Source organism: Gastrolobium bilobum, unplaced genomic scaffold (genome assembly GCF_033153095.1).
Source record: "Gastrolobium bilobum isolate Gb01-03AN ecotype WA unplaced genomic scaffold, APGP_CSIRO_Gbil_v1 utg4530, whole genome shotgun sequence".
NCBI classification, from domain to species: domain Eukaryota; kingdom Viridiplantae; phylum Streptophyta; class Magnoliopsida; order Fabales; family Fabaceae; genus Gastrolobium; species Gastrolobium bilobum.
Window position 1 is genome coordinate 86,128 of NW_026896582.1, and position 143,736 is coordinate 229,863.

General features: G+C 34.5%; 12 protein-coding genes and 1 long non-coding RNA gene across 19 annotated transcripts; 6 read left to right on the forward strand and 7 right to left on the reverse strand.

Moving 5' to 3' along the window:
* Positions 1-30,357: 30,357 nt before the first annotated feature.
* LOC133300744 (bZIP transcription factor 11-like) lies at positions 30,358-31,837 on the forward strand. Its single transcript, XM_061500327.1, has one exon. The coding sequence runs from the start codon at positions 31,001-31,003 to the stop codon at positions 31,472-31,474; it is 474 nt and encodes a 157-aa protein (XP_061356311.1). The 5' UTR covers positions 30,358-31,000; the 3' UTR covers positions 31,475-31,837.
* A 993-nt stretch (positions 31,838-32,830) lies between these two features.
* On the forward strand, positions 32,831-36,996 carry LOC133300740 (acetyl-coenzyme A carboxylase carboxyl transferase subunit beta, chloroplastic-like). The gene is made up of 3 exons (XM_061500321.1): positions 32,831-32,834; positions 33,054-33,629; positions 36,962-36,996. The coding sequence occupies exons 1-3, from the start codon at positions 32,831-32,833 to the stop codon at positions 36,994-36,996; spliced, it is 615 nt and encodes a 204-aa protein (XP_061356305.1).
* LOC133300742 (uncharacterized) lies at positions 36,019-39,477 on the forward strand. 2 transcript variants are annotated; one of them, XM_061500325.1, is made up of 5 exons: positions 36,019-36,341; positions 36,962-36,997; positions 37,153-37,488; positions 38,098-38,129; positions 38,239-39,477. In XM_061500325.1, exons 3-5 carry the CDS (start codon positions 37,158-37,160, stop codon positions 39,178-39,180), a joined length of 1,305 nt encoding a protein of 434 aa, XP_061356309.1. In that variant the 5' UTR covers positions 36,019-36,341; positions 36,962-36,997; positions 37,153-37,157; the 3' UTR covers positions 39,181-39,477. The 2 variants fall into 2 exon arrangements, with proteins under 2 accessions (XP_061356309.1, XP_061356308.1); XM_061500324.1 differs by lacking the exon at positions 36,962-36,997 and having other exon boundaries at positions 36,020-36,341.
* A 1,788-nt stretch (positions 39,478-41,265) lies between these two features.
* Positions 41,266-51,405, reverse strand: LOC133300745 (uncharacterized). 2 transcript variants are annotated; one of them, XM_061500329.1, is made up of 8 exons: positions 51,159-51,405; positions 50,981-51,073; positions 50,556-50,634; positions 50,366-50,444; positions 46,467-46,506; positions 46,236-46,370; positions 45,812-45,949; positions 41,266-41,810 (listed from the first exon to the last, which is right to left on the reverse strand). In XM_061500329.1, exons 1-8 carry the CDS (start codon positions 51,317-51,319, stop codon positions 41,534-41,536), a joined length of 1,002 nt encoding a protein of 333 aa, XP_061356313.1. In that variant the 5' UTR covers positions 51,320-51,405; the 3' UTR covers positions 41,266-41,533. The 2 variants fall into 2 exon arrangements, with proteins under 2 accessions (XP_061356313.1, XP_061356312.1); XM_061500328.1 differs by having other exon boundaries at positions 46,457-46,526.
* Positions 51,406-57,910: 6,505 nt separating this feature from the next.
* LOC133300750 (uncharacterized) lies at positions 57,911-68,726 on the forward strand. Its single transcript, XM_061500337.1, has 6 exons — positions 57,911-58,201; positions 58,353-58,606; positions 58,741-58,881; positions 59,726-59,845; positions 68,163-68,258; positions 68,363-68,726. Exons 2-6 carry the CDS (start codon positions 58,388-58,390, stop codon positions 68,519-68,521), a joined length of 735 nt encoding a protein of 244 aa, XP_061356321.1. The 5' UTR covers positions 57,911-58,201; positions 58,353-58,387; the 3' UTR covers positions 68,522-68,726.
* A 167-nt stretch (positions 68,727-68,893) lies between these two features.
* On the reverse strand, positions 68,894-76,840 carry LOC133300751 (uncharacterized). 2 transcript variants are annotated; one of them, XR_009750094.1, is made up of 6 exons: positions 76,726-76,840; positions 76,517-76,640; positions 75,990-76,067; positions 75,800-75,878; positions 69,394-69,492; positions 68,894-69,276 (listed from the first exon to the last, which is right to left on the reverse strand). It is a non-coding gene; the product is annotated as an uncharacterized LOC133300751 (long non-coding RNA). The 2 variants fall into 2 exon arrangements; XR_009750095.1 differs by lacking the exons at positions 75,800-75,878; positions 75,990-76,067; positions 76,517-76,640; positions 76,726-76,840 and adding an exon at positions 69,567-69,958.
* Positions 76,841-88,842: 12,002 nt separating this feature from the next.
* LOC133300749 (uncharacterized) lies at positions 88,843-93,963 on the forward strand. 3 transcript variants are annotated; one of them, XM_061500335.1, is made up of 6 exons: positions 88,843-88,967; positions 89,069-89,324; positions 89,427-89,567; positions 90,510-90,629; positions 93,558-93,653; positions 93,761-93,963. In XM_061500335.1, the coding sequence occupies exons 2-6, from the start codon at positions 89,106-89,108 to the stop codon at positions 93,917-93,919; spliced, it is 735 nt and encodes a 244-aa protein (XP_061356319.1). In that variant the 5' UTR covers positions 88,843-88,967; positions 89,069-89,105; the 3' UTR covers positions 93,920-93,963. The 3 variants fall into 3 exon arrangements, with proteins under 3 accessions (XP_061356319.1, XP_061356317.1, XP_061356318.1); XM_061500333.1 differs by having other exon boundaries at positions 89,069-89,567; XM_061500334.1 differs by having other exon boundaries at positions 88,944-89,567.
* A 358-nt stretch (positions 93,964-94,321) lies between these two features.
* Positions 94,322-97,682, reverse strand: LOC133300747 (26S proteasome regulatory subunit S10B homolog B). 2 transcript variants are annotated; one of them, XM_061500331.1, is made up of 10 exons: positions 97,483-97,678; positions 97,183-97,302; positions 96,753-96,889; positions 96,442-96,603; positions 96,197-96,283; positions 96,021-96,107; positions 95,800-95,937; positions 94,977-95,168; positions 94,804-94,902; positions 94,322-94,686 (listed from the first exon to the last, which is right to left on the reverse strand). In XM_061500331.1, the coding sequence occupies exons 1-10, from the start codon at positions 97,580-97,582 to the stop codon at positions 94,612-94,614; spliced, it is 1,197 nt and encodes a 398-aa protein (XP_061356315.1). In that variant the 5' UTR covers positions 97,583-97,678; the 3' UTR covers positions 94,322-94,611. The 2 variants fall into 2 exon arrangements, with proteins under 2 accessions (XP_061356315.1, XP_061356316.1); XM_061500332.1 differs by lacking the exon at positions 94,977-95,168 and having other exon boundaries at positions 97,483-97,682.
* A 2,689-nt stretch (positions 97,683-100,371) lies between these two features.
* Positions 100,372-104,121, reverse strand: LOC133300736 (uncharacterized). The gene is made up of 6 exons (XM_061500315.1): positions 103,612-104,121; positions 102,639-102,910; positions 102,333-102,487; positions 101,453-101,715; positions 101,026-101,088; positions 100,372-100,875 (listed from the first exon to the last, which is right to left on the reverse strand). The coding sequence occupies exons 1-6, from the start codon at positions 104,005-104,007 to the stop codon at positions 100,630-100,632; spliced, it is 1,395 nt and encodes a 464-aa protein (XP_061356299.1). The 5' UTR covers positions 104,008-104,121; the 3' UTR covers positions 100,372-100,629.
* A 1,584-nt stretch (positions 104,122-105,705) lies between these two features.
* Positions 105,706-107,494, reverse strand: LOC133300737 (peroxidase 9). The gene is made up of 4 exons (XM_061500316.1): positions 107,227-107,494; positions 106,799-106,990; positions 106,515-106,680; positions 105,706-106,118 (listed from the first exon to the last, which is right to left on the reverse strand). Exons 1-4 carry the CDS (start codon positions 107,485-107,487, stop codon positions 105,706-105,708), a joined length of 1,032 nt encoding a protein of 343 aa, XP_061356300.1. The 5' UTR covers positions 107,488-107,494.
* A 2,104-nt stretch (positions 107,495-109,598) lies between these two features.
* LOC133300743 (uncharacterized) lies at positions 109,599-117,719 on the reverse strand. The gene is made up of 13 exons (XM_061500326.1): positions 117,323-117,719; positions 117,079-117,221; positions 116,220-116,336; positions 113,923-114,037; positions 112,946-113,083; positions 112,602-112,697; positions 112,332-112,445; positions 111,911-111,979; positions 111,663-111,733; positions 111,455-111,548; positions 110,322-110,450; positions 110,094-110,183; positions 109,599-109,924 (listed from the first exon to the last, which is right to left on the reverse strand). Exons 1-13 carry the CDS (start codon positions 117,692-117,694, stop codon positions 109,826-109,828), a joined length of 1,647 nt encoding a protein of 548 aa, XP_061356310.1. The 5' UTR covers positions 117,695-117,719; the 3' UTR covers positions 109,599-109,825.
* A 14,732-nt stretch (positions 117,720-132,451) lies between these two features.
* LOC133300752 (beta-galactosidase 5-like) lies at positions 132,452-137,247 on the forward strand. The gene is made up of 18 exons (XM_061500338.1): positions 132,452-132,622; positions 132,698-132,793; positions 132,904-133,016; positions 133,163-133,229; positions 133,327-133,419; positions 133,630-133,773; positions 133,935-134,023; positions 134,141-134,246; positions 134,350-134,437; positions 134,802-134,920; positions 135,027-135,191; positions 135,314-135,492; positions 135,574-135,683; positions 135,778-135,887; positions 135,985-136,095; positions 136,181-136,294; positions 136,379-136,581; positions 136,970-137,247. The coding sequence occupies exons 1-18, from the start codon at positions 132,452-132,454 to the stop codon at positions 137,112-137,114; spliced, it is 2,223 nt and encodes a 740-aa protein (XP_061356322.1). The 3' UTR covers positions 137,115-137,247.
* A 311-nt stretch (positions 137,248-137,558) lies between these two features.
* On the reverse strand, positions 137,559-143,658 carry LOC133300741 (thioredoxin H-type-like). The gene is made up of 4 exons (XM_061500322.1): positions 143,580-143,658; positions 137,949-138,061; positions 137,814-137,843; positions 137,559-137,681 (listed from the first exon to the last, which is right to left on the reverse strand). Exons 1-4 carry the CDS (start codon positions 143,656-143,658, stop codon positions 137,559-137,561), a joined length of 345 nt encoding a protein of 114 aa, XP_061356306.1.
* Between the last annotated feature and the right edge of the window lie 78 nt (positions 143,659-143,736).

Sequence of the window (143,736 nt, forward strand, 5' to 3'; positions counted from 1 at the left end):
CGTAGAGTTAAAGACTTCTAAAAAGCAAGGCGGTGCACCAACTGAGCAGCTGGAAACGTGAAGAGCAGAGAATCAAGAGTTCTCATTGGCTGAAAATAGAAGCAAAGCATGGGAAGGTCTGCAACCAACGGCTAATCATCACCAAATCCTGTTCCATTCAGCAATTGATGCAAGCTTCACACTCTGCTGCCACAATCTCGTCCCCTCATTCAAGCAACTAGCTCCAAAGGTATTACAGTCTTGCCACTCCTCTTCCAGCTATAAATAGGACCACCCTCACACAAAAACACCATCGAATTCTGGAGGGTTTGCAGTCCGAAAGGAAGAGATCACTTAGTAGTAGTAAGTAACTTAGTTTAATTTTAAGTTGTAACTGTAGTTAAGTGACAACCCCTATTCTCTTATCTGTAAACAACCATCAAGACTCCTCACGAGCAAATACCCATCTTTCTCCATTTTCTGTTTCTTTTTGTAAACTGTCTTTTAAATTAATATAAGTGTTTTTCTCTTCGTTCCAATCGTTATCTCTTGACTGAATCTCGGGTCTATGTGATCTCAGTTGAGAATAAGAGGCCAACTCGTCCATTTTAAGGTTTTGAACTAAGTACCTGTTGGAGTCAATGGAGCCATAGGAATATGGAAACTTGTGAGCCATCTAGACCATGAGCTGAGGAATCAGAGTTGGCAGGCAAAGAAACTGGGACAAAGCCAAAAGGTGCTAAGTCTTAAGCAGAGAAAACAACCCCTTTAAGAGTGAAGCAGTGAATTCGTTCCTTCTGTTAAACTGTTTTAACCACCACCCTGTTGTCTCTTGATTATAGTTATTTCTGTTTTAGTAGTTTTTATTTTATTTTATCTAGTACTTATAAAAACTCCAATGATTATTATCTCACCTTCTTCTAAACAGGAAGGATCACATACATAACGCAGCGAGCAACTGTTTGCCATCAGATTGAACCTACTGTTCCAGAGGAACGTTGTCAAGACAGTAGGGAACGTTTGATCAGACAGTTTATTTACTAACTTTTCTTCTCATTTTCATTCTTTATAAACAGTGATAAAACAATAATTAGCACTCTATCCTCGTGGGAACGATAATTTGGGCATTAATACTCCCTTTATTACTTGATGCGTGCACTTGCGCACTTGGGTTGGAACTAAAGGACGAATCTGTGTTCTGCAAGAACAAAGGAACGTCCCCTATCAGAACTTATATTTTTCCACCATCAGCAAACCACCCAACAACCAGCTCGGCAACGGTTTCCCCCTCTCTTCCCGAGATGCATTCACCTCGTTTAGAGTGCAGAAAAACTTGGTCTTCAGAGAGAGTAAAGGCCTAATCATGGTGGACATCTTTATGCAGGAAAGCTCCATATCCTCCAATTCCTGTATTTGAGTTGCAATGAAAGGAGATGAGTTGAAGAAAATCTCAGGGGGACAAACAGCTTCCCGAAGAGCACCAGTTACTCCGAATTGCCACAATGCATGCTTGGCAATCCCAGAAGATGGTGGAAGCATAGCGGACTTCGCCCAGCTTCAAAGGAGGTGGGGACACCTTTGTCAGCAGGAGCTCATTTTTCTTTGTTAGCCAGGATCCCCTTGGTCTTCTCGGCATTGGCAGTAGGAGGATTCTTGGACTTGTTCTCCGGGGCTTTCCTTTTCTTGCCTGTCAAGTCAACAATTGCTTCCTTTTTACCCCGGCCCAAAACCGACAGCCAGCTTGGTTGGTCATCCTGATGGTTCTGCTATTGGTCTTGTTGTTGGTTTTCCATACCGGAAACTGCAAAATCAAAAGCAGTATCGATTATTATAATATGCAGTATAACAAATATGAACATAAGTATAAAAACAAGCCATACTTATTTCAGCATCAAGCTCTTATTGGGACTTGTAAAGAAGAGATGCAACGCTAACATGAGTCTGTGAACCGTTATATGCACGCATGGCAATGACATTATTGACATCAGTAGGGTTCAAGTCGGACTCTTTAAAACGGTAGCTTGAAGAAGAAAATTAGAAATGGTCAGATGACCAGTAAAGGGGAAACTTTCCCTCCACATCCTCGGAGTCACAACCATTGAGGAACCACACTTCCTTCCCGGGATGTGCAGAAACTTTGAAAAACTTCTCCTTGAAGTTCTTGAAGGACTCAGTGTAAACATGAAAAAGTTTACGCCCAGGGATACCTCGGATGGTGACCCAACCTTTTCTTTCTGGCGGTTCACGGCCAATTCGAGGAGTAAGAGACATAAAGAAATAAAAGAAAACACAAACAGAAGGTGGAAGGGCGAGGTATGCGCAAAAATGCTCAAACCCCTTAACAAAACCCCAAGCATTGGGGTTAAGTTGACTGGGAGCTACGTGGAGATGATTTAAGACTTCCATCTGAAACACGGTAAAAGGGAACTTGATACCGAGTTAAGTTACCACATCCCGGTAAAAAAAAAAAGAAACACAGGTCGTCAGAACTTCCCCCAGAGCAAACCGGCTCGTCTGCTTGTGGGGGGATTATATCGAAATTCTCTAAGTTCCCAATAGGAAGCCCAGCTACATCATCAATACTCATCTCGGATGTGGTATTTAAGACCTCGTAAGCTACCCAGGGAAATTGAGATACTAAAGAGACAGGAGGAGACTCGAAACATGACTCGGTAGAACCTGACTCCTCTACGACCTCAGGGGGGGAGATGCCATAAATACCTAAAACAATGAAAGAGTTTAATCAGAAGAACATAACAGGCATACCTGAATCAACAAAGCTACTAGATAAAGAGTCACTAGAAGATGAGGATGAAGGGTTGCCCGAGATGGCAATAGGATCATCTGCCTCACCAGATGCCGAGGTAGATCCCAGAATATCTCCATGCTGGCAGCTAGCCAACGTAGACTCGGCCAAAGAGTCACATCCTTGTTCAATGAGTCTGGAACTCAGAAAGACACAAGAATAACACGGGACAGTTTTCTGGATACGGGAAAACTGTGGGACATCCCGGTCGACTAATGGAAGACCATGGTTTACTACATGTGAACTACTGAAGGGCTTAGAACCAGTTTGGGAAAAGTGTTGGGGAGTACGTCTGCTCACAGAAAGACGACTCATACCCCTGGTGGACGAACCTCTACCCCGATTTTTCCTTAATTCTCTGTTATACAACCCGGATCTCCTCTGGGATCTACTACCACGATAGCCGCAGAGCATGGCTTCCCGTTCCGTTTCCTCAGTTCTGAGAATCCCCCATAGCCAAAAACGATCACCAGGGGGAATCATTTTCAAAAATTCAGAATTTTCCTCCTTCTTCTCCTTACAATGCAGAACTGAAGAATGAGGTTTTTCCCCCTTATTTTGGTTAAAAATTCCAAACGACACAAAGTTTTAAAGGAACAAAAGAAAAATCGACAAACAGAGGGTGACACACACTAAAATGCAAAGAAGTGAAGCAATATGCAACACTTTAGAAGTACAGAAAGTTAATGCAAAAAGAAGAAAATCAATCAACAAACAAATCGACAGAATGACATGTGAAGAAAAAAAAGTTCAAAAATTAAAAACATGCTCAAAATCAGATGGCCAAGTGCGAAGGAGTCAAGGAAGAAGCAAGGAAAATGTCAAAGCAAGTGAAGTACCTGAATAAAGGGAAGAACTTGTAAGAGTCTATGAGCAGTGCGCTCGAAGATGATGGTGCGCAAGAAAGAGAGGAATTTCTGCAAAATGCTCAAATGTGAATGAGGGAAAGAACTTCTCCAGAATAAGCCAAGTAAAGAACGAAAAGGGGAGAAGGTATGTGCTTATATAGGCGCAAGCGTAACTGTTGTGGTTACGAATGGCAAAGGTCAAGAGCACCAAAGTCATTTCACTTGTGAGTGGTAACCGCAGCAGTCGTGGATGGCAAGGGTTAGGGGCACTAACGTCATTGCATTTAAAAAGAAATGATTAGACGCCTGAAACGACAAGCCTAATAAATGCGCACGAAGCGCGAAAATGGCATAAACGGCTGCAGCACGCTAACAGACGCGGTTAGCAGAACGTATCTGAATTAAATGATTGATATTGATAAGTCGGCGTGTGAGACTAAAGACACATGTATCTGACAACTCTTAGCCGGGTTATACGGATGATGCTTGGGGGCAACTCGCTAGTTGGATCCCAACTACTCAAGCATATTTGTTACCTGATTACACGTGTAGAGTATCTTGTCGGGTTAATGCATAGGGGTGGCAATTTGGGTTGACCCGCCCCGCCCCGCCACCAACCCGCCAAAAACGGGGCGGGGTGGGTTGACCCGCCAAAAAATATGGGTTGTAAAAATGAACCCACCCCGTTTTATGGTGGGTTGGCGGGTCAACCCACCAACCCGCCAATTAAAAAAAAATTAATTAAAATTCAAAAATAAATTATATTTTATGAATTTTTTAATATTATTTTATTTTATTTCACATTTCTCTATATTTTTTTTAGTCTCAATCTTAAATGTATACTAATATTTGTCAAACATTCTTTAGAAATTTATAAATAGATAACATTTGTCATAAATAAAATTGTTATTCTTTATTTTTTTCTAGAAAGTACTAAGATAAAAAAAAATTGAATATCACAAAAATTTAAGTACTAATGAAATACTACCTAATTGTAAAAAAATAAAAAAAATAATAAAAAAATTTAAAACCCGGCAGGTCAACCCGCCCCGCAGCGGGTTGAACCCGTTTTGACCCACTTCTAGGCGGGGCGGGTTGAGGTGGGTTGGTGGGTTGAAAATCTCAACCCAACCCGCCCCGTTTTGGCGGGTTGACTCGCCGGGCTCAACCCATATTGTCACCCCTATTAATGCATAACCCATATCAGTAGGTGACCAGGGAAAATCATTCCTGGTTCAAGAAGAAAGCTACAAACTCAGGACGTGTGTGTAAAGAATGATTCTTGGGGGCAACTCGGCAGTTGGATCCCAACTACTCAAGCTCATCCCTAACTCGATATGGGAATACGTGAAATATTTTCCCTGGTTTATGCTCAACCTCGCTGAGATATGGGGCAACAATGAGGACCCCGGTTGAAAATCCTGAATGCAAAACGTTCACAAAAACTCAAACGCTCTTAGCTCAGCAGAAAGCCTGAAACAAAGCGCGAGGACATTCACCCCGACAACCCGGACACCCAAGTAGCCTGGCTGAAGCGCAACTGTTATGGACTCGTATAAGGGGCCCATTGAATGATAGGCCCAATAATGGGCAATCAAAGATTGAAATCAAGTATAATTGCGGATAGTATTCATCACGGATACTAATCCTAATGCGACAGCATATCAGATAGGTCAGGGCCCTCATCAGAGGCACTAAAAGCCCACATTATACTACCCACAGGTAACCTCTATAAATAAAAGGTAAACCTTAAAGGTACGTTACGCTCTCTCTTACTGTTATGACGTCACAGTGCGCACACACACACACCTCATTGGCAAACGTCATTATTAGTTTATTGTGTACAGTGATCTGCTTGACTCAAAGATATCTCCTTCATAGATACCTTGGAGAGGGCACTAGATCCAAGATTAACATACCAGTCCATTAGGCTGAACATCTCTGTCTCTAAGGCAGAACATAAATTAATATTAATTTTTTATAAATTTAACTCTGAGTTCCTAGTTCTCTCAATGTTATGTAATGAGTATAGTGCTATTTCACAATTTTTTATTTAAGAAAAATAACAAAAATTAAAATGTGTGTATTTGTATAGGTTACAAAAATATTATTCATTTTATCTATTAATAATATAGAAAATAACACAAACTTTTATTTTACATAATACTTTATATAGGCTACAAAATAAAATTCAGCCATGAATTTTGTGAAGATTATGAGTTTGTGCAATTATATTTACCGTTATGTAAATAGGCATGCATGTTGTTAGCAACTCAGGCAGTACTATCAAGGAATTTCAGCGAATTTTCGAAATGCTTATAATTCAATCCACGCGTTGATTTCATTACGCTTTTATTGAAATTTGGTCGCTAAGGCATAAAAATAAAAAATAAAAAAAATGTCACATCTTGAATGAGTTGAATAGTTGATTACAATTTTTAATACAGCGTGCGATTTGGGTCATTCATGTATGGAATATTCAAGTTTGATTACCACACGCAGGTAATCAGAGCTTGTCCGATTATCAGTTGATGTTACGTTTTAGAAAGATATAATATAAAATTATTAAAAATTTATTATTTACTAACTTAAACTTTTGTTATCAATTGATGCTTTATGCAGCATCATAAATTTAATTTTTATTATCTTTTATTTTTTAATGAAATTAAATTAATATAAAGTAATGAATATGTGCAATATTTATACTTCAAATTCAATGGATTTTTACATAAAAAAAAATATATTAAAGAGATATAATATAAAATTATTAAAAATTCATTACTTACTAACTAAAATTTTAGGTTAAATCGATGCTTTACATCTTTATTCCATTAGGGGGTGTTTGGTTCAAGTTTTTGGAGAGGATTACCGGTAATCCTTCTTTGGTAAATTTAATTACCACGTTTGGTAGAAGGAATAAGTTACGATTCCCGGATATCCAAGGATTACCGGTAATTTGATTTATAAAGAAAAGTCACTATTCAGATTACCAAAAATAATATGGTAATTCGGAATACCAATCAGAATACCAAGTAAAGGGAAAGCACAACAATAAATTTTGAGACAAAAATACCCCAATACACATAAAAATCTAGACCCAATCTATCAATTATAAAAGTAAAAATAGTTTGGGGTTATTTTTGTAAAATAACCTCATATTCCAAGTCATATTTCGTTCTAAACCAAATATGGAATCAGTAATTTTTACCCAGTATTCCCGGTAATATTTTGGCGAACCAAACACATCTTTCGTAAGATTCCAAGTAAACTCAATTTCTACTGAATTCCCATTAATCATGATTCCCGGTCACCAAAAAATTTCTCCTGTACCAAACACACTCTTAAGGAAGTCAAGTTACGTGAGGAGGTAATCAGAGCTTGTTTGTTTTATACAAGAGAAAAAAAAAATAACTAGAGAGCAAAATCGACGTGTTTGCTTGCTTAAGAGCCTGTTTGGATGAGCTTTTTTTTATTCAAAAGCTATTTTTTTTAAGAAAAAAAAATCCTTTTCGAAAAAAGTCTGTTTGGATGCGTGCTTTTAAAAAAAATAGAAGTCATAAAAAAGCTAAAAACTTACTTTTTTTCAAAAGTTAAAAATTTTAACTTTTTAAAAAAGCAGAAGTCAAAAGTCAAATATTTTTTTTTAAAAATCTAATATTTTTTAAAAATCTAAATAGCTGTAACTTTTATAGAAAGTACTTTTAAAATAAGGAAGTGATAAAAATGACTTTATTAAAAAGTCTATACAAACGCAGCCTAAATATGATCCACCCAGTTGAAAGCAAGTTAATATCACCTCATATCAAAATTCAGGGGCGTTTGGTACGGGAGAAATATTTTTTTAATTGGGAAACTAATTTTGCAGAAATGTGGGCTGAAATAGTTTTTTGCGGATAAATTATAAAAGTGTGTTTGGTTGACCAAAATTTGTCCTGGAATATTTGAGTTAGTTTACTGAGTTGATGTTTGGTTGATTGTTAAAAATAGTAGGAATGTGGGGTTATTTTACAAAAATAACCCCAGTTTCATTTTTTTTTTGTACAGCTTTTTGAGCCACGTTCAAATCATAAACGATTAGGTTCAGAGCTTTGTTTCTTCTTCTCGCCTCCATTGCCACCCATTTCTCGGCCACCACGTCACCACCTAAAAGTGTTTGGTTGAGCTCTTTCTGATTTTTTCTTCTCTTACAGGTCAATTCAACTCATTCATTTTTCATTTTTTTTATTGTTGTTACTATAGGTGCTTCGATCAAAAAGATGGTTGAAGGCTGAGCTTGAGATCTGATTATCTCTTCCTCAGTGCTTTGAACCCAAAAAATTAAAGTTTCTTCACAGACTTCACAAACGTAGGGTTAATTTGGTCCAAATTTTTTTATCAATTTATCACTTCCTCTGGAAACCAAAAAAGCCAATAAATCTGTGGTATTGTTGAGCTGGTATCTGTACTCCCATTTACACTGCAGAATGAAATCCAGGAACAAAATATATCTGGAATAATTTTCAATTTTTGGCTACCATACATAGGATTTCAATTTACCTAAGCTCAGTTTCCGAGACTTTTACAAAAAATCCGAGTACCAAACACGACCTTAGTGACTAAGTTAGTGTAAATTTTAGCTTTTCTCGTTCCCTCTCACAAATTTTCCAAGTCCATCCACCACCTGCTTTGTACTTGTTAAATAATGATAAAAATAACTCTGCCCTTATTAAATCGATGCCACACGTACGACGTCGTGTCAGGTCTGCCATTACAGTAATAGCAACATATTGTCCAGGCAAATGGACGGGACGGGCCCGCTCTAGCTCTATTCTTTTGTTGGAATAATTATATTGGGCTAGCCCACAAACAATGAGCCTAGTTTGCCTAATTGACAACGCTCTGAAAACATGTTAATATAGTTTTTTTTAAGTAAAACATTGTTATATTGCTCACATTTGCATTCAGTTTCATTTTGGGTTCTTCAAAATATTTTTTTTAATATAAAAAAAGAAAAAAGAAATAGTATCTAACTATTTGATTCATAGACAAAATTGCCCTAGCCCTTAAAGTAAAAAACAGTTTTGATTCTTTACATTAAAATTCAAATTCAAATTCATTTCAACAAGAGATATTTATTTTCAGATAGTGAATTGGGTACAAAACAATAGAAGGACTGAGGGATAACTTTGCTATTGAGTTGAATAATTATGTTTTGGTTTGAATTTAAATAATATTATGAAACAAAAATACAAAGGAACAAAAGTACATGCCTTTGAATTAGCTATGTTAAATTTATAGCAATTTAAAAATGTCGGTAACCACATTTTCTAAGTCCTTAATGATTGAAGAAAAGCTAACTAAAATTATTATTTGTAATTTTTAAAAAAGTCTTCTAAGACCTAAGTAATACCTTCTTCTTCTTCTTTTTTAAAAGAGCTAATTGTACGGTATTCATGGTGCTTTGACTGGCATTCACATTAAACAAAGGTTCCGTCTATTTTTTTATGGAAAAAATATGTTGTTTTTTTTTTCTAATTGAAATTTTTTTAAGGACTACGAGTTTTAACTTCCTAAGAGAATTATTAATTGGGAGAAACTGTCCAACTTAATTTGACGGGACGATGTTGATTATGTACGACTAATTACTTGTATATATGTTTGCATATTTGATTCTGATTAAAACACGTTTGATTTGTCAAAATCTTGATCCACAACCACCCACTCACTTCTAACCCTATGGGCAGCACAACCAAAACAAATTTTTTAAGCAAAAATTATCGATATGATACTTGTTAAGCGCCATCATTAAGAACAAGAGTACTTTCAATGCGTTGGGTTATAGGTTAATTTGTATTAGACATATTCTGTCTCTTTCCAAGGACAGCTGGCGTGCATGGCTTTTTCCAAGATTCCTCGAAGCTTTTCAGATGCTGATGGATGCATTCCTCCTACTTGTTATACGTAATTGGAATGCCATTAGCAACCATTTTCACTGATCATCTAGTCATCTATATACAGAGCACCATATGCATGCATGCATGCATGCATACTATGTCCTCCCTCCTATTCCTACATACATAAATGGATTATTCCATAGGAATCTGAGGGAGTGATAACTGTGATATATACTTACATGAATGATCATGTAAATCGAACCCTGAAAATGTGATGGAAAAGCTATGTGCTAATTAGTCAACAAACGACAAAAGTGGAGAGTCGGCTTGACTGGCAATGTTTCTTTTGTCAGTTTCCGAATGCTATTCTTTTTTCTTTTTAGTGCATATATATATATAATATATTCATGACTTTTTTCTTTGTATCTTCCCCCTCCCTTCGAATAACATAAAATCCGGATATGCCATTCAGCAGCCAGATTTGGCCTACCTTTTTTTGATTTAGCTTTTTTCCTGTGAATGGTTATATTCACTACCTATTTAATCTTTCTACCTATTTTTTTTTTTTTTTTTTTGTCATTGTTAGATTGAATTTATGGGAAAAATATTTATTATTTTAAATGACATAATTTTATATCATTTTAGATTAAATAACATCGTTTTAATACATATTTGATAATTTTTTACATTTTTTCTTTTTCATAAAATTAGAAAGATAAAAAAAGAGGAGGAGAAAGAATATAAAAAATCACTAATTATGCACTTAAACATTGGAAAAAAAAAAAGATACAAGAGGTGTAATTTGTTGAAAAAAATAAGGGAAAGAAAAGCAAAATCTAGAGATGTATAAGTGATGATTTAGATTAATCTAAGGGTAATAAAAATATAGTAAGGGTGGAAAAATTAAATAGATAGGTATTATAATTATCCCCAGCTTCCTGTTGTTATCTTTGTTTGAATATATCCAGCTCTGTCTTGTATATTAAATTTGTAATGGAGTTTTTTTAAATGATAGTCATTTCGGCGTTTGAAAAAAATATTTTTTTGTAAAATTCATAATATGATAGGAAAATAAAAATTTTAAAATATCTTTTTTTTCCTTAAATAAAAAATAATATTATTTAAAAGTTGTTAGAGATAATTTTATCTCGTATTGCAGAAAAAATATTTTTCTCTCTATATATATTAAACAACATAGGAAAATTTTAACGGGGTACGAGTGCCTTTGCTCTAGATGGTTAATAAATGGATCGATGGATCTATGAGGGATCAACATGAGTAGTTTTTAACTACCCAAATTCCCAATGGATTATTGATAAATACATAAAAACTATAAATTCCACTCTCAGCAGACATTAAACCCCACAGAGATATATGTATCCTTAGAAAAATGACAGTAGTATATTAATATTTGACACAATTTTTATATCATTATTATAAATTTATCACGTGCGCTAATTTGCCTTCGGGATTAAGGAAACCTAAACTGAAACACAGTTCAGATAGCAAGTGGGTGAATAAAATTAAACGAAATGAAAGATGAAATGACAGCACTAGCCACGGGCCATGTTCCTTGCACGTGCAGTGAATTTTACACTTCTTTTTCTCTCTCTCTCCCCCCCTTTTTTTTCCCAAATATAAGTAAGCAGCGATTTTTATTCGGTCTAACTAGTTGCAGTTCAAAGAAGGGGACAAAATAAAAGGAAACTACAATGCAATGCAACGGTACACACACGGTTCTTTTGCAATGCGAGTAGGAATGAAAGGCATAGAGGTAGCAGTCCTGAGCTAATAAAGGTGATAAAGGAGCTCCAATTGAGTGGCACTTTTGCTATGCAGATCACAGCATCACATGGATATATATGATGTACAAAATGAATTTAGGTTGTTACGTATAACAAACTACTTATTTGTCAAAAGCAAGCGCATCATCATACAAAAGAGATGTGCAAAACAATAAAAAAATTGTAGTGAAATGAATTGAATTGCATTTAAAAGAATCTTATTTTCAGAAGAACAAAAAAATTGCACTGAACGTTGAAATGAATTGAACTGTATTTTTTAAAAAAAAAATTATTTACTGTTTTTTTTTAAATCAGTACATAAACTGAATTGGTTTATAAACCAACTGATTTTCAAAATCAGTTTAAGAATCTAATTGATTTAACAAATCATGAACCGAATTATTGAATTGTTCCTTCTTTTATCTTTATCTTTATTAATTTACTTCTTAAGTTTTTATTTTTTTATTTTTAATTTTTTTTCTTATGTATTTTTATCTCATATTTTTACTTAACTTTATTTTTATTTTTAATTGCTTATTTTTTTTAAATTTATGGTATTATTTATAGGGGTTTATATTTCTTATGCAACATAATAAGAAGAGTCTCCTTATGCTACACTCACACTATTTTGTGTGCCAATTTTTTTAATTACATTTTTCCAATAGGGCCCACCTGAGTATGTGTATCCAGTGTTTTAAAACCCCGCCCCACCTCCTGGGTTGACCCGGGTCAATCCTGACCCCTCCCCTCTGAGGGTTGGGGTCACAAGTTGAACCCTATATGCATATCGACCCCTCCGAACTCCAAAATCCAGCCGGGTTTCAGTGACTCCCGGGTCAGAGGGGTCAAAGGGGGTCACTGCATGTTTTTTTTTTAAAGAAAAATTCCATTAAACAACGTTGTTTTATTAAAAAAAATAAAATAAAAATGCTTGCAAACCTAAATCTAATCGTTCTCTTCTCTTCTAATGACCTAGACGTTTTCAATCTTCACCTCGCTGCCGTGAATCTTCTAGAAAATATAAGAATTTTACTCATTCAAACGAAATCCTTACGGTCGTCGATGGAAAACAAAAACTCATTCTTACTTCCTTTAAATTTTCCTTTGTCAGAGACCTTCTAAAACTCAAAAGAGGCAGAACCGGGTCAGCGTAGTGACCCCATTAGAATATGAGTTTTGTACTTTGACATCTTGATACTTTAATTAGATTGTGTAATATTGACTTGTGGTTGTAATTGATGAATTATGTTAAGTATATTTTGAATCTTTGAAGATTGGTGGCTTGTTTTTTAATATTTTCATATAGGATATATATATATATTTATATTTATATTTTTTTTAATATATAAAACAGTGTCAGCGTAGTGACCCTATGACCTCCCGGTTGAACCCGTGACCCCGTGACTCCTGACCTCAACCGGGTCGATGGTCGGGCCGAGTTTTTAAACACTATGTGTATGTTGCAAAAATTTTCTTCTTATATTGCATAAGAAGTATAAACCCCTTATTTATATTTATAAAAAAATTTATTTGTTTCCTCGATATTTTCATACTTTTATTATGGTTTCATAACTGGTTCAAAAATCAGTTTTAGAGGTATGCGAAAGAACAAAAATCTCTACACTTAAAAAAATCAATTTTTGAATTGAACTATTTTTAAAAATTAGTTCTTGAACTGAAAATCAATTCATTAACAATTGAACCAGTTTTTTTTTTTCTCTTCTTTTCATTTCTTTTTCTTTTTTCCTCTCTATTTCTCTTCTCTTATTTATTGTCTTCTTTTTTCTTTATTTTTATTTCTTTATTTATTTAGTTTTTTATTTTATTTTATTATTTTTTCTCTTATGTGTTTTTATTTTTTATTTTTAAATACTTATTTTTTTATAATTTTCATTATCATATATATATATATATATATATATATATATATATATTAATTTTTAATTTTTTTTCCTTCAGTCTTTTTATAATTTTTATTTGGATTCAAGATTGATTTTAAAAACCAATTCTGAACAGAATCAAACTAGTTATGAACCAGTTTAAAATTGAACTGAACTAATAAATCAATTCAATTGTAAAAATTAAATTATTTTCATGTGAATACAGGAGATAAAGTTAATTCTATACCTAAAGGTTTTTATAATTAAATTTCTAATAGAAATCATTTTTATATGACCAAAAATTTAAAAATAATATTTATAACTAAAAGCTTGTATAATCTTTGATTATCCACTTTAGCATCTCCCTCACTCCTCCTAGGGGTGTCAATACAGGTTATGACACGCGGGTTAACTCGTGACATGACAAGAAAATTTGTGTTAGGGTTGATCCGCAAAGAAAAAATAGTGTCATATTCGTGTTGGAAAAAATGACACGTAAAAAATTCATGTCGTGTACGTGTTGACCCATATTTTTTAATTATTTTTTAAAATTTTGTTGTCAATTACTCTTTTGACTCTTATTTTGCTTGTTATTTGTATCGTGTCGTGTCAACCGACAAAAAATTCGTGTCAGGTATGTGTTGAAGATTTTGACACGAATAAAAATTTGTTTCGTGTTCGTGTTGATGTATTCGAGTGTTGTGTCAAATTCGTATCGTGTCAAATTCATGCCCGTCAACCCATTTTGACACCCCTAACTCCACCATTGGTATGATGTCTACAATGAAACTTCCATATTTGAAATCCGAAAGTAAAAATTAGGGTTGTTCTCGTCACAAAAGGCTTAATTTTGAAATCCTATATAGCCTTTATTTGGTGCTATTTTATTTGAGGATGGTTATATTGATAAACAAATTTTTTTATAAATTTATTGTCTTACCGATAAGACATAATGTAGTTTGTAAGAATTTATACATAAAAAAATTAGTAAATATAACACTTTCTATTTTATTTTTAAATACAATTAATAAAATAAAGGGGTATGTTTTTCTCATGTTACATGAGATAACATACCCTTCCTATTCATAGATCAAAAGTTGTGCTAGCATTTATTTATTTTTTTACTTTTTTTTTTAAAAGAGTGGGTCCCACTTACTTTGTGTCTATAACATGAGATAATAAATCTCCTACAACATGATACTTGTATTTCCCTAAAATAAAATGAAAGCAAAAGTGAATCTCTTGAATGACGTAACAAGACTCAAAATTAGATTGACACCCCTTCGTAGAAAGTGGAAATGCACTTCGTCACTCCAACAAACCGACTACCAATCTCTTTTGAACAACGTGTCTCCTTTTTTTCAAATGTTTTTGAAGAGCACGCGGGTTTAGAACGAAACATATAGAGAAATCGTAGCAAGTATTGGACTGTAAGCGAGGGATCTGTTTTTTGATTGAAAAACTGCATAAAATTGATTTTGAATGAGTTCTTTTTTTTTTTTCCTCGCCAATTCCGACCTTTTTTTTCTTTTGTGAAATCTAAATTTTATTTATAAATAATAAAAAAATTATTACACGCAAAAAATTGAAAGTAACATAAAATCAAATTAAGGTGTTAAGTTTAAAATTAAAGGTCTTCGCTCATCTTCAAAAATATATTTAATAGAAATCAAACACAAATTCTCTCCCCATTTATTCAGCTTGTGTTATCAACTGAGTTTCACTAATTGGATTGTAATTATCATATTTAAATATAGTAATACGTGGACCTAATTAATAGGTAGCAATTAAATGACAAATTACTGACAACTCATAAAAGAAGACAATAAATTAGGCCAACAAAAGTAAGAAAATGAAGTATATAATGGGGCTGACGAGATCTTCCAATTTCCAATTATTTAATTAAGTTCATTGTGAATTTAAATGAGTACCACAAGGTATATTCTTTCAGCACCACAATAAGATCCTAACTAAGCTATTCACTTTTTTCCATGGCCGTAGTCAAACTTTGCGTTGTTGTCTGGGGCTAAATTTCACTAGGAAAGCTCTTTCATCTTGATGGGTACGTGGTACGTATCATCGCCATAATAATTCCGTTTAAAATTTCATGGTATTCTTAAAGAAACGTAGCCAAATGGAAATCTTTAAAAGGAAATCTTTAAAAAAATAAAAATAAAAAACAATACTAGTCTGTGCATGCAAACGTACGTCACTACAATCCATCTTTTAGGGAACCAATATTGTTATTTTAAAGTTAGGTCAAGGGAACAATTCATATTTAGACTATTACCCAAATAAAGCTAGCTCATAATAATTTAGACAAGGCTACAACGAGCAGAACCATTTCGATCCACACTTATTTCACTGATAAACTAATTTATATTCTTAGTAATTCTGAGCCTTCTTCATTCATTTGTATAAGAAAAGAGAAAGTGAATTGTACGTGACAGGGCTTATTCTTTAAGGTTGATTTTCTGTTTTGCACTTTGAAGAGAGAAATAGATTTGCCTTCAAAGATAATATAAATGTAGTACCTAACTAGTTAAGAGAAGAATTGTTTGTACTAATTTGCACGGTCTACAAATTAAAGAAGAGATGAAGATGTTTATACACAAATTTTATCTCATCATTTAATGTTTACATTTTTTATGTACTAAAATAAAAAATATATAATATCCAAAAAAAATAAAAAAATATATAATTCTAAATATAATTTTTTTCTTTTTTGTATACAATTATGTAAAAAATGAAAAGATAAAGGTACGTACAATAGACCCCTTCTGTTCACTCTAACCATGATTTGGGTTTGATTATTAGGAATTTTTTTCTCTTTCATAGGTAATAACTAAGGGATATATTGGTATGAAAAAAATTATCTCATATAAATGGGACCCACAGGCAAGAGGAGAGAGAAAAAAGAGTGATGAGACCCAACCTCTTTTTGTGTGTAGAAGAGTTGTTTATCTCATGTAAAATGAGATAAACATAACTCAATAACTAATATGTAATTATCCCGTAAAACATCAATAATGCGTGTGTTTCACTAATCTAAAATTCTTATTAAAAAAGTAAAAAGAAAAAAAGGAAAACCTAGTCTATTGGGCTAGTATTCATGAGCATTTCTTTCCAACGTGATCACAGTGTCAAACGTACACTATCCGATTTTATATACTCTATAAGGCTCGCCCTTTGTACATGTGCTCTCGCTCCCTCTCTCTCTCTTTTACTAATGCTTTTCAGCAACTTGCTTACAACGTACAAATGGAACTCGACTTTGAGGATTGAAATCTTGCACTTCTTGTACCAAAAAAGAAAAGAAAAGAAATCTTACACTTCGTCGGTGAGGTTTCTATCTTTCGAGGGACCACATTGCTCTCTCTCTCACATTTCGTCAACAACCAAAATACCAGAACACTCTTACCGAACTTTTCACTTTATCAACAATAATTGAGGTGAACCTTCATATGTATGGCAACCCCACTCTGTGAAATTAATACAAATGGCTTTTTAGCCTTTATTCTTATTTTGTAGTTTCATTTCCTTGAATGTTATAATGGTTTGTGTTAAGAACCTTGGGATACACCACCCCAAAAGCTAGCTCAAGGGGTGGGAGTGCCCAAGGCCTTATAAAGGCCATATTAGTTTCTCATCCAATCAATGTGGGACTATATATCTCAACACGCCCCCTCACACAAGAGTCCTTTAGGCTAGAAGCGTGGAAATTGCACAGGCCCATTTTTGGTTTATCTTTTTGTACTTTTTTTTATTTTAATTCCACTTTTTAAAGCGGGGAACGGTGAGACTCTGATACAACCTTGGGATACACCACCCCAAAAGCTAGCTCAAGGGGTAGGAGTGCCCAAGGCCTTATAAAGGCCATATTAGTTTCTCATCCAATCAATGTGGGACTATATATCTCAACAGTTTGTAATATTAGAATAATGTTTATCAGATAAATATACACATAAAAATATAAGGGATCACTGCACCACTAGGGTTAGCCTAGTGGTGTGGGGTGTGTGTATTAGGAGTGTGTGTAGTGTAGAGTGTTGTGTTCAATTCCTTGTAACATCCATAAATATATATATATATATATATATATATATATATATATATATATGGGATCACATGTGAGACCATATAAAGAGAAGAGAAGAGAGAGAGAAAAAAATGAACTCTATATACTTTATATGTATGTAAAAAAAAAAAAAATCTTGAGTGCTACAACTGAATTTTCGGTACATCTTCTACTCACAAGGTGACACGTGTCTTAATTTTTGTCAAATAACTCTGTCACCTAATATTAAAATAATTTATTTATTAATAATTTGACAAAAATAAAACACATATCACACATTATGAGTGAAAGATACACTGAAAATTCAGTATATCCGATGCACTAAAAATTTGTTCTGTGTAAGAGATAAAAGTATCTCATATCAAGAAATATTAATCCCATTTGTAACATACCCTGAGATGCTAAGGGCATGTTTGGTGTATAGTATAGGATAAGCCCTGATAGTATAAGACCTGATAGTATAAGGCCTGATTGTATAAGACCTGATTGAATTTTAATACTATACAACGTTTGGCACGATATTGTATAAAATAATATATTGTAAAAGATAATATCATCTAATATTTGGTAATGCACTGTATAATACTATATATGATAAAAATAAATATTTTTAATAAAAATATCCTTTAATAAAGAATTTATATAATTCTTCAAAAAATGTCATATGATATTAATTTTTATAAAAATTTATTGATTAATTTTTATAAAAATAAAAATATTCAATATTTTAAAAAATAATATATTGAAAAATTAATTTTTATTTTAATAGATTAATATTAAAACAATATATTAATTTTTGAGAATTACATTGGTCATCGATGTTAATACATCAATATCTTATCAGGCCTTATCCCTCATTCTTAGGCCGGATTAAGTAATACATCGTTTTGATGTATTAAGGGATTATGTTGTATAAGCTTATACTATACGATGGTCACACCAAACAACTGAAAATGTCATAACGTATAGTATAAGCTTATACTATCATGTCTTATACGTCACACCAAACAGGCCCTAAAGAAGACAATGAGCTATGCATCAAGTAAAACTAAAAGATTCTGGCCGTAAAAGACTTGTTGATGAAATCAGAATATTCCCAAATCATCAGCTAAAGTTATATAGTAGAACAATAAGCTATATATCATATAGCTCAAATCAAAGTAATAGAAAATTTAAATGGCTAGTAATTAGATATACAAAGACCATGAATTATATATTGAGAATTTGTATGGAAAATATTTCATGACATGAACCTTCTGTTAAGGTCACTAAGATCCTTGCTTGAAAACCTTGAAAATTTTATGCCCCATAATTTAATAATTTTTAAAGTTATAATATGTAAAATAATATATTTATTATTAATGAATAAAGGTTCTTATTTTTTTAATATAATGCCTGGTAAATCTCATTCCCTTATTCATGTTATTCAATCAACTATAATTTAATTATTTATCACAATCTTTATTTCTTTAATTTTTTATTTATAGTTAAATGCCACTTGAGAAATTAATTAATTTTTTCTTTCTTTATTTCCCATTTTTTTAACACAATCTTGCTCACTTTTATTTTTTCGAATGTTGCCAATTTATTAATAAATTAGTGGTTTAATTTATTAATTTGAAAATTTAAAAATCAATTCAACCAAAAATTTAATCTGTTCAAGATCTTTAATTATAGTATTAAAACATGGACAATTCGATATTTGAAATATGAAAATTAAAATTTTTATTAAAAGAATTGGGACACTTTTAAACCCTGAGATCGTAAAGCTCTATATCATGTAAAAAATAATTTAATTAAAAAATTAAATTATTAAATGAAGGTACTTTTATTATATCATATTATTCTTTAAAAAATTTCAGTAAAAAACATAAAAAATTAAAGATAATATTTCAATTAATATATCGAATTACATTAAAAACACTTTAGTCTTTTAATTTGTCAATGGATATATGACCTATAAAATATTATTAATCGTTTCTACAATTATTGCTTCAACTGAAAGAAGTTTTTAAAATTAAAATTAACAAAATATATATTTTCTAAAATCAATAAATGTCTTAAGAAAGATTAAATATGTTATCTCTGTCAAAAATTAAAAAAATAGAAGAAAATAATTAAATCTAATTAGTAACTTTACATTTTAAAAAGCTAGTTAAATAAATTTATTTTCAATTTTATGAGCACCAGTTCTCTCTTTTTCTTTTTTCTTTTTGGTACATAAGCACCAGTTCTCTTAAACAGCCCTGTTTGTTGCACGTTATTTTCATTATACTATTGATCTTATGATATTTCATTTTAAAGTAATAAAACCAAAGAAATACACTTTTCATCAACTTTTTTTTTTAAAACATGTAACCAAAAGTGTAACAAAGGTAATTATAATAACCATTTCCCTTTCAATACATATCAGTTAGGTTGGGACGCTCCTCGTGCAAAAGTTTTTTAAGTATTTTTAATATATACTGTATGTACAAGATTGTCAGCTGTATATGAATCTTATAGACTTAAAAGATAAATACTAATGTACGTATGCTTGCTATCATAAATTAAGAATTAATAAATTGAAATCTAATCTTTATGATACTATATATACATATAAAAAAATACAAGAAAAATGAAAGTGATTCGAAAAATAAAAAATAAACACAAAAATAGTTCGATTATTTTAAAATAATATTTTATTACTTCATTATTTGAATGTTTCTTTACAATCTTATCATTTTTATTTTTTTATTTAATAAATATCTGAATTTGATTAGGAAATTTTTTAATAGAAATTTTCTATTAACATTAATTAAGGACAAGTAATTAGTTTGACAAAATAATTAACTCACCAATCGAAATTAGCCTCTCTTTTTTTGGAAAAAACCAAAATAGCCTTTAATAAGTCTTTAGCAAGTGAACGGTTTTTTTTTTTTTTAAATATTCCAATCGGTTCATTGCTTCGCAACTAATCCTATTCAGATTAAGACTTTAAACCCTCCAAAAGTGATACTGGGGAGATTAGTGAACGGGTTTTTGATGCAAAATCAAAAAAAAAAAAGTTACTCCTTTAATTTTTTTTTTTTGCAAATTAATAATTTATCAATTTAATGAAAAAAAATGTGCATGAGTATGCGCATTCAAGTTATATATTTACTCTATGCATGACTTATGCAAATCCCAACTTGCGTCTGTTATGCGTCGTGCTTGCAAAATGCGGATTAATTCTCTTGTATATATCTTTTAGTATTAGATTAATAAATTATTTGACTTTAAAATTAATGAGAGAAAATATTTTCCTTTTAAAGTACTGCAAATGGAGATATTATAAGGGATTATCATATCTGGCAATGTTATTAAACTCGGCTTGGGCATCGACTCGGTCAGGGTATTGGGGTACTGGGTCACTGGTCGGACCGGTGGGTCACTGGTCGGACCAATTGACCCGGATATATATATATATATATATATATATATATATAGATATATAAAAATATGAACGTATAAATTCAATTATATCCTTCGTATCTAAAATGAATTAAATAAGGTTATTAAATAAGCTCAAAAACATGAAGCATAAGTAAATAAAAATGCATACTATTACTATGTCAATTTAAATTGCAACTCATAATCCGCATAAACATACCTCTTAATGACATTGAACTCATATTTTTTAAATTCAACTACATTAAAAATGATATATGTCACAATCTCTTAATTTATTATTCCGCCAATTGCTTCAATATTGAAAGCTGAAATTTGATGTCATTGTAGAAGAGTATAGTAGAATATAAAATTACAAAAAAAAATTAAAATGAGTTCTACATTTTTTTTTTACAAGATGAAACGATTTTGATTTTTTGATTTATTTTTTTTTAAATACATGACCCGACCGAGTCACTGGATCACTAATTTTGATCGAATCGATGCATGATCGGTCCAATGCTTGACCCGAATCGGTATGGTCATTGAATTTCGGGTCGACCCGGCGGGGTGGGGGCGGGTTTTACATCAATATTATCCGCCACTAAGACAAAAAATTTGATTATTAAGTTTTTTAAAAAAATAAGAAAATAACATGAAAATTAATATGAGAGAAACTACAAATATCACTTCTGCTGCGGATGCATAAATGATATTCCCGTATTATAAACATAAATTTGATGCTTTGAAGTCTCTGTCCAAAAGTTATCGTCGGGAACTAGGATAACAAAACACCACATGGCCAAAACGCTAGCTGTAAAGTGTCCAAAAGCTACGTAGAAACTAGCTTGACATAAACAAATATAATTTTATGATGCATTATGACATGCGAAATCATAAGCGATTAGTAATTTTTTATGTTAATTGGATTCCATTTAATTAATGGTGACGGTGGTGATGACGTTTAAGTAATTCTCCCTCTCTTCTGAGTTGAAAGTGTTGGAAAAAGGAGAAATATCCAAAGCCACTTTTAATGGTAAGTTTAGAAAGTTAGGTCCTCGCCATATATCAAAAAGCCATTAGCTTGCTTATGCATTATATTATGATGAGGAGAAAATGTTAGTATTTTCATAATAGGGTAATACTTTTCTCATGCTATTGGAGAGGAGAAAATTACCTACACACTCAAATTTATGGTGGGGCTCACACATAAAAAATAAAGAAAACAAAAAAAATTATTGCACGCAAAACAAACTCTCACTAACATGAGAAGAGAACTCTCCTACAACATGAGAATTCTTTTTCCCTTCATAATAACAGGAGAAGTTCTTTTACTTTATACCTATAGACTATATTCTACAGATGTGAGATTTACGAAATATATTTATCTTCTATATATATAAAAATAGGATTCGCTTTTTCTGCAGTTACTGCAGATAAGTTACCTGCAATAAGTCCAATACGATGTTATTTTGGGACGGAAATCATGGTGTTTTTATAATTTTAATTTATTTCAGGATTATTATAGTCTTTATAATTATAATTTTCTAATCTTTCAATACTAAAACGACATTGTTTTGGAAGTAAATGCACATAACTTATCTGCATTAACTGCAGAAATATATTTCTAATAAAAATATATATAGTTTATATTATTTTTTCTTTCTTTTTCTCATATGAATTTTATATATTTTTATATGTATTTTGGAGATAAATTTATCTCATATAATATGAAAAATATTAAATCCATAAATATGTTTTACTTTCATTTTTTTCTTTTGGTCTAGTATTTATAGGCAATATGTTGTAACACTAATCCTATATACAGAAAGTTATGATTAGGTAAAATCATTCTTAGAATGGTGTTTTCATAATTCGAATTCTTGATATTATAGATTAATTTCCCGTGAAATTACAATCTACTATCACTGCAATTAATTTCAATTTCAATTAAGTTTTTGAGTTGAATTAGTTCTTTATATGTGTTATGAACCTAACAAATGCCCACATTATATAAGGCCCCAAAAGGGCTAACGACTAAGAGGGAATTAAGAAAATATTCTTTAATTATATTAATCCTACTGCGGCAACAATGGATCAACAACTGGATCCTCAATATTCCTAAGAGGCCCAAAAGTTCACTCATGTAAGGTATCCGTCTATAAATAAGGGGTTAAGTCAATAAGGTACACACATTTTAAATCTTCTCTCTCTTAGTTATCACTGTGCACACACCCCACTTACCATATCGAAACATTAGCGTCGTCTGCGAGAAAAATCAATAAACTTTGATCCTTACCCAATCACGATAAACATTTAAAGCGTGACTGTGAACATTGAAAACCACGTGATGAGTGGACTTCGCAATTAAAGCTATGGATTGTCAATGTCTTTATGTTTCTAAGGATTGTATAAAGGCTCTTTAGAAGAGATTCCCAAAGAAAAAAAAAGGGTCAGCAGCCTGGAGGCTACTTTAAGCAAAAGTGTCCTGGAAATTAGCAAGAAATGTGTACATGAACTTTTTGGAGGATAATTCTCTTAATCAAACCATTCATAAAAGGAAGGCAGCTCAATAAAGGGCTCAAAGTTTAACAGTTCGGCCTCGACCTTGAGCTTCAACCCAGCCCATCCAAGGGCTCCAAATTTAACAACTCGGTCTCAGCCTTGAACTTTAACTCAGCCCAGTAAAGGGCTCCAAGGTTAATAGCTTGGCCTCGATCTTGAGTTTCAACTCTGCTCCAAATTTAATAGCCTTGAGCTTCAACTCAGCCCAGCATAGGGCTCCAAATTTAATAACTTGGCCTCGACCTTAAGCTTAAACTCAGCCTTGCAAAGGGCTGCAAATTTAACAGCTTGGCCTCGGCATTGAGCTTCAACTTAGCCAAGCAAAGGGCTTCGAATTTAACAGCTCGGCCTCGACCTTGAGCTTCAACTCAGCGTAGCTCAAGCAAAAAGACAAAAATCGCCTGCATAAACTCAAGACGTAGGTAGTAAGCCAAATCCAAAAGAGGGCAGCTATGGCGAAAGAAGCCAAGCTCCTATTCAAAGAGGCGAAGTTTGTTGGACAAGTGGCCTTCAACTCAAGAGGGGGGTGAATTGAGTTTTAAAAATACTTTTGCAAAATGCCTTACTTTCTTTCTTGAAAACAAATTTCTTGAGTTTCTACGATTTGACACAAGTAAAGTCTAATGAATAGAAATTAACGCAAGCAAATAATATGCAAAATATGAATTTAAATATGCTCAAGTATACTAATAATGCTTATATAAAGTGATAAAGAGTTAGAGAGATTGAAAACAAGATATATTCTGGTTCGGTCACCACCATCGTGACCTACGTCCAGATTGAAATCGCTCAATCAACTTTTCACTATTGGTTAAGCTTCAAGGGTGCTCGACAAACTACTGCAACCTTCAAAAAATTTGATTCTTGAAACCTTTACACTTCCACTCACTTTCTTAGGCTATGAGCAACCTTTCCACTAGGGTCTCACTACACTCAATTCAAATAAACAGAAGGAGAGTATTTAGAAATGAATTTGTACTCCTAAAGTACAGATTATACAAATTGAAGCTTATGGATATTGATCAATGTCACAAGAATGAAGCTCAAAGAATTTTTATGATCAATATGAGTAAGGATAAGTAATGAATGTGTTTGATTCAATAAGAATAGTCAATAATGATTGTAAAATCAATGGAACAACGATTCTTGTTTTTCTGAAACACAATAAATGAGTTTATATAGGTGTTGGTACGAAACTAGTCGTTTATAGCCGTTAGAATGAATGTTGTCCAGTAAGTATTCGAATACTTTTCGTGAAGTATTCGAATACTTTTCCTAATGTATTCGAATACTTTGTTCTCAGCACAAGTATTCGAATATTACTCAAGAAAGTATTTGAATACTTTCTTAACAGAACTTAAGTGTTGCAGTTTTTAAGTTCCAAAGCATTCCAACTTGCCACCAATCACTTTTAGTGCAATTCCTTGACTTGATAAAAATGTTTTGAGGTTATGAAATGTGTCAAGGGTATTTTTCTTGAGTTATTCAAAATCTTTCAAGTGATTAGTGTCATGGATAATGCATGCACAAAATTAAGTATCCTTTGATCTAATTCATGCACCATTAATCAATTACCTTTACATTTAGGTCTAAGCCTCAAGGATGTACTACTAGCTTGATTTTTTATCTTTCTTTGGACTTGATCATGTGTGTTGATGGTTTTGCTTCTGCTGTCTTGTTGGATTGCTTCCTTGGACTTTTTGATAGGTGTGAGTTATATTATTACTCTTGAAGTCGCTTCCAAGCTTGTTTATTATCATCAAAACTCTTGTATTATTGAACTCTTCATTTTGAGTGCATTGGATCCACAAAGTCTGCCACTATAAATATGAGACTTCGGCGAAAGAAGCCAAGTCACAATGGAAAGCCACGGTATGCGAAGCCGGGCTCAAACAAAATATGTGAAAGCCAATTCCATAAATATAAAGCGATTATGGTCAAGTCATAAATATAAAAGTCACGGTATGATAAGTCGGGCTCAAGAAGGCGAATACAGCCTTCTCAAACAAGACTGGCAAAAAGTCTAGTCTAACAATTAAGCTACGGTACGTTAAGCCGGGCTAAAATCATAAAGGCGAAGGTATCGCCTTCAAAAGCATAGACAAGGCAAACGCCAAAAGTCAATTTAAAGAAAGCTACGGTATGCGAAGCCGAGCTCAGACTTAAGAATGCGTCAACAAAGTCAAGTTGATATAAGAAAGAATCGACATATGATGTCGGTCTCCTATCAAGATTTTGGCAACGAAGTCAAATGACAAAGCTCGCGACCCAATAGGCCAAGCTCAGATAAAAAATCAACCGTGAATGAAGCGAGGCACAAAGTAAAAATTCACGGTGAACTAAGCCAGGCTCAGATGAAAAAGTCATCGCCAAAGAAATGGGACTTAGATAAAAAAAAATCCATGACAAACATCACCAGGCTCAAAGCCAAGAAGGCGAACATCACCTTCCCAAGCTTAAGTTACGACAAAATAAGTCAAATATAAAAGCAATTGCAAACAATACTTCTTCTATAAAGAAGTCAAGTCAAGATAAATAGTCACGACAATAGAAGTTGGGCTCAAAATTAAAGAAGCAAACATTGCCTTGCCAAACTCGGGTCTTCAAGAGAAGAAAGACATTCCAAAATCAAAGTCATGGCAATAAAGCAGGGCTAATTTTAGCGCAAAAGAATCCAACTCCGTAAATAGGAGAAAGAAAGGGGAATTCAAACTATCAGATCAAAAAAAAGACCGGGAACAAACTCAACAACACAAAAATGGGCTCAAGCCCCCACAAAAGGAAGGCGTGTAGAGTGACTCAAGAATGCCAAGAAGATGCCAATTAAGGATGGACCTAGAAGCATCCGAGATGCAAGAAAACTATTGCAGTCCGCCAGCTTGAACACTCAGACTACCGAACCGGGAGGCAACTGTTATGGACCTGACAAAGACTCACATTCTAGAAGGCCCAAGAAGGGCTAATGGCTAAGAGGGAAGGAAATATTTCTTAATTATACTAATCCTATTACGGCAGCAATAAATCAACAAATGGACCCCCAATATTCTTGAGAGGCCCAAAAGTCCACTCATACCAGATACTCATCTATAAATAAAGGGTTAAGCTAATAAGGTATATACATTGTAAACTCTTTCTCTTAGCTGTCACTGTGCACTCATCCCCCTTTGGCTATGCTGTTTATTATAATGCACAATAATCCGTTGATCTATAAGTTATCTCTCTCATAGATACCTGAGAGAGTGCACACAAATCCAACATAAACATATCAACCATTAGGTTGGACATCCCGACTTATAAGATCGGAATATGGTATCAGAGCCTCATGTCAGTAGGTGAACCTATGTATTGCTCACTTTTTTTTAGGATATATTGTTCATTCTTCAAGTCTAATAAATTCTCCTGCGAAGTGGGTGTTAGAGTTATATAAAACTATTAATATAACCTCACCCAGTGGCGGACCCAGGATATTTTTTTTATGTCTGCACATTTAGGGCGGAAATTCGGGGGTGCTGGCCCTGATTTTTTTAAAAAAAATCATGATCATGATCCAATTTTTGCTTCCACTTCAAAAGTAAAGCTTTGGTGAATCAACCAAAGTTTTAAGGAAATAATAGATAATGATAATTAAAAAAATAAACACCACAAAAAGACATTTGTAAAATATAGTATAATTGTAGGAGTTAATCGATTAAAAACTCACCTTTGTCAATGTCGATTTGATCCAAAGTTGGCCACTTTTGTTTCACAAAAAACGTGAAAAATCCCGTGCGATTCTCCTCCACTTGATGAAGATTGAATTTCAGGAATGTTGATGTTTATTAGGATTTGGAGCTAATAAGGTTTATAAAAAAAAAGGAGACAAAGCAATGAGTTAGGGTTTAAGTTTTTAATTATAGGGGTTGATTTGGTTGGACATATTTTTACCTTTTTCCTTTAATCTTCCTTTTTCTTTTTTTTTCTTTTTAAAGTAAATATCATTTTGGGTCCCTAACAAAAAACACGGTCTTCACTTTAGTCCTTTACAAAAAAAAATTACTCGTCTAGTCCCTAAGAAATTCAAAATGAACCCATTTAGTTGAAATTGTGGTCCCTCACAAATTAAAAAAAGACCCAAATCAGTCCCTTAAAAGGACTAAAATGGGTCCATTTTGAATTTCTTAAGAACTAGACGAGTAATTTTTTTTGTAAAGGACTAAAATAGAGGCCATATTTTTTGTTAGAGACCTAAAACGATATTTACTCTTCTTTTTACTTGACTTGAATCACTCACCCTATGTGATTTTTTCTCTCTCCCAATTTTGTGTCTGCAGGTGCTGACAAATGCACCCACCTGCGTCCGTCATTGACTTCACCCAACAACTTAAATTTTTAGGTGAATTGATTTTTTATAAAGTTATTATCATATATTTTTATTATTTTAATATTATAATGAAAATTGTACATATTCCATAATATAATGCAAGAGATTCACTTTACATCCTTCATTTTTGGAAAATAATAAAGAAATATTTTTAGTTTTATTTCTGATTTTAATTGAATTTTATTATTTTTATTTATATTTAAAAATATTTAATAATTTTCTGGATTCTTTTAGAATCACTTTTTGTTTTAAAAGGAAGAGATGTACGGACTACCGCGGAAGCACCTACCAAATTGTTATTCAGGTCGATTGTTTGGACCTTGTAGTTTGAACACCCACCAAAGATACGTGATGATCTTTTTTTTGTCGTTATGTCTACTTTCTTTACGATGAAGCCGTTCTTGTTGTTTTGCCACTACTTACCTTTCCCTGTTGTTTGGTTTCAGGCTGTTGGGTTTGAAATGTTGACAGGTTTTACTAATGAACTGTATATTGACCCCCCAATTTACTAAAAATATTAAGAAAAAAAAATTCACATACCATATTTATTTTGCTCACTCATTTGTAATTAATGTCATATGAATTCACAGTGATTAAATTTACGAAAATTAACTATTACAATTTGTTGTCAATATATATATATATATATATATATATATATATATATATATATATACGAGACATGTTCTTTTTACATCAGTGTAAGGCTAACAAGTCTTACAGTTAGTATTACACCACATTTCAACCGTTGATAGACGAAAATTATCGATTGGTATTTGTAGTGTAATTAATTAATGATTAATTAATATTAATAATTTGTATGACTTCCTAAATTATAACAGTTGGATACACGGAAATCAACAATTGAGATGTGATGTAAGATTAATAAATCTTACACCGGTATATATATATATATATATATATATATATATATATATATATATATATATATATATATATATAAATGATATAATCAACTTATACCGATATAAGAATAATAAGTATTTATATACATGAAATCAACGGTTAAAATTGAAGTAATTAAGACTTAATATTCTTACACCAGTATAAGTTGATTTTATCATATATACATATATAATTATTTTTCTAGCCACTTGACGTTCAACAATAACATGTGTATGATATGATTCCACATATTTAATACTTTCACTTTTTGTATAAGTATGATTTCCTACATTTAATATTGTCACCTATATATATAGTAGATAATTAACTATTGGACGTCAAGCTGCTAGAGAAATGTAAACTATATATATAAGAAGGGTTCGTTTACAATTTTTACAACCTCAGCTAGTATATAGTTGAGGTTGTAAGAATTATAAAAAAAAAGTTATAAATATAACCTGGCCTTTTATATATGAGTTTGTTTTTTCAGCAGTTAATGCAGATAAGTTATCTGCAGTAAGCCCAATACACGTTGTTTTAGGGCAAAAATTATGGTATTTTGTAATTTTAATTTATTTCGGGGTTATAATAGTCTTTATATTTTAATTTTTTAAGATTTCAATACTAAATTGACGTCGTTTTGAGAATAAATGCAGATAACTTATCTGCAGTAACTGCAGAAATATTTTTCCCTTTATATATATATATGATTTATTGTTTCTAAGTCACTGGATATAACCTTATTTATGACCACCCCAAAATTTTTTCGTTTTGGATGTTAGGACAATTAATGAAGGGTATTTTGGTAAAATTCATATAATTAATAAAGAGTTCACTTTTTTCTGCAGTTAATGCAGATAAGTTATCTGCAGTAAGCCCAATACGACGTCGTTTTAGGCAAAAATCATAATATTTTTATAATTTTAATTTATTTCAGGGTTATGATAATCTTTATATTTATAATTTTTTAAGATTTCAATAACAAAACGACGTCGTTTTGAGAATAAATGCAGATAACTTATCTGCATTAACTGCAGAAACATTTTTCCCATAAATAACTAAACAAAATATCGAAACATCCTTCATTAATTCTCTTAATACTCGAAAACACTCTTAATTAATTTTCTATCATTCAAAATGACTTAATTTTGGGGTGACTAGATATAAAGTTATCTCAAGTAACTCGAGAAATATATATATATATATATATATATATATATATATATATATAAAGAAGGTAAGTTTATAAACCACGAGAGTTGAATAGTAAGAATTTTTTTTGTAAGATATTTTAATCGGTTTATCACTTTGCGATTAGTCTGATTCGGGACGGGACCCAAAATTAATATTTTAAACCCCTTTCAAAGACAGTACTGAAGAAAATCAAACACATGCTCTCATCTTTATCTACTTAATTTCCTAACGCCAACTAAGATATCATTGTTTGGTTCGGTAAGAATTATTTTAACTCAATTAGTGATTTAAAGTTCGAATTTTGGGTATATAATTATATTAAGTCAAGAAATTTATTGTTCGGTTTAATTAAATAATCGATGAAATGATTCCTAATTTTTTTTAACAAAAAAAACAAAACAAAAGAGGCATGTAAAACTCAATAATTATACAGTGCCTCTAGAATACTTGACCAAAATATTTTAGTACTTGTCAAGGAGTGAGTGGTGGTTTAGCATTTGCCTTCCCTTTATTGTATGCAATAAATTAAGGACACACCGCCACCAGCTGGAATTGTTGTGAAAGTTTTCTCCACCCCCACATCGCTCTCTTCTCTCTCTCTCTCTATGTCCCACCTAACCCTTCAATTGGAGGAGATTCCGATGCCTTTTCCATTCTTATTTTCTTTTCTTCCCCCTGTTTTTCTTTTTTTCTTCTTTTCTTTCCCCATCTCTCTCTCTGTCCTCCTTCACCTTTTTGTTCTATAAATTAGCCCTTCAATTACCTACATTACTTCCTCTTCTCCTCTGTTCCTCTCCAACCCCATACACTCTCTTCTCCTCCTCCTCCTTAAATCTTAGCCTTTGTAGTGTTGTCTTGGCTTTTGGTACTAATAACCCATTTGGTTATTATCCTTTACTTTTTTTAGAAGGAATTCGAGGTTCTATTGTCTTCAAAGCTTCTTCCTTTGAATCTTGATGCTGAACATCTCTAGTTTCATTCATGTTTAACATTCATGTCTCCAGTTCTCAGTGAAATCCTTCGTTCCGGGTTTATGATAAATTCCTCCCACAGGCGCACGACCCACTTAGTTCAATCTTTCTCTGTTGTCTTCCTCTACTGGTTCTATGTTTTTTCAGAAATCTCCTCCCATCATTGCACTTTTATATTTTAAGATTATATAACCTAGTAGTAATAATAATAACAATAATTATCTCTATATATTAGCTCGGGTCTTGCGTCTTAATTAGGATTTTCAAAGTTCCAACCTATTTTGATCTCTGATTTGGAAGTTTTAAATAATATTTCTTTGGTGTAAATATAATCATCGATCTCATCTCATGGCCTCACCACCTAGTGGAAACTCCTTCACATCCACTACTATGTCTGGCTCTGAGGAAAATTTGCAGCTTCTGATGGATCAAAGGAAAAGGAAGAGAAAGGAATCGAATCGTGAATCAGCAAAAAGATCTCGGATGCGAAAGCAGAAGCACTTTGATGATCTCAATACCCAAGTGGACCTGCTCAGAAAGGAAAACAGTGAAATCCTCACAAGTGTTAACATCACCACCCAGCACTGTATTGGGGTTGAGGCAGAGAATTGCATTCTGAGGACCCAAATGGCTGAACTTAGCCAAAGGTTACAATCACTTAATGATATCATCAACCTCATCAAAACCACAACAACAACAACCACTGCTGGGTTCTCCGGAATGGATTGTTATCCAACAAGTGCTGATAATTTCATGAACCCCATGAACATGCTCTACCTTAACCAACCAATTATGGCATCTGCTGACATGTTTCAGTGGTGAATTATTGTGGGGAAGTAAAAAAATATTTAAGTCCATGCTTGTTTGTACTAGTGTCATGGTGGTGGAATGAATAATTGAGAGCGAGGGTAAATATTAGCACCTAGCTAGCTAGGGTGAGGCATTAATATATTTATTAAGATATTATAGATTAGCTGAACTTGCAATATGCTTTTATGGGAAATGACAAAGTGGTATGGTTCTGTACTTCTGTTTGTTAGGTGACTGAATAGTGTGGTACTACTCTCACCTTTGTCCACTTATTTGAAAAATGGATGTCGGTGTGAGTGCTTTCTTTGCTTTTTGATATATTAATATATATATATATATATATATATATATATATATGTTATGGGTGTGCTTTTATGAATGTGAAAATGGTGCTTCTTTTTATATATCGTCGTAAAGATGTAAACTCTTCATTTGTCATTCTTAATTGCCTTTGATTGAAATATAATGGAAAATTAATGGAAAATCTAGCATATATGAAAATGGCAGTGATGAGAAACAAAAAGAAATATATAATGAAAAATTCTTTCAGACCAAAAAAATAAAAAGCTTTTTTCATCCTTGTAATTTTATTAAAAAAAAAAAACGTTCTCTTTATTTTTTTTGTCTTGAATGTCGAATAGAAACAAAATGTTTACTCGCATACTATGTTTGGGCTATTACTCCAACTAAAATACCAAAATATAGTTTGGTAATGCAGTGGGAAAATTGGATTTTGAAAAAAGTATAATAAGAGTTTAGTGTTTCTCTTGTTATAAGAAATAAAATTAGGGGATATGATATTATATTTATTTTTTATTGTGTGCCTGCTTAATTTATTTTTCTCCAATATCATTTGATCACGTTAATCTCAACCAACAGTGGAAGGAGAAAAAAAAAGATAAAAGTTAATTAAAATTGTAATAAAACGACGTTCAAGAAAAATATATAAAATATCTTAAAAAAATATAAGCATAATATCATATATCTCATAAAATATCTCTTACAACTATAAAATAGCATGGTATTGAGATTTGCAAAAATAAATGTAAAGCGTTTTGGGGAATTAATATTTCAAAATATCTTATATTTTTTTCCAAATTAAAAAGCGATATTATTTTGGAATTAACACAATAGTTTATTAGTTTTCCTATATATGACAAGGGTAGAGTATTTCTTCAGTTAATGAAGATAAGTTATCTCTAGTGACCATCAAATTACGTCGTTTTGAATAAATAAAGGGTATTTTCGTAATTTTATTTATTTTTGTATCAAATAATTTTTCCAAAACACTCTTCATTGATACCCTTAAAATTACGAAAACACCTTTCATTAATTTAAAACCATGTAATTTTAGGTAAATGTAGCAATATGGGTTGAACCCGGCAAGTCAACCCGCCAAAACGGGGCGGGTTGGATTGAAGTTTTCAACCCACCAACCCACTTCAACTCGCCTTGCCTAAGAGTGGATCAAAACGGGTTCAACCTGCCGCGGGGTAGGTTGACACGCTGGGTTATAATTTTTTTTTTTACAATTAAGTAATATTTCATTTGCCAATAAATTTTTGTAATATCCAAAAAAATTTTATCTTAGAAATTGACAATCATCATTCTTTTCTAAGTGAACCAGAAAGTTTGTTTTCTAGTTATAGTTATAAGAATTCTAGCTATCTGAATAATATCTCTAAGAATGATGATGATCATTACATGTATGGGACTCAATCTAGTTGGAATAATAACATTAATAGTTGCATTGATAGTTATCTTCGTTCTCAAATCTTTATTGATAGTCACATTTTAGATGATAGTGTCAAATATAATGACAGTTACTTTTTTAGTAACATTTGTGGTAAGGGCAAAAATGGTAGTGAAAGCGAGAGTTCTAGTATAAAAAATCGCACAAACGACACAAATGATAGTGATTTCACTAGAAGAGAAAGTTCTAATGATCTCGATGAAAATCAAAAGTACAAGCATTTGTGGATAGAATGTGAAAATTGTTATGGATTAAATTATAAGAAATTGTTTCAATCCAAAATGAATATTTGTGAGCACTGTGGATATCATTTGCAAATGAACAGTTTAGATAGAATTGAACTTTCGATTGATCAGGGTACTTGGAATCCTATGTATGAAGACATGGTCTCTCTGGATCCCATTGACACGCCGGGTTATAATTTTTTTTTTTTACAATTAAGTAATATCTCATTTGCCAATAAATTTTTGTAATATCCAATTTTTTTTTATCTTAGTACTTCCTAGAAAAAATAAAGAATAACAATTTTATTTATGATAAATGTTAGCTATATATGAAGATAAATGAATTTCTAACGAATATTTAACTGAATATTAGTATACATTTAAAATTGAGACTGAAAGAATTAAGAGAAGTGTAGAATAAAACAAAATAATACTATAAAATTCATAAAAGATAATTTATTTTTGAAATTTAATTAATTTTTTTAATTGACGGGTTGTTGGGTTGACCCGTCAACCCACCATAAAACGTGGTAGATTTATTTTTTTAACCCATATTTAATGGTGGGTCAACGCATCTCGCCACTTTTTTGGCGGTGGTGGGACGAACCCAAATTGTCACCCCTAGTTTTAGGTGTCACAAGAGAAATACTTTACCCATATAATAATTATATTATTATTTTGCCTAATAATTGTTTAACTTAATCGTTTTAAATCACCCGTACTTTAATAAGTTTACGAGAATTAATTTTCGTACGGCATTTCATCGATATCATCGAAAATTGATTATCAGACTACCCGGCTCGAATCATTCAACTTGGAGGAAATGGAAAATAAACCCAAAAAACTGAGGCCCAAATTGCAACCGGTCTTTTAGTGTTAGGCTAAAATAAACTTGGGTTGTTTTGGGCTTGGTGAAAAAGTTTAGGCCTACCAGGCTTATCCCATTTTTGTATTTTGTATTTTTTATTTTATTTAAAAAAAAAAGCAATTAGCAAGAGTCCTATAACTGCATAAAACCAAAGAGTATTCGAAACTATCTGGAATTTGATCGGAACATGTTTTTACAACCGATCATGTAATTTTTCTCTACACAAATGGCCTGAAACCTTCTTGGGTCAGAACATCTTGCAGTTTGGAACAGCTTTAATCCATGGGTCTTCAATGAAACAAGATGGGGTGTACCTACAAGACACTCCGACGCTCAAGTCAGTTATGGTTCAAGCAGGTTTCAATTATGTAGAAGAAGATGATGTACCTTGTGGTTAATACATGTATTTATAGTGGAGTGATGTGCTACTTGGAAGATGCCTTTTACAACTGGACCGATCATGTGATCTTTCTCTACATAAATGGCCTGGAACCTCCTTGGGTCAGAGCTTCTTGCAGTTTGGAGCAGCTTTAACTCAGAACAAGATGGGGGGTGTACCTGCAAGTCACTAAGACGCTCAAGTCAGTTATGGTTCAAGCAGGTTTCAATTATGTAGAAGAAGATGATGTACCTTGTGGTTAATACATGTATTTATAGTGGAGTAATGTGCTGCTTGGAAGATGCCTTTCTTCATGGTGAGGGAAAAGGTTCCTTGGTGCCAAAGTAATATGGCTGTCATGATTAAATGTTGAGGAGCTTGCTGTCATGTAGTCTTTAATATTATGCAGCTTGGAGAGATGAGTTTTGCAGCCTTCTTTGACTTTGAGCTTTGCTTAATGATGAAAACCTTTGATTTGAGCCTTGTATTTGTATAATATTTATCCAGATTAGAATTGTAAAGAAAAGAATGTATGCAACTTATATTTTTATTATGTATATTTATTTATGTTTGATAAAATAATATTTTTATTTTGAGAAAAATAAAATCAAAGACAAAAAGGAAGTATAGATAACTTTAAAAATTTTTCTGTAAGAAATTATATAGTAATTTATACGTATACTATTTATATTCATCGAAGCCAGCATCTATTAATGAAAGCAGCATACCTTTTGCGCAATGCAAGTGTTAATAGATATTTTAAAACTTTTTTTAATAAATTTAAGAAAAAGGAGGTTTGTTGCATTTTAAAACAAAGACTTAACATAATAAGGTCAAGCCACGTAGTAAAACACATCATTTGTGAGCGCGGTCAATATTAAAAGTATTGTTTCTACAAAATAGAAATATTATTTTACATATCGCATTGTCTTAAGTAACATAAAAAAAAGTAAAAATAGATGAGACTTACAAAAGAGAAAAGAAATAAATTATCATGACAAATAATATTTCGGTGCAAAATATCAAGTTGAAGTTGTTTGTAAGTATTAATGGCCATAGTCGCAGTCGTAATAAGACCAAAGCACAAATTGACCACCATGGAAGCATCTAATAGTCAATGGTTTCCCCAGGGTCAGAATTTATGAATTTCATACCAAAATTAATAGAAGATAGAATGAAGGGACAATTGCATTCATGTGAGCTTATAGTGCTATCCACGTGGTGGAAAATAAAGCATGAAATTCTCATCCACTTCTTACTGTTAAAAACGTGCATTCTTTATTTTTTTTTCTTTCACTTTAAAAAAAGAAAAAAGAAAAAAGAAAAAACGTTTATTAAAGAGTAAGTAACGCACAGAAGAGAAGAGAAGAGAAAAGGTAAAGGCAGAAGAAGAAGTGAAGCGAAAGAGAAAAAGAGAAGACGCAATCACTGTTACACAGAAATAGAAATGGCTGATTAGGATTTAGGTTAGGGTCGCCATTTCTATAACTCCGTCATAACGGTTTCTGTTGCCGCGACCATTCAACAGTTTTACATACACGACGTTATACAAAGCGCCGTCCCTTTCTGTTTCTGTGTTAATCAGCGATATTGTTCGAAGACGATGACCGCTCCCAAATCGCTTTCCTTCTTTTCTCTCAACTTCTAGTTTCCAAGTAAGATTCGCACGTGCTTCATCCTTAATCTTCCTTTTCTCTGTTAGGTTAATGAAATCAATCATAGACAGAAACTACAAGTAAGAAACCCTAGAAATTATTTTAATTTTAATTTTTTGTAGAGTTTCATGGATTTTTGAAGTAATTACTTTTTTATTTAAAAAATGAAATAAATTCGAAATTCTCGGTATTGGTTCTTGATTAATGCTTTGAAGTTAATGAGTGTGAACATTCGTGGTGTTTGGTGGGTGGCACTTAATCGTTTTTAGCAATATGTACTGGCTCATAATTACTGCTTCACGTTCCATATATGGAAATTCTTACAAGATGATTGAATATTTTGTCGGACTTTAGGTCTGAAGCAAATTAGAGTTCTTCTTCGTTCTCCTTTTTACTTTTAGTAGCCTTTGTGTTCAAGGTTGAGTCATAATAGAGGCCGTTTGGGGGTTCTTGATATTTAAATTTCTAATTGGTATATGCAATTGAGAGAAATGCTTTTTGATCATTAAATATTGTGGTGGCATACTCAAAGAATTAGATTTGTTATAGCATGAGAAATCTGGGTTGCTTTGAAGTATCTTTGTTTACTTTTCTTTCCTTTTTTTTTTTTTATTCTTCAGGAGGAAGTAGGTTGCAGTTTCAAGTTGGAAATTGAGGTGGCTTTTGAGTTTTCTATTTTTTTTTTTTTTGGCTACATTATTGGATTTTATTTTTTAAAATTTTCTATCAGCAAGTCTTGAATTTGTCTATATAGTACCTTGTAATTAGTTTTTGAGAGACAATTTAGATTGACCATTATGTATGTCTGCAGATATCATGGGATCAGCTTGTTGTGTTGCTGCGAAGGATCATGACCTTCCTAACAGAAGTGGAGGTGAAAGTTTGCATAGAGATGTTGTATGTTCACCATCATGGAGCTTTCAGTGGGATAGTCGGGGTCGTGTTGCTAGTGAAATTGAGAATCCCTCCTATCACACATCTCATGTGCTCAGCAGAAACATCAGCATGGAGTTAAAAGGTTCATTGAGTTCTGAAAGAGGTAATTTATCTGATGGGGGAAGCATCCTGGAAAATTCTGCATCTCCTATTTCTCAAAAGTCCCCAGTTGATGAGGCATTCGTTGCAAATTTGATGACTCCATCTTCTGGTAAATGCTAAACCCTAAACTATATTATTCTTTTGTCCTTTACCATAAGCACAATGTTTGAGAGGATCTTACTTAAAACATTGAGGACCATAAGCACAATGTGGAGCAATGATCCCATGAGAATTTACTCCTCTGTACTTAGTCAACCTTGTCATTGAAGCCCTTTGAGTATGCCTAATTGCCTATCCAACAATCAAAGTTTTTAGCAACATTTACATGAAGGCAACGGGAATGAATACAAATAGCTCCAACAATGCCACGCATAAACATTAAGTAAACAACAAAACAGTAGGTTTCTAGCACAATGGGTGGGGTTTTTAGATATCTTTTGAATTTTTTTTTTTTTTGGTTCCATTCTTAAGTACAAGTGATTTTATCTTACATACATGTCTTCTTTCTATCTTGTATTTCCTTGTTCACTGTCTTTACTTTTGCCCTTTCCTGTCCAGTATAAGGTTCTAAAATTTGGTTTATGGTGTTAAATGGTCCCAGATATTGTTTCTTGACATTCATTTCCTGATGCTCCCTTTTATGCACTTTGGTTCCCTATTGCTGTTTCGTTGTTTGGCATTGATTTTTCCTTCTTCTTCCTCTATGTGCTTGTTGCAGATCTGTCCATGTCAAGCAATTTTTCTACAGTGGTTAGTTTTGAACAACTGAATTGGAACAATGAGCTTTATGATGCATAATCTGATTTTTAGGCTTTCTACTGCAGTACTAGGCTCACTCTTAATCTGTATTTCTCTTTAGGTGAAGCCGGGAGAATCTTCAATACCAAATCTTTCATTTTCAATACCTTCAGTTTTCTCAACGCCTACAGCTGATCCTTTGCCTAATCATAATTATCATCATCTTCCCAACTCTACCCCGACAAGATGGGCACATCGATCTCCAGGACACCCACTATTGAGACAGATTTCTGATAGTCGGATCTTGGGTCTGAAATCACCGGACAACTCAATTTCTGAAGGAAGGCCATCATTTGTACTCTCCACTTGCAGTAATGAAATGGCAGCTGGATCCCAATGCGGATCATCTGATGGCTGGTCCATGCGCACCTTTTCTGAGCTGGTGGCCTCATCTCAAAGAGAAAGGTGGTCTTTTGATAGTGAGTGTTTTGGATCAGGTCGTTGCAAGATAAGTGGATCCAGTAGCAGGTTCTCTTATTCTCCCTCCATGGATCTACAATCTTGTGGGGCTTGCTCAAAGCTTTTGACTGAGAGATCAACGTGGAACAATCAGAAGTTTACTGCCAGCAGTGACCTCTCAGTTGTTGCTGTACTGGTCTGTGGTCATGCATATCATGCAGAATGCTTAGAGACCATCGCACCAGAGGCAGATAGGTATGATCCAGCTTGTCCAATTTGTATGGTTGGAGATAAGCACTTGTCAAAGTTGTCCAGAAAGGGTCTTCGGGCTGAATCAGAGATAAAGGGCAAGAACCACAAGATATCCAGAAACCGTGTAGTTGATAGCTATCTTGATGGTGGTTTTGATGTTTTTGATCGCCAAAAAGATATGGAATGGAGAGGAAAAGATTCAAAGATGCAGCCTAGCTCCAGTGCAAGGAGCTCATTTGGAAAACCTTTCTTGAGGCGGCACTTTTCACTTGGGTCCAAGTGGAGCCGATCTCTGTCTGAGAATGATTCTGCCAGGAAGAAAGGCTTTTGGGCAAGATATCATAAAGATTGAGTTCCATTTGCTGTGAGACCTCTAATTATGGTAGTAATAACACCATGTTATAGAATTTAATATTTTCTATGTTGTATAATTTTATTGATAATTTTAAATTGTTTTAGATTAATTAATTTTGGCTGTTGACCCGAAATTCCATCTGGTTGGTGTGATTCATATGATTTATATGACTATAACGTCCCTTGGTAAATGCTGAGCCAAAGCACTGACCAGCACAAGGAGGCAGAGGAAACAAATGTGCTTAAGAAGATGCTTCATGCTACCTGCTACCCTAGGAAAAATATTAAGGTTGAAAAATCATACACTAGAAACTTATGTAGCTATCTCTTATCTTTTCAATAAATATTAAATAACATAATTTTTCAAGTTTAGTCAAGTGGAAGGAGTAAGGCCCTCGAGATTAGAAGGCGTATGTGAAATTGGTTATTTTCATTTGTCAGAGGTTCAGTAAGTATTGTTATTGATAAATGTGGGTTCAAGTTTGATGCTTTTAGGGATAATGACCAAACTATCACATTTTTTACAAAAAATTACTTGAATGCCACGCTTTGCAAAGTTTTTTTCAAAATGCCATGTTATCTTATTCATTACAACACCTGGCTAGTTAGGTGTTGACACGTGACAGAAGGTATATGGCCATATAAGTCATGGCAGAAGGTACATGACCACGTAAGTTGTTACGCGTGTGTCATAAAATAATTTAAATTAAAATAATTAACAAACATAAATTACATTTAATTTATTAACACTCTTAAATTAAATTACATTACTTAACGGTAGAGTCGGCAAAACGGGTTTGGCTCGGCGGGCCAACCCGCCCCACCTGCTAAACGAGACGGGACATACTCATTTTTTGTGGTGAACATAGGCGGGTTGAGGCGAGTCGGTGTAAAATAAGCTCGGGCTGGAGGGCTAACCCGCCCAACCTGCCAAACCGAGAGAGGGGGCAAGTTTTTTAGCCCATTTTCAAAAGTGGGGCTGGCTCTTTTTTTGGCGAGGTGGGGTGGGCCACCCACTTTACCACCTCTACTTAACGGTTCAAAACAAATTAACTTAACTTAAATTAAATCAAATGAAATTAATTAACACTCCTAAAAATAATTATTTAATAGTTATAAAATAATTTAAATTAATATAGACTGAATTAAAATAAAATAATTAACAAACATAAATTACATTTAATTCATTAACACTCCTTAATTAAATTAAATTACTTAACGGTTCAAAAAAAATTAATATAACTTAAACTAAATTAAATAAAATTGATTAACATTCTTAAAAATAATTAATTAATAGTTATAAAATAATTTAAATTAATATAGGCTGAATTAAACTAAAATAATTAATTTAAATTATTTTATAACTATTAACTAATTATAATTAATTAAAATTATTTTATAACTATTAATTAATTATTTTTAGGAGCGTTAATTAATTTCATAACACACACATAACATGCTATGTTGTATAGCACATTTGCCACGTGTCAGAATTGTCACGTGTCAGAAGCTGACTAAACATGTTATACTGCATAACATGTTTGATGTCACGTAATCTCGCTGCACTGCGCAGTGGCTTACGTGGCCATGCACCTTTTGCCACGTGTCAACACCTAACTCGCTAGGTGTTGTAGCGAGTTAGGTAACGTGGTATTTTGACATTTTTTTTACAAAGTGTGGCATTCAGGTAAATTTTATCAAAAAGTGTGGCACTTTGATTATTGTCGCGATACTTTGAAGTCAAGTCTAAGTGTGGCACTTTGATCATTGTCCCGATACTTTGAAGTCAAGTCCATATTGCCGGTGGATATATATTTAAAAAAAGAAAAAGAAAAAAAGTTTAAGTCTATGTGCTGGTGACTTATTTTTTTTTTTTGGGTTTCTGAGAACTGAATGGTTGTAACTTGTACCTCAACTACTCATATTTTCTTTTTCACTTTTTATATCGTGATATGGCGAGAAAGGGAAGAGAAAGAAGTTTTTTTAGGGAGTTCGTACTCCAATTAGAAAGATAAACATACTAATGTTAACAAACCATTGATATACTAAAATCATCGTGTTGTTTTCTACTTTAAAGTGGGACTCATCTATCAATTAACGCAGCAAGGTTCATATTGTTCATTATGACAACGTCAGGATTCAATATACAGGAGAAAATAGGGAAGAAAAAGGAAGAACTCCACCATGATTGCTTTATTATGAGATGGAAGAACAATTTATCCTCCGGTTTTTGAAGTGTTAACTTCCAAGTTCAACATTATGAAGTATTGCAATAGCATTTGCCCGCGATGTAATGCCAAACATACGCGATATGAATCATAATACTGAGCAGGGGCGTTGATCAAAATATGTCAATAACACTGGAAAGGACTCTCAATTTGGTCAATGATACTCTGCAATCCTGATATGTAATCAGGGTAAAGTAGCTGCACTCCCAGTTCCTTCTTCATTCGGGCATTAGACACTCGCTTCTCACCCCTTGGATTTCTTGTTTTTACAACTGAGCACTCTTTCTGCTCCAAAGGTTGTAAGTTCAAGCCTGGCCACTTTTTCTCCACCAATTTTCTTGCATATTCAAATACTTCTTCTCGTGGAGCAGGATCATCATCAACAATATTGTAAACTTCCCTGAAAATATGATACCCGAGACTGCAATCAATGAACCAAAGCCATTTGTTTATCTGATGCATGCGACTCAGAAGTAAGTGCACATTCACAGTCAACTAAGAAGGATGGAAAAGAAGATAGGAAATATTAACCAGCATACACCATACAACATTTGGAAAGACAATACTGTCTATATAAATTCCAGTAAGGCCTGTGTATTTGCAAAACTATCAGCACTTTTAACAGCAGTTAATATGGTTTGCATGCTTGTTGAGATATATGAAAAACCATTAATGTAGCCTCACCCAACAGCTTAAGCTTTTGGGTTGAATTGGTTCTTTACATGGTATCAGAGCCTCAGTGTACCGGATTTGATTCTCACCGCCCCCCACTTTCTTTCTAGTGGAATTTCTTTCTTCGCACAAGTAGGTGCGCCTGTGCATTGTCCACTCTTCAAGCCCACTGGGTGAGGATCGAACCCGGTACACCAAGGCTCTGATACCATGTACAGAACTAATTCAACCCAAAAGCTTAAGTTGTTGGGAGAGGCTACATTAATGATTTTTTATATATCTCAACACGCCCCCTCACACGAGAGCCCACTGGACTTGAAGGGTGGATAATGCATCAGGCCCAGCCTACCTGTGCTAAGAAATTCCACAAAGAAAATGGGGGGCGGTGAGGATCGAACTTGGTACACTGAGACTCTGATACCATGTAAAGAACCAATTCAACCCAAAAGCTTAAACTGTTGGGTGAGGCTACATTAATGATTTTTTAAATATCTCAACAATGCTCGTGATGAAATTCTAATAAATCTACAGTTTAAGATCTGTGTGTTGGATAACAGCCTCAGTCAATGCCTTCATCATGTGTGTTTACAATTGTTGCTTTATTTGACAGAATATTCTACATGTATTGGAGCATGCAAACCCTTCGTCTGTTTTATATTGTACAGTTTTATTTTTATAACTGCAACTAGACATATAAAGGCATTGAAATAAATATACAATTCAAGATCTGTGTTTCCTTCCCCAGCCATGTAGGCAGTTCATCGTAAGAGCAGGACTAGGTTGGTAAAATATCTTGTTTGATAATCCTGCCAGTTTGCCTTACTCTTTGTTAGAAAGCCTTCTATAACTCAGGTTTATCATAGGAGGCGCCAAAGGGGAATCATACCCTACAGCGGTCCAGAAGCATGAGTGAGAAATAAATGGGCATGAGTGTGAAGTTAGTGGACATGAGTGAGAAATTAATGGGCAGTGGAAAATTAATGGGTATAAGTGAGAAATTAGTAGGGCAGATAGACAATTTGAGAGGGAGTGGAATTAAAAGTGGGGAATAGAGAGGGGGAAAGCATCAGAAAAATTCTAAAGAGAGGAAATAGGAGAGACTAGAGCCTCTCGAATGCTCTAGGCTATCTTTCTTTCAATTTTGCCAAATTTTAGTCACTGTAATCTGTTTCAGACAGTCTGATATCAGTTTTGTAGTAATAATATTTCAGTTTTCATTCAATTGAGTGTTTCTTCTACGTTAGATTCCTAACAAATTGGTATTAAAGCTCCTAATCTGGGAGATGTGAAATGGTCATACACACAGCATAAATGTGAGATTATCGAGGAGACACAGGAAGAGATTTTACATAAGTTGCAAGGAGCTCTTAGTGAAAGATAAGATTTTTACCCCAGAACAAGGGAAGAACGTGAGACGTTTGGAGATTCCAATCTTCTCGGGAGACAGTGCTTATGGATGAATCGAGCAAGTTGAGTGATTTTAGGGTGAACGCCGTAGCTGAGGGCGAAAGGATGCCAACGATAATGCTAGCATTGGAAGGGTGAGCAATGAATTAGTTCCAACGGTGGGAGGGACACACTGTAAACGTGTCTTGGGCGCTCTTTTGCACGGCGGTAATTCGATGATTCCAACCGTCCCTCACTCAGAACTCATACGAATTGTTGTTGAGCCTTCATAAAACCAGATTATTATCTGAATATCACGAAGAATGCAAACATGTAGCCAGACCAATGATATATGAAGATGAAGAAATGTTGAGATGGGTTTGGCTGAATGGGTTGCAAGTTGGAATCACCAGCTGAAATGATGGATTTAGTGCAAGTATTAGAGGAGAAAAATAGTTCGTGTGCCAAAAGGGGATGATTACACCAAACCGAACAGGTCAGCAATCCCAAATTTAGCCAAGGCCAAACCCCATAGCGGAATAGTAGGGTTTCAACCCACCATCACTCCAAATGGGGCCTAATGTGGGCTCCATGAACCGTAATAGTGGGAGCACCACATCGCACAACAGAGAGTTCCGGTAATAATAATTGCAGCAGATCTTAGAGGCTGTCTCAGGAAGAATTGCAAGATAAAATGCAAAGAGGCCTTTGTTTCAAGTGTGATGAAAAGTTTCATCCTGGGCATGTGTGCAAATTCAAGCAATTTCATTTGCTTATGGTGGGAGAGGAGAACGAGAATGAAGAAACACCCAGGAAGGAGATGAGATGAAGGGGAGACTGAGGAGAAGTTTTTTCAAATGTCATCCCAAAGCATTATAGGAATGACGTCTAACCAGGCATTAAAACTAAGGGGAGAGATCAACGGCAGGAAATTATCATCCTTATCGACTGTGGAACTTCAAATAATTTTATTGGAAGGAAGGCTTGCACAGGAACTGGAGTTAGCAGTGACTAACACTTCACCAGATCAGGTGGAAGTCGGGGATGACCACAAGATCCAATGTCAGGGGGTCTGCAAGGGTGTTTTCATCTCCTAACAAGGAATCACACTTCAGCAGGATCTGTTTTCATTTGAACTGGGAGGGGCTGATATTGTGTTGGATTTGGAATGGTTAAAAAGCTTAGGCGACGTCAAAGCAAATTTCAGAGAATTAACTCTGAAGATGAAGAGAGAAAAAATAGAGCTTATAATTCAAGGAGACCCTTCTCTGTCCAGGTCTCTAGCATCGCTTAAAGCCATGCTTAAAGTATCTCAGAATGAAGGGTAAGAATTCTAGGTTGAACAGAAAATGCCAGAGAATCCAGCACCAGGGAGCTGCAGGACTGGAAGGAGCTAGAGGAAATTTTGCAAGAATCTGAAGACATATTCCAAACCCATCAATGGGTTGCCTTTGGTAAGAGAACAAGATCATGATCATGCTATCTCTTTGAAAGAAAGGGCAATTGTACAAAATATCCGACCTTATAAATATCCTCAACTCCTCATTATCAAAAGAATGAAATAGAAAATATCATCAATGAGATGCTACACACTGGAATGATTAGATCAAGTGTTAGTCCTTATTCAAATCCGATGATTTTGGTAAAGAAAAAAGATAGGGGATGAAAAGTATGAGTTGATTACAGGCCTTAAACAAGGTAACTGTAAAGAATCTTGGGATACACCACCCCAAAAGCTAGCTCTCCACTTTCTCTTGTGGCGTTTCTTAGCACAGGTAGGCTAGGCCTGTTGCATTGTCCACTCTTCAAGCCCAATGGGCTCTCGTGTGAGGGGGCGTGTTGAGATATATAGTCTCCCACATTGGTTGTATGTGCAACTAATGTGGAGTTTATAAGGTCTTGGGCACTCCCACCCTTTGAGCTAGCTTTTGGGATGGTAACCTCAAGGTTCTTTACAGTAACTATAGCTAGAAAGTTTTTCTTTTCCCTGCAATTGATGAGTTGTTAGATGAAATGGACTCTAGAATCTTTCCAAAATTGGATCTTAAGGCAAGCTATCATCAAATTCGGATGAGAGAGGACAATATCCCAAAAACAGTATTCAGAACTCATGAAGGGCATGGGTGGGAAACTAATGGCATGATTGGGAAGTTAGTAGGCACTGGTGGCAAATTAAAGGGTATGAATGAGAAACTAGTAGAGCAGAATCGGGAGATGGACAATCTGAGAGGGAGTAGAAATAAAGAGAGGAATCGGGAGACACTAGAGCCTCTCAAACACTCTAGGCTATGTTTCTTTCATTTTTACCATATTTCAGTCACTGTAATCATAGTGGAGACTCACCTTGGGGGAGGTGCATATATAGTAGCCATAAGTGCCTGACAGATGTCATCAACATGAACTCTGGATGTATATTTTCGGTACTTTCTCCTCTTCTGACCTTCTGACAAGGACTTCTGCTTGATTATTGTATCAACAGCACTAAAAAAAGAAAGAAAAGAATTACTCAAGCAAAGAGAATATAAAATACTAAATAGACAGGTAAGTGACAGAGCGACCTGCCATGAAAACATAAATCCAAATTTATAATTTAAATTCCTGATAAGAGTCTATATCTCATATGCTACTTATTGAATGATATTTCCTTGGAATGACTGGCTTGAATCAATTGTAATGGCATCCAACTCAGACAAATTTGCTGATCCGACAAAGAAACTGATAAGAGAAACGTTACTTGAAAGATAAATTACAATAAAAAGGTAAGTACCTTCTACCAGGACCATAGATACCTCCCAGTCTAAATAATAGCGGTGATATCCCAAGATTGTGAGCCAAATTTGACCAGCCTTCTTCAGATGTTAATCTTAATTTAGCCAACTCACTTTCTGGGTTTGTTGGACAACTGCCAAAGCATGACGCACAAACTAAGAGCCAATTAACAGAGTAGTTGCAGATACTGTGAACACAAAAAGTGGTTTGTTTAGTTACACTCTCTTACTCCTCATCCACCAATTCACCGTCACAGTCTCCATAGATGCCTGCCAGACAGAAAGTGTCTCTGTCATCATATTTGATATTGAAAAGCATTAGAAAAGTATTTCTAAGCAGCTCCAGCAACGCATACTTCTGGTGGGGCAAACCTAGCCATATAAAGTCTGAAGCATATACTTGAAAAGAAAGAACTGGAAAGTAGGATTGTATTATGTGAAAATTGTATTTTACAAATGTACAAAAGCTCTCAATTTATAGAGACTGAATGAGCTAAGTCCAAAAAAGATTCTAAAATGAAAAATAAATAATTACAATTATTAATAAAAAGAAATAATTACAATACAATTATCTACAGCATTCCCTTTCAAGCTGAGGAATAGATATTTATTATTCTGAGCTTGCTAGTAAGCTTTTGAAATCTATCTGAGGGAAGTCCCTTCGTCAGAATATCAGCTAATTGATGCCCAGAATGAATGTATGGAGTGACGATCAATTCGTTATCTAGTTTCTCTTTGATGAAATGACGGTCGACCTCAATATGCTTAGTCTGATCAAGTTGAACTGGATTATGAACTATACAAATGGCTGACTTATTATCACAAAGTAGCTTCATAGGTCCTTCATATCTTATTTTAAGATCATCAAGTATAATCTTCAACCACAATAATTCACAAATGCCTTGAGCCATAGCTCGAAATTCAACCTCTGCACTTGACTTGGCAACCACATCCTGTTTCTTATTCCTCCAAGTCACTAAGTTACCACAAAGGAACATACAATAACCAGTGGTAGATCGACGGTCAATCACGGATCTAGCATAATCAGAATTAGTATAAACTTCTAAAGAGAGATTGCCATCGCGCCGGAATATCAGTCCTTTACCAGGAGGGACTTTAAGGTACTGAAGAATTCTCTCCACTACCTACATGTGTTTTTCTTTTGGATTATGCATGAACTGACTCACAATATTAACAACATAAGCTAGGTCTGGTCTAGTATGAGTCAAATATATCAGTCTCCCAGCTAGCTGCTGATATTGGCTTTAAGTTACTTGAAGGTTCTAACACATCAGGAGTAAGCACAGGAGGGAGAGGTGTAGGAGTAGACAAGGACGACCCAGACTCAACGAAGGAAGGGGATGAGTCTTTTGAAGAACTGCTCTCCCCCCGAAGATGAGGATTCTGAAAAAAGGACTTAGATTCATGAAAGGTGACATCTATACAAACAAAAAAAATTCGACTTGGAAGATGATAACACTTGTAGCCTTTTTTATCAAGGGCATAAACAAGGAAGACACACTTAAGAGCCCTAGGATCCAATTTACTGCAATGTAGTTTATGAACATGGACAAAGACAACACACCGAAACACTCGTGGCGGAAGACTTTGCAAAATGGGAACAGAAGGAAAGAAGGAAGTCATGGAATGAATAGGACGGGTATTGTTAAGGACCCGTGAAGGTAAGCGGTTGATCAAAAAAGCTGCAGCTAACACGGCTTCTTCCCAATAAGAACTAGGAACAAATGTCTGGAAGAGTAACGCTCTAGCGACTTGAAGAAGGTGACGATTTTTTCTTTCAGCAACCCCGTTTTGTTGAAGGGTATCAACACATGTGAGCTCATGAATCATACCTTTATCTGAAATGAATTGCGACAGACGTTAGTTGACGTACTCAGTACCATTATCAGATCTTAATATTTTAATATTCTTACCAAACTGAGTCTCGACCATGTGATAAAATCGGATAAATATCTCTGGTACTTCAGACTTGTCTTTTATCAAGAATATCCATGTTACCCGAGTACAATCGTCAATAAAAGAAACAAACTACTTTGCACCTGAAACACTATGCATTTTAGAAGGGCCCCAAACATCAGAATGAATAAGAGAAAAATGTTCAATGCTTTTGATAGCACGAGAAGGAAAGGACACTCGATGGTGTTTTGCAAATTCACAAACATCGCAATGAAAGGTCTTAACTAACTGATTTAGACATAGAGAAGGAAACATTGACTTCGATAGACTGAACGGTGGGTTCCCCAAACGCTTTTGATGGAGCCAAATCATAGACTCTGCCGTAGAAGGATGACATGTCATCAATAGCTAATTTTTGGTATCATTTGTAGCATGTTCTGGAAGGAGATAATACAACCTACCCTGCTCCTCAGCAACTCCAATTGTCTTCGTCGTGGTAAGATCCTTAATAACACAAGGAGAAGGGGAAAATGTGATAGAACAATTCAAATCAGTTGTAAGCTTTTGAGTGGAGATAAGATTAGTAGAAAGCTGAAGAACATAAAGAACATTTTGAAGAAACAAGGAAGGTTGAATTTGAATGTTAGCAGAACAAATAACTGACTTATGAGATCCATCGACTATGGCTATAGTATGACTACCAATAGTAGGATGATAAGAAAGAAAGATTCAGCAAGACAAGTCATATGATCAGTTGCACCAGAATAAAAAATCTACGAGGTTTTAAAAATAGTGCAAGAAGCAAGAAGAGATGTAGAACGTATAATCTTACCACACAAGATCAAAGAACTGTCAGATGGCTTACACAGATTATCAATAGTGGCCTTAAGCTGCTCGAACTCTCCTTGCTGAATATTCACATAGGGAGAGACATGTGGAGGCTGTGTAACAGTCGAATCACCATCGAAATCGGCCATAACGCAAAAAAAGAGAGAGACAAAAACAGCAACAAAATCAACAACAAAATCAACCAAACGCACACCCAAACAACTTCAGACTCCGGCGATGAACAGTGTTCCCGGCGATTAACAATCCGCGATGAACAGTAACGTCCGTAGAAAAAAAAAAGTGTTATACAAAGGTCCTCTCGGTCCAAAAGGTCCCCGAAAAATTTTCCGGTAGCATCTTGGTGGTGGCGAGAGGCAAACAAATAGAGTTCCGCTCTAAAGGCAGCAGTCGCAGAAGCAAAGACCTCAGAATTGAGAGCTTTGATACCAACTTGAAAAGTAGAAATGTATTATGTGAAAATTGTACTTTACAAATGTACAAGAGCTCTCTATTTATAAAGACTGAATGACCTAATGGGCTAAACCCAAAGAAGATTCTAGAATGAAAATAAATAATTACAATTATTAATAAAATAATAATAATTACAATACAATTATTTACAACACATATCAAATATCAACCAGAGTGGCAACTCAATGTCTGAATTGAATCCTATCTTTGTATTTTATACATGTACTAAATCATGCTAGCTTATTTTATGTTTAAAATTTTTTTACATTTTTTTTATTAATATGAAATCTTTATTGCTAGCTTTAAAAGTAATCTGACAGACCTTAGGTCAATCAACTCAATCCTGGAACTTAATCGATCAACTATTTTTTGTTTTTGGAAGAAATAGTTAAGCTTATGAATGTTTTTGACAGATTAAATGCTTAACCAACTGAGCAAACTGCAAATTTCTTGTAAGATCAATTTAACATAAAAAATGTAAATAATAATAATATGATGTTCCTTATCAGTTTATCAGCAAACTTATTTTCTAAGTATCCCCCTTCTGGTTTAAAACATGTAGCTTATACTGCCTTTGAAGTTTGAATTTAGAATTGTATAAGAATGTCGAATTTTCAATCATCAACCAGCACTAGGTAGCGCTGCAATTTAATGCCATCAGGAAGAGTCATTGCATGAATAAACCTAGAAAAGAAGATATATTCCGACTATCAAATGTCTCATGCTCTGAACAACCAAAACATTGTATGAAGATTTATACAATAGATAACGCAACTCCAGGCCACAAAAGATTTTCTTTTTGAAAGGAAAAGAAAAAGATGAAAGAGTGAAACAGTAATTTTTTCATTATGTGCATGAAAAAAAAAAAAAAACAGTAATAATAAATTCATTACTAATTTCAACGAAGACTTACTAGTTGAAGACAAGTAACAGAGCCACTGAAGATCTCCATTGACTAACGAGCTTCTTATAAGTTCTTCATGCTGAAGCATCTACAAATCATTAAAATATAAGTAAAAAAGGGAAGCTGAGAGAGATTACCCCAAGAAAACAAAATTCAATCAGCATGGAGACATATGACAATTGTTAGAGTAAAATCATACCGGATCACCAATGCCCACAGTAGGTGGGACAGAAACAAGAAAGTGGGTGTAATTTTTTAGTAGTCGTAGGATACTCAGTCTGCAAAACAACTTTATGTTTTAAGTCTAACCAGGAAAAAGAAACCATAAAAAGAAAGCAAAATGTGTAACCAAGACCACAACTTATGTAACTAGTCATGAACAGATTTCCATTCCTTCAGATACCATAAAATTAACCTTGTTATATTATTCAAGTGTTTTCATATCATGTATGACGCAATGCATACATACATTACTACTCGATATAATCCATAGATGGACAAAACAAGGTCCATTATAATCCTGAACTTGGTCATCTAATCCATTAACAACCCACATCATTATTTGCTTATAAAAAATAAATAAATAAACTCATATGCTAAATTACCACCAATAGACTCACTCACTCGGGGTGGTTTGCATCAAAAAGGTGAACACGAAATCCCATGTCCTGAAGCTGCTTCTTCTTCACAAGGGTTCTGCAAGTCCCAGACACCACCCTTCCAATAAAAAATAGAACTGTAAGAACTTTGAACTAAGAAAAGAAAATTAATAGTATATGGATGAGAAATAATGTTATCTAACCATCCTTGGTTGTGGAGCTTGCGTGCAAACGATTGCCCCACGAATCCCATTCCTAGAATAAACATGCGTTTTCGGGAGCACGACAACGTTGGGGTTCTCGACAGCGAGACATGGCCACGGTGGATAGGAATCGCTGAACCTCGTATTTGACCAATTTCCATGCCAAATTGCTGTTACACAACAAATTCCCACCTTCTAACTTTCTACTCACCCATGCCTCTCCAGTGACGAATTGGGATCGGATAGTTTTTTTTTTTTTTAATTTAAATCTTTAAAGAAGTTCATTTTTAATCGTTTATTTTATTTCTTAAATAATTTTCGGAATCAATGTTTCCAATATTGTAGAGAATAATTCTATCTCTTCCTTAATAAATTGACGGAAAAACTGATAAGTACGCACGAAATATTTTCAATACTATGTAGTCATCAATAATCGTTTGTTAAGGATAGATAAAAAAATAAAAATAAAAAAATCCTTCGAACCCCATCTATATTATCCACTCACATATGGTTGGTTAGTTAATGATTATCGAGTCTCATATTTTTTTTACATTTAATAAAAAAATATTGAACAAGTGACCTCCAAAGGTTTAATAAACACAAAAGTGATACTTAACAATTAAATCATGCAAAAATATCATTAGAAGTTAAATATGCTCAGAGTGTTACAAAATTCTTATGTAAAAGAAATAAATGATAGAAGAGAATGCCCCCCACCAAAAAAAATAAAAAAAATAGAGAAAATGCAAATTCAGTTTATCCTTATTCGATCATAACAACTGTACACCTACGCTAAATTACAATCACTACAACAATTATCCAATATTGATCAAACTTTAAGGGTGTTAGAACAAACCATTACACACCAAGATTATGATTCTTGGGCACTTTACTTTTCCAATACTTCAACTCAAGTACACAAAAAGGAAATGTTTAAGATTAGCTAAATACTCTCAAAGTACATGTTATGAGCATGACATAAATGTCTATATTCTAGAAGGCACAAGAAGGGCAAACAACTAAGAGAAAAATTAACAAAAGATTTTTTAATTATATTAATCCTTGTGTGACAGCAATGGATTATGAATTGGACCCCCAATATTTATAAGAGACCCAAAAATTCACTCATGACAGGTAACACATCTATAAATAAAGGATTAAGCCAATTAGGGTATGGACATTCTAAACCCTATCATGTCACTGTGTACATACCTTACGCCTTGACTATGTCGTCTACTGTAGTGCACAGTAACCGCTGATCTCTAAGGTATCATATCTCCCCTATAGATGTCTGAGAGAAGGCATTCAGATCCAACAAAAATATACCAATCATCAGATTGGACATTTTTGGCACAAGGACGGAACAAATATAGATCATACAAGTTGAAGGCATGGAGGTATTGATTATATTACAAGAATAGAGCTCAAAAGGTTTTAACGATCAATTGGTATGAGATTATTCCAACATAACCAGTAATATCGAGTTTGAGTGCCTAGGAACATGGTTGTATTAAAAACTTGATAAGGAGATCTTTGTCACCCATGTGGTCCTACCCGACTTGAATCGAACTACTAGCTATGAAGGGAACAATGGCTTTAATAGATAAACGATATATAATATCCAAAAAATAATAATTTAATGATCAAAGTGAGTAGGAATAATAATAAATGGCTTTAATTAATACAATGAGAGCAATCAATAACAGCTTTAATATCAAGGGAACAATGATTAAGAGTGGTTGGAGGTATGACAAATGAGTATATATATAACTTTTTAATAAAATATAAATATTACTAGCTATTATAATACTTGCTAGCTAGCAAGTATTTGAATATTTTTTTTTGGAAAGAGAGAATTTGCATACTCAAAAAAATAGTAATTGAATTTGTTTTGCTCCTGTAAAGTATTTAGATATTTTCTTCATAGAAGCCAATTATGTAGCATATTCAAGCCTAAGTTAGTTCTAACCAACTTCGAACCAGTTTATATAAATGTTCACGACTTGAGCAAAATATTTTGAAGTTCCAGAGCATGCAAGAACCTTTTTTTATGGGTTTTTCAAATTACTTTCAAGCATTTTATGCCATGGTTTATGCATATTGAGAAAGAGATTTATTATTCTTATGTTACATAAAAAAAACTTATCTCCTACACACACAAATTCAAGATGAGTCCCACTTTACTTTTTTTCTCTCTTCCCTTGAAAATGAACCCCACTTATACAAATAAGTCAGTAGAAGATAATTATTATCTCCTACTACGTGAAAAAACTATTACCCATTGAAAAATAAGTTTCTTTTGAACTCATTCTTGAAGTCATATAAATGTACTACTTGTAGACTCTTGGACTTAAATTCTTCTATTGTACCTTGAATCTTGATCCTCTTTGAGCTTTTTATATATTTTGATGGATTATACACTTGTTGAGTTGTCTTACTCATATATTTTTTTATTGTTGCAAGTTATAACACTTTTAAAATCTTCTTTTCATCCTTGTTTGCTATTATCAAAATTCTTGTATCTTTAAATTTTTCATCTTAAGTGCATTAGTTCCACAAAATAGCTGTTACAGAAATATTGAAAATATGCTCTAATAACCGAGAATAATTACAAATAAAAGTTTAAGTTTTAGTAAAATTATGATTTAATATAACTTATTTGTATAGTTTAACTAATATAGAAATAATAAAAAAATTGTAGTATCAAATATATTGAAAGTGACCAAGTACACTATGCATGCCTAAAAAAATATACAAAATTTTACAAATTTAAAATTATAAGTAATATATATTAAGTATACCAAAAATTATTTGTCAAAGTCTGCAACTTATTTGTGTTTAAATTATTTTTATCCAATAATACATAATAATGAGTTAATATTTTTATCTTCTATAATTACAGATACATTTTTATGTAAATAAAATTAAGTATATATTCTTGAGGTTTAGGTATTAAAAGAAGTGAAATCTAAAAAGATAAAAGTTCTAGAAGAACAATGTTATATTTGATATGTTATCTACTTATCTTCCTTTGAAATTAGTGTTTTTTTAGTGATTAAAATATTATTAATTTATAAACGATATGGAGTTATACGAACTTTTTAAGTATTAATTAATTTTTTTATTTTTAAAACTAAAATAAATTTATAGATGTATTAGTATTATATGAAATTTCTCTTTTAAAAATATAAAATGTAAAAGCATTTATAAGTAAAAAAAAAAAAACTCATATCTCTTGCACCACAAATGTTAATAATACATTGCTGACTCAATTAATGTGGACTCAGGCGATTAGGGGAGTTTGCATACGATTTCACCCAATAAAAAAAATTAAAATTATATTCCTTTTTTTACAGATGTACCTTAATTAATTTTCTTTTTTTAATTTAATAATTGTTGATATATAAAATTTCTTCTTACTTCTTATAGAAGATTCTTTCACTGATCTCGCCGTACACCTTCCATAACTCACTCACTAAATTGAACAGGGACACATGCAGGGGAGAAATAAATAAGAAAGAGACACCTAACCTAACTACTTCCTTCTCAAATAATTTATGGGTTAATATTTTTCATGTAGATTTATATCTGCAGACACATAAAATAGGTAGGGATTTAATGAGAAAAAAGTGAGAAAAAGAAAAAAGATTCACTCACTTACTGATTCTATAGGAGATAACTTTATATTAAGACTGAAGAAACAGTATATTGTAAGTTTCAACAGTAAGTATGCATTATATATGGATAATAGTTTTCTCGTAAGAGATAAGTATTATTTTTTATAGATTTATTTGTGTAGATGCTGGGATTTATTTTTAAGGAAAAAGAGAGAGAAAATAAAATGAGATTCATCTTGAATTTATGTATATAGAAGATAGATTTTATCTTATGTAACACAAGATTAATAAAATTTTTATGTATATACCATCAATTAAGTTTATTATTTCTTACTATTTATTTTTTTTTAACGTTTAGATATGATTAGAATCTCATGGAAAGACCGAAAGAGGAAACGAGAGAAGCCGTGAGCTATGTTGCCAAAACATTGATATTTACATAAGACATAACATGACACGATATTTTGATATATTAATATTAAAAAATATTAGATTTTGATACATTAAGATATATTTTGGTATTAAATAATATTTTTAATTTATTTAATATATATCTGTGAAGTATCGACATTTCAGAAATCCTGACGTATCGTGTCTGACACTCCAACATGCATTGTAGAGACTCAAAAAAAGGTTCAAAGGTTGCGTTGCATTTTTAGTTCCAATTTTTAGATTCATTGGATTATGATTACCATTTTATTGAGTTTAATATAAATATTTGAATATCTTATGTTTCTTTACAAAATTGATGGGTATTATAAGTTTAACTTTATTTTTTTGTAAAATTATTGAGTAGTAAATATAATATACATTACATAAATTAAAAATAATATTTAATATCAAAATGTGTCCTAACTTGTCAAAATCTAACATTTTTTTAGAATTAACGTGTCGGAGTGTCGTGTCGTATTGTGTCTCGTATCTCGTGTCGGTATCGGTGCTACATGGTATATATTACATTTAATATTTAATAATTTAACAAAAAAATAAAGTTAAACTTATAATATCCCTCAATTTTGCAAAAAAAAATAATAAGACAACCAAAATATTTATATTTTATTCAATAAAATAGTAATCATAATCTAATGAATCTAATAGTTGAAACTAAAAATGCAATGCAACGTAATTTTTGAACTCTTTTTTGAGTTTCTACAAAGCGTGTTGGAGTATTGAAAAATACCGGATATAACACATCAAGTTTTCTTTTGAAATATCGAAGTAATATAGGATGTGAGATAAAGAAAATTTATATTAAATAATAACTATTGATTTGATTTTTGATAGTTTTAAAAGAGATAATTTATGTGGTAAACTTACTTGCTAATAAATATAATCTCTCATTTACCGAAAAAAAAATATAATCTCTCTAAATATATATAATTATTTTGTTGCCTATTTGCAGGTATATCTCCCTTCATTTGAATGAGACTAAAACGAGAAACCTTTCGTCCTTTCTCATTGAATACAGCTCAGTTACTGGCCACTGCCACCCATTAGGGTTAATAACCAGAGACCTTTCGTCCTTTCTCCTTTGAATACATCTCAGTTACCGCTGTGCCACCCATTAGGGTTAATTTGTTGTATTTTTATATCCTCTCTCTAATGTATATATCCTGTTATACTCATTTAGAAAATTCAAATAATATTAGCAGTTATGAAAATGGAAAACTTTCCAAAAAAAAAAAAAAATGATTATCGATTTCTACAAATTCATCAGAACTGGAGGTTATAAAGTAAAAAGTCTTAATGGATAAACCACCTATGTTTTGAGCTTGTATGGAACATCTCCTTTAACATTTCATTATACCTTTCAATTTCAGTATCGATTTAAAGTTACTTCATCTATTAATTAATCATGCCTAGCAACTTATTTTAGTTTGGCTTAAATGTAAATCCTCTGTTGTGTGCTTAATTCAAGAAATATAATAAATAGGTTGAACCTGCAGAAGTACATTGACCACATAATTAGCAACTTGAACCAAAAATCACATTATTCAATTCCTTCCAGAGATTACTGCAACTCTGCATCTTAAAAGTCACTTTCATGCTTCCAATTCAAAGTGGGAAACTTGCAAGAAACCAACGGTATCTCCATTATTGTTTGGTCTTGGTCCTCCCTAATGGTGTTATAGCATATTAGCATACATTTTGTTTTATTTTTTTGCATATAGCATAATTAATATAAGTACCGACTCTATTTCAAATGTTTGTTTTAATTATCTATGTATCTTTGCATACCTACATATAATAAATGTGGTAGTTGCAGCATAATTTGGTGACCTGCAGCTTATGCTTATCTGTACGCGGTGATGCTTCATTGCTACACCCTTTTTCTGGTGGCAGTTGTTAATGCAATGCAAGTCACCGGACCCAAGAAAATTTCTCTATGTCCGCACATTTAGTGGCGGGGTTCGGGGGCAATGCTCTCGAATTTTTTTTGTAAAAAAATTTTAAATTAACGCTTGAACCCGCTCATAATCTAGTTGTTTCCATAACAAAGGATGAAGAAATCATGAGAATAGGAAATCATGAGAATGGGTATGTGACAGGGGAGGAAGAATAAGTTTTCTCTCTAATCAATTTGCGTTGCTACGTTGTTTTAATCATCTCTGTACGTTGCTACGTTGCTAACTAATATAAGAATAAATATCATTTTTGGTGCCTAACAAAAAATTCGGTCCCCACTTTAGTTCATTATAAAAAAGGAGTCACCTGGTCCCTATGAAATTTAAAGTGGACCTATTTTAGTGTTTTTGAGATTAATATAGGTCTTTTTTGAATTTGTGAGGGATCACGATTTTAATTAAATTGATCTACTTTAAATTTTTTAGGGACCTCCTCGAGATTAATTTTTGGTAAAGGACTAAAATGGGGATGACCACATTTTTTGTTAGGGACTTAAAATGATATTTACTCCTACTATAAATATTAAACCAAGACAAATAATAACCTGACTAAAAAAAATAAATTAAAATTCAAAATGTCATGTCCGCACTTGCCGACATGTGACCCAACCTGGGTCCGCCAGTGATGCAAGTTACTGTTTCTTTTGGTCCTCTGTCCGTGTGATATATTCATATTGAGTTAACAGTTTCGAAAGTTTAGTTGCTCGACAAAATTGCCACTCATGTGAAATGGAGACACTTTGAGATGTAAGCAAGCATATTCTTTTAAAATTCCTCGTCAGAAACATTATTTCCTCTTGTTCTGAACCATGTTATAATGTAATATCTCCGTCTCGAGCCAGTTCAATTAAGTTATAGAAACAGGAAAAAATATAACTTACGAAAATACGAACTAACTTTGAGACGGGAATGTTACACATCTCTTGTATGTATAGCACATATTTGAGGGCAAGCCTTATAGAAGAGGTAAAGTTGCTCCTTGTGACCCACGAAAGCTCACGGGTTTGAGTTTTAAAACAAGGTAAGATTGCATATACAATCGATTCTCACTTCTACCCTCGCAATTTGGGAAGCCAGATTTGCCCTTATATAACACATTTTTTTTCCGTCAATTTAATATAGTGGGTGCTTATATAGTAATGCAATTGCTGAAACTTCATTTGAAAACACAGATTTTGCAGTAGGCATCCTGGTATAGTATAGAGAAATGGAAGACAACATTACAAAGACAATTGTTGTTGGAGTTGTTTCTTGGACAACAACTTTTCTCTTAGCAAGGAGAATCTTTCCCAAGCGCTCTTTTGATTTTTGTAACCGTGTTGTCTCTACAATCCACGCAACTTTAGCAGTAACATTGGCTATGCTTTCTGTTGAAGATTGGAGGTGTCCACTTTGTCCTTTGGCTTCAAAGTCTTCCCATAGACAGGTACTAGATTTACTGCATGCACTTTCTATGGTGTGTTTTGTTTTGAGGGAAACCTCAACATTGGTATAAATTTTGGTGTTTTAATTAATTGTTTAGATTTGTTATTAAAAGTGGAATATTTGAACTCTGAGCAGATGCAAGTTCTTGCAGTGAGCCTTTCTTATCTCGTTTATGATTTAGTATGTTGTCTCTTTGCTGAAAGAGTTAATCTGGACAACATCATCCACCATTTTGTAAGCATTGTTGGACTTGGAGCAGGTCTTTGCTATCAAAAGGTAATTATTAATCACTCAAATTGAATTTTTTCTTACTCTCAGACTGTTTATATATTTAGATTCTAGCAGTCTTTTTCTTCTTCAGCAACAGGATTGGGTACATATAATTATTGAAAGAAAGGAAACTAAGGATCTTTTAATGTGACATGAATTCAAGAAAAATGAGTCCAACTCAAAAGTCTGCACTTTACAACTTTTGACCTATTTCATGTGAAAATGAAAACTCTTTATTGTATCAGAAAATCATTTTTGCATGTGTGGCTGAAAACATACACAAACATTTCAGAAAGAGAAACACCAATATAAAGTCCACTCTTATTTTGTATCTGTGATGCAGAAATGATTTGCCCTCATTGTATTTATTCAAAATCGAAATATTTTATCAAAATAATATAATGAGGTGTGTTAGAAACAAATATATGTTTGTTACGTGTTGTAAATCGCGCATCATCTTATGCGTGCGTGACTTGAATATACATATTCCCATGTGCAAATCGCAATGCTCACCATGTGACACACACATTTTCACCCATGCATAAATTGTAGCATGCATTATTTGACAGACGCACCTTCACTAATACGTAAATGCATATCTCTCCATGTATGACCTGCGAGAAATTTTTTCTCTTTTTACATCATTATTGCTCTCTAAAGGCTGTATCGATAGGTTAAAATATTTGGTTGTCAAGATTGCCAGAAAATCCTTGGAGTAGCTCTTTCTTAATTTCCCTATTTGCTTTTTTTTTTTGGGAATTTCTTCTTGGAACTATATAATACTCTATTTTGGGTATTCTTCTATTGGGGATGTCATGATAACTTGGAACTATATATGTAATGTGTGCAGGGTGGGTCAGAGATTATAGGGGCATTATGGGTATCAGAGACGTCAAGCCCATTCTTGCATATGAGAGAGCTTCTAAAGGAGCTTGGTTACAGGGATACCCTCCTTAATTTGACTGCCGATGTAAGTCTTAAGCCCTACCAAATCTTTCATTTCTACCTTAACTTCCAAGAATCCTGTACACAACTCTCAAGAGAAAAAAAACTTAAAATCATAAAACATATGAATATGTCTTAATATGAATTGATATGTTTTAACTATTATTATTATTATTATTATTATTATTATGGACTTTACTTCTCTCATGTTATAGAAGAGAAGTTATTTTATGTTGTGAGATAAATTAAGTGGGGTTCATCAATTTTAAAAAAAGGAAAAAGAAAAAAAAGTGAGGCATATCTTTTTATGTGAGTGTAACATGAGAGATGAATCTTATGTAACATAAGAGTATAATTTTCTTATTATTATCTATATAATAAGCATACACTGTTTATTCTACTATTCTGTTGACATTTAATTACTTGCATAATATAGTACATTGTTATATGAATTAATTATTTACTAGTTATATAGTAAACATTATAAAAGAGTATTTTTACAAAATTAAACATAAATGTCTAATGCTGCTAACTCTAGCTAAATAAGTGCGTACACTTACCTATACATCTAAGATCCATACTAAATATGATAAGAACTTAGTTTTAATGCATTTTAAGTGTAAAAATATTGTATATTTATATCCAATGACGTGTTATTATATTATTAATAGAGTTTAGCATCTTATATAAATTGCTAATATAATCAAACTCATTAAATAACATATCAACCAGTATTGCTCCTTATCTCCAACCTCAGACCAGCAGGTAGGAGTCTGACACCTTCTACCATACAATGCCTCGTAGGGTGCCATGCCCAGGCTAGCATGGAAACTGTTGTTGTACGAAAACTCAACCAATGGCAGGTACCTATCCCATGCTGAACCATGCTCCAATGTGTAAGCCCTTAACATGTCCTCCAATGTCTGGATGGTCCGCTCAGTCTGTCCATCAGTCTGAGGGTGATAGGTTGTACTCAGTCTCAGTTGCGTACCAAAAGCCTCCTGCAGCGCCTCCCAGAATCGAGATGTGAACTTCGGGTCTCTATCACTGATGATACTCTCGGGCACCCCGTGAAGTCTCACAATCTCGCGAACATATAGTCTGGCCAACTGCTCAGTAGTGAAGCTCACCTTCACTGGAAGAAAGTGGGCAGACTTCGTCAATCTGTCCACAATGACCCAGATAGAGTTACAACCAGCCTGAGTCTTCGGCAAACCACAACGAAGTCCATGGAAATGCTCTCCCATTTCCATTCCGGAATCTCAAGAGGTTGAAGCTTACCAGACGGCTTCTGGTGTTCGATCTTCACCTTCTGGCAAACCAAGCACTTGGACATATATACCACAATGTCCTTCTTCATGCCCGACCACCAATAATTCATCTTCAAGTCCTGGTACATCTTTGTAGCACCAGGGTGGACAGTAAACTGGCCCTTATGAGCTTCTGTCATCACCTCAACCGTCAAAGGACCTCGAGGAACCACAATCCTCTTCTGGAAGGTCAACAATCCATCCTCATTCAAAGACACATCGTCCTGGTTCTTCACATAATCTAGGCACCCTCTCTACACTTGCGCCTCTTTGATCTTTTCCATGAGCTCGTTCTCTACTTGCATGGTTTCCATTTCGAGAAGTGCACCCCCAAACAAGGAAGTCACCGTCAGATCTCGAAACTGCTCAATGATGTCATAGTCACCCATGGTCAAACTGGATAGACTCACGGATTTCTGACTTAAAGCATCAGGTACAACATTGGCCTTGCCAGGATGGTACTTCAACTCAAAGTCGTAGTCCTTCAGATACTCTATTCATCTCCTCTGTCTCATGTTCAACTCTTTCTGATCAAACAAATACTTCAAGCTCTTGTGATCACTGAACACAACAAACTTCATGCCATAAAGATGATGCCTCCAAATCTTGAAAGCAAACACAATAGCAGCCAACTCCAAATCATGAGTCAGGTAGTTCTCCTCATGAGGCTTCAACTGCCTCGAAGCATAGGCAATCACTTTGCCCAACTGCATCAACACACATTCGAGCCCCTTTCCGGAGGCGTCAGTGTAAAGCTCAACTTCCTCAGCAGGATCAGGAAGGACCAACACAGGTGCAGTAGTCAGTCTCTCCTTCAACTCCTGAAAACATTCCTCACACTCGTGAGTCCACACAAATGGAGTCTCCTTCCGGGTAAGGCGAGTCATTGGCAGAACCAACATGGAGAATCCCTGGATTAACCTCCAGTAGTAACCTGCCAAACCCAGAAAACTCCTCACTTCGGTAACCGTCTTGAACCTCTCCCAATCAAGCACGACCTCAATCTTGTTCGGATCCACTGCAACTCCCTCAGCAGAAACCACATGCCCAAGAAACTTCACAGACTTGAGCCAAAATTCACACTTGGAAGGCTTAACATAAGGCTTTTTCTCCTTCAGCACTTGTAACACAATCCTCAAGTGCTCAGCATGCTCCTCCTCCGTCTTGGAGTATATCAAGATATCGTCAATGAAGACGATCACAAACTGATCCAGGTACGGCTGAAAAATCTTATTCATGTAATCCATGAACACTGCGGGTGCATTGGTGAGTCCAAATGGGATCACCAAATACTCATAATGACCGTATCTCGAACGAAATGCGGTCTTAGGGACATCCTCCGGCTTCACCCGAATCTGATGGTATCCGGACCGGAGATCAAACTTCGAGTACACATAAGCGCCCTTCAGCTGATCCAATAGATCATCAATACGCGGAAGGGGATACTTGTTCTTGATTGTCACCTTGTTCAGCTGCCTGTAATCGGTGCACAATCGCATGGTCCCATATTTCTTTTTCACAAAGATGACCGGTGCTCCCCATGGAGACACACTCGGTCGAATGAAGTCTTTCGCCGAAAGATCTTTAATGTGCTTCTTCAGCTCGGCCAACTCTGGTGGCGACATCCGATATGGAGCTAATGAAATAGGCGCCACACCAGGCAAAAAATCAATGGAGAACTCTATCTCTCGCTGTGGTGGAAACTCAGGAATCTCCTCAAGAAACACGTCGAGGAATTCCCTCACCACAGGAATGCCAGCGATATCCTCCTGTGACCCACTCGCCAAACCTCCCAACATGACATAACAAATGCCCCTGCTCTCAAGGCTCTCCTAACCTGCAGCAATAAAATAAAAGGCGAGGAACTGGCTGTGGCATCACACAGAGACATCACAACTCGCTTGGCGCAACAGTCAATCATCACACAATTTCAGGACAACCAATCCATGCCCAGAATAATCTCCAGATTGGCCATCGGCAATCCTATCAGATCTACCGAGAACTCAAGGCTATCCCACTGAAACGCTACATCGCGATGAACAGTGGAGGTATCACACTTTTCTCCGGTGGCGGTGGTCACCCGCAACGGTGGAGAAAGCACAGACATGGGCAACTCAAGCCCCACAGCAATTCGGGTAGCAATGAAGGAATGCGTAGCCCCGGAGTCAAACAATACATCAACTGAAGATCCACCAATGGAAACAGTACTTCTGACCAGGTTCGGAGCTCAGTCTGACTGCTGTCGATCCAAAGTGTAAACTCGCCCCGTGGCAGGTGGCACAACAGGTGCCGCTATAGGTGGAAGGGGAACCATCTGTAATGAAACTGCCCGAACTGCTGCAGCTCTCGCCGTCGACGACGGACACTCTCTAGCATAGTGGCCCTCCTTGCCACATTGGAAACATATAGTATGACCGGTAGCACACGACCCCAGATGAACCTTCCCACATCCCGTACATCTGGGAGTAGGAGGTCTCGTTGTACTCCCCTGAGTGGAAGTCCTCTTGAACTGATTTGGCGCTAGCCTAGCCGCCAACTGCTTCCCTTTGTCCTTGCCAGCGAACTTCCTGTCCCTCCAGGAAGTGGAACCACCAGTTCCCTTGGTCTCAGCAATCTTGGCCTTACTCGTAATGCAGACATCCTCGATGTCCCGACACTGTTGCATCAGTGTCCCAAAATCTCTCGAAGCCGCTCCAGCAAGAGGAACAACTATCTCCTCGCTAAGTCCCCTACGGAACTTAGAAGCCAAAAAAGTCAGAGTAGGCATAGCCATCCGAAAGTGTACAAATTTCACCAGCTCATTAACCTTTGCCAGGTACTCGTCAACAGACAACGAGCCCTGCACCAACCTGTCGAACTCCCCCTGCTTCCTCTCCTCGCACCATAAGGGAAGTACCGACTGAGAAAACAATCCTCGAAGAATGGCCATGTCATAGCATGACCCTGCATCTCAAAAGCATGAGAGGTGTTCATCCACCACTCGTGTGCATCGCCCTTCAGCATATATGTGGCGAATATCAGCTTCTGTAGATCAGTACACTGCATCACACGAAAAATCTTGTCCAGCGCCTGAAGCCATCTCGCCGCAGCAATAGGATCATACGATCCATTGAAGGTAGGTGGCTTATGCTTGCGGAAAGCATTAAGCCGACGGTCAATCACGTAACAATCCTCAGCAGACTCCCCATAGGGTTCCATCATCCCAGTAAGGTGACCAGTGCCCTCAACATTTCTCTGGCTCTCGTCCTGCAGACTAGGTGGAGGTGGAGGTGTTGGTGGCAAAGGGAACTGACCAACAACAGGACCAGTCCTCATCTCCTCCAACATGACCCTCATCATAGTCATGTTCGCCAGGCGGTTCGCCTCCAATATATCCTCAGTGGCTTTCCTGTTCGCCTCTCTGACGGTGTCCAACATAGCCTGGTTTGCCATTCTCATGGCCTCCTGGTCGGCTTGTCGAGCCGCCTGCATCTCAGCCAATGCAGTCAGGACAGGATCCGGTTGATCCCCGCTAGTGTCTCAGTTCCTCTGAGGTAGTACCATGACTCTGCATAAGTTACACAAAGAATGAGTTAATCAGGCCCATGCAATGTGGTCACATATGCATCGTCATAGCAAAACCCAATAGAGAGAACACACATACACGACTCACAACAAAGCATCCTAAGTTATTGCAATACATACAGGCTTTTCCCTAGAAAGTGCTCTGATACCATAAAATGTAACATCCCGTGTATACCCGGTTTGTTAACATGCCATCGTATTAAGCCACGCTTAATTAAAAATGCGGAATATCTTTTTCTTTTCAATTATGACGTCATTATCATTACCAAGTTGAATTACTTAATTCATTTCTAAAACATTGCCTGTATGTAAATTGCAAATAGACATCTAACTGGAATACCTCAATATATAAGTTAACAGTGAGTATCTAAAAATCACGGGACTACAACACGTAGCCCGAACAATATCCTGATACATTATTACAACTCGCATCTAACTAAGACAAAGTCAAACAATGTGGCATGGACAATCCCCATGCTCACCAAATAAGGCAACAAAGCACAACATAGTCTCAACAGCAGCAACAATAATCATAACAAGCTAATAACATAAGGCAACAGGCATAATCCAGCATTCAGACATATCATCATATAAACAACAATATCAGCTAAGCTCCGGCCTCCTGCCGCTAGAGGTCTCAACCCCCGCATACATGAACCTAAAATAAGTGCCCCAAACGTGGGGTGAGATCTCTAAACAGAAATCTCAGTAAGACAAGGGGTCCTCAAGGATCTTCCACCCCAAGCTCACTTACATGTGCAATATAAGTTCTAAAAGCAGTAATTCAATATCAGTTCCAAAATCAGTGCAATGCAGCAGATAATCATGTCATGCGTGTTATAACTATTCTACTAATCAGAGAAGTGCAGGAATACGTCTATTACCCACACAATACACGCCTGTGCTGTAAGCGCCCCCAGGACCATCTCATGGCTTCCTGGCTAAGCGAAACACCACATACATATCATAAGCATTTTGCACTTAACAACTCCATAACATTTCAATAAAACAGTACATGAAAACACATCATACATATAAACCATCCCCCATGGGACATGGTGGAACAAATAATGGCTAAACCGAGGACACGAAAGCTTACCTTGCAAGCTAGTTATCCAAGCCAAGAGTCCACACAAGCTCAAAGTGTTTAAGTTAAAGTTCAAGGGAGAAATGGCCACTTAACTCACAAGAATGGAGGAAGAAGGCAATGGAACAGTGCACACACTGACCAGCCACCAAAGAGTCACGTATTCAGAATGTATGGCCTAGGGTTTTGGGCCAAAATGCATATATATAGAGGTTTAAGTCTTAAACATATAGTATTAGTACTATTAGCTACGCTTAGCATTTTAATCCCAAACTTAGGATTCTGAACATACTCATTTTTCTAAGATTTATCATATTTTTATTTTATTTTTCGTAGCACCTTTTCGGTACGCGCTTTTCCATAGCCAGTATCAGTTTTGGCACCAGTTCTCAATATTTTAACTTGAAACTTGTTTTACAAGTCCTATATATTATTCTAGTGACATATACACATTTTTTATAATTTTTCGGGATACTTCATCGGTACGCATTTATACCGAGTAGCAGAACCAGTATCTGCACTTTTCGTCAGAAAAGAGACTTTCAGCATTATTAATCACTTACCAATATTATTTAAGCCTTATCATAATTATTAGAGTCAATTATGGAATTATTTCCTAATTCTCATATTTATTTAATTAATTTCCTTAATTAACGGTGCGGGTCCTTACATCATGCAACAATCCGGTGAAAATCAGTGACCCGATTGATTTTTATTAACTTAGGTTGTGTATATTTTTTTAAATTAAAACAAAATAATGTCATTTTTTTAAGCAGGGACCAAGTGCAAAATCTTCAAGTTGCAGTGCATTATTTTCAATTCACAAATACACATACCGGTCACACAAAAACAAAACACAATTAAACAATTCAAGTTAAAAAATATGAAATATGAAATGAAAAGTGAAAAATCCTATGTAAGTTGGATTGAAATTTGAAAGCATAGAAGACAAGAGGGAGAGCTAAATTGAAATTTGAAAAATAATATTAATTTTGTTTTTTTATAATGACCCAATGGACAATTATTTTTTCTCTAATTACGGAGGGCCTAAACCCGAAAAAATAAATTACAAAGATGCAAGAGCTCTATAGTTATGAAAACCAAGTAAATTCCCATCCAGTAAACTGATCATTTGAAGAGGAGGCTAGTTGAAGATGATAATATCGTCATCCATGCCAAGTCTTGATGCGCAAACCAGTCCTTGCATTTGTTGCCATATATAATTTTGGACAATTTTGGATAGACATAGTTATGGATTTTGCTAGACAATATAGAAGTTACTATGAAAGAATTTTGAGTATAAAATATAAATTTATATATATCTATTTGGGTCATGCAGTTCAATTAGTGTGACTTATTGGTTGAACTAGTGACTCATTGATCAGATACTCTGATCGAGTTGATAACTAATTTGGGTTTAATAACATTGGTATCAACACAAGATTGAGAAATTGTATAAAAAATTTGTACTAACTATGCTTTAAAATCAAACTCATGAAAATCCCAAATGCTAAAATACTTTATGTTCAGACATCTCATGCACATGCATTCAAATATTAAGGGGATAAGGTGTATCAATTATGGGATCCTTGTTTCTGCTGTTGCTGTAGATGAAAAAAGTTGTAGCAAACCTATTAACACTAGGATACGGAGTCGTATCCTGAAATTAAAAAAAAAAATCCAGAATACGGAACCGTATCCTAATGAAATTAAGTGTTGCTATAAATTTTTTGATCTGCAACAACAAAAGAGCTATTAAAGCCGTCAATTATAATAAATTATATTTTTAGTGCATGTGACTTGTTATGTATAAACTATAGCCAGGATATATTACATTTTGAGTGGGAAAATATACTTGAATAACTAAATCACTCTCTATCATTTTCAAATATGGATCTTACGGTTTTATGTTTATTATCAAGTATCAGAGTATTGTGTGTGGGTATTTTAAAATCTATGTAAAAAATATATATACATACATATATATATATATATATATATATATATATATATATTTAAATTATAAAGAAGATATACATAATTAATTTTGAAAGAAAAATTAAAAATAACATGTGTCGCTCTAAAGAAACCTTGTCCACTGGATAACTGAAGGGAATAATGGGCTGTTTAATAATTATAACATTTTTGTTTAACTACCCCTCCCCCCCCCCCCCCCCCCACAAGACACACACACACACACAAAGTCATGTACAATCAATGTTATTTGTATTTGAAACATAAGAATTAGGTTTTGTGTTTTAAATGATTGGGGACTAATAATTAAAATCAAATAAATCAAAATGAAATGTGTTAAGATTCTATAATTAAACTTGTATTATATCAAAATGAGCCAACAGTAGTTGTTTGACACAATGGCGCAGATTCTATTTGCTGCCATATTTATATTTGCTAGGATGTTGGTCGGACCGTGCATCACTTACCTAACTTTCTCTGCTAACAATCCACTTCTCATAAAGGTACAATTTTTTACCCTTTATTTTTTTTAAAGAAGCATTTTTCTATAATATAATCTTCCCTTGTTTTTTGGGTCACGTTTGCTTAATTCATTCCATTGTTACAGGCTATGGGATTGGGTTTGCAGCTGGTAAGTACATTTTGGTTCTTCAAAATTATAAAAATGATGAAACACAAACTAACCAAGAGACCAACATCTGAAAATGGGACCAAGCATACCAACATCATGAGGAAAACGACTAATTCACAATTTCAAGATAGCTAGCGATAAATGTCTTGAGAGTTGAACATCATGCTCCTTACCCATGAACAACGAGACACTAGACAAATGGACACTTCTTAAGTTGCAAAATCGATCATTTCAATTTGCCTGTGTAAAGTGTGAACAATGTACTGTAATTTTGCAGCTGTTTGACAGTTGAATTTGATTGCCTTGTGCATCTGGGAGACATCAATTTCGTACATTATTTTTACACTGTTTCAAGTTGACAAATTTGGTTTATAAGGAGGTTAGACTTTGTTGCTAGTTGTGAGTAATTAGTGTCACGCAGTAGCATAGTTAAATATCAAATCAAACTAGTAGATGAAGAATATTATGCAAACTGACTCAACACTGTCTTCAACCATAAATGGGGGAGAAGTACAAAGTCTAGACCCAATTCAAAGATAAGTAATATGAATTATGTAAAACGTAATCCAAAAGGAAACAAAAAAACCATTACAAATGAGTTTAGACAAACAACTCGACTAAACATCTTTTGCTTCACCGTAGTTTGGTTGATAAGTTCTCCATCCAACTGCATAATTCAGATATTAAACAAGGCATAGCCCAAAGGGACCATTACATTCTTAGGTCTGAGTTGATCAAATAGTATAAATTATTTCTGAATCTAAAAGATGCACTGCCTCGATATCCATGGCTCTGGAAAAATTTCACAATAGCTTTTAGTCTTTCCCAAAATCAGCACTGTAGTGAGCACTGGATTCAAGTTTCTTTGCCTCGTTCAGTTTTCGAACAGCCTGGAACGGATAAAGAAATCAAATTGTTGTTCCCGTGAGTGACAAGGAGGGGTAATCCCTTTGTGCATGATTAATACACACAGAAAAATGGCTTCCTCAAAGAAAAAAAGAACTCACCTTCATAAAATCTTCATGGATCACGTAGTCACGTTCTGCACGAATTGCTGCCATTCCAGCTTCCGTGCAGACATTTCGAAGATCAGCCCCATTAAAACCCTGAGCAATTTGCAACAGAAAACACATCAAACATGCACCAACCGGCTAATAAAACTAATCCAAAATGGACTTACCTCAGCAAGCTTCACAATAGCTTCTTAATCTATTTCACCATGTTTAGCAATCTGATGCAATAAGACCCAAGACATACAAGAGGGACAAGTCCAGGCGAGTATGGATCCAAAACCAACAAGGCCCAAGTGCAACAGAGGAACAACCATCAGATACTGACACGACAATCAATAGTTCCCAATAATACCCCGTAACAGAATGATGCGTGGAAGGGCATGAAGTTAGTTATATGGAGCAGCAAGGGGAAAGGGGGGAGGCAGGCAAGATTAATGGATGAGAGCTCTTAGGAGAGTGTGGGACCTCTAGAATTGTCTCACTGTTATCTTTTCCTTTTACTGATTTACATTTGAGTTGTAGGAGGGGATTACTGTAATTGTTCTTCAATATGAACCATTCTCTGTATCAGAGTGTTATCTTTTATTTGAATAATACAAATGAACATCCAGATCTCTATTTTCCTTATTAGCTGAGATAAGTGTTGGGCTGTTCTGAGATAAACGTAACAAATTGGTATCAGAGCTCCGATCTAGGAGCTCTGTGGAATGGTAATAACGCGACAAATGGAGCATCGAATGGATTTGATTGAGGAGGGACTGCGCAGAGGGTGTGCGAGGCAAGAAGAGGTTCTATTAAGGCTTGATGCAAATGAAGCCAGACATGAAGAATTGCTTCGCAGATTGGGAGCGAACGAGTTGGGGATGACAGATATTCTCCGACGATTAGACGAGATGGCGGCAGAAGGACGTTGTCGATCTAGAGATGGAGAGAATGAAGAAGGCGAAGACTCAGGACATTACGGAAGACGACAGGGGAGGAGAGTTAACCTGAATTTTCCAATGAACAGACGCTTGGAGGTTCCAATTTTTTCTGGTGAAGATGCCTTCGGATGGTTGAGCAAAGTAGAACGCTATTTCGTGGTGAATGGAGTGGCAGAGGCAGAGAAGCTGTCCACCGTGTTGGTCGTCTTGGAAGGAGAGGCTCTCCACTGGTTCCATTGGTGGGAGGCTAGCCATCCTAACGCTACTTGGGGAGTCTTCAGACGTGAGATACTAAGCCGTTTCCAATCGGAGGCCCTGGACAACCCATACAGGGCATTATACACGGTCAAACAAAATGGGACGGTGACTGAATTTCGAGCTCAATTCGAGAAGATGGTTGGGGCTTTCCGTTTCGAAGACGAAGATCTACTCAAGGGGGCATGGCTCAACGGAATACGTAGCAGCATCAGGGAGGAGCTACTCATGTCGCCGGAGCTCAGTCTGACGGAGATGATGAAGCTGTCTATCAAGGTTGAGAGGAGAAACGCAGCGTGGAAGGAAGAAGGCTTAGGGCCCCTTGGGAAAAACTGGACGTCCGGGTTGAACCGGTTGTCATTGGGCCAACAAAGGAACTCAGGCCCATACGAAAATAAAACATGGGCTGCTAACCATGTAAACCCAGGAGCGGGTAATAGAAGTAACACCCTTCAGTCACCTACGGGGTCGAGTCAATCGAGTGTGGGTCAATCGAATACGCGTCCTGGTCAGACGGGGAACCCTAATGACGGTGTGGCGGCGACTGCAGGAACTCTGATGACCGGAAATCGCTCTGGAGTAAGCGATACTGGTCAGATGCGAAGACTTTCAACAGCTGAATGGCGCGATAGACAAAATAAAGGACTGTGTTTCAAGTGCGGGGATCGATGGCATTCGAACCACAGATGCCAGGTTCGGCAGTTGAATCTACTGTTGATGGATGAAGAAGACGGAGATGAGGGCAAAAGAGACGGAGAAGAAGCAGGGGTAACTCCATTGGTAGACGTGGAACAGAGGGAGCAACCGTTGCAACTATCGTTGCAAAGCCTATTAGGGCTCTCTTCAAGCCAAACACTCAAGGTATGGGGAGAAATCAGAGGGCAAAAAGTGGTGGTTATGGTTGATTGTGGGGCATCAAGCAACTTTATCAAGAAGGAAGTGGTGGACGAACTGGGGTTAACAGTAGCCCATACCCCTTCTTATCAAGTAGAAATCGGGAATGGGTGTAAGGTTAGTTGTACAGGGGTTTGTCAAGGAGTTGACATCAGCATCCAGGGAACCCAAATCCAACAGGATCTGTATCTATTCGAATTGGGAAGTGCAGATGTGGTCCTGGGTTTAGAATGGCTCACTCAACTAGGGAAAATCAAAGCAAATTTCAAGGAGATGACCCTCAAGTATGGGGAAAGAGGGAAGGAAACTATCATAAAGGGGGATCCATCGTTATCTAGAGCAGAGGCTTCAATCAAGTCCATCACTAAGGCTCTGCAAAACCAGGCACAGGGGTTCTATGTTGAATCAACAGAAGGTGGTGTTCAAAAGGAAGAGGAACAGTGGGCCGAGATGGAGGAACTACTGTTAGAATTTACAGAAATCTTCAAGGAACCGCAGGAGTTACCACTAGCTAGAACTATTGATCACGCCATCCATCTCAAATCAGGGAGCCAGGTGCCCAATATTCGTCCATTCAGGTACCCACATTACCAGAAAACTGAGATTGAAATTTTGGTGTCTGAATTATTTAAAAATGGCATGGTACGACATAGCACGAGTCCTTACTCGAGTCCAGTTATTCTGGTTAAGAAAAAGGATGGGAGTTGGCGTGTTTGTGTCGATTATAGAGCTCTGAACAAAATCACCATTCCTGACAAGTTTCCCATGCTTATGGTGGACGAACTCCTTGATGAGTTGGGGGGGGTCACGATTTTATTCAAAGCTGGATTTGAAAGCTGGGTATCACCAAATCAGAATGAGGGTGGAAGATATCCCCAAGACAGCTTTCCGAACGCATGAAGGTCACTACGAGTATGTGGTCATGCCTTTTGGGTTGACCAATGCTCCATCAACCTTTCAGGCATTGATGAATGACATACTTAGGCCTTTTCTAAGGAAGTTTGCACTGGTCTTCTTCGATGATATTTTAATTTACAGTCGTAGCAAGGAGGACCATCTGTGTCATTTGAGAACCATTTTTGGAGTGTTAAGGCAGCATCACCTAGTGGCTAATAAAAAGAAATGCAGTTTTGGCAGAGATCATGTTGAGTACCTAGGACACTGCGTATCTGCTGCAGGTGTTGAGGCAGACCCAGAAAAAATAAGAGCTATGGTGTCTTGGCCCAAACCCATGAATGTCAAGGGACAAGTCCAGGCGAGTATGGATCCAAAACCAACAAGGCCCAAGTGCAACAGAGGAACAACCATCAGATACTGACACGTCATCAATAGTTCCCAATAATACCCCGTAACAGAATGATGCGTGGAAGGGCATGAAGTTAGTTATATGGAGCAGCAAGGGGAAAGGGGGGAGGCAGGCAAGATTAATGGATGAGAGCTCTTAGGAGAGTGTGGGACCTCTAGAATTGTCTCACTGTTATCTTTTCCTTTTACTGATTTACATTTGAGTTGTAGGAGGGGATTACTGTAATTGTTCTTCAATATGAACCATTCTCTGTATCAGAGTGTTATCTTTTATTTGAATAATACAAATGAACATCCAGATCTCTATTTTCCTTATTAGCTGAGATAAGTGTTGGGCTGTTCTGAGATAAACGTAACACAATCCCAGCAGCATGAATCTTAAGAATTTCCATCCTTGATTGTTCATTTGGCAATGGAATTTCTATTTTTCTATCCAATCTTCCAGGACGCAGGAGAGTAGGGTCCAGTACGTCAGGTCGGTTTGTTGCCATTATCATTTTAACCTACAATATCCATGCAGACCAGAATAGTTGGGTTTCAACCCACCATCAATCCAAATGGGCCTAATGTGCGCTCCATAAATCGTAATAGTGGGAGCACCGCATCGCACGACGGAGGGTTCTGGTAGTAATAATTGCAGCAGATCTTACAAGCTGCCTCAGGAAGAACTGCAAGATAAAATGCAAACAGGCCTTTGTTTCAAGTGTGATGAAAAGTTTCATCCTGGGCATGTGTGCAAGTTCAAGCAATTTCATTTGCTTATGGTGGGAGAGGAGAACGAGAATGAAGAAACAACAGGGTAGGAGTCCCGAGATAAAGGGGAGTCAGAGAAGTTTTTTCAACTGTCATCCCAAAGCATTATGGGAATGACAGGCGTCAAAACTATGGGGAGAGATAAAAGGGAAGAAATTTATCATCCTTATTGATTGTGGAACTTCAAATAATTTAATTGGAAGGAAGCTTGCGCAGGAACTGGAGTTTGCACTTGCAGTGACTAACACTTCACCATATCAGGTGGAAGTGGGGGATGACCACAAGATCCAATGTCAAGAGGACTGCAAGGGTATTTTCATGTCCGTGCAAGGAAATACACTTCAGCAGGATCTGTTTTCGTTTGAACTGGCTGATATTGTGCTGGGTTTCAAATGGTTAAAAAGCTTAGGGGAAGTCAAAAGCAAATTTCAGAGAATCAACTCTGAAAATAGAAATAGAAAAAAGAGAGGTTATAATCGGAGAAGACCCTTAACTGTCCAGGTCTCTAGCATCCCTTAAAACCATTCTTAAAGTATCTCAGAATGAACGGTAAGGATTCTAGGTTGAACAGAAAATGCTGGAGAATCCAGCACAAGGGAGCAGCAGGACTGGAAGGAGCTAGAGAAAATGGTACAAGAATCTGAAGACATATTCCAAACCCCTCAAGGGTTGCCTTTGGTAAGAGAACATGATCATGCTATCACTTTGAAAGAAAGGGAAGTTGTACCAAATATCCGACCTTATAAATATCCTCAATTCCTCATTATCAAAAGAATGAAATTGAAAATATCATCAATTAGATGTTTCACACCGGAATGATTAGATCGAGTGTGAGTCCTTATTTAAGCCCGGTGATTTTGGTAAAGAAGAAAGATAGGGGATGAAGAGTATGAGTTGACTACAGGACCTTAAACAAAGTGACTATATCTAGAAAGTTTTCTTTTCCCCGCAATTGATGAGTTGTAAGATGAATTGGGGGCTCTAGAATCTTTTCAAAATTAGATCTTAAGGCAAGCTATCATCAAATTCAGATGAGAGAGGAGGATATCCCAAAAATAGTATTTAGAACTCATGAAGGGCATGAGTGGGAAACTAATGGGCATGATTGGGAAGTTAGTAGGCACGAGTGGGAAATTAAAGGGTATGAGTGAGAAATTAGTAGAGGAGAATGGAGAGATGGACAATTTGAGAGGGAGTGGAAAAAAAGAGAGGAGTCGGGAGAGACTAGAGCCTCTCGAACACTCTAGGCTATCTTTCTCTCATTTTTGCCATATTTCAGTCACTGTAATCTATTTCAGTATGTCTGATATCAGCTTTATACGATAATATTCTGGTTTTCATTCTATTGAGTGTTTCTTCTACATTAGATTCCTAACACTCTTGGAAATTCTCCCCTAGCAAGTTTGGAAAAAAGGGTGATATATGTATTAGAAAGTTAATCATAGTGGAGACTCTAGTGGTGTGCTGCTGCTTGGGTGAGTTTCCACTCTAGTCGGGCAACCTAGCTTTATTAAGTCTGAAGCATATCAGTTAACAACTAGAGTGGAAACTCAATGTCTGAATTGAATCCTATCTTAGTATCTTTATACATATGCTAAATCATGCTAGCTTCTTTTACGTTTACAATGTTTCTACCTTTTTGTATTAACATGAAATCATTCTTGCTAGCTTTAAAAGGAGTCTAATAAACCTTAGGTCAATCAACCCAATCCTATAACTTGAACGATCAAACTATTTTTTGTTTGTGGAACAAATAGTTAAGCTTATGACTTTTGTTAACAGATTAAACCGGCTTAACCAATTTAACAAACTGTGAATTTCTTGTAAGATCAATTTAACAGAAAAAAAAAATGTACATAATAATAATATGTTGTTCCTCATCAGTTTATCAGCAAACTCATTTTCTAAGTATCCCCCTTCTGGTTTAGAACATGTAGCTTACAATGCCTTTGAATTTAGAGTCGTTATAAGAAAGTCGAATTTTCAATCATCAACCAGCACTAGGTAGCACTGCAATTTAATGCCAGCAGGAAGAGTCATTGCATGAATCAAACAAGAAAAGATGTCTTGTGATTATCAAAGGTTGGTTGCTCTGAACAACCGAAGTATTGTATGAAGATTTATATAATAGATAATGCTACTCCAGGCCACAAACAATTTCTTTTTGAAAGGAAAATAAAAAGATGAAGGACTGAAACAGTAATTTTTTCATTATGTGCATGAAACAAACAGCAATAATAAATTCATTAATAATTTCAACGAAGACTTACTAGTTGAAGAAAAGTAACAGAGCTACTGAAGATCTCCATTGACTAACGAGCTTCTTATAAGTTCTTCATGCTGCAGCGTCTACAAATCATTAAAATATAAGTAAAAAGGGGAAACTGAGAGAGATTACCCCCATAAAACAAAATTTAATCAGCATGGAGACATATAACAATTGTTAGAGTAAAATCATACCGGATCACCAATGTCCACAATAGGTGGACAGAAACAAGAAAGTGAGTGTAATTTTTTAGTACTCGTAGGATACTCAGTCTGCAAAACAACTTTATGTTTTAAGTCTAGCCAGGAAAAAGGAACCAATAAAAAGAAAGCACAACGTGTAACCAAGGAATACAGAACTCATTACATCTGCCCAATCATTTTGTGACACGTGCACAAAAAACAACGTGTCACAAGATAATTGGACAGATGCACTGAATTTCAGATGCTGCACTAAATATTTATTCGTAAGGAAGACCACAGCTTATGTAACTAATCATGAATAGATTTCCATTCCTTCAAAGATCATAATATTAAGTAACCTTATTATATTATTCAAGTGTTTTCACAGCATGTATGATGCAATGCAGTCATACATTACTACTCAACATCATCCATGGATGGACAAAACAAGGTCCAGTATAATCCCGAACTTGGTCATCTGATCCATTAACAACCCACATCATAATTTGCTTAAAAAACAATAAAATAAATGAACTTACATGCTAAATTACCACCGATTGACTCACTCACTCGGGGTGGTTTGCATAAAAAAGGTGAACATGAAATCCCATGTCCTGAAGCTGCTTCTTCTTCACAAGGGTTGTGCAAGTCCCAGACACCACCCTGCCAATAAGAAATAGAAATGTAAGAACTTTGAACTAAGAAAAGCAAATTAATAGTATATGGATGAGAAATAATGTTATCTAACCATCCTTGGTTGTGGAGCTTGCGTGCAAGCGATTGCCCGACGAATCCCATTCCTAGAATAAACATGATCTTTTCAGAGCACGACAACGTTGGTGTTCTCGACAGCGAGACATGGCCACGGTGGAGAGGAATCGTCGAACCTCGTATTTTTTGACCAATTTCCATGCCAAATTGCTGTTACACAACAAATTCCACTTAACTATCTAGATTCTACTCACCCACGCCACTCCAGTGACTAATTGGGATGGGATAGTTTATGCGGTGTTTTTTTAATTTTTTTTTATTTAAATCTTTAAAGAAGTTAACTTTTTGGGTTTTATTATTCTAGTTATATTTATGTTGTAGAGAGAAAATAGATAAATCTCACCATCACAAGAAAAAAGAAAAAAATGAGGTAGAAAAATTGAAGTGAAAGAGTAGAAGAGAAGTTATGGAGAATAATATTTCCTTAATTTTTAGACAAAAATATTTCTGCATACCACCACACTCAAATAAAATGGGTAAATTCCATTGTAATGAGAGAAGAAAAGAAAAATAGTGGAACTCATTCACTTTAATACGCGTGGCATAATTTTATTTTATTTTTGCAGAAAAAGTATATAAAAAAAAAATTCCCCTAATTTTAATTGTTTATTTTATTTATTTTTTGATACATATGGTTTATTTTATCTTATTTTTTAAATAATTTTTTATTATCTTTCTTTTATTCATTTACAAAAACTCCTTAATATATTTTTCATGAATTAGTGGAAAATTAACTAGTAACCACAAAATATTTTCAGTACTATGTATTAAATATTAATGAATTATGGCTTGGGTTGGCAAAACGGGACAACCCGGCTCAACCCGACCCAACCCGCATTTAACCCGAAAAAAACGAGTCGGGTTAGGGTTGGCTCGAAAAATAAACGAGTCAGAAAACTCAACCCAACCCGACCCGAGCCGGGTTAGGGTTGGCTCGCGGGTTGGCTCGAAAAAATGGGAAAAAAATAAAATTCTCATTTACAAAGCTGATTTTATTTCTAGCCATTTTGGATTGAACGTTCGAGCTACGACCAAATTTGGATAAACAAACCTCTTACAAAAAGCCATTGCATCATGACAGTTATTAAACATATATCTCATCCTCTATTGAAAGAAGATGAAACTAAATGCAAGACGCAAAAGAGTAAAGACAGCCACATACAGATCTAGCAGTAGCTTCTGCCTTCTAGCTCGAGAAATAATCCACTCCACCAAACAACACCTTCTCTGTAGGAAAGAAAATCTCTTAAAATCTACAGCCACCAATTCAAGTATTCAACTCTTGCATTAACATTTGCACAAAACTCTACAGGTGGCTCAGTCTGAAAAAAAATTATACACAGGTCATTAATAAAACAGATGTAATACGAATCTAAAACACAGGTCAGTAGTTTTACCTAAATTTCTACATGCTCCTTGCTAGTAATCGACATCATTTGGGTTGTTGGTGACGGTGAGCAAAGATGGAAGTCAAGTGGGGTTGACTCTCGTTGCAGGGTATTTTCGTTTGGGTCTTTGGAATTGGAATTTTAGGTTTCAGCTTTTCACTTTACCTTCATTAATTTTTATTCTTTTACATTAAAAAAAAAATAACCCGCGAGCCAACCCATTTGACCCGTGGGTTGGCTCGGTTTTTTTCGAGCTGAAACGAGTCGGGCTGTCTCGAGTTATTAACTCATTTTCCCTAACACAACCCAGATCATTTTAGCCGGGTTATGAGCTAACTCGACGGGTTGGCTCATTTTTGCCAAGCCTACTAACCTTATTTATTTTATCCACTCATATATGTTTAATGATCATTAAATCTCTTATTTATTTATTTTACTTTTAATATAAACAAATGTTGTACAAGTGACCTAGGGAATGAATTGATTTTAAAAATTTTGTTTGTAAAATGTTTTAACTACTGTAAAATCAATTTCTTGAAACTATGATTTTAAATACTCAAAAGGTGATGGTTAACAATTAAATCATGCAAAAATGATCAACAAATTCAAAGTTAAACTAGTAATTCTTATGTAAAAGAGATAAAGTATAGTTGTTGTGAAGAGGATTCGATCTGCTAGGGTTCGTGTCGGTGTCGCATGTCGACGGAAGCAGGAAGTGAAATCTCACCAAAGGGAATTGATATCCTCAAAAGAAGCAAGAAAAAGTACAAAGGAGAAGATGAGCTCTTCAGCCATGAGCACACAATGGTGCCGAGGGACACTAGTGAACATGAGATGAAAAACATAGATTGGAGAGGTGATTTGGCCAGGAATGAAACAACAATGATGGGGAAGATAGAAACACCTAAACTAGAGCAACCGAAAATGATGGTAAGAAGAAGTGGAAGAATAAATACCATGTGGTGGAAATTAGTTATGGCTACAAATTAGTCGGGGGAACTTGTGAAACCATCAAGGAAGATAGCAACAGGGTAACTTGAACCAAATGGAAGGAGTGAAAGCAAGCTCTAATAAAACTCACGAGATAAATAGGAGCCCACATATGATAGGAGGGTGAGTATACCAGAGGATAGAGAGTTCAGAGCAGAAATCAATCAACGGGAATGAGGTCCTTTCAATCCAAAAGAGGTTGAGGCAAAAGGGCAAACCTGCTTCCTCAGCTGCAAATCATTAGTCAACAAAGATTGATGTCCTTCAGGCCCTAAGGCCACCTGACCCAATAGTTCAAGAAATGGAGCATGATGGTCTAGTTTAAGTTCAAAATGTAGATGAAGAGCAAAATGAGAGTTGTTTGCCCATGGAAGAGGAGGCACATGTACTCTATAACCCTGTAAACAATTCCTAATTTATTTATTTCAGTTATTTTCTAGAATGTTAGAGGAGCTACTGGTAGGGAGGTAGGTCGTGTTTTAAAAAATTTGGTGTGCAAGTATCAGATTTCTTGTGTGGTCCTGATGAAACTGAGAACCAATAGCAATATAGGATCAACTATTATAAAGAAATGTGGGTTTGACAACAAATGTGTAGAAGAAGCTCGAGGGTTTGCAGGGGGTATTTAGATTATGTGATCATCATCCAAAATCCATGTGGAGCCAATTACTCAATCAGACCAGTTGATTTATACAAAACTAACACTTAAAGATGGGGGGAATTTTCTGTGTACAGCCGTCTATGCTAGCCCAAGGGAAGCTTAGAGGCATAGCCTTTGGAATGACTTCAAATCAATCAGCAAAAATGTAATAGAACCTTGGATAGTGGGTTGGGATTTCAATGAAGTTGCAGCTATGTGGGAGGAAAAAAAGGGATCACCACCTAACCACTCAAGATGCCAACGATTCAAAGATAGATTGGAGGAGTGCCATCTAGAAGATTTGGGCTTCCAGGGACCAAAGTGGGGGCACCTTGTTAGAGTATACAAGCGACCCGACAAAATTATAGCCAACCGTAATTGGAGAATAGGTTTCGATGATGTTAAAGTCTCTCACCTGCCTCAAATTCAATCGGATCATAGCCTTTTACTTCTTAGTCTCAATGCTGGCAGAGATCACAAAGGAAAAAAACCATTCAAGTTCCTTGCAACTTGGCAACAACACCCTGATTTCTAGCATTTCCTCAACAATAACTGGGATAAAGATTTTGATGTTCCATACATGCTTCACAAGTTGGTGCTGACTTTACGAAAATGGAAAAGAAAAGTGTTTGGGATATTAACAGGAGAAAGAAAAGAATAATAAAAGACTTAGAGAAAATTCAGTATCAAAAGACGCTAAATGACTCCACAAGGTTGAAATTAAAGGAAGATCAGGTGAAACATCAGTTGGCTAGAGTCTTGGAAGAGGAGGAATTGCTCTGATTTCAAAAGTCTAGGAAATAATAGATTGTGGACGGCAACAAAAACACTAGATTCTATCATTTGAACACAATCATTCGCAGAAATGCAATCAAGATTTCGAGGTTGAAAAATAATGACAACCAATAGATTGTTGGGCCTAAAGAGCTTAAAAACCTGGTATGCAATTTCTTCCAAATTTTATTCACAGAGGATACCCCTAACAGAATATGGCTAACATCCCAAAATATGTGGCCAGCACTTCCACCTAAGGTCTTGGAGATACTAGCCAAAACCCCAACGCAACAGGAGATTAGAAGCATGTTATTTGACATCGGCCCTTTCAAAACGTCTGGTGTAGATGGTTTCCCCAGTTAGCTTTTTCCAAGCTAATTGGAACAGAATAAAGCTTCAATTATCCCACCATATTGGTAACTTATGGGATATCCAAATTTAGTAGCCATAATTAATGCTACACTGATATTGCTTATCCCCAAAATTAAGAACCCTTCTCATATGCCTCAATTTAGACCAATATGATTATGCCCAGTAATTTACAAGCTGTTAAGCAAGATTGTAACGCAAAGGTTGAAGAGCACAATGGCCAAGATAATATCCCCCATCTAAGCTAGCTTTGTTCCAAAGAGTTATTCATGATAATATTGTCATAGTTCAAGAGCTAATTCATTCTATGCACTGAATGAGAGGCAGAAAACCATTCATGGCCATTAAAGTAGATTTAGAAAAAGCATATGATAGATTGAATTGGTTTTCATGAAGAGAACAATGCAGGAGCTGCAATTATCAGATACGTGGATTTATATCATCATGGCTGTAATTTTTACTGCAAATTTCAGTGTTTTATGGAATGGGGTAATGACTGATGAGTTCGATCCTACTTGTGGTATCCACCAAGGAAACCCACCATCACCATACCTGTTTGTTATGGGGATGGAAAAACCCAGCCATATAATAAATACTGTTGTAAATGGGGGTATATGGAAGTCGATAAAGGTAGGAAGTAGGGGTCTAGAAAAATCTCACTTGATATTTGCGAATGATTTGATGTTGTTTCTGAAGCTAGCCCTCATCAAATCCGAACTGTGTTAAAGTGCTTGCATTTATTTGGTAAAATTTTAGGGCAGAAAGTAAGTCAACAAAAAATAAGTATTTTTTCTCTCCAAGAATACTCTTGAAAAAGAAGCAGAGGAAATCTCAAGGATTTGTGGCTTTAAAAGAGTTAGAAATATGGGCAGACATTTGGGAGTGTGGATGAAGCATAGTAGAGATTCTAAGGATGCATATGCAAATATAGTGGAGAAAGTCCAAACCAAGCTAAATGGGTGGCATGAAAAATGTCTATCCGAAGTGGAAGAGTTACACTCACCCAATCTACTTTATTTACTATTCCTTTTTTCATATGCAATGTGACAAAATTCCCCTATTAGTGTGTCATGATTTAGAGAAGCGACAAAGACATTTTATATGGGGGAACACAGATGACAAAAAGAAAATGAACCTTGTTGATTGAGAAATTCTCACAAAGCCAAAAGAAGCTCGAGGTTTGGATTTGAAAAAACTCTCTCCAATTAATGAAGCCTTTGTAGGGAAACTAGTTGGGGCTATTTTCACTCAACTGGAGGAGATTTGGGTTCAAATTCTTCATGCTAAGTATGGAAGGCAGAGAATGGGATCATATATATTTAAAAGCATCAAGGCTTTGGAAATATGTATGCTTGGTGTTGAAAAAAATTAGAAGACCAGCTCATATGGGAAATTGGTGATGGAACAACATCGGTTTCTGAAAAGATAAATGGATTCAGATTGGTGGAAGGCTGATTGATAAAACCACTAATCTGATTCCTTATGAAGAAGATGACAAAAAAATGACAGATTATTTTGACAACCAGGGAAAATAGGATGTGAACTACCTTTCAACGTGGCTACCAATGGATTTATTGCTTCATATCCGAAGCATTTTACCCCCTGACCCCCAAGATGGAACATATCATATGCATTGGAGCCTGAAGGATGCATTGAAGGTTTCGTCAAGGGTATCTATAAGATGCTAATTGGTAGAGCAGAAAAGCAACAGGAAAACTCATCTATGGAAGAAAATATGGAAATGGGAATGTCCACAAGTAATTAGACTGTTCTTATGGAAAGTTCTTTATAATAAGCTACCAACAAAAGATCATTTAAGCACCTTTAACATTGGGCCACCAACTTGCCTAATCTGTTTGGAGTATAATGAGAGTTGTATCCATCTTTTGAGAGACTGTAGATATATTTATAAAGCGTGGACAACTTTGATTCCAAGAAACCTGCACAGTTCTTTCTTTACTGATAACCTGTAGGAGTGGATGAATAACAATATGTCGCAGGTGAGCAATTATATAGGTAGTATTCCTTGGTGCACTATTTTTGCAACCACGTGTTGGCTAGCCTAGAGGTGGAGAAATGAGAAGATCTATGGTGGCTCAGTGAATGACCAACAATACAAGGAAAACATAATGGCAGCAAAGGTGTGTGAGATGCATGATGCTTTTAACAGGTCCAACAACCTTTATTTTGGTATGACCCATTCGAATATACTTGTCTATTGGAATCCGCCAAAGGACAATTGGATAAAGGTAATATAGATGGGGTAGCTAAAGGTATACAAGGATTGGAAGCTTGTGGTGATGTCCTTAGAAATGAAGTTGGTCAATGGTTAAAAGGTTTTGCCTATAGAATAGGGATCTGCAACGCCCTTAATGCAGAGCTTTGGGGTATCCTCAAGGCGTTAAAGTTGGCTGAGGAGGAAGGAAGGAGAATTGTAATAGTTGAAAGTGATTCTACATCAGCAATTTCTTTGCTCAACGAAAATGGTGATCCAGTTCGTGAAACCCATTTGGTATCTCAAATACGGGCATGGATTAGAAATGATTTTGAGAATTCAACTAGTGCACATATACAGAGAAGGAAAATTTCATGCGGATTAGCTTGCGAATTCCCCTCCAGTGAATATAGACACCGAGGATATGTGTATCTTTAATTTCCCCTAGAATTGGTCTTTTGTTTGATGCTGACTTAGCTTCTGTTTATAGAACTCGTATTTCTATTATTTAATTTGTGTTGTGAATCTCTCTCCCTCAGCTTACCAGGAAAGAGAGAGAGAGAGAGAGAGAGAGAGAGAGAGAGATAAAGGATAAATAGAATGCAAATTCACTTTCTATTGGTTCAATCACAACTACCATGATCTACGTTCAAATTGCAATCACCACAACGATTTCATTATCAAAATTTTATGGATTTTTAGAGACCTTACAATTCCACCCAAATTTTTAAGGAAATTGACTACATTTATAACACTAAGAGTACCACTACCTTTTCAACTCAGGTACACAAGAAGGAAGTGTTTAAGATTGACTAAATACTCTCAAAGTAAAATTATAAAAGTTGAAGACCTAGAGGTATTGATTATATCACAATAATAAAGCTCAAAGAAGTTTAATGATCAAAGTGAGTAGAAATAATAATAAATAGATTTAACGCATTGAGAGTAATTAAAAATAAATTCAATATCAATGAAACAATGATTAAGAGTGGTTGGAGGTGTAATAAATGAGCATATACGAGTTTTTAATAAAATATAGTCATTATTAGCTTTAAAAATACTTGCTGGAATGCTGGCTAATAAGTATTCAAATATGTTTTTTTTTAAGGAAGAATTTGAATACTTTGAAAAAAAAGTAATTTAATATTTTTTGCTTCAGTAAAGTATTCAAATACTTTGTTCATTGAAGCCAATTATATAGAATTTTTTAGTCTAATTTAATTCTAACCAACTTCCAACTAGTTTATATGAATGTTCTTGACTTGAGTAAAATATTTTAAAGTTTTAGAGAAGAATCTTTTCTATGAATTTTTCAAATTGCTTTTAAGTATTTTATGTAATGGTTTATGCACTTGAAAAACAAGTTTACTTTCAACTCATTCATGAAGTCATATAAATATATTACTTGCAAGTTCTTAAACTTAGGTTTTTCCATTGTAACTTGAATCTTCATCTCATTTGATCTTTGTAATATATTTTGATGGATTATACCCTTGTTGAGTTGTATTTCTCATATTTCTTTTTTATTATTGCAAGTTGTAACATTTTTGAAATATTCTTTCCATCCTTATTTGCTATTATCAAAACTCTTACATATTTCAATTCTTCATCTTAATTGCTTTAGTTCCCCAAAATAGCTATTATAGAAACATTGAAAATATGCTTTAATAACAGAGAGTAATTACAAATAAAAGTTTAACTGATATAAAAATAATAAAAATGTTGCGATATCAAATATATTGAAAATGACCAAGTACACTTTTCATTCCTAAAAAAATATAAGGGTCAACCCGGAACTCCGCACTACTCATTGGATTGGTTTGAGTCAAGTATCGGATCGGCCACATATCGGACCCAGTCAAAATCGGTGACCTAGTTAGGTTATGAAAATCGGCGGGTTATACATTTTTATAAATAAAAAAAAAAAACAAAAAAAATTCAAAGTTGTCTCATCTTGTCTGAAAAAAGTGTGGAACTCTTTTCAAAACTTTTGTAGTTTTGTTTGCTAGTAGTATAATCTTCTACAGTGACATCAAATTTCAACTTCTAGGATTGAAGCAATTTGTGGAAATAAAGAGAATGTGACATATTAATTCCTTCAAATCCATTTTTGTGGTAAGAGTTGTTGGTAAATGCCTTATAATTATTAAACATGGTTAGTTGAGGATACTTGGTAGATGAATTATTTATGGTTACCTGATACTTGAATTTTCTTTTTTCTTTGTTTATTTCTTTTACAGTATATTGTATATGGTTATCATATATGACTTTCTTTTAACCCTACAAAAATCATATATACTTGCAGCCAAGAATAACAATTTTTTTACATATATTTGGATATTTTATGAATTTTTATGTATAAAATATAAGATTTTATATCCAATGACCTAATACCTCGGCCGGATCAATAACCGAGTCGGTTATAATAACATTCCTGCAAGTAATTTGCGTTTAAATTACTTTTATCCAATAATGCATAATAATGAGTTAATAGTTCTAAGCCAAATTAATTACGGTATGCAAATAAAAATAAGTATATATTTTTGAGGTTTAGGTATTAAAAGAAGTGAAATCTAAAAAGATAAAATTTCTAGAATAACAATATTACATTTGATATGTTATCTTCCTTTTAAATTACTTTAGTGTTTTTTCAGTGATTAAATTATTATAAATTATAAATTATAAATTATACGGAGTTATAAGAACTTTTTAAGTATTAATTAATTTTTTATTTTTAAAACTAAAATAAATTTATAGGTCTATTAGTATTATATAAAATTTAGTCAAAAAAATTCATATTTCTTGCACCATAAATATTAATGATACGTTGCTGACTCAATTAATGTGGACTCAGGTTATTTAGAGGAGTTTGCATACGATTTCACCCAACAAAAAGATATTAAAATTATACAGCTGTACGTTAATTATTTCTCATTTTTTTAATTTAATAATTGTTGATATATAAAATATCTTCTTACTTCTTATAGATGATTCTTTAAATCTTCCATAACCCACTCATTAAATTGAACGTGGACACATGCATGTGAGGGGAGAAATAAATAAGAAAAGAGACACCTAACTACTTCCTTCTTAAATAATTTGTGGGTCTCATGTAGATTTAAGATAAAATAATATTTGGAGACACATAAAATAGCTGGGATTTAGTGAGAAAAAGAAAAGAGAATTCACTCACTTACTAAATTTATCGGAGATAACTTTATATTACGCAGTAGAAACAGTGATTGTAAGTTTCAACAGTAGATATACATCAAATATATATAATTAATTTGTCCCTTTTTTTTTTTTTAATAACGTTCTCACTCATTTGGAGGAGATTAATTCTCTTCTTGAGATAGAGTGCAAAGGTTTTTGTTATGGGCCCCCAAGTAGCTTCGCCAAGAATTCAAACCAAAAATCTTTCAACACCAACAATCCACTTCTTGAATACAACTCGCTTATCAATTGTGTCATCAATTGAGCTTAATTTGTTATCTTTTTATATCCTCTCCTGTATATTTAGAAAATTCAAATATTTAGCAGTTAAGAAAATGGAAAATTTTCCACACACACAAAAAAAAAAATGGTTATCTTTTCTACAAATTCATCAGAACTCGAGGTTATAAAGTAAGAAGTCCTAATGGGTGGACCACCTATGTTTTAAACTTTGTAGGGAACATCTCCTTTAACATCTCATTGTACTTTTAAATTTCAGTATCAATTTAAAGTTACTTCATCCGCTAAATCATGCCTACCACCTCATTTTAGTTTGGCTTAAATCTAAATCCTCCGTTGAAATATTATAAATAGGTTGAACCCGCAGAAGTACATTAATTGGCCACATAATTAGCAACTTGAACCAAAATCTACAGAGCCTAAAATAAACTGCCATCGGTATTAAAAAATAAAAAAAAATAAAAAAAAATAAACTGCCACCACATTATTCAATTCCTTCCAGAGATTTCGGCAAGTCTGCATCTTAAAAGTTGTTGCTACCCGATAAACTCAAGAGAAAGGGTACTGAATCGTGTTATTTAAATTTAATGAATTCAAATCCTTGTTAATTTTTTAGTAATAATTTTGATTAATAAAGAAAATAGCAATGAGATAACACAAGTAATTAAATGGAAAAAACTCCAACTGGAGAGAAAAATCCACGACCCTAATCGGGATATCTCTATCCAATTGAGAAACAAATCCACTATAGTGAGTCACGCTCAATTCAAAGTATAAGAATATATGCTTTCAAAAAAAAAAAAAAAAAAAAAGAGTACAAGAATAGAACATATTCTATCTTTATACATAAATTCACCCAAACCTACCTCTAGATTTAGGTACTCCAATTCACCCTTATAAATTGCATCTCAATTGTCAAACCCCTGACAATTGCCAAACACTCTTTTAATTTAATTCTAAGCCAAAAGAATGAAACCTCAATTATCACTAGATAATTGTCCCCCTATTGCCTACTTCGTCAATAGCTAAAAGAAAAAAAATTAAGAGTTATCTTACACGCTTCTAACAATATGCAAATAGATACCAATTAAGAGTTATCTTACACGCTTCTAACAATATGCAAATAGATACAAATCAAACCTAAGTGGTGGACTCAATAAATTTGTTCATGCCTTGGTCACCAAATAATTTTGAATGTGCCTTAAGAGGAAATACTTACAATATGTGCAGTGCGTTCTTTTTCTTGAATGCTCACCACACCCTCAACAAGGATTCAAGGTATGATATTTATAGACTTTCTCTCAAAATCAATTGCTAAGGAAAAATCACTAAATTTTTGCACTAAATCTATTTTTCAAGATTATAATGACTTTTAAGAAAATCTTCCAAGATTTTTTTTTAAAAAATAGAATCAAAATTTTCAAATTAATTTTCCGAAATCAATAAATCATTCAAAAAAGGAATTTAATCTCAAATTAACTTTTTCTTTTTTAAATGAAAAACCAAATCTCAAAATCTATTTATATTAAAAATAAATCTTTTCTATCTTACTTCCTCAATTTTTAAATCTTTAAGATAATATATCACAAGACATTATCACGATTCACCTCGTCCAACCATTACATGAAATCTAAAATGTCATCTTTTATAATGTTGATCTTCACGATTTCGTATCGATTGTGTTGCATTCACTTTTTCATAATTTATCACAAATTAAGTTTTGCAACAATCTTTAAAAAATTAAATAAACTGTTAGATAATTTGGTTTCACTTATTTATTATCATCAAAACTAGACAAGATGTGAAATCCAACAAAAGTCGTTGTCATGCTTCCCATTCAAAGTGGGAAACTTGTAAGAAACCAATGTTATCCCCATTATTGTTTGGCCTTGGTCCTCCAGGCCTAATGGTGTTAATATATTAGCATATATTTTATTTTATACTTTTTTCATATAGCATAAGTACTAACTCTATTTCAAATGTTTGTTTTCTTTATATATAAATCTATACGTACCTACATATAATAAATGTGGTAGTTGCAGCATAATTTGGTAACCAGCTTATGCTTATCTGTACACGGTGATGCTCCATTGCTTCACCCTTTTTCTGGTGGTAGTTGTTCCATGCAATGCAAGTTACTGTTTCTTTGGGTCCTCTCTCCATGTGATATATTCATATTGAGTTAACAGTTTTGAAAGTTTAGTTGTTTGACAAAATTGCCACTCATGTGAAATGGAGACACTTTGAGATGTAAGCAAGCATATTCTCTTAAATTTCCTCATCAGAAACATTACTTCCTCTTGTTCTGAACCATCTCTGGTATATATAGCACATATTTGAGGGCAAGCCTTGTGACCGGAGAAAGGTCACGGGTTTGAGTTTAATACAGGGTAAAATTGCATACAATCGACTCTCACTTCTATACTCGCAATTCAATATAGTGGGTGCTTATATAATAATGCAATTGCTGAAACTTCATTTGAAAACACAGATTTTGCAGTAGGCATATACTTGTATGGTATAGAGAAATGGAAGACTACATTACAAAGACAATTATTATTGGAGTTATTTCATGGACAACAACTTTTCTCTTAGCAAGGAGAACCTTTCCCAAACGCTCTTTTGATTTTTGTAACCGTGTTGTCTCTACAATCCACGCAACTTTAGCAGTAACATTGGCTACGCTTTCTGTTGAAGATTGGAAGTGTCCAATTTGTCCTTTGGCTGCAAAGTCTTCCCATAGACAGGTACTAGATTTACTGCATGCACTTTCTATTGGTATAAATTGTGATGTTTTAATTAATTATTTAGATTTGGCATTAAAAGTGGAATGTTTGAACTCTGAGCAGATGCAAGTTCTTGCAGTGAGCCTTTCTTATCTCATTTATGATTTAGTATGTTGTTTCTTTGGTGAAAGAGTTAATCTGGACAACATCATCCACCATTTTGTAAGCATTGTTGGACTTGGAGCAGGTCTTTGCTATCAAAAGGTAATTATTAATCACCCAAATTAAATTATTTCTTACTCTCAGATTGATTATTTAGATTCTAGCAGTCTTTTTCTTCTTCAGCAACAGGATTGGGTATATATAATTTGTTGATATATATAAAATCATTAATATAGCTTCCGTGTACCGGGTTGAATTACCCGGTTCGATCCTCACCGTCCATTATTTTCTTTCTAGTAGAATTTCTTTCTTCGTATAGTTAGGTGGACATGTGCATTAATTGTCCGCCCTTCAAGGCAGTGAACTCTCGTGTGAAGGGATGTGTTGAGATATATAAAATCATTAATATATAAAACCATGAACTAGATTGAGCTGATTCTTTACATAATTATTGATTCTTTACATAATTATTGAAAGTAAGGAAATTAAGGATCTTTTAACGTGACATGAATTCAAGAAAAATATGAGTCCAACTCAAAAGTCTGTACAACTTTTGACCCATTTCATGTGAAAATGAAATTTTTTTACTGTATTGATTCAAAACATAAATATTTTATCAATATAATATTATGAGGTGTGCGGTTTACGCATGAGCAAATGTATGTCGATTACATGGTGTGTGTTGTAAATCGCTCATCACCTCATATTCACCCATGCGTAAATTGTAGCTCCTATCATGTGACAGACGCATCTTCACCAATATATAAATTGCGTATCTCTCCATATGGGACTCGCGAGAAATAATTTCTCTTTTTACATCATTATTGTCAAAAGGCTGAATTGCTCTCTAAAATTCATGTATCGATAGGTTAAAATATTTGGTTATGTCAAGATTGCCAGAAAATTTTTGGAGTAGCTCTTTCTTAACTTTCCCATTTTTATTTTTATTTTTATTTTGAAATTTCTTCTTGGAATTATTACTCTATTTTAGGTGGTCTTCTATGGGAATGTCATGATAACTTGGTACCATATATATGTGTGCAGTGTGGGTCAGAGATGGTAGGGGCAATATGGGTAACAGAGATGTCAAGCCCATTCTTGCATATGAGAGAGCTTCTAAAGGAGCTTGGTTACAGGGATACCCTCCTTAATTTGACTGCGGATGTAAGTCTTAAGCCCTACCAAATCTTTCATTTCTGCTTTAACTTGCAAGAATCCTGTACACAACTCTGGAGAGAAAAATATTTTAAAAAACTTAAAATCATAAAAATTATGAATATGTCTTAGGATAAAACTAATATCTATGATGCACGGATACGGACACGGGACACGACACGACACGCCGATACGTTAATTCTAAAAAATGTTATATTTTGACACGTTAGGACACGTTTGATATTAAATAAAAATTTTAATATATATAATATAATTTATATTTAATACACATAAGAGTCCATAATAAGTCATATAACCAATCAAATATTTAAATTTCATAACGTAAATATAAATATAAATAATTTTTCGTATTTTGTTAATTTGTCATGTCAAATTTCATAACAGAAAAAAATTAATTTATAAATTTTTTATTTATATTTAGTTAACAAAAAAAAAAAACGTGTCCGAGCGTGTCCTAGCATTGACCGCGTGTTGAAAAAACGTGTCGGAGAGTTAACCGTATGTCCCCAAATGTTGACTGCTAGCATTGACACGCAAATTTTTGCAAGTGGTGTGTCCGTGCTTTGCTGACTGCGTGTTGAAAAAAGTTACCCTATGTCTTAATATCAAAACTCTTACTTGAAATGGCTAAATACGAGACTTGACTTTTTTTAAAAAAAATCCAATTAATCGTCTCAGTAGTTTATAGATTGACAAAATTATTATTTTTAGAGAAAAGTTATACTTACAATCTATTTTTGTTTATAACATCTTACAACCACATCTTAACCTTTGATTTTCATCAATCTAATGGTCATAATTTATTGGATCATATTTATTAATTAATTATTAATTTCTAATAAATTATAAATACCATATTGACCAAAATCAATAATTAAGATGTGATTGTAAAAGATTGTAAATGAAAATATATTATAAGTATATCATTTCTCTTATTTTTTATATAAAAACAAAGGGAAAAAAAGGAATTGGTATGTTTTAACTATTATTATATTATCTATATAATAAGCGTACAATGTTTATTCTACTATTTTGTTGACATTTAGTATCTTGCATAATAGAGTACATTGTTATATGAATTAAATATCTACGAGTTATGTAGTAAACATTATGAAATAGTATTTTTACAAAATTAAACATAAATGTCTAATGCTGCTAAGTCTAGCTAAATAAGTGCATACACTTATCTATACGTCTAAGATGCCATACTAAATATGATAAGAAACTAGTTTTAATGCATTGTAAGGGTATAAATATTGTATATTTATATCCAATGACGTGTTATTATATTATTAATAGAGTCTAGCATCTTATATAAATTGTTAATATAATCAAACTCGTTAAATAACATATCAACCAGTATTGCTAAACCCGATTCAATCCGAAAACTGATAGAGTTGGTGACTTAAACCGGTTCGAGTTAGCCAACAAATCAGTCATGCAACAAATCCAGTGAAAACCAGTGGCCCGATTGATTTTTATTAACTCAGGTAATGCATTTTTTTTTAAAAAAAAATTGAAACGAAATAGTTTCATTTTTTAAGCAAGGACCAAATGCAAAAATCTTTAAGTTGCAGTGCATTATTTTCAATTCACAAATACACATACCGATCACACAAAAAACAAAACACGATTAAACATTTCAAGTTAAGAAAAATGAAAATGAAATGAAAAGTGAAAAATCGTATGTCAGTTGGATTGAAATTTGAAAGGATAGAAAACAAGAAGAAGAGCTAATTTGAAATTTGAAAAATGATATTAATTTTATTTTTTATAATGACCCTATGATAATCCTTTTTTCTGTGATTAGGGAGGGCCTAAACCTAAAAAAAATAAATTACAAAGATACAAGAGCTTTATAGTTATGAAAAATAAATAATTCTCCATCCAGTATACTAATCATTTGAAGAGGAGGTTGGTTGAAGATGATAATATCTTCATCCATGCTAAGGTCTTGTTTCGCAAACCAATCCTTGCATTTGTTGCCATACAAAATTTTGAATTATTCTGTATAGACATAGTTGTGAATCTTGCTAGACAACGTAGAAGTTATTATAAAAGTATTTTGAGTATAAAATATAAATTTATATACACCTATTGGGGTCATGTGATTCAATCAGTGACCTATTGGTTGAACTAGTGACCCGACTGATACCCTGGTCGAGTTGATGACCGATTTGGATTTAATAACATTGGCATCAACACAAAATTGAGAAATTGTATAAAAAATTTATACTAACTATGCTTTAAAATCAAACTCATGAAAATCCGAAATACTAAAATACTTTATAACATCTCATACACATGCATTCAAATATTAAGGGGATAAGGTATATCAATTATAATAAATTATATTTTTAGTGCATGTGACTTATTATGTATAAACTATAGCCAGAATATATTACATTTTGAGAGGGAAAATGTACTTGAATAACTACATCACTCTCTGGATACCAAAAAAAAAAAAACTAAATCACTCTCTATCATTTTCAAATATGGATCTTACGGTTTTATGTTTATTATCACGTCTCAGTGTATTGTGTGTGGGTATTTTTAAATTTACGTAAATTTTATAATATATATATAAATTAAAATTATAAAGAAGATATACAATTAATTTTAAAAAGAGAATTTAAAAATAACATGTGTCGCTCTAAAGAAACCTTGTCCAATGGATAACTGAAGGGAATAATGGGCTGTTTAATAATTAAAACATGTTTGTTTAACAACCCCCAACAACCCCGGCCCAAAGTCATGTAAAATCAATGTTATTTGAATTAGGTTTTGTGTTTTAAATAACTGGGGACTAATAATTAAAATCAAATAAATTAAAGTGAAATGTGTTAAGATTTTCTAATTAAACATGTATTATATCAAAATGAGCCAACAGTTGTTGAGTTTGACGCAATGGCGCAGATTCTATTTGCTGCCATATTTATATTTGCTAGGATGTTGGTCGGACCGTGCATCACTTACCTAACTTTATCCGCTAACAATCCACTTCTCATAAAGGTACAATTTTCTACCCTTTTTTTAATTTTTAGAGAAGCATTTTTCTATAATATAATCTTCCCTTGTTTTTTTGGGTCACATTTGCTTAATTCATTCCATTGTTACAGGCTATGGGATTAGGTTTGCAGCTGGTAAGTACATTTTGGTTCTTCAAAATTTTAAGAATGATGAAACACAAACTAACCAAGAGACCAACATCTGAAAATGGCACCAAGCATACCAACATCATGATGAAAACGACTAATTCACAATTTCAAGATAGCTAGCGATAAATGTCTTGAGAGTTGAACACCCTGCTCCTTACCCATGAACAACGAGAGACACTAGACAAATGGACACTACTTCTAAGTGGCGCAATTCATTATTTCAATTTGCCTGTGTAAAGTGTGAACAATGTATTGTAATTCTGCAGCTGTTTGACAGTTGAATTTGATTGGCTTGTGCACCTGGGAGACATCAATTTCGTACATTATTTTTACACTATTTTCATTTGACAAAATTGGTTAGACTTTGTTGCTAGTTGTGATTAATTGTGTTACGCAGTAGCATCATCACGGGTAAATTGTCATTGCTTAGTTAAATATCAAATCAAACTAGTAGATGAAGAATATTATGCAAACTGACTCAACACTGTCTTCAACCATAAATGGGGGAGACGTACAAAGTCTAGACCCAATTCAAAGATAAGTAATATAAATTATGTAAAACATAATCCAAAAGGAAACAAAAAACCGTCATAATTGGGTTTAGAAAAACAACTCGACTAAACATCTTTGCTTCACCGTAGTTTGGTTGATAAGTTCTCCATCCAACTGCATAATTCAGATATTACAAGGCATAGCCCAAAGGGACCATTGCATTCTTAGGTCTGAGTTGATCAAATAGTATAAATTGTTTCTGAATCTAAAAGATGCACTGCCTCGATATCCATGGCTCTGGAAAATTTTCACAATAGCTTTTAGTCTTTCCCAAAATCAGCACTGTAGTGAGCACTGGATTCAAGTTTCTTTGCCTCGTTCAGTTTTCGAACAGCCTGGAACGGATAAAGAAATCAAATTGTTGTTCCCGTGAGTGACAAGGAGGGGTAATCCCTTTGTGCATGATTAATACACACAGAAAAATGGCTTCCTCAAAGAAAGAAAGAACTCACCTTCATAAAATCTTCATGGATCACGTAGTCACGTTCTGCACGAATTGCTGCCATTCCAGCTTCCGTGCAGACATTTCGAAGATCAGCCCCATTAAAACCCTGAACAATTTGCAACAGAAAACACATCAAACATGCACCAACCGGCTAATAAAACTAATCCAAAATGGACTTACCTCAGCAAGCTTCACAACAGCTTCGTAATCTATTTCACCATGTTTAGCAATCCCAGCAGCATGAATCTTAAGAATTTCCATCCTTGATTGTTCATTTGGCAATGGAATTTCTATTTTTCTATCCAATCTTCCAGGACGCAGGAGAGCGGGGTCCAGTACGTCAGGTCGGTTTGTTGCCATGATCATTTTAACCTACAATATCCATGCAGACAGCAATGTTGTTATCAACCCACCATTAGAATTTGCTTGAACAATCATTTTAAAGAGAATCAATCACCAAATGCAGAACACACATTAACCAGAGAAGGTTGATATGCTATACATTTCATTTGAATTATAACTCACATAAATGAAAGAAGTCCGTACCAAATATGTTGTACCTTAAATGTATACATAAAGCTGATAAAGAGAAATTCCCTCAAATTTCAGATCAACTTTACAACTTCATTATTTTTGAACGGAAAAAGGCCATGGAATAGTAGCTCAATCTTTTGCTTGATAAATGGTTAGTGCAGAATCCATTTGTAAACATTACCATTCATGTATGTTTGTAATTGCATTTTGGAAGTTAAATACATCAACAAAAATTACAAACCTTGACACTGAAAAATAATAATAGACCACCTGAAAATTAAGATACCTGAAATGCATTTATTCTACAGGCTTACCACAGGTCCACATCCACTACCTCCGCGCAAAAAAGAAAACAAAAGTAGGATAAAGTTCCTTCGAATTTGCTGGGAAAGGGAGGGAGTGTTTCTAAAACCAGAGCGTGATTATGGTTTTCAAATAAAAATAAATGGGGCTACGGAGCAAGATATACCTTCCCAAGTTGATCAAATCCATCAAGTTGATTAAGCAACTCCATAAGTGTTCTCTGAATCTCACGATCAGCACTTGTTCCCTCACTGAAACGACGACCACCAATGGCATCGATCTCATCCATAAAAATGATGCAGGGCTTAACAAACAAAGTGGAGACTCAGAACTACAATCCATTTGAATATATAAACATATAGGAAGAAACTTCCCAAGAGAATCTACCTGGTGATCACGTGCATACCCAAACATTTCACGTATCAACCTGGCACTTTCCCCAATGTACTTATCAATTATTGCACTTGAAACAACCTACATCAGAATTTGGGTTAAGGTATAATATATTTTACATTAAAGGAAACTTCAAAACAAAAAGGATTTCGAAAAGAATTAAATCTGACCTTCAAGAAGTTAGCATCTATATTACTGGCAATTGCCCTAGCTAACAATGTTTTGCCAGTACCAGGAGGCCCGTAAAGGAGAACACCCTGCAAGATGAGAATTTAGAATATGCTGATGAGATACAAAGTTATGAATCACAGCTCCTCAAGATACTCTCCCACCAAAAGAAATTGTAGACATTTAAGTGACAATGATAACACTAACAGAGGTCATGGACTAAATAGTGCAATGAAAAAGCAATAACCTTAGGTGGTTTAATTCCAACTCGAATAAAGAGTTCAGGATTCATCAGAGGTAATTCAATTGATTCCCTCAATTCCCTTATCTGATCAGATAAACCACCAACAGCGGAGTAACTGATGTTACCAGGATCCTCATGCAGCATATTGTAAACTACTGGATCAACCTGTCAACTCATAATAGACCATAGTAACCATCAGGCACGAAAAATATCAGACGATTTTCAGAAAGAAACCAAATTAGATAGCCCAACAAGAGCCTGAACATCATATGAATCAAATAAATATCTGAAAAGAATACACCATGAAAACATACTTCACGTGGAAGAGCTCGCATTATGGTGAGTGTTGTCATATCAAGAACCACTCTTGTACCAGAAGTCAGTTTTTCCTTATCTACTTTACTGCGGCAGCCAACCACATACCTAGGTCCGCTGCTTGCTTTGACAATCACTGAGATAACAAAAACAAAAGCATACAATAACAATTGATCTAATCTTATGTTCACATTAACCAAGCAAGGAAACAGATAAGATAGTTAATTGGGTAGCTAGGAAATCTAATTAAATTATAATAACAGAATTCCAGAATCAGTGTGGCACAGATTTTTCAAATTCAAAACAAAACATAAATCTTGTTTCTGTCATAATAAAGTAAACCAAAGTTAATGTACATATCTCCATAATTATGAGGTTGAATAGCAAGATATCATTCAAAATATGAAACGAAAAGGATAGAATCATTACAGCGTTCATTGTCAAGAGGCCTCAGTACTTCGCCAATGATCTGGCCAACACTTTGAAGAGACTTCAAATCATCTTCTGTTTTATTGAACTCTTTCTTCGAAGCTCGCAAATTCTCTCTCACTGCAATTCGCGTTATAAAACCCAAACTCATTCAAAACCATAACAAAAACCCTAATCAATCCGAATAATCGAACAAAACTTCGACAAGTAGTGAAATTGAAATCAAGAAGCGAATTCTTGGGGTTATTAGTATTACAATGCATGAAAATATTAAGCAGAAATTGAGATTAAGAGACGAACCAGATCGTACTCTGGATTCCAATTCCTTGTGTTGAAGAAGTTTCTTCCGATACTCCGTCACCGCAGTACGGCGTCGTACGGCATCTTCAGAATCTGTCATTGTTATTAGTTTTGCGCTCGTAAATCCAAAAAAGGAACGGTGAGATTGCACTCTGAATCTGCAGATACTAGGAGTGCGACGATGGACTTATGTTGTTTGTATTCGTTGAGGTTAAGGTATTATATAGCCAGAATAAGGAAACATAAAAATATTATATTTTAAGGTAATAAGATAAGGTATTATCCCATACAAAACACAAAGAAATAATTCATATTTCTATTAAATAGGGGATTATAAAATAAGAGAAACAAATCATACTTATTAATTTGGGTATATTAAGATTTTTATATATATAATTAATGCTAATTTTAATTGATATTAATTATGGATAAATATTATTTTTAATTTAAATAAATGTTAATAAATATCAAACATAATCTCTCCCTAGATTCTCATTATTGAAATTTTATTATATGCATGTGTTTTGGACAAGAATTTTTTATTTTTGCCAATACTACTCCTCAAATTGAATTATAGATGTTCATTATGTCTAACTTCTGGTTAATTACTGCATGAAAGTTTCCTAATTTTTTTCTATTATGAAAAATCAAAGTCCATCAGATATCCAATTCGGTTTGATTCAATTTGGATATACGGTTCAGTTTGGTGGGATTCAAATATACAGTCTAGTTCGATTGAAATATGTTTTCGATTTGAGTTTGTCATTGCAAAGCTTATGAACTCCAAGATGCAATTTAGCTTCTCTCTTTTGCCATCCAGCTTCATTATTGCGCCAATCACCACTCTTTCTTTGAAGGGTAGCATATTTAGCCTCAAGTGACCGAATTATCTACTGAGACTTGTCATTGACGACAACTACTTGGGGAGCATAGAATTTCCTTACATCTTTCAACGAACATTTTTATTATGGAGCGTTTGCTATATGAGAAAAAAAAAATTGATCATGGAAATATAGGAGTAGGTTATATTTACAAACTCTTACAAATTACATTATGTTCTCCCGGAAGAACATAGTGTAATTTGTAAAAAAATTCAAAAAAAGTTTGTAAACGGATCCTTTCCCGAAAATATAATTATTGGAGAAATTGTGGGAAAGTAAGTTTGCTGGGTGAAGTTGAAAAAAAATTGTTTGATAGGACAAAATATTACTATGAAAATTGATTAAAATTTTCTAAGTCTATATTTGGTTGAAGATAAAATAATGATGGCAAAATGGTATAAAATTACTAAAGTAACCCCTTATTAAGTGGAACTTTGGCGTTACTTTATCTGTTCATGAGGGTATTAGAGTCTGGTCCTTCTTTCACTTTACTCCATTTACCCGGTTATATTAGAATACCACATCAAGATTGGCATTATTGCCCGTTGTTTCTCGTTCGTTTTTGCACACAAAAGTGAAAGGATGGGCAAATCATTTTGCTGCCATATTTTTTAAATAACTTGTATGAAATGTGGTCAAGCTAAAATGCTATGGTCTGATGCCTGGGTATTTCATCAAAAAACTTGAACCAAACGTCGCCTAAGGTGATGTTTGTCGTTATTGGACCAAACACTTTGTTATTGCAAGATAAAAATCAAATTAATAACTCCCAATGTTATTTTATAATCGTTGATTTAATTTTAATTTAACAACTCTAAAAGTAGTTGTAAGAGTTTATAAAATGATTTGATTTTGATCCAATAATAGTAAAATAGTTGTAAGATATTGTAAGGTAAAAGAAATTATAAGTATAAAATGAGTCAATTATGAGTGATGATAAGAAGATAAATCAGAGTGACAAAGAGCTCAAAGATTATTAATACTAAAAATAATTAATATTAATCAACTAAAAGTCAACTGACTTATTATTTTTTAAAGCTTCTTAATTTTTTTCACATTTATGTAAGTATGATTAATTGTTAATTATGTGTTCTCTTTTCTAAAAGTACACATCATCATTTAATGTGGTACCATTTTTTTCTTTTGGATAGATAATGTAGTAGCAATTTGAATAATAAGATATAGGGTTTTATTAATGTTATGTTACATAACTTAAGTTTTGTTTCCAACACACACAGCAAAAGAGAGAGAAAGTGGAATGATGAAAGAGAAAGAAAAATATGTGGACCCTACATTTTTAATGTGTATGTGTAGAAAAGTGAAGTTGTATTATGTTACATGATAAACATAAAATATATAGTTATGTAAGATAAATATTTAGGCCTACCACCACTAAGGCGCTTTTTTTTGGGGGAGGAGGGGTGGAATAATAGTTACAATTACCTACATAGGGAGGGATAAACGTATGATGGTGAAATATTGAACTTCCAACATAAACTATAAATTGTTAAAAAATATTTGAAATAGTGATAATTGAACTACAAGTTTATATGTATTGGAAATTAAAGTGTGAGGGTAAAATCTCACATTAGGAAGAAATAAACTAAATGATAATCATATAAATGAAAGTATCCATGCATTTAATGCTTTTAAGTTGAAACATGTTTTAAACCCATTTATTATGGTAAATTGCTGGTTTGTCACTTACCTGTATCCGATAAAAATAAACTATGCCAGGATTGTGAAATGCTTTAAATCTTGCTTTCTTTGTAAACTAACGTTGCAAGTTGCTTAACTACTCATTTGGGGTAAACATTTTAGTTACAGAGACTTTCATTTTACTATAATCCCAAATCATTTGTTAATTATGAGCATGGAGAAGTATCATTGAAGGGCAAAGTATCTTGGTTTACGCGTCTGAAGATTTCACTTGCATCTACTGGAGGCAATATATTTTACAACACGGACAGCAAGATGAAAAATTTTACCTATCTAACGGAAAAGGGTGTCAGTTTTGTATTTGCATGCTACAAACCAATCAAAAGAAGAAAAAAAATCCTACTGCCCATCAAGACACAAAGCGTCCAAAGTGAGGAAAGTAATCATATAAAAACTCTATACATCGACCAATTTCCCACAAAATATGGTATATAAGACATGAGATAAACTCAGTGACTCACTCTCACCGAGCCATTCTCTTTTCCCCTGTAGAATTAATTTACAGTTAAAAACAGTGAAGTACCTAAGCTGGTTAATTTAATTGTGGCTAATGGCTACCCTTCCGTAACACTTCCTTCAGAACCAATGCGATTCTATGTGCCATATGGGGCTCCAGAAACCTCTCCTTTACTCTCTCGTATCCTTTCTTTCCCATAGTCAGCCTCCTCTCAACATGAGTTGCCAAATTCACAATGTTATTTGCAAGAGGTGTCACACCTTCTTTTCCAACAGGATGCAGTAAACCGGTTGTCCTATTTACCACAATCTCCATAGTGCCCCCAGCTGCAGTTCCCTATGATTATTGTTAATCATTAAACATGTTAGAAGAAAACACATGATATACATGCATAAAATGTCTTGTAGGGCTTGCGTAAGCATTTGGAAACAAAAACCCATAAAAATATAGAAGAAAACAAATATTAACAAGGCAACTTCTACTTACAAGTACAGGCAAGCGAAATGCCATTGCTTCAATGGTTATCCTCCCAAAACATTCTCCCCGTGCCTGATATGAAGAGAAGCTGATTTAGAAATAACTTGGTAAACAATTTCATGGAGCTCATGAAAAAAAAAAATCCAAAATCCTCGATGGCACTAATTGTTAGTTTCTAGAAGGCTACGAGGCATTAAACTTTAAACAGGACTTAAAAACACAATTATTGAACTACGCAATCTATCTTCAGGTCCCTCGCTGAGTTTGCATTTGTACTTTATGGAAGCTAGAAAAAAAAATCAATTTACAATTAAGAGTCTTGTTATCAGCAGAAAGGTCCGCAATCCAGGCAGCAACTCCCATTTTGCAAAACAATAGAATGTAAAATATATTCTGTTTCATTCTCTACTCAGCAGGGTATATTATCAGATGATACCTGAGAATTCTGAACAAGAACATCAATAGAAGCCAGGTAAGGAGCCACTGCCAGGGTTTTGTTAACAAAGTGAACACGGTCCTGGATTTTTTTCTCTCCGACAAATTTACGCAATTCCAATTCAAACTTTGTTTGAGCATTCATATCACTCCCAACAACTACAGCATGCAAAGATGGCAGCTGCAGTTTCTTCTCCTTGATTAGTACCAAACTTTCATGAAAGGACCGAAGAAATAGATCCTGCCCTTTACCGCGTGAAACACCTGCAATTATATCATCCCTGGTGCTCAAAATATTGACTGGTAAAAAGGATTGTCAAATGAATGCAAGGGGTATATACAGAGGGGAGGATTAAATTTGCATGCACTACAACCGTTTATATTTATTTTGTAACGTATTACATAAAGAAAGAAGTGGTAACTAGTTGAATCATCACAAACTCCTTTCTTGCCCCCTCCCTATCGCTAACCCTTCCCCCTCTCACTTCATATCCATGCACAGAAAGGAAAATAATTTTATGATTTTGATTAGCTATCTTGATCTCCAGATTGTAATGAGAAAAACTATATTTGACATACAGATAAAATGGATAAAGTTATTCCAGAACAAATACTGCTAAAGGAAAATAATAAATGTTAGAACCAAAATTCTGGAAATGAAGCAAATTACTAATTTTAGAACTCTTCCTTTTTTTGTCAATCAATACCTCCCTGTTCCCTTTCTCAACAAAAGCAAATAGATACCAACAGTCAAAAGATAAAGCAATCGGGTAATGAACTTGCTAGCAGAGCATGCATTAGATGGGACAAAAATGAGTCCAATGAACTACATTGGCATATTAAATGAATAGAAGCAGTAAACATCAAGTAAGAGATCATACTATTTATGACGGCAAAAAGTAGATCATCATTTCTCACTCCAAGAGATTGCCGAACATGCTCACGAAGAACCCTCTTCGCTACAATATCTTCAGCAACTTCCATAAGTTCCTTGCTATTTCCAAGATGCACAACGTAAGTTTCTGGCATTTTAATCCTACGAAGTTGGACCAAAACATATACTTAATAAACATGACAGAAAGTTACAGAGAAAAAAGTATAAAATTGCAGGGCATGGTGTAGCCAAGTTTATACATAACAAGTAGCAGAGAGAATGCAGCAAACATTAAACGACAGTGAAAGCATACCCTAAACGCTCCCTAGTCCTATTCTTCCAGTATTCTGCAGTTGTATGTGAATCGATCATGGCACCTGCAACAAAAGGGAGGTGCTTAACATATTCCACTTTGAAATAATGCCCTCGCATTTCATGAATCCACCACAAAACCTTTGGAAGAACCTCCGAAACTTTATCCTTGAGAACGGCATCAAGCCACTTCCCGGCCACAGCAGTATTCAGAATGACCAAATCAGCCTTAAGAGCCGTGTCTACAGCCTTTTCACCTTTGGCAGGCAGCACCTATCAGGAGCCAAACACAACCCCAATCAACAACAACATGGGAGTTGACAAACTCATATAAAAACAAGAACAGAACAAGGATATACTTACCACCTTTTTTTTATTACATCCAACTTTGTGTTATGTTGGATCAGAATCAAATCAATGGTTACCAAATGGTATCGAGTGAGAACCGTTGGTTTGATTTTGATCCAAAGATAACAAAGTTTGTTTTTAGAGGTTGTAAGGAAAAAATTATAGTAAATATAACCTCCCTCTAAAATAATAAATAGATAAATAAATGAAAACAGAGAAAAATTCTTTCCTCCATTCCGTTTTAAGAAAAATTGCATGCTAATCTATTTCCCACACTATTAAGCCTTGTTTTATTACTCCCCTAAGTAAGCTTCGGCAGATCTCTTCGTACGTTTAAGTGAACCTCTCGATTTCAAAAAAGATGTACTCAAACCGTCTCAATTTATATTCTCTTATCTTTCCTTCCACTAGTACTACTCCAACTATTTTGTTAAGTATCTTCATGGTGCACATCACTTCACATTTATTACAGAAGAAACTATGGAAATGTGTCTGTGTACCTAACATTATTCTAAAATGCCAGTATTCAAAATTCTCATAGACAGAATGTGCACATTCACAATATACAAGTATTCACACTTGACAGTTGAACATGCAAATAATCTGAGTTTGAGACAAAGAATCACCTGCACTCCTCTGTCCAACATCTTATTCTCCAAACTATAAACGATCTCGTCTGATTCTGGAGGTTTCTGATTGGTGATCCAAACGACGTCGGAACCGACGCCTCTCAAGAGAAACGCCAACTCCATCAGCAACAGAGGTCCTCCAGAAAGAGAAAGCTCGTGCGAAACCATCAGAACCACCTTTGATTTCATGAATTCCAGAGGACTCCGTTCCGATGATCGAATCTGAGCCTGAGCTGCTCCCAAATGCTGAGACTCACTGCTACTGTTGTTGCATGAATCAGTGGTGGTTCTGATGAAGAGCACGGTGACCGTTGATAGGGACAATAGTGCAACTAACATTAACGGCCACCTCTTCTTCGCCATTGCCATCCACGCATGCGAATGCTTCACCATTGTTCTTCTTCGAACTCTAAATTCAATTCAACTTCGCATTCTAGGGTTCCTGTTTTGGTTCAGCATCTGCTTCCTCTTGCTCTCGCAAGTAATTAATTAATAAATCACAAATTATTCATCTCAGCTTTAGATTCAGATTCAGATAACCTATATAATTTAACTGAATCCCAACAAATGCCACCCTAGTTTATGATTTTATATCATAACAATAAACATTAATCTAATTTAAGCAAATTCAAAACCAAAAATCAATAATAATAATAATAATAATAATAATAATAATAAATTAATTAATTAATTAACGTAGCTTCAGTTTTTTTTTTTTTTTTTTTTTATAACAGCTTCAGTTTTTTAGTTCCTTCCTGATGCCAATAGGTCTTTATTAATAAATTGTTTAATATCATTCATTAATGATATTTATAAAATAATTGTTTAAATTGCCTAAAAAATATTAAATGTCGTTAATTACAAAGTTATTTAATGTTTTTTATTTTTATTTAAAATTTAAATCTTTTTATTTGGTTTTTTAAACACTTGTTAACAATTTATTTTTTTAATTATATACGAGGTCAAGTACCAAAATAAGCAAAGAGAAAATGTAAGACGATGAAAGATCAAACCCTTGATAGCAATCTTCTTTCATTGTTAACAAATTAGTGTCACAACTTATAACTATATAATTCTTGTTGCTATCATATTTATTCTTACGTTCTTGGTTGTTAACTTGTTACTACAATATGATACTCAGGCGTATGCTTTGTATTTCGGATAAATTATAATTCATTTCAAGATATTAATTTCACTTAAAATTGAATATCCTTTTTCATTTTGCATATTAACTAGTAAGGCTTAAAAATTGCGCATTATTCTTTAAAAAAAAAACTTCGCATAATTTCATGGATTAATAAATGATTCAATCATTGAAATATAGTAAATCTAATTCTTAAAAGTGAATTCGACACTTTAACATTGAAGTATAATAAATTATAAATATGTTTTAATTTTTCCATAAATTACTTAAATCTCACTTTTTTTCGTTTTAAAGTGAACATCTTAAGTTATATTCCCTAAAATTAGCATTAGCTGTCTTTGAGTTGTATAAGTCCTTCTAACCTCTTCTTCTTCTACTTTTTTTTTTTTTTGGTAGACACCTTCTAACCTCTTCATTTGGGTAAAAATTGGACGAAAACTTCACAATTTTTTATTTTTTTTTAATTTTATCATTATTGCAGAGAGTATTTACAATCATATCTACTTCTTGTTTTGTCCTATTCTTTAACTCCATCATATTTTCTTGAAAAAAACTATTCTTATGTTACATGTGATAACTTTCTCTCTTACACACCTTTCGATAACTTTGCCATTTTTTATTTTATTTTTCTTTTTTCAGGTGGTGGAGCCCACAAATTTATCTCTATGACATGAGATAACTTATCTCCTTTAACATGAGATTAATAAAATCCTATTTTCTTTCAGCATTTGACGAAAACTTTCAACACTAACTTTATCAAAGTATCATAGAAGCAACATAATTCAAACCCTCATAACTACTAAAGGTTTAATACTCTTAAATTTCTTTCCTTCTTCTCTATTTTTAAAGGGTAGATAAATATATAGTTCCATGTTAACTTGAGAAAAAGAAAAGCACATAACATAACTAAACACTTAATGACTCAAGAGAGAATATAGCTATGCTTCTTAATTAACTCGACGACAATTCTTCCTAACTTCACCACTAAATCCAGTGAGAGGACGAAGGTTCCCCATCTTGATCATGGACATAGCAAATTGCTCAAAGAAGAGGCTCTCATCTTCTGCATATTTTTTGACAAGTTCACGAGTCTCTTTAACATTCCCCATAAGAAGCACTTCATCTGAATTAAGCAGTCCTTTTCCAATAAGTATGAGTTTGAAATAGGTATTATCAAACATTCTTGGGGAGCCAAAGTCCAAGGGAGAAATCTTGTTGTCACCACCTGATCTTGGACACACTGTCTTCAAACCAAAGTAAAAGGATTTTTCTAGATTCCCATCTGGTTGGTTGTTTCCATTTTGGTTGTATAGTCTTTGCTTGAATGTGGTACATCTTGCCACTCCTATGGTATGTGCACCTACATTATGAAAAAAAGTTAAAAAGTGACACATTACTAAGATATACGTGGATGCGTTTGTATTGACTTTTTAAAAAAGTCTTTTTTATCACTTTTTTATTTTAAAAGTAATTTCTATAAAACTTATAGCTATTTAGATTTTTTTTTAAATATTTGATTTTTGAAAAAAAATATTTGGTTTTTGACTTCTGCTTTTTTTAAAAGCTACAATTTTTAGTTTCTGAAAAAAGTAGGTTTTTAGCATTTTTTATGACTTCTGTTTTTTTTAAAAGCAGACATCCAAACAGACTTTTTTGGAAAAGTGCTTTTTTTTCTTAAAAAAAACAACTTTTAAAAAAAAAAGTTCATCCAAACAGGCTCTAAAAGAAAGGCATAAGAAGTTGAAGTTCCATCCACCTGAGAGAGCAACAAGGTCTACTTCATCAAGTCCTTGACGCTTGAAAAATGTTAGGAGGTTTTCAATGGTGGCATTTGGTGGGGGAATGTTTTTGTTTGAGCCATTTAGGCTTGCTGTTTTTGAGTCTCTCCTACCTAATGGTAGCTCCCAGTTGGGTCCTCCACTCTATTATCAACAAGTTTCAAATCAAGCATATATATGTTAAATTACCTATATAAATTCAATATCATGTGAAGTAAATATTATGGGGTTGTCTGAATTTGAGTCAAGTGTGTTTTCTTACAAGAATAGTGGAGCCCCTTGCAGCAAGGGCAACAATGTCTGCACAGGAGACAGTTCGAGGACATGCTACTTCCAACTTAGACTTTATCTCATCAATCACTTCAAAACCTCGAATGGAATTTTTGTTAGGTCCAGAATTTTTTTCACTTACTATTGTTGAGCTATCATCCAACAAAATTGATGCATCACAGCCCTGTCATTAAAAATAAAAGGAAAAGAAATTTTAGATAGTTGACCAATGCATGAAAAAGTGCCTGAAGCAATTCAACAATTACAAACAATCTAAATTAGAAAAATAGCTCAACAAAAACAATTTAATGTGCTCCTTAAATGAATATTTTTCCTCAAAAGGTTTACGGTAAAGAACTTTATTATTATTATTATTAATATTTTCATGTAGGTTTTCCTATCACATATGTAATAATACACCTGAACGAAGCAGTCATGAAAGTGAAGTCTAAGGAGAGAAGCAGCCATTCTCATATCCTTAGCAATGGCCTTTTCCAACACAGACATGACAATGTCATTAGCTTGAGGGCATGAAAACTGATAGAATTGAGGAGAAAGACCAAAAGATATTCCCCCAGTTCCACCATGACCACTCCATCCAAAATGGTAGCCAGGGTGAGCCTGGGAGAGTGTAGCTTTGAGAAAAGCTATTACAAGAACACTGAACTTGATTAAAGACATGGTGACAAGTGACAAAAGAGTTTAATAGCTTGTTTTGGTGATTGTATATGCCCTCTTAGATTGGTTTGTTTGATATATATATATATATATACACTGCTCAAAAGATCAAATCACCCACTCTCTTCACCGAATCACCCAATGTAGGAAGCATGCCTTGACTATTTCAACAATCCACATGTTTTGTTCTTGCACTGCTTCTGATGCAGTGTTTAGTTTTGATAGTGGTTCAGGTATTACCTGCTCCTGGACCAGATCAAAACAGTGCAGAATTCATTTAATTTAATATATTATTATTGCATAAATTAGCCAAATTTGGACTTTTATATCGCTCTATATGTTAAGGACAAATTGACCTTATGTTAACTTGATGAAGACTTATTACAAGTTCCAAAAGTTTCATTATGATTTATGGAGACATAGTACCGTTAAGCTTAGAAGTATAGCAAAGAGTTACCACTTTCAACCCAGAAATGAAAATTGAGTCTTGTGAGTGGCGTATAAATTAAGGGAATGGACAAGTAGCTATCATTGTCACGCGGTTTTGGTGGCAAATAAAGATATGCTAATAGAACCCTCCCAAAATTAGTAAATGAAATCGGATTGGATTCCTTTTTTCTTTGTTTTTTTAGCATTATTAAAGCTGAAGAATCAGAGTCTCTTCACTTGCTGACGCATGGAAATGATCTCAAAAGGTCTTTTTACGTGTTGAAAAACTGAAATATACAGATTGCTGAACTGAGTATTACATACATTTTTTTCCCTTGTGGAACTGCCAATAAACTGCAGAGATTGCTTTCACATGACAATTACATCACTTTCAATTTTAATATATATTTAGTAATTACATTAGGAAAAGCATAACAGAGTTGGTATTTTTTCTGCATTGTTGAAAGAAGTGGCTGTTCTCACTTTACAGTTAGCAATTTTTTTTGCATGACTTGGTCGTAGTATAACAGTAAAAAGCTAGAATGTAATACAGTTATTTGGAAAAATAAATAAAAATGGAAGCAAGTTTTGTGCATAGGGTTCCCTGAAGAAAATTTAACGGATTAAAAGAATAATATACTCAATAAACAAGTCGTAAACAACATCATCATACGTGCCTTTACTTCTTCTTTTTTGGTAAAAAAAAAAATACTTTAAATCAAATTTCAGTTCTTTGTAATTTCATTCTAAGAACATCTAAGAATTTTTCCAAAGTGTCATGTTATCTTATCTTTAAAGAAGAAACTGAGGCATGACAGACATTAATTTTTTTTTTTCTAATTTTGAAATTTGAATATTATAATTAGTTTTAGTATGAAAAAAATGGGAGGTTATAATTACTACCTCTTTTTTTATTACCTCTTACTACTAAATATTAATCGTTGATTTCTGTCAATTTAACGGTTATAATTTATTGAGTCATATTTATTAATTAATTATTAATTTCCAATAAATTATAACCGCTAGATTTGCGAAAATCAACAGTTAAGATTTGATAATAAGAAGTAATAAGAAAAGGTGATAATACTATAACCTCTCCCTGAAAAAAAAAAAAATTATCTCTGTAATCTTAAAATAACATTATTTTGAATTTTTTTAAAAAAAAAGCATTCATATTATAAAGACATGAAATTTCCAACATGCCATGTAAATTATGAGATAACTTTATCTCCCATCACATGATTTTCCTATAATAAATTTTCCAGCTATTTATTGCACATTATCAAAACTTTTCACGTTAATTTCATCCAATTACGATAGTCTCTTTCAAACTACGGTCAGGGTCAGAATTTTATTATTTTTAATTTGTGTATATTTAAAAATAGAGTTCCCCCATTTTCTTATGAAATTGTTTTCTTTAGTTTCAACGTTATTTTTTAATGTAAACTCCGCCACATTAAACTAAATTTAAATCATTGCACCCCCAACAACAACAAAAAAAGTGCAACAGTTGTCCCACTCACTCACTCACAATGTGTAATTGCTTAGAAGCATTAAAATTTTCTATTTGAATGTAATAATATCTTAGGAATTTTACAGAATACGTTATCTTAATAAATAATAATTGAAAACAAAAAAATGGATATATATAGCAGACTGTAGTTGCAAACACATATTGTATTGCCATCATTCAATAGTCTCCATTTCAAGGGCTTGCAAATATGATTTCAATAATTACATACATATGTACAGCTTTAAATGAGACATGTTATGCTGCAAGTCATTACAATTGCTTCCCTCACCCAAGGCTTCAAATATACATGATGCAAAATTATACTAATCATTTTCTACACTACAGATTGGCAAATATTTAAGAAAGTTAATGTAAAAAATCTGTATATATTTAAGAAAGTTAAGGTCGTGATACACACAGTTGCCTCATGGGTGTAAGCAATCTTGCAAAACGCAGGGGCACATGTGCCTTGATATATGTCCCTTGCTCTGTGTATTCCTATATATGAATTAAAAGTGAAATGTAAGGAAATCCAACAATAACAAATGGGGAAACCTTGACATGATAAACAATGTAATATCCGCCAGTTTACAAGGGAAATGGAAAACCATTTCCAGACATTGATCAACAGGTGGAAATTGGCTAATGGGCAAGGGTGTTTACTTACAGTTTTTTCCACCATTCCAACCTGGTGTATGGTGCTGAGAAGGTCCCCATTTTCAAATGGGACCAAAGCTTCCACCCATACCATGGAGTCCTGTCAAAGAAGAATAGAATTTTGATTAGCAAGGGTGAATAGTTCTAACAAATGGACTGCTTGATATAAAAAAGACAGTAAAAAAAAAAAAAAAAAAGTATATTTCAAATTATATTCAGATTGGCCTCAAGTTTGTACCCTTAGTTTGTCTTGAACTGCATTACAGAATTCTGGTAAGCCATCCCCACTTAAAGCAGATATGCATACAACATCATCTCTTTTCTCAGCTTCTAGCCTGATTTTCTGGGGATCACTAGCCTTATCAACCTGCGAAGTCAGATACACCAGAACGTTCAACCAGTAGTTCATGCTGTAATAAGTTTAACTTCGGGTGCACAGTAAAGCTTGTTGATGAAGGGAAAAATTAATCTCAATCCTCTTTAAAAACCAATAGAGTGATTTACATAAAATGAAATAGAATTACATATCATACTTATGACAGTTTTAAGAGAAGATTTCATTACTGTGAGAAACTGATAATCATGCAAATCTTAAAAGACACAACCAATTTCAAGCCAAAGGCAGTCATTAAATCCAGGAATTGATTTTAAAGCATTCTGGTTACATCCCGCTATCTGATGATGCTAATCTGACTGATAGAATAACATTTTAAGATTAAAGATATATACTGTATCATGAATCAACCATCCTAAAAGCTAAAGGTGTTGGATGAAGGCAAATGAATGGTTTTATAGTTATAATAGTTTCAAAAAAAATTACTCAACCCATCTGCTTTCAATTGTTTCAACTTTCAAGCTAAGTGAGCTCAATTTCATCCCAAATTATATGGTGGTTGGAATAATTTTAAATTTTGATATTGTGTCGAGAAGAGAAATAATTTAGAATTAAGAAGGATTTCATCATGTCTTTTCACTAAATGCATTAGGATTGGTTGAAATGGGAAGTAGTCTTCATATAAGGTTAAAGCAGTTCAGTCCCACTCTTGTCATACCATAATACAGGACCTGACAACAGGCTTGAACCACTCACGTTCCCAACATGCATTATACCTTCCTTGACCAAATGTTGACAATAATTAAAAGCTATCTTGCTCCTAAACGTATCAATCAATAACTTAAATCTAGAATACGCTAAGGTTCTGAATATCAGGTAACCCTAACTGAACTAATCAACAAATTGAAACAACGGCAGAGGTCCAATGCAACATCCTAATCCTAATATCTGTACAAATTAACAAAGAAAAGGAGAAATGGGTTAACTCTGTACACTATTCTCAAAACGGAAAAACCAACAAATCTGTTCTGCAATACCTTGTTCCAGACCATCAATCTTGGAATTGATGAAACATCTAGTTCTGACAGAACTTTGTCCACAGCATTTATCTGTTGCTCAGCCAGGGGGTGACTGCAATTCACAAAAATAATTAATGAGATATGGTGTAGGTCAACATCACTAGTTCTACTAGCTTCCTTTTCTCTAATAATAAAGTTCCTCCTAGCAGTTTTACTGATATATAACCTGATATCAACCACATGCACCAAAAGTGATGACTCTGATATCTCCTCCAGGGTAGCTCTGAAGGCAGCAACCTACAGTAAGCAGTAAAAATGACAGTTTTTGGTGATTATTTCAAAATATGGGCTTAAGTTTTTATATTAAGATGCTAATTTAATAGTAAATCATGTTAAAAATCAATACAAAATATCAACAGCATAATTTTTGTCAGACATTTATAGCAAAATTAATTGTAACAGTTACTTTCTTACTAGTGTAGTAGGTAACTTCTGAATAAAACCAACAGTGTCTGTTAGGAGAAACTCTCTTCCATTCTTCATCTGGATGAAAGCAAATGAAAAAAGCACGCCATGTTAAAATAACTATAATTTAAACTGCTCAAGACTCATTTTCCTGCACAATAACTTTTGGGAAAAAAAAATCATACACGATGAATTTTAGCCATGGTACATAGTAAACATAAGAAATGACAAAATTATGAGGTAAAGGACAATAATAAGCATTTGGACTAGTTCTTTATTAAGCAAAAGAATTGAACATGGTATCCAATGTTAGTAGAATCTCATTACAAATAATAAACAGGCACAATAATTGAAAGCAATCAACAATCTTAAGACAATGAAAAGTTTGTAAATAAAAAATGGGAAATTCTCCAGGTATATTTTAACTTACCTGTACCCTCCTCGTAGTTGGATCTAAAGTTGCAAATAATTTATCCTCAGCAAGAACATCTGCTCCAGTTAATTGATTCAAAAGTGTGCTCTTACCAGCATTTGTGTAACCAACCTATGATGTTGTCACATAAGCATATACCACTATCAATCCGAAACACATACAAAAGAAATAACATTTTATGCCATATATTACCATGACATATTAGATGCAAAGGCAATATCATCATCCTAACAAGAAATGGTGTTGATATAATTGTAAGAAACTAACCAAGGATACCACTGGTACAGGTACTGAGAAACGCCTGTTTCGATACTGCTTTCGGTGTTTCCTAACAGATTCCAGCTCTTTTTTCAGAATACCAATCTATCAAAGCCCAGGCATCCCAATATTTGTTAGCAAAACTAAGATTCCAGAAGTAAAATAGAAATAAAAGTGAACTTTCAGAGAAACAGAGGCATAATGTATGTAACCAGTAGGTTACTAATCAGACATACAATGTGTCTATTCGATAGCATTACACCAGTATTCAGCACTCTGATTTAATCAAATGTAGCTGATTTTCACGGACATTACGATAACTTTGACAAGAGTGTATAAGACTGTTTGCTTACTTGGTTACGCAAAATACGCTTGTCCACTTCTATTTGTTTTTCACCCATTCCCTTCACCTTTCCTCCTGATTGACGCTCAAGATGAGTCCACATTTTTGTTAGACGAGGTAGTTGGTATTCCATTTGTGCTAATGAAACCTAGAAAAAGGAAGACCATAGGATGTCAGAAATGGGATTTGAATTTCTCCTATTTACCAAAGCTGGTTCTGGTAACAACACAAAATAGAAAATAAACATTTCTAATTTGGAGATTTCCACAGTACCTTTTGCTTTTCTGAGGGTACCGGCACCTCTAGCAAAATTAGTGGCTAATATTTAGCAACATATCCCACTTAATTGAAATATAAATACAGTACATTATTTCTCTCCGTAGACTTTTATATTTTACCATCTTACATATTCCCAATCTTGAATATCTTTCGTATATAATGTTAAATTTAAGACCATTCATGATTCTTCAACTAATAGCTTAATATTTTGGGAGAGTTGATTCTAGACATGATTCAAAACATCTATGACCATGTGATTGAAAAATTCAATACCTGTTACCCTCGTTCTTCTACTAGTAGTTAAATTTCAGCATATGCTTGGTTGAGCCTATGCATTTCTCTATGCTTCAATCTCAAAGGATTCGTGCATGAGGGAGCGTGTCAGATTTAAAATCAATCATAATTCTTCACTTAGCACCGTAAGATTTAGAGAAAGTTCGTTCATAACATAATATTTTTTTAAAATATACTTATTTAATTATTAGAGTAAACAATCAAAAAATAATTTTTTTTTATCTTATGATCTTTGGATAGTTAAAATTAAAGATTGGGATTAAGTGATAATGTAAAACATAAAAACCATGGAGAAATCCCCCTTTGTATTTATATTTCAAGGGGATAAATATTGATCACTTATTGATTGGGGTACCGATACCCTAATAAAAAAACAAAGGGTGCCGCTGAAACCTCTTTCTAATTTATAATTGCCTGTAAAGAAGCTTCATGTGTTGCTGCTCGCTGATTAAATATATCAAGGATGAGAGCAGTTCGATCACAAACTCTCACATCTCCACCAAAAGCCTTTTCCAAGTTACGCAATTGCCTAGAATGAGCAAGAGCCAGCAATTTCATGTCAGATTCAGAGCAGCATTCCTTATGCAGCAACTTGACAATAAAAAAATTAATGAATGTTGGTGCAGTTGACTAACATAATCAAGGCAAAGTAAACAAAAAAGAAAAAGAAAAAGAGTGCAATTATAACAATTATTTTGCCAAGCAAAAGCGTGCAGGATGCACTAGTATCAAGAAACCATAAGCTTCAAGATCAAAAGTTACAGTTTTAAGGGTTTAGTTTTGATTTTGGGGAGGGTTAGTGTTTCAAACATCTTACTAGTTCATACTTCATAATCATTTAGGGTTACTAATAGTAAGTAGTTACTCTCGTTAACTTTGTATTTCAAAACCTAGGATAAGTTTTGTATTTTCAAATCTTGGGTTGTAATTGGGCTAGGGTTTATGTTAAGGGACAGAGTTTTATACTTTGATTTAATGTTCAAGTTTCTCTAATGGCTTTTGTAGCAGAAGTCTCAATCCTTAGAAGATCAGGATTCTATAATACGAGTTCTTGTGGGAAATAGGTCAATATAAACCATTGCAATGATTTCTTCTAAGAGATTATCAGATTTAAGAATAATGGCAGCAAAGAGCTCTCTTCTTGGTTGTGTGATGCAATCAAGCCCTCGGTGTAATGCCTAAGGGACTTAGAGTGTCTCATATAGGTTTTTGGATGCAGAAAATCAAGTGTATATAGCAGGATGCACTTCACGGAGTCATAATCTAGGTATTGACTAAGTCAATTGACTTATTATGTGTCTAGGAAAAAGACATCTCATAATTAAGGGTCAATATAGATGATAGTAGTCACGAAGGTTAGTCAAATGTCATTAATAGCACGAAAGCAACACTTGAGGTATGTTTGGGAGTAGAGAGAGGAACAGAGGGAAAAGAATCAAAAGAAAATGAAGGGAAATAGAAAGGAAGATAATGGAGGGCTGAGTATGAGTTTTCTTCCCCTTGTAAGGATTTTTAAAATCCATCAAATGGGTGGAAGTCCAATGTTCATAAGAATTGAATAGCAGAGGGTTTTGAAGAGTTAGATAAGAATACCACATTTTTCTTCACTCGTTTTAAGAAACTCTCAAACAATACCTTCCCCTTCACTCCCTTTTTCTCCATTCTCTTCCATCCAAACATACCCTAAAGAATCCTGTCTATTCTAGAGGTAAAAACAGGTTGGAAAATAAGGGTTATTCTATGTACTTTATAGGAATTATGAGTTGTTTTCTTCTCTGTTTCTCTAATTTCTTACTAGAAAGATGAACATCTTTCCTTCAATTGAAGGCCAGAATTTGGAACCATTCATATTCTGTGCTTATCCAAGTTTTGCTTTATCCTAGTGTCTAGTTTTGTGCCCTTCACATAATCTTTAATTACCGCTTCCATAATACTAGGGTTGTTTGGATTGAATAATTTATTTTCTTCTTTTCAGCTTACTTTTCTGTTTTTTTATTTCTGCACCTATCTCACAGATCAGATTAACTTCACACCATCAAAACCTAGTGCTCCTTGATTGAATTTTCCCTAGAAATCATCAATCCCAAAATCCTAATTTTGCAGGTATTGCTCGCAGGCCCAAATGGCCACCAATTGACCGCTTAACACCTCTCCTACAGCCTGCAAATTGGTATTCCCTACCACATATACATTAAACCCTCAATACCCAATCCTCCAACCCTTAATTCACTAATAAAAAGTCCTAATCTTATCCTATTAAATCTTTGGCCCTTCCAATGTCCTTTGTCAAAAGATAAATAAAACAATGTAGAGAAGAAAAAATTTGGATCTACAAAAGAATAAAGGAAAACAATAAGAAATATAAGGGTTAGTTTAAGCTAGCTGCCTACCTTTTTTCCTAAAAATCAAGAAGGTTCCAAATCATCAGTAGTCACTTATAATAGAAATCAAGTTTTCAAACAGAACCTCCATGGGTCTAAATGGACAGAAAGATTTTAATTCCAATTATCTTCAATCGAAGCCAGAAAGAAATCAAATTTAGTCTAATTTTTACTACCCTTTTATGGTCAGTTCTGAAGATAAAGCACCCTCAGAGTAAATGAAATGGTCAAATGTCAACAAACTAAATGATAGCATGGGCAAAAATTAGCATTAACAGGAAGCACACGTTTGGATGGCTAAATGTGAGACAAAGAAAAAAGGGTCCTTACCCAGCTGACAGCTCATCGTCAAAGATCACAGTTTCAACGTCAAATGCATGAATTGCACTCTTAATCTCAGAAACCTTGCCAGAGCCAATGTAGGTCCTAGGGTTTGGAGAAGCAAGCCTGTACCATTTATAGTAATTCACAAACTGAGTCTACTAACAATATGTTACATCAAAAGAAAAGAAGGAACCAACATATGTATTTATTATTAAAATTTCTCAAAGAGAAGAAAGATATGATTATTAGTTTATACTTATAGCCTGTAAAGAATATTGTTTTATGTAAAACAACAGCAGTTTTAATTAAATCCATCAATAAATTATCATCAGCATGATAAAAGGGAGAAATCTGACGAAAATGCTGTGCATTAATCGGTAGCCATGGTCTATTATCCCCATATTGGCATAAGACATGGGTTGATTCTCATATTATTGACAGTGCCCCGAAAAAGAAAATTACATATAAAGAATGTATGCAAAAGCAAGTATTCATAGTTCTACTAACTTCAAGAGAAGAATGAAAAAATAAGCAATGAAATACAGCAACAAGACATAGCCCAACAAGAAGTGGTATTCTGGAAGTCGAAAATAAATAGAATCAATGGCACTCAGTTAATATGCATTAAAACAAAAACTACATGACAAGAGACAGCAAGAGAATCACTTCGGTGAAAATACATGACAAGTTCTACATAGTGCCAAGTTTGGACCATATGAGTAATGGAGATAATAATTAGATGCAACATTAACACTTTATTTTTATTTTTTTAAATATGCCATATTTTAAATTGAAGGTCGAGTAACTACAAAACCATGTTAACAAAAATTGAACAAAAAAAATAAAAATAACGAAAGTAATTTACTTTTGGTATGTAGAACCAACAACCATTAATCCAGCAGTGTCAGCTAACTGTTCCAATTCACTGAGAGATTCTTCTGTGCCAAAAGAATCCTGAACATCACTTTTGCGCTCCACGCCTACAACATAGGCTTTCTCTTCAAAAACCTAAAAAAAAAAAAAAAAAACAGCGAATAATAAGAATCAAAGAAAACCGAAATGGAGAATGAAGTTGAAAAATTGAAAGGATAGTAGAGGAGGAACCTGACCTCCCTTCCGTTGCGGAGCTTGTAACGGTTATCGTTATCGAAGGTGTTGTCGTCTTCTTTCTTCTTTGCAAGTCTCGTCCCTTTGTTATCTTCATTGAGGAGTAGTGGTGGTGCTGCTTCTTCTTCGTTGTGTTGCTCTGTCTCCAACTCAATTGCAGGGTTTCGGTTCAGCGACGAAACGGCGTCGTCGGAGTCAGTGGACACGACTCCAAGGTCGCGTTGCAGAACAGAGGTAGTAGTGACCCTAATTCTGTTCTTGTTCTTAAGAGAGAGAGGGCATAAACGGCGAATAGGAAGATGAGAATAGCGTTCTTGAATCAATGGTAATGGCGACGATGGCTGAATAACCGAACCGTACATACACGCGCTCATCTCTCTTCTCAGAGCTCAACTCTACTTGGTGCTCACAAAATATCAGTAAATAATAAATATTTAAAAATATTAACACCTAGGAAAAAGAAAATATAAGAGAACATGAAAATTATTAATTGCTGTATAGCAAATAACACGTCATCTACACCTTCATGCCCGATTATTGTAATTTGCAATGAAGCAATTTGATTTACTCTCTACTAAGATGGTTTTTATTTTATTTTTTTATTTTTTTATTTATTTTTTTTGGTATTTAGGGTTTTTATTTTGTTGACTAAGAATATGTATCACCTATGATGCCCCGACACTGACACGGAACACGGGACACGATACGCCGACACGTTAATTCTAAAAAATGTCATATTCCGACACATTGTGACACGTTTTGATATTACATAATATTTTTAATATATATAATATAATTTTTATTTAATACATATAACTAGGGGTGAAAATGGGCTGAGCTGGGTCAAGCTTTGTCCCGAAAAATCTAAGCCTACGCCAAAAATATTTAATTTGGCCTGGCTCAAGCCTAGTACGAGTCTAATTGTTAGCCTGGCTTGGCCCGTTTATAATAAAAACAAATGGTCTGGCCTAACCCATTAGCTTGTTAACTTTTAACTTCCAAGCAAAATCATGAATCAACTTTACAAAATACTCAAATTCTGTTGCTAAACCAAAACTCATAATTTCAACGTTCAAACAGAATCATGAATCACAACAAAACTCATACAATCTGCATTTAAGTCACTTTCAAAAGCAAAATTCTCAAATTAAATAACATATTTTATCAGATCTAACAAATAAATCCATACTATGTAAATTAAAATAACTACATGAATCCAACAAACACACCATGATGCTTGTAGTAAGTATAACCTCTCCCAAAAATCTTTTAATATATTCATATACACAATCTAACATGCTGAGATGTTGATTTTTCCTACATAAGAAATAAAGTCAGATTTTTTTTAAAATATAATCGAATATAACTAAGTTCCAAATAATTACAATTGATTAAATTTATATCTTTTGTTTTTCTTAAAGGCATACTTATTATATTTTAATTTATTTAAAATAAATAATACAATATAGGCCGGTATGTAGGCTTATAGGTTAGGCCTTGTGAAAGTAGATCTACGGCCTTTTTATTAAATAAGTTTTTTCAAGGCTCAAGCCCGGCCTATTTTATGAAATATATTAAGTCAGGTCTGGACTTTTGTAGGCCGAGCTGTAGGCCCCTGTAGGTCGGGTCGGCCCAGTTTCACCCCTACATATAAGAGCCCATAATAAGTCATATAGTCAATCAAATATTCAAATTTTATAACATAAATATAAACAAAAATAATTTTTTGCACCTTGTTAATTTTTCATGTCAAATTTCATAACAGAGAAAAATTGATTTATAAATTATTTTTTCATGTTTAGTTAATAAAATAAAATTTAGTTCTAAAAAAAAAGTGTCGGATGCGTGTTGAAGCGTTGACCGCGTGCTGGAAAAATATGTCAGAAAAACGTGTCAGAGCGTTGACCACATGTCTCATAATGTTGACCGCGTGTCAGAGCGTGTTGGTGTTCGACACGTGTCGGACACGCATTTTTTCAAAAATTTAACGTGTCGATGCTCTGTTGTGTATGACAACCATTCTGTTCTCTTATATTTTTTTATAAAAAAAATAATTTTTCTATATTTTTGTGTTTTGGAACAGTTTTTTAGGACAAAATGTGTTTGATAATATATTTTACTTTTATTTCTAAAATGAGAATTGAGTTTGATAACATAACAAATAATAGAATAAAAAATAATTTCTATAAAGTATAAAAAAAATTTGAATCATCATTTTCCTTTTCATATGGTGTGGTGGTGGTGATTGTGACATGGTGGCGGCGATGGTGGTGGCGGCGGTGGCATGGTGATGATAGTAGTGGTGGTGGTGGTAATGTCGTTGTTGGCGGCGATGGTGGTGGTGACGGTGATAGTGGCATGGTAGTGATGTAGTGGTGGCATATTGGTGATAATGGTGGCGGTGGCGTTGTGATGGTAATGGTGGCGAAGGTGGTGGCATAGTGATAATGATGGTGGTGATAGTGAAGGTGACATCATGGTGGTGGTAACGACGAATTTGGTGGTACGATGACTACGGCGCCGATGGTAGCGGCGGTCATGTCGGGATGGTGGTGGTGGTAGAGAGTTATACTCGGGAACAACAAAAACAGAAATTTTTTAATTATTTTTCTGTTCCCCAGCACAGAAATTGAACCGGTTCATTTTCAGTAAATAAATAAATAAATTAGTTTTGTCAAACACTGTTTTTATCCATTTCTGTTCCCGAAAAAAAAAACAAATTCAGAAAAAATTATGGTGTGCATGACAACCATTCTATTCCCTTGCACTGTTTCTGAAAATAAACAATTCTTTTCTATTTCTGTGCCTTGGAACAGTTTCGGAGAAAAAAAAATATTTGATAACATGTTCTATTTTTATTCCTAGAATGAGAATTGTGTTTGATAACACAATAAATAATATAATAAAAAATAATTCCTATTAAATATAAAAATATTTTGAATCATCACTTTCCTTTTCATATGGTGTCGTTGTGGTGGTGGCGGTGGCGACGATATGGTAGTGGTGGTGACAATGACGTGGTGATGATAATGGTGGTGGTTGTGATGGCAGTGGCTGCGGCGATGGCGGTGGTAATGGTGGCGGCGGCGACGATAGTGGTGGGGATAGTTATGGTGAAGGTGACGACAATGGCTGCAACAATGGTGGTGGGGATGGTGGTTGGTGGCGTTGGTGGCGGCGACAATGGTAGTGGTGGCATGGTGGCAGTGACGGTGGTGGTGGTGGTGGCGGTGGTGGTGGTGGCGATGGTAGTGGTGACAGTAGTGGCTATGACGATGGTGGTGGTGGTGGTGACGGTAGTGGTTGCGGCAATGGTGGTGGTGGTTAGTGACAGTGGTGGTGATGGTAGCAGTGGTGTCGTGGTGGAGGTAGTGGTGGCAGTGGCGTGGTGATGGCAATGGTGGCGGTGGCAGTGGTTACGATGATGGTAGTGGTGGTTGATGGTGGTGACGGTGATGGTGATAATGGTGGCTACGGCGGTGGTAGTTGTGGAGGTGGTGACGGTGGCATGGTAGTAGTGATGGGTGGAGGTGGTGGTGGCGGTGGCGGTGGCATCGTGATGGTGAGGGGTGGTGATGACGACACTAGTGGTATGACGATGGTGGCGGTGGTCGTGTCGGGATGATGATGGTGTTGATGATGATAGTAAAGGTGGAAAGTGATTAAGAGAGATAAGTGATTCTCATTTTGTGCCCGGGAACAAAAAAGCAGAAATTTTCTGATTCTTTTTTTTTGTTCCACAGCACAAAAATTAAACCGGTTCATCCCGGGAACAAAAAAATAAATCGATTTTACCAAACGAGTTTTCTATCCATTCCTATTCTCGGAACAGAAATTTAAAAAAAAAGTAATTTCGGTAAGGTTGTCATGCACACAAGTGATATTTAAGCTAAGTGGGCTTAGGGGAACCCTTAGTAACTTATAATAATCATAAATATGGCTTGGATGAGTTGAAAATAATCTAAGTTACCTAAGTGAGCCTTGCATGTGATTCTAAGTTATATAATTAATTGAAGATTTAGGTGGCTTGTTATAATGCACTAAAATACGTAATGATGTAATAATTGGTCTAGACTTGTAATGGGCATATTATTGGCATATGAGTATGAAAAGTGGAATCATTAAATGATTAAGTCGTGGATATGCCTTGATTAATTAATATGTAATTAATGATGTGAATGGTTCCTACTCTAGGTGTGCCTAGAGAACCGTACACTTGAGGATTTTGTTGGAGCATACGTATACTATTGGAGTGTGGGCTTGTGCTAAGCTCCCTGAGGTAAGCTCCTAGTTCTAGTTGACTCTTCTCTCTTGTGGCCCCACCATGGTGGTGGGCATTATGGTTATATTGTATGAAAGTATATGGCATGATGTATATGTGCATTCATTCACATTCATATAGTTGTTATATGATCTTGATGTTATGATGATGCACTGATGATATATGTTATGAGGATCCTGGCCAGTGATCATGGTATGTAGGCTGCCTATGACTTGACTCTGGGAGCTATTTCATACTGAGGTTGTGTTGACTGTCTATGGCTTGACCCTGGAAGTCACACATGTGTAACCGTTTATGGCTTTGACCCTGGGGTTACACAAGGATGATATGATAATGCTATGTTTTTGCTGTATGTTTGTATTATATGCTTTATATCTGACTTGTCATGCAGGAAGTGGGCTCAGGGGAATAAAGGATCCTCTATGAACCTTGAGCTTACTGAGATGTTGTTATCTCACCCCGTTTGGAGACATCATTTCAGGTACCCAGAGTAGTGGTGATGCTTCCAGGGGCAAGGCCCCCGCATTGGAGTAGATGATGATGCAACTGATGATTTTATATTATGTTTAGATTTGATGTTAGCATGTAGACTTGTTAACATGCTGAATTTATTTTATGGAGATTATTGTATGTGTTTATTTAGGCTCATGATTGTATCCTTAGAGCTATGGATTAATTACTGATGTTTTTATAATTTGAATTAATATAGACTTGATGTATGCATTCAGTTATTTTGGGCATGGAGCCTTCTTTTTTGTATTGACCCATTGAGGGGATTGCAGTCCGTGTGGGACTTGCAAGCTGTCTGTTTAAATTATTATATGTATCAGGTTAACTGTATGTGTGGGACCAGGTTCCCAGTTATCCAAAATACAGTTGTTATGCTGTCCGTGAGACTCTGTCAGGAATGACACTTGATGTCATATCTTGAGGGTCAATGGCCACTAATACTGACTCATGGGATTAATTACTAGATGTATGTTTAGATTTACGCTTCAGCAATATCTCACGTGAACGTTTTTAGAAATATTTTTATAAAATGTTTTGGAAAAAGTTTACTCGTATTTTTATAAGATGCTTTATTCCTTTTCAAATAAAGTCTTCCGCTGTGAATGTCAAATATCATGTATGTTAACAACCAGAGTACTACGGGGTGTTACAGCGGTGGTAGTTGTGGAGGTGGTGACGGTGGCATGGTAGTAGTGATGGGTGGAGGTGGTGGTGATGGTGGCGGTGGCATCATGGTGGTGAGGGGTGGTGACGACGACACTAGTGGTACGACGATGGTGGCGGTGGTCGTGTCGGGATGATGATGGTGTTGATGATGATAGTAAAGGTGGAAAGTGATTGAGAGAGATAAGTGATTGTCATTTTGTGCCCGGAAACAAAAAGAAGAAAATTTCTGATTCTTTTTTCTGTTCCACAGTACAAAAATTAAACCGGTTCATCCCGGGAACAAAAAAATAAATCGATTTTGTCAAACGAGTTTTCTATCCATTTCTATTCTCGGGAACAGAAATTAAAAAAAAAAAAATTTCAGTAAGGTTGTCATGCACACCCTTATCATGCACACCTTAAATAACTCTTTTGAGGAAGTTATACAATAAATTAAAACAATGTGAATATTAATAAAAATCATAAAAAATTTCTTTTTCCTTTTCCGTGGACATGTTAAAAATGTAGTTAATTTTAATGTATGTTTGAAGTTTTATCTTAAAAGAAAGGGGAATCATATTGTAACAACCAAGTTGTGTTACTAACATGTTATTACCAATCAATCTCATCGTTAGATCGATTATGTTGATCCAACGGTTATATTTATTTTCATCTTTGTATGATTATGATTTCCCAAATTTAAAGTGAAAACATTAAATATGGAAAATCATAACCATACAAAGGTGGAAATAAATATAAAGTATTAAATTTGGGAAATTATTACCCTACAAAGATGGAAATAAATATAACCGTTGGATAAACATAATCGATCTAATGGTGAGATTGATTGGTAGTAACATGATAGTAACACAACTTGGTTGTTACAATATCATTCCCCAAAGAAAATGAAAAATACATGGACTAAGAATAGATAATACAAGTTTCCAAAAAAAGAAAAAAAAGAATAGATGATACATTTTGAATGTTATCATTAAAAAAATGGAATAACCAAGATCAACATCCCTTATCTCCCAATATTTAAGTTGACGTTCGATAATACTAATAAAATATGGGGAGGAATTGTTTACAAATTTTTTTTACAAATTACACTAAGTCTGACTAGTCATACACTCTTGATTGAAGTATGACTGGTCAGACATAGTGTAGTTTGCAAGAATTTATAAACAAAAAATTTGTGAATACAGTCTTTTCCATAAAATATAGGGAAAAACTATTCTCCAGCTACAGGAGATGAATTTACTTTTCCACAAAACATTGATTCTTGAGCTTTGTTTTTTTATTTACTATTATGTGGATCCCATTGCATGATTGTGAGAGTGATATAAGGCATCTCCTTTTCCTTGTCTGTTGATGGAGATTAATAAAGTCCTAAAATATAAGATTAGGAGTGACAATAATAATAAAGAAAAATAAATAAAGAAACGTATCAACACGAGATACGTTATATCATTATGAGGTCGTTTGGTTAAGCTTTTTTTAAAAGTAACTTTTACCACTTTCTTATTTTAAAAGTACTTTTTATAAAAGTTAAAGCTATTTATATTTTTATAAAAATATTTAGTTTTTGAAAAAAATATTTGGCTTTTGACTTCTGCTTTTCTGATAAATTAAAATTTTAACTTCTGAAAAAGTAGGTTTTTAACTTTTTTTGTGACTTCTCCTTTTTTTTAAAGAAGACATCCAAATGAACTAAAAATGAAAAGTGTTTTTTTTCTTGAAAAAAAGCAGCTTTAGAAGGAAAAAAAGCTCATCCAAACGGGCCCTATGTCTCCAATAAATTGAAGGGAAAAATAATCTTTTAAAGGATGGTTTTTTTAAGGAAGAGAAAGACATAAATAGTTAAGGAGAGAGAAAAAAAACCAAACTCTATTTTTTCTATGATTTATCTATTAAAAGATATAACTTTATATCCTCTAAAAGGATACACATTTTTTCCTGAATTGAATGTTAGGAATTGACAAAATGCATTAATGCTTCTTAAAGAGAAAATTTGACGAGAGCATTTCTGCTGCAAATCCATGAAGGAGAAGAAACAAACTGAATGAAAATCAAAATCCAAACCCATTACCAAAGTCTGTTCTAAGACTATGGTTCCTTATTTGGTCATGTATAGTGGGTTGCATTCAGATTTTAAATAAATTTGGTGGTGCAAGCAAAAAGGTTGGCCCAACACCAATGTAAGAGGTGATTGGAAGCAAAAGGAAGGGAATAAGAGATTTTTTTAAGGGGTTCGTTTCTACATCTTTTACGCCAATTTAACTAGATTTGGTGACAACAAGATTCATTAAAATTCATCTTAAAAAATTACATCAAATGTAAATACAACTCTAGATCAAAAAAAGAAAGAAAAGAAATTATAGCTTATTTCGAAATTGGGCCAGTTCGTTAATTGATCGAGTAGTCCTTCGTGTGGGAGGGCCTCTTCAAACATATGGGTCCTAGTATCCTTGAGCTGGTTTCTGACCCGTTAGTGTTGGGGTCTAACCCTCAATAAACAATCAAATTGTTTAATGTATAATATGAGCTACATAAACAATCAATGCAGTTACAATCATGTTTATGGATTTAGTTCTCTACCTGTTTTTGGCGAATTAGCATGCATGTTACCATAGCTAGTAAAACAAGAAATCCTGGCGAGAAGTTTCGCTCTCATATGCATATTGTTATGCAATTCCTCGTATTATCCAACATCATTTCACTACATCGTCAACTATAACTTATGCTTAGTTGTCACTCTTTTTATTTACAATTGTGTTATATCTTAAAATTAGGTTATTAGTTACCGAAGTTTATCCTATGGTTAGCAGACTAATAACAATTTTTTTTGTTAATAATCAATAATTAATTCATCGATATCTAACATTTCTGGTTCTGTTTTCTTTTCCTAATTTAATTTCAGTTCAAAGTGCTCAATAATGAAAAAAAAGACCCAGTTAACATAATCATCACATCATCCTTATCATGCCATTATAGTTTTCAATGGTCCAATATTAGGGGTGTAAATAAGCCGATTGGCTTGTTAAAGACTCAAGACTTGACTTACTTTAAATTTGTCTTGACCTAACTTGTTTAATAAATAGAACGAGTTCAAACTTTAAAAAAAACTTGTTTAGCAAACAAGTCCAAGCCTAATTTAATGAGACTTGGCTTGAAAGCCCATGAGCTGGTCCAATATATTATTATAATAAATAATATATTTTTATGTCACTAATTTATTAATCCTATTTTTATATCAAATTGCTCATATGAAGATGCTCATGGACTTTGGGACAAGTGCTAAGTTTTCCTAGAGTAGCATGAGGTCTGGTAGCAGTGCTAATAGGTAGTTCTTTTTTTCTTTGGTTAGGTGCTGTCAGTGGATATTAATTATTAACCTCTTTATTCCAATTTGAGGATGAGAATGATGGTGACATGAGATGAGATACAATTGTTTGTCGGGTTTGTTTGGTTATTTTAATAAAAGTCACAGTAGCTGTTTTTTTTTTTTAATATTACAAACTGTTATCACTGAAAAATTCAAAGGTTAGTCTATATCACATACTTTTCTTAAAATATTCTTCCCCCACATTATCTATTTCATGAGCTAGATCAATGTTTAAAAAGAAATTGCGAAACTCATTATTTGATCTTAAAATATATATGGACTGAGTGAATTTTATGATTGTTTTTTCTCTGACGAAGGAATACAGAATTTGATGCATTTATAGTCCTAACATTTGGACATATGTGAGTTTGGAAAAATACATTTTATAATTATAAATGAATCAAGTCAAACCTTTAATTTTTTATAAATAAGTTAAGCCAAGCCTAGAATTTAGCTCGTACCAAACTAATGAGCCAAGTCAAGCTCAAAATATTTTTCATAGACTTAGCTCGACTCAGCTCATTTACATCCCTAACCAATATCATTAGAAACATTATACGTGATTTTAACAAATATTCAAGGGGCAAGTAATCACATTTATATTAGTGTAAACCATTGTGACACAATGACAAACGACTCATATGCGTTTTTATTTTACAGAAGAAGTATCAACCAATGAAAAGCCAAATCTTACCCACAAATTAAATAAGGATAAGGTAGTGTTTGGTAGAAGATTTATTTTGAAATTGATGGGAAAGTGTAAGTGGATATTGAAAAATACCACGTTTGGTTTAGGTTTTTTTAAAAAATACTAGGTAAATAGGATAGATGGAGAAATGACTTTTGTGTTGATTTTTGGATGAAATTCACTGTTACAGAATACCACTTGAGATGTGGTATTTTGAGATAACTGAGGAAGTGAAAAAACAGGTGCGAAGTTTCTCTCGAACATATATTTTGCAAATTTAAATAAATTTCCCTGGTAATATTTCGGTCAACCAAACAACTTTTTTTACATTTTCCTATCAAACTCACTTTCCAACCATTTCCCTAGTAATTACATTTCCTTAGTATTCAAAAAATTTCTCCTCAATCAAACGCACCCTAAGCAAATCTATAAACACTATCTAACTCGAATTGGGACTTGTACGATTCATGTCAAGCTTATTTGCAAAAACAAAACCAATGCACATTCTTTCTCTGCTTAATTGCTATTTGATCTCTCTTTAATATGTTAACTCAACACTTACCAGTCATTAAGACATTAACATTCAAAAGCAACAAAGGCATATATATATATATGCTTGTTGTGCTAGTTCTAGCTATTTAATTGAATTATGTTTCATTTCATGGAAGATTAGCTAGGCTATCCTCAATTGGGAAAGATAGTTATGACTACATGCATATGAATTGAATTAAAGCATTACGGCTTGTTATGCGCTACAATGTTAAGATTACTTTGAAAAACAAAACACACACAACATAATGATTTATTTCTAATTTATTTATATTTTATAACTTAATTGTTTTATTCCAATGCTACTTATAAATATTTTGCATACACAATCATTTAATTGGTTTTACTAAATTTTTAATTAATTATCCAAGTGTTGAGATATATATTCCCACATTGATTGTGTAGGCAACTAATGTGGTCTTTATAAGGCCTTGGGCACTCCTACCCTTTGAGCTAGCTTTTGGGGTGGTGTATCCTAAGGTTCTTTACATGGTATCAGAGCTTGAGTGACTATAAGATCACAAGTTTGATCCTCACGGCTTCCCACTTTCAAGTGGAATTAAAATAAAAAAACACAAAAAGGTAAACCAAAAATTGAGCATGTGCAATTCCACGCTTCTAGCCCAAAGGGCTCTTGCGTGAGGGGGCGTGTTGAGATATATAGTCCCACATTGATTGTGTGGGCAACTAATCTGACCTTTATAAGGTCTTGGACACTCCCATCCTTTGAACTAGCTTTTGGGGTGGTGTATCCCAAGGTTCTTTACATGGCATCAAAGCCTCACCGTCCCCCACTTAAAAGTGGAATTAAAATAAAAAGCACAAAAAGATAAACCAAAAATTAGGCCTGTGCAATTTTCACACTTCTAGCCTAAAGGGCTCTTGCGTAAGGGGGCGTGTTGAGATATATAGTCCCACATTGATTGTGTGGGCAACTAATGTGGCCTTTATAAGGCCTTGGGCACTCTTACCATTTGAGCTAGCTTTTGGGATGTGTATCCCAAGGTTCTTTACACTAATATCAGGTTTTATGGCGATGCAACTAACGGGATAGTGAGTTCGATTCGAATCATAACTCTTGAAAAGGATAGAGAGACTCAAATTTAAAATCTAATTTTTTGGATCTGTAAGTGTACAGTTTTGCATGATTATGAAAATAAAATCATATTTTAGTTTAGGGGGTCTTATTATAATCCATCCATCATTAACATCTTTTTCTTTAATTTAGTCTTCTGGTATTATTGGAATTACAAAATTGTTGTTCGTAGTTATAGCTGGATACACGGGAAGGATGTCTTTTTTCATCTGGGAAAACGATAGCTAAATACCATTTATTTATTTATTTATTAATACACTTACATTATGGTTCTCATCTCACCTCATCCTAGGCAATTAAATGGCTCGCACCGACATAAATGGAGCCATCTAGCAGTTGCATTAATAGTTTAATACTATCGGAAGTGGAACATTGCATAGAAACAAACCTACTCACCAGTTTTATATATATTTTGATAAGGTTTTCAAAATAATAACATACAAATTACAAATCAATATTGGATATTTCTTTAACTGTTTTTAGGACTTGAAAGAGACATAGAACCAGAAATTAATTTTGGGGTTAGAATGTTATGACTAACCCAGCTTTAGTAGTTGATAGTACTTTTGATTTGCGAATAATTAATGAATTGGACGAAGAATGCCTTTAATAGCAGTCAATAATAGTTGCCAGTGTTATTACTTCTTTTTATAATTAGAAACGCCAAAAGGCTTAGTTAGACAAAAACGTGATGCCAGCTACAAAAGAAATTAAAGTAACCCCACCTACATGAAAATGAAAGTCAACATTTTATGAGGGTACACCAAACCGCATCAATTTTTGTTTCTTCTTACTACCAAGAAAAATGTTTGTTTCTTCTTTGGCTGAGACTCCTAAAACTGAAAAAAAGAACAAATGTAGAATGATGCTATTTGCACAATTGCTCTCTATATTTGTATGCAATCATAATACACCAATAATAACCACTGCTACCGTATTGTCATGGGAAGAAAAAGCAAAGACAGAACTACTAAAAGGAAAAGGCCAATTGGAAATGTATCACACGCTGTTGAAAAAGTATATGAATGAAATGCACTCATACATTAGGCATTTCACATGTATTTTATAACTTTTACAATTTTATACCTATAATTAAATGAGATATTATTTATGTGGTTGAAATATATGCACTTATAAGCAACACTTGTTTTACTTTAATTCTTATAAAAAGAAATTCAATTTAATTTCTATACATATAATTATTTTCAATTCATTCTTTGTTGCCTATGATTGTTATAACTCTCGAAATTATAACAAATTAAAATATAAGAATCAAATTAAAAATAGCGTGATATATAATAATTAGGAATATTATATTTTTTGTTCCTACGCGTAATAATTAATTTCAAGTTGATCTGTAACTCCATGTAATCTCACAATATTACAACAATAATAAATGACGGGAACGGCAATAAAAATAATTGTACATATAAAAATTAAATATCCTATATAAAGATGAACAATATATTTTAACCATACGGTTTTGTATTAAGTCTTCCTTGGGTTGATGAATTATTGGTTTCTACCACCCTTTATTCTTATGAAAGAGTTTTCCCTTTTTTTAGTCTTTTAAAACTTAATTTTAATAATATAAATATCTTGACACAAATAATACCTTTTACATAGTACATTAATTTGACACATTTTCTAGAACATTACTCCATCATTATTAATAAAAGCTAATATGCGTACACATTTACCATTTACCATTTACATTTACCTATATACATAGTACATTAATTTGGCCCATTAACTACAAAATACTTCATTATTATTCATAAAAGCTTATATGCGTACCCATTTACACTCTTTTTTTTTTGTTTATTGAGAAAAAGGCAAAGAATGCGTCTAATGTACAGATCAGCTCATCACCTTTATATAGTACATTAATTTGACACACTAGCTATATATAACATTACATCATTATTATCAATATAAAAGCTAATATGCGCTTCCCTTGACCTCTTTTTTTTTTTTTTTTAATTTGAGAAAAAGGAATAGAAAAAAGGCAAAATTATGAGACCACAAATATGAAATATCATGTCACATGGAAGCAACCCCTTAAACCCCACAAGACAAGGGTATCACGAACATAATTCAGAAAAGACGCGCATACAAGATAAAAATTTGTCGTCGCGGGAATAATAAACTGAAGGATATTGCTATTGTCATCCACAACGCAAGTGAGGTAATGGGTCTACAGCACATGCAAACGAACTAGTATGGCGCATAATGGAGTACTAGCCTTCTTTCAAATATATATATATATATATATATATATATATATATATATATATATATAAAAGTTTTTTTAATAACAAAAATTGCTGATATTTGGTAACGTTCTAGGGGCATATTTTTTTCTCAGGAAGATAAACCATATTCAAAGAAGAGACAATAATTAAAAGGTTTAAATTTTATTGCGTTATATGAAATAAAATTATTTATTACACATAAAAATATACGAAAAAATATTTATATTTTTTAATATATACTTTTTTTTATTATACTCATATAAAAATAAGTACATCGCATTTAAAGAAAAGAATGAGAAAAAGTTAACGAAATCCATTCACTTTTATAAATGTGACATAGAAAAAGTTTTTAAAAGCACAAATATTAAACCTAAAAATATAAGAGGTTGGATTTTTTTTTTTTATGTTTTCTTCACATAATTTCATATGAACCCCAAATATATAAAAATATATGGGATTAGACTTTTCTCTTTCTCTCTTTTCTCATCGTTTGACTTCATATAAGTCCTATATGAATAAATGATATATATTTTTTATACATAAAATTTTTTTAGGTGAAATTAAATGCTAATATCCCAATAAGTACAAGCTAGACCTCGAGAATTTACGAGAGAGATACCTAGGGGCTGTTTGGTATGGGGTTTTTGAATGAAATGATGAGAAAGTGGGGTGAGGGAAATAAAATTACCTATAAGAAAAAGTAAAATAATCTAGGGATATTTTTTCTCCATGAATCCCCTTTTCTACTATATATTGCTAAAAAACTTTCCTCTCTCACATATGGTATTCTTTTTTTCTTATTAAGAGACAAAAACAGTTTAACACTTATAAGACTAAAATGCCGTTAACAATATTCAAAATGATGGGTACTTTGGTCATTTTAGTTTAAATTCTTATCAATATTTTACCATCAACCAAATATAACGTTAGTAAAATTAACTCAATTTTTCCGATAAAATTTTGACCTACCAAACACTTTTTCATAACTTACCCGAAGAAAAATGTTTCTCACTATATTCTTGGAAATATTTTTTTCTCGGTGAAAAAAAATATCTCTTATACTAAAGGCTCACCTATTGTCTACCAATAAGGTCCCACATTCATAAGATACGTGTCAAATCCTTAACGTAACTGTGCCTACTTTTGTTTCATAGATGATAAATTTTAAACCCAATGGGTTTACTTCTTAGGTCAGGGAATATTCAGATTATTTTTATTTTAAAGAAAAAAAAATTGAGACTTCAAATTTCAAATTTGCCACTGTTTAACACTTTTTAAGTGAAAGCAAACAGTAATTGTGAATGGAGCTCGACAGAATGATGATGTTCTTCATTGCAACACTTCCCAGTTCTTGTTTTTTACTTTAGCTTTGTTGCTATAAATGTTGCAGTTGTAAAGTTGAAGTCTTGAAGCAATAAATTATCATCGATTGAAAAAAAGCAATTTCCTTTTGTAGTTCTTCTCACTCTCTCAAGTCTCAAGAGACTGAGAAACAGTCCAAAAATCAAAACAAAACAAAATTAGTAAAATACATTAGTGTAGAATTTTCAGTATTTGGTACTAATACTCCTACTAGTAGAAGAATCACAGACAAGCACAATGGTCGTAGGTGCAGAGTTTTAGATCAGATTCTGAGTTACACATAAGAGAACCCCATACCTCACTTTCTTTCTTACCTTTTTCAAAACTCTCCGTTCATTCAGTTCTTGCGTGAAGAAGCTATGGAAACTAACTCGGTTTCCAAGCTTCTAATACTTCTCTTCATGGCCTTGTTTGTGGGTTGTGAGCTGATTCATTGCAGTGTCACGTATGATAGAAAAGCCATTGTCATCAATGGCCAAAGGAGAATCCTCATCTCTGGCTCCATTCACTACCCCAGAAGCACCCCTGAAGTATGTGTCTCTTTTTTTCCTTCACTTTTTGCTTTTCTCATGTGAGTTTTGTGTTTGAAATGTGTGTTGCTGTAGATGTGGGAGGATCTAATTCAGAAAGCCAAACATGGAGGCCTAGATGTTATCGACACTTATGTTTTCTGGAATGTTCATGAACCATCTCCTCGCAATGTACTATTCTGGATCTTCGTTTGTTTCAATTTTATCCTTTTGCAGATCAATTTCTCAAGTCCCCACCTCACATTTGTTGTTGTTGTTATTTTTATGATGTTGGGTTGCAGTACAATTTTGAAGGAAGATACGATCTCGTACGGTTCATTAAGACAGTGCAGAAAGTGGGGCTTTATGTCCATCTTCGCATTGGACCTTATGTATGCGCTGAGTGGAACTTTGGGTACATGCAGCTTCACCTTTCCTTTGTGGAGTTTTTTTTTTTTTTCTTCTAAAATATAGTCTTTGTTATATACATAAAATTTATTGTTTTGATTTCTTAATATGAATGCTTATTGTGATTCTCAATCACATTCTTTAATGGTATAGAGGATTTCCTGTTTGGTTGAAGTATGTTCCTGGCATCAGCTTCAGAACAGATAATGGCCCTTTCAAGGTTTAACTAATTTCATTTCTATATTCTGTCTTATGAGTCTCTCTGCTAACTAAACCTTGAACAGTAAATAATGAAATTCACGTTACCTTTTTTTTAGGTGGCAATGCAAGGTTTTACTCAGAAAATTGTTCAGATGATGAAGAGTGAAAAGCTATTTCAATCTCAGGGTGGTCCAATCATTCTTTCTCAGGTGGGTAGTTCCTTTCACTTTTTGGCATAACTGAAGTTTATATTAAAAAATTGTCTTCCATAAGGATGTTGCATGGGAACAAGCTCCTGACTGAATTCTTAATGTTTCCAGATCAAAAATAGATCTAGGACTCACAAAAATTCATACTAAAAAATCACCATTTTCAAGATAAAATCTTAACTTGGTCTCAACTTGTGTTGTAATTTCTAGATTGAGAATGAGTATGGACCAGAAAGAAAGGCACTGGGAGCTGCTGGTCATGCATACATGAACTGGGCTGCAAAAATGGCTGTTGGATTGGGTACTGGAGTACCATGGGTGATGTGCAAGGAAGATGATGCTCCAGATCCTGTGGTGAGCCATCTCAAGATCTTGGCTGGCTTACTCATTTGCTTGAGTTGTTAACCGATTACTGGGGTTCGACTTCAATTAGTGTTTAGCTGTTTCTTTAAGTTCATCATCATCATTGATGTTTATTATGGGTTGAATATGATGCATCCAATTATTTCCAACAGATAAATACATGTAATGGTTTTTACTGTGATGATTTCTCTCCAAATAAACCATACAAGCCTAGCCTTTGGACTGAGAATTGGAGTGGCTGGTAAGCTATGTCTAGTATTGTTTTTGGATTTGGTTTAGAAGACTTTAAATCCTGTTATCTGAATTATTTACCCTTTTATTCTTCTTCTCACTTTTTCCTATTCCCTTTGATCATTAGGTTTACAGAATTTGGTGGCCCAATTTACCAGCGACCAGTTGAGGATCTAGCATTTGCAGTTGCTCGTTTCATACAGAAGGGTGGCTCATATATGAATTATTACATGGTTGGTGGTCACCTTCAATGATTTATTTCTCAAATAAACAAAACATGCGTTGCCTTAATTTAAAAATATGAATGTTACTCATGTGATTAATGACAATTGATAGTACCATGGAGGAACTAATTTTGGACGATCAGCTGGTGGCCCATTCATTACTACAAGTTATGACTATGATGCTCCAATTGATGAATACGGTCAGATAATTATGCTTTCAAAACATTCTGAAAAGATTCTTTGATTATTTTATTTGCACCTTGAGTTCATTAGGCATCTAACCAGAGCATTGTAGCTATAATTTACTGAGCTATAAATTCTTTTTTTATTTTTTGATGACAACCAAACCTATGATATAGTGCCCCATAATAATTCAAGAAACTATAGATGCATATGGCCTTTGAGTCAAATTGATTGTTGTACTATTTCCTTATCTTCCAGGTATATATCAGAATTGGCACCTAGTCTTGTTTCACCTGTTTAAAGACTTATAGTTTTGTCTTATATTTTGTTCCATCCTCACCCATATTAGCAACTTGTAATTCTGTCCTTTACTGTGTTCAGGTTTGATCAGGCAACCTAAATATGATCATTTGAAGGACCTTCATAAAGCTATCAAGTTATGTGAACATGCTTTGGTTTCTTCAGATCCTAAAGTTACATCAATAGGAACGTATCAGCAGGTCAGTTACCTCTGATACAAAGCACTACATCTTTCTAGTTTTGTACTTCTTTAAGGTAAACTACCTTCATAGTGGCAACAATGATCCATGTTTTGTTATCTTTCAGGCTCATGTATTCTCTTCAGGAAGCAGAACATGTGCAGCTTTTCTAGCAAACTATCATTCAAATTCTGGTGCTAGAGTGATCTTCAATAACAGACACTATGACTTGCCTCCTTGGTCCATAAGCATCCTCCCTGATTGTACAACAGATGTATTCAACACTGCAAGAGTAAGAATACTTAAATGGGCCTTTTATGCTATCTTGATTAAGTGTGATGGAAGCTCTTGTTGTCCCATCATTGTTGCCTTTTGCATCAAGTTATTAATTTGAATTGTAATGCCTTCATGAAGGTGAGGGTTCAACCTTCACATATACAAATGTTGCCTAGCCATTCCAAGTTGTTCTCATGGGAGACCTATGATGAAGACATATCTTCTCTTGAGGAAAGTTCCACCATAACTGCTTCTGGACTTTTAGAACAGTTGAACACTACCAGAGACACTAGTGACTATCTATGGTACATAACCAGGTAAGTTACTTGATAAAACATTATCTTACATCTCAGTTTTCAGCAGTTAAAATCTTATTTTTTCTTGTTTGCATTCCACAGTTTTGACATAAGTTCATCAGAATCGTTTCTTCGAGGAGGAAACAAGCCTAGCATTAGTGTGCATTCTGAAGGAGATGCTGTCCATGTGTTTATTAACGGTCAATTTTCAGGTATGTAGTTAAACATGGTAGTTCTTATGTTTGCACACTGATCTAATCAAAACAAGTTTAACCAAAATGAGATGGTTCCTATTTACCTTTACAGGCTCTGCTTTTGGGACAAGGGAACAAAGAAGTTGCACATTTAATGGCCCTGTCAACCTACGCGCTGGAACTAACAAAATAGCACTTCTCAGCGTAGCTGTTGGATTACCGGTTAGTTCCTTGCTTGTAACTCCAACATGAACTTGATCATCCCTTTTTCGTTGCTAGTTATTGATTGCTTTTGCTCTTTCCTTTCTTTTTTTCCTAGAATGGTGGAATCCATTTTGAAACATGGAAGACAGGAATCACAGGTCCAGTTTTGCTCCATGGTCTTGACCACGGACAGAAAGATTTGTCTTGGCAGAAATGGTCATACAAGGTATGATACACACAACTATAGCTTCTTTATACATAGGATTTATCAAATATAAGACATTTTCTAATTATTTTATCTCCACTAATAGGTTGGTTTAAAAGGAGAGGCTATGGATTTGGTGTCTCCCAATGGGGTCTCATCTGTTGACTGGGTCAAAGAATCTCTAGCTACCAAAAGCCAGCCACAATTGAAATGGCACAAGGTAAGAACAGTTAAATGGTTTATAATATAACAACATCTACTGAAGTCTATAAGGAGAAGCTTACCATCAACTTGGAATTTTTAGGCTTATTTCAATGCACCGGATGGAAATGAACCATTGGCTTTGGACCTGGGCAATATGGGAAAAGGTCAAGTATGGATCAATGGACAGAGCATAGGAAGATATTGGATGGCTTATGCAAAGGGTAACTGTAATTCTTGCAGCTATGCTGGGACATTCCGGCCTTTAAAGTGCCAAATTGGTTGTGGACAACCTACCCAACGATGGTACTACTTTTCTGTTAAAGTTTTAGCTTCAACATTACTTCCTTATCCTCAGAAAAATGTTACTCACTAGTCTGTTTGTGTCACAAAATTACACAACCCTCTGCGCAGAGCCATTGTATTTTGTGCAGTGTGTCAGACAATATCTTGTGTAGAGTAATACAGTAGTGTAAGGAGGGGTGTGCTATTTTGTATATTTGATTTTGATTATGTGGTTATCATTACTCTATATTTATATATGAGTACTGATAATGAGACAACCATTTACAACAAAAATGCACACTGTTGAATGTTTTAAGGGTCACCAAAATTTCTTCAATTGTAAGCCCTTGTCATGAATGTTGGACCACGGAAGAGTAAACTAACCCATTTTCTGTTTGGAATTTTGTAGGTATCATGTTCCAAGGTCCTGGTTAAAACCAACAAAGAACTTGATAGTAGTTTTTGAGGAATTAGGTGGGAATCCTTGGAAAATATCTCTGCTAAAGAGGACAGTACATACTCCAACAGCTAGTGAACCCATTTCAAAGAACTGAAAGAACATGAATATAAGTAACCAAATGGTGATTGTCATGGCAGCATGCAGTGTAGCGTATAGTTATGAAGAATAAGAAATTGTATGTCCACTTGGGAAGTTTGCTGGCTTCCATTGGCATTGGTTGATAATATTGAGAGAATAAGTTATGATTGATATAAAAGGTGTGGCCAAGGTAATTATAGTTTTTTATTTTATTTGGACTTGAGTATCAATATATCAACCTGTAAGAGAGAAAATTACAAAATTCATATGATAATGCTATCCATTTGGTTGCTAATCTCCATTTAATCTTATATTTTATTGCTAATATCCATTTGAAGTTCAACAATGCAACAATTTATTTTCATGTAAACCGATGTTCCGCAAACTCCATACCAATACTGAAAACATGCAAACTGACTAGTAAATGATAACATATTATTCTAGAATTTCATATGATACTTCAGGAAGCAGCAGCACTAGCATTAGTTGCATGCTTTGCTATTGTCAGTTGCAACTCTTCCTTCTTAGCACCCACAACCTTGTCCACTAGCTTGCCTTCTTTCAAGAACAGAAAGGTTGGCATGTCAGGAGGGTTCATGAGAAGCCCATAACGGAGACCATTACCAATGGGGCAAAGTGGAATATCAAGTGAGTTTCACATCATGTTTCAACCCAAAACCTGGACGTGACACATAAAAAATTATAACATTGGCATAGCCTCAATGGCCCATTCCTCAGCAACAGTCTAACAACATCAAGTATTAGTAAATTGCAAATAAATAATCTGCATAGGTTTTAAGATTAGATATAAATAAAATAATATGATACCGTAGATTCAGATATGCTTTACCTTCAGTTCTTCCACATCCACCTTGAGGAAGAGAACTTCGGGTGTCTTTTTAGCAAGCTCTGCCAGAATTGGGGCAATGAAACGGCATGGACTACACCACGAAGCAGTAAAATGACCACAATTTATTTAATGTAAATGTAATTTACTTTAAGGTAGAATATTGTTTTGCATAAAACAAATTGAGGGGGTGGTAAAAAGATAAAATCATGGGACGTCATATTTAATATGGTACAACTATATAAAGCGGGTTTGTCCATTCCGCATGTGTATAAATCTTGTGCGTTTGTGATGAGAATGCTAACTACAAAAATGAAGCTTTAAAGAGGCACATGTAAAAATTTAATTAAGAGCATAAAAATCTTCCAAAGCAAATAACCATAAAGAAGGGAGCACTTAACAATTATGTGTTGATAATTTCCAAAACAAATTAAAAAAAAAAAAATAAGTATACCCACCCCACCCAAATTAATTCCTAAAAAATATGTCAGCAGATACATTAGTTCCGTTAAAACTCACCTGATTTATTAGTAATCAGTATTATATTATTTTTATGTTTTTTTGGGTAAACATATTAGTTTTTATTTGGGATAAAGGTGGCAATTAAAGGTGTTAACGGGCCAAGCCGAGTCAAGCTTTAGTCTTAAAGGTTAAATATGTGTTTAAATGTGTCAGACTGACCAAACTTTTTACTTGTTATAAATATACTTATCGGCTTGTGGCCTGACTTATTTCAACAACATCAACATCAACAACACCTTTATCCCAAATTAATTGGGGTCGGTGGTAGATGAACCCACATGAAAGATACAAAACGGTTGAAAAAAAGTTAAAAAAAATAAAAAAAATAAAAAAAAGTAAAAAAGTAAAAAAGCCAAAAATAAATAAATAAAAATAAACAAATAAAATAAAAATATAAAATAAGATAAAATAAAATAACAATATAGGTATATATAAATAAATAAAAGTAAAAAAAAAAGGGACAAGAAGAAGTGGGGGAAATGAAGGAAAAAAGGACTAAAAAGGGACCATCTGGAACATAGGAATAACAACGGGTCTAACCCTCCACCATACTTATAGCTTTTCTCCATTCCGTTCTAAGACATACTGTCCGCCAATCTATATCCCACTCCATTAAATCTTGTTTTACTACTTTTCCCCAAGTAAGCTTCGGCCTACCTCTGCCTCTTTTTGTGTTGAGCTCTTGGTAACAAACTTCTGTTCTTACAGGAGCATCCATGGGTCTTCTCATCACGTGCCCAAACCACCTCAATCTATGTTCTCTCATCTTCTCGGCTACCGGTACTACTCCGACCTTTCGTCGAATATCTTCATTTCTTATCTTATCCATCCTTGTGTAACCACACATCCACCTTAACATCCTCATCTCTTCTACTCCCATCTTATGCTCATGTTGCCTATGTGCTGGCCAGCATTCTGCTCCATATAGCATTGCCGGTCTTACTGCCGTTTTATAGAATTTTCCTTTTAACTTCAGGGGGATTTTGCGGTCACACAAAAATGCAGATGCACTGCGCCATTTCATCCACCCTGCTCTGATTCTATGATTTACATCCTCATCAATCTCTCCACCGTTTTGTAAAATGGAGCCCAAGTATTTAAAAGCATCTTTTTTGGGTACCTCTTGACCATTTAGATGCACAGGTTCTTGGTCCTCATCTCGTACGAGAGAAAACTCACACTTCAGATACTCAGTCTTGCTTCGACTTAATGTGAATCCTCTGGATTCCAATGTGCTTCTCCACAATTCAAGTTTTCTATTAACACCCTCCTTGCTCTCATCAATAAGCGCAATATCGTCTGCAAAAAGCATACACCATGGCACTTCCTCTTGAATATCTTTTGTTAGTTCATCCATAACTAAGGCAAATAGGTAAGGACTTAGAGCCGACCCTTGGTGTACACCTACCGTGATAGGAAAATAACTTGATGATCCGTTACAAGCTTTTACACATGTAGTAGCCCCATCATAATATAGAACAAAATCATTCAAAAAGTATGTTTAACCAATAAAATGAGTTGAAATAGATTGAAGAGAAAGAGAGAGCTATTATAAGTAGTATAAAATATATATAAAAAAAATACTAGGTCAGCCTGAGAGGCTCTAAAGCCGAGCTTTTGAATTGAAATCTAAGGTCTTTTTATTAAATGAACTTTTGTACAAGTTCAAACTTAATACAAATAATCAATTTTAAACATGTAAACTCAAGCGTTCGCGAATCGAGTTAAAAGGCCATTGACAATAATGTTGATTATATAGCTCCAGAAAAAAGATTAAGATTCTTTCTTAATTACGAATCAAGGAAATTTTTTGCATTCTAAAAGAGTAACCTATCTGCCATCAATTTCTTTGAACAAATTTAGAAGTTTACTTCATTTGAAAAAAAACCGAGTTGGTATCACAATTTAAGAGGCGCAAGTTGCGTAACATCAGAAAGGTGCGTAAGTCTATTTATTCTGACAAAGCCTGTGCTAGTGAGTGAGTCTGCATCTATGAAACAGTATGTTACAAAAATACTATAATATACAAAAATTGAACAATTTATAAATGAAAAAATATTTCTCCAGCAGTTATTTCCTACAATTTCAAATTTATATTATTTTGAGAATTAGGAGAATTAATCAAGGATGTTCTAAAAAAGTTATTTATTTTATAAATTTTAGCAAAACATCATTTTTTAATTTCCCAATAAGGTAATTTTTGATATGTTGTAGATAATTTATCTCCTATGGTATAGGAAACATAAACCCATTCATAAAACCTTACCTGGCTAAGGGACTTATAATTTTGCAAGCCACGCAGATTAATAGTCATAAAACCAAAGGAGAAAATGAGATACTCTTTGTTCCGGATGGCCCAAGCACTAGAGCGGCCCAGTTACTCAGGCCCAATCCTCAGCCTTCTTCTGCGTCAGCCCTTAGGGCTGACGTGGACCCTCACGATCTCCAAGGCTGCAACACGTCCAAAAGATACACCAAAATGTCTCACTTTGGGACATTAACCGCTAAAGGCAGTCGCCATAAGCACTGCAAAGGAATCTGCCCCTTTGCGCAGTGCTGACATCGCCTGATGCAGTGGGTGCAGCGCTGCCATTGTAGCAGCGCCAACCGCGCCTAACACTGCCATCAGGGGAACACATCCCAAGGAGGGCTGACCCCCACCTCACCAACTCACACCATTTTCCTTATAAATAGCCCTCATGGGCACAACAGGAAGGAGATCTTTATGTACTGAATTTATGCCCATTTACTCTTAAGTCATACCCTTACTATTTGTCTACCATTGATATCTGCTTGCTTGTTCTTGGAATAATACCTTCTAGCCTGGTCATTACCTCAGCTAGAGGTACCATCCATACAACAACATTACCCTCAAAGGGTACATAGTGGGCTCACAAAACCAAACGGTACATTGGCGTCGTCTGTGGGAAAAGGCAAACTTCTATTCCCATTCTCTTACCCAAAGATCCATTTGACGGGTCATTTCCTCTTACTAACAAACAACCGCCAGACGCTTTTTACAACTCTACATGGTTGTCACCACCAGGAGAGCGGAGCACGCCAGGGCCATGACGCCAGAAGGACACGTACAGACAGTACAACCAAGCTCCCCTCCCTCCATGCATTCGGCCCCAGCCGAGTGGGCCGCTGGAGAAGTCCAACCTCCTGTACTACAGACCATAGGCCCACAGCTGCCAACGAATGATCCTAGGATCGCCCGACAACATCATCAAGCACCCATGTGCGAGACGCAGGGAGAAAATATAGTCCTAAACCAGCCACCTCCCCCCGGAGTCCATTTTGGAATGCCATTTCCAGCAGTTGTCCCACGACATGCCTATCTCACCTGTCCTCCGTTACCAGCCCAAAGTCAACCACTGCCGGTATACCATGACCACCAGATACCCATGGTCGCCCCATACCTTCCTAGGCCATACACGCCTAACGTGGCTTTTCCTTTTCAACTACCTCACCAAGCTGGTTTCCCTTTCCATGGCTACGCCATGCAACCCCATAACGCAGCCGTTCCACAACCTCAGGCATCTTGCCCGAATCCTAACCAACAACCATATGATGCTCAACAAGCTTTCCACCAAGCCCCAGCCCTCTCCTACTCTGTTGAAGCCCCACAAATGCCTCGTCCACAACGAGAACATATCAGAGTAACGCCTGCCCACACGTCAGGGCGTAACAAGCCTTTGACCGATAGCTTGAGGCTAACTCCCATACCCCTGGGGTTCAAAGGTCCCTCTAACATCACCACATACGTTTGCGATACCGATCCATTTGAGTGGATCCAGAAATTCGAAGCAGCAATGACACTCCACGGCGAAACGGATTTACTCATGTGCCGAACTTTCCCAACATTGTTGGGAGGGAGAGCCCTTACCTGGTACACCACCCTGCCTACAGGCAGCATTACGTCATGGGACGATTTGGCAAGCAAGTTTCAATCCCATTTTGCAACCAGTCGCCCCGTACCCAAATCCGTGCACACCCTTGAAAAAGTCCGACAGCTCTCTGGCGAGACCCTCCGGTCCTTCCTAGATCGTTTTGATAAAGAGGCCTTGCAAGTGCAAGGCCTAGACCCCAAAGTACAGGTACATATACTCTTGTCAGGCTTGCGACAAGGAGAGTTCGCTTACGAGCTCGCACGACATGAAATTACTGACTTAGAGGAAGTCAAGAAAAAGACGCAGGAATTTATGAGAATTGAAGAATACAAAAGGAGTCGAGCTAATGACTCCCACTGTCAAGAAAAGGCGATCGCCAAGGGAAGGAGTCATGATGATGAAAGTAGGAAAGGATACCAAGCATCCAGCCGTTCCGCCCGCCATTCTGGGCGGGACACATCCGAACGACGGTCACACACTGTCTTACAAACATATTACAAAGAGGATCCCAAAAGCAACCAAAGGCCCCAGCAACCAAGCAAAGAGGTTGCACCATACTGCAAGTTTCATCGTAGTAGTGGCCACAACACAGAGGATTGCAGGCGCCTCAAGGATGAGATTGACGAACTCATCAAAGACGGTACACAAAAAAGCGGAGGAGATAATGCTCGCCCCTCCAGATCAGGCAGGCGATACCGCGACCGAAGCAAGTCGCCAGAAAGAAGAAAAACCAATCAGGTCAACGCTCGGTCCCGCCAAGAACGAGGCCAAAGAGAAGACTCGCCTCAAAGAACCAGAACACAGACAAGCCCGAGCCAAGGAGGGAGGCGTGTTGAAGAAGAAGACTCCGCAACAATCAAGCACGAAGTAATTAATATGATCTCTGGAGGTTTAAGCGGCGGGGGCGAAACGTCTAACGCTAGGAAGAAGCATCTAAAACAATGCCTGGCGATTGCAGGAAAGGTGATCAGCAAAGATAAAGGGCACCATGGCTCAGCCAAGCCAAACATAGTTTGGGACAGTAGCGAGTTGGGGGACGTTCTCCCCGGGCACGACGAACCACCTGTCATCCAAGCGATAATCGCCAATTACGGCGTCAACCGTGTATTTGTTGACCACGGCAGCTCAGCCGATATTTTATTCTTGCCATGTCTCAAAGCATTAGGGTTCACAATTAACGATTTAACTCCTGTCGCAGGTGAACTTTCAGGTTTCAATGCTACCACCACCAAGCCTTTGGGGGTGATAAACTTGCGTCTCTCGCTTGGAACGCCGCCAACATCACGATCTGCAGACATCCAATTCCTAGTCCTGGATACACCATCCGCTTACAACGCCATCCTAGGCAGGAAGATGTTTGCAGCCTTTGAGGCGAG

Coding starts and splice junctions, on each gene's coding strand:
- LOC133300744 (XM_061500327.1), top strand. CDS start 31,001: ATGGCCTCACCACCTAGTGGAAACTCCTTCACATCCACTACTATGTCT.
- LOC133300740 (XM_061500321.1), top strand. Junction 33,630..36,961: donor GGATCCCATTGACACGCCGG/GTTATAATTTTT, acceptor TTTATTCTTCAG/GAGGAAGTAGGTTGCAGTTT.
- LOC133300742 (XM_061500325.1), top strand. CDS start 37,158: ATGGGATCAGCTTGTTGTGTTGCTGCGAAGGATCATGACCTTCCTAAC. Junction 37,489..38,097: donor TTTGATGACTCCATCTTCTG/GTAAATGCTAAA, acceptor TGCTTGTTGCAG/ATCTGTCCATGTCAAGCAAT. Junction 38,130..38,238: donor CAAGCAATTTTTCTACAGTG/GTTAGTTTTGAA, acceptor ATTTCTCTTTAG/GTGAAGCCGGGAGAATCTTC.
- LOC133300745 (XM_061500328.1), bottom strand. CDS start 51,319: ATGGAAATTGGTCAAATACGAGGTTCAGCGATTCCTATCCACCGTGGC. Junction 46,371..46,456: donor TGGATGAGGAGTAAGAGAGT/GTAACTAAACAA, acceptor ATGCTTTGGCAG/TTGTCCAACAAACCCAGAAA. Junction 41,811..45,811: donor ATATATGCACCTCCCCCAAG/GTGAGTCTCCAC, acceptor TCATATTTTCAG/GGAAGTTTACAATATTGTTG.
- LOC133300750 (XM_061500337.1), top strand. CDS start 58,388: ATGGAAGACAACATTACAAAGACAATTGTTGTTGGAGTTGTTTCTTGG. Junction 58,882..59,725: donor CAGGTCTTTGCTATCAAAAG/GTAATTATTAAT, acceptor TAATGTGTGCAG/GGTGGGTCAGAGATTATAGG. Junction 59,846..68,162: donor TCCTTAATTTGACTGCCGAT/GTAAGTCTTAAG, acceptor ACAATGGCGCAG/ATTCTATTTGCTGCCATATT.
- LOC133300749 (XM_061500333.1), top strand. CDS start 89,106: ATGGAAGACTACATTACAAAGACAATTATTATTGGAGTTATTTCATGG. Junction 89,568..90,509: donor CAGGTCTTTGCTATCAAAAG/GTAATTATTAAT, acceptor ATATGTGTGCAG/TGTGGGTCAGAGATGGTAGG. Junction 90,630..93,557: donor TCCTTAATTTGACTGCGGAT/GTAAGTCTTAAG, acceptor GCAATGGCGCAG/ATTCTATTTGCTGCCATATT.
- LOC133300747 (XM_061500331.1), bottom strand. CDS start 97,582: ATGACAGATTCTGAAGATGCCGTACGACGCCGTACTGCGGTGACGGAG. Junction 95,938..96,020: donor GGTATGCACGTGATCACCAG/GTAGATTCTCTT, acceptor TTGTTTGTTAAG/CCCTGCATCATTTTTATGGA. Junction 94,687..94,803: donor TCCATGAAGATTTTATGAAG/GTGAGTTCTTTC, acceptor TATCCGTTCCAG/GCTGTTCGAAAACTGAACGA.
- LOC133300736 (XM_061500315.1), bottom strand. CDS start 104,007: ATGGTGAAGCATTCGCATGCGTGGATGGCAATGGCGAAGAAGAGGTGG. Junction 101,716..102,332: donor ACTTTTTGCCGTCATAAATA/GTATGATCTCTT, acceptor ATATAATTGCAG/GTGTTTCACGCGGTAAAGGG. Junction 100,876..101,025: donor CATTTCGCTTGCCTGTACTT/GTAAGTAGAAGT, acceptor CAATAATCATAG/GGAACTGCAGCTGGGGGCAC.
- LOC133300737 (XM_061500316.1), bottom strand. CDS start 107,487: ATGTCTTTAATCAAGTTCAGTGTTCTTGTAATAGCTTTTCTCAAAGCT. Junction 106,681..106,798: donor CAAGGGGCTCCACTATTCTT/GTAAGAAAACAC, acceptor TGTTGATAATAG/AGTGGAGGACCCAACTGGGA. Junction 106,119..106,514: donor AGACCTTGTTGCTCTCTCAG/GTGGATGGAACT, acceptor TTCATAATGTAG/GTGCACATACCATAGGAGTG.
- LOC133300743 (XM_061500326.1), bottom strand. CDS start 117,694: ATGAGCGCGTGTATGTACGGTTCGGTTATTCAGCCATCGTCGCCATTA. Junction 112,446..112,601: donor CTGTACCAGTGGTATCCTTG/GTTAGTTTCTTA, acceptor ACAACATCATAG/GTTGGTTACACAAATGCTGG. Junction 110,184..110,321: donor CAGTTCAAGACAAACTAAGG/GTACAAACTTGA, acceptor CTTCTTTGACAG/GACTCCATGGTATGGGTGGA.
- LOC133300752 (XM_061500338.1), top strand. CDS start 132,452: ATGGAAACTAACTCGGTTTCCAAGCTTCTAATACTTCTCTTCATGGCC. Junction 133,420..133,629: donor GTCCAATCATTCTTTCTCAG/GTGGGTAGTTCC, acceptor TGTAATTTCTAG/ATTGAGAATGAGTATGGACC. Junction 136,096..136,180: donor GGCAGAAATGGTCATACAAG/GTATGATACACA, acceptor CTCCACTAATAG/GTTGGTTTAAAAGGAGAGGC.
- LOC133300741 (XM_061500322.1), bottom strand. CDS start 143,658: ATGTCTGCAGATCGTGATGTTGGCGGCGTTCCAAGCGAGAGACGCAAG. Junction 137,844..137,948: donor TGGATGTGGAAGAACTGAAG/GTAAAGCATATC, acceptor TGATGTTGTTAG/ACTGTTGCTGAGGAATGGGC. Junction 137,682..137,813: donor AGGAATGGGCCATTGAGGCT/ATGCCAATGTTA, acceptor AACCCTCCTGAC/ATGCCAACCTTTCTGTTCTT.